Source organism: Aulostomus chinensis, chromosome 1 (genome assembly GCF_037954235.1).
Source record: "Aulostomus chinensis isolate RoL2024-O1b breed Wild chromosome 1, RoL_Achi_v1.0, whole genome shotgun sequence".
Taxonomy (NCBI): domain Eukaryota; kingdom Metazoa; phylum Chordata; class Actinopteri; order Syngnathiformes; family Aulostomidae; genus Aulostomus; species Aulostomus chinensis.
This window is the reverse complement of record NC_141320.1, coordinates 27,097,929-27,239,868: the sequence shown is the minus strand read 5'-3', so window position 1 is coordinate 27,239,868 and position 141,940 is coordinate 27,097,929. Positions and strand designations below refer to the sequence as shown.

Sequence of the window (141,940 nt, the reverse complement as noted above, 5' to 3'; positions counted from 1 at the left end):
TGGATTCAAGGATTCAAGGATCTTGATTGTCAAACCACTCACATTTCCATGGTGGTGGTACGAAAATTGAACTCTGGTCCCGGGGTAGCAAGAGATAGCATAATAAAGAGTGGAGGACAGAAATAAGGATTTACAGACGGAAAAGATATTTAAAGAAGGATTTATACTATATATATCTATATCTATATATCTATATCTATCTATCTATCTATATATATATATATATATATTAAAAATTCAACACAGTTCAAGTGTTTCTAATGAAACTGAATGTTCTCTTCTACTTTCCTCAGTTGGGTTTCTTTCATGTCCTCCTGAGATCAAAGACAGAATTCTAGGTACAAATAAATACACTATCAAAGCCCCCTGATGACATCATCATCAATTCTGACTTTGATCTGGGGGCTCTTGCTTTCTTGCTTCAAATAAAATCCGTTGTTCCAGGGAAAAATCTGCATACAAACACAAACACAAACACACACACACACACACACACACACACACACACACACTCCCAGTCACTAACCCATATTTTCATCACTTAAACACCACTGGAGTATTGAAAGAGATTCCACATGTTGGTCAACCAGAGAAGCTCCAACTGGTGAAGGTCATCCAACCCTGAATGAAGGTCAACCTCCACCATCTGCTGCTCATTAGCAGGGACTTAGCTCCAATGGTAGAGTGCTAGCTTAGCATGTGAGAGGTAGAGGGATCCATGCCCTCATTCTCAGAATACTTTAACTTGTTCTGTTGATCAGAGGAGCTGCTGGGTGATGAATGCTGATGTTTGTCCACTGCTGTGATAAAGTGTCCCCTTTTACTGAGATGTGGATGAACACCTGCTCAGTTCAAAGCTGCAATGAAGTCAAGTCATCACCCTAATTTTTTGAAGTACTGCAGTTACTACAAGATAAGAAGTACATGGATGATGAAGCCTCTTCAAAACATTCAAGCAAGTCCAGTTGCTTTTATCCTTTCAACACAAATCTGATCCAGGATCAGTGAGCTCATTGATCTGAGGACTTCACTTTGAAAAGCTCTGTTTCAGACAGGCTGTCGTCTTCCTCCTCAGATGCTGAAACTGTCAGACCTAAAAAATGTCTGGACAATCATGGATGAGATTCACCTCCAGTAGGCATTGAACAAAACACCTCTGTGTTGTTAAATGCAGTTGACATGAAAGGAGTTCAGTGGTCAGGCTTGTTTATGAAGTAGGTGTGGTTTGATGTGAGGAAACAGGGGATGTGGTCCTGACAATCCGATCCATCTGCAGCAGTGGAGGAGAGGAAGCTGCTCATCTGATCAGAAGAGGATGAGAGTTGCAACTCTGGTCTGGACGACGTGTCGACCCTCAGCTCTGTCTCTGTATCCCCTCACCACATCAGGAGCCGTTGACACAAGGAACAAGTTCATTCATTCATTGATACGGGAAAATAAAGACCATTATTTGGGAAGAGAAAGGAAAAAGAACAGGAAATTAACTAAAAATGATTTTAACAGTAATAAATGAATTATTATGAGGGGCTGTTATTGTGTCAGGTGTGTGTGTGTGTGTGTGTGTGTGTGTGTGTGTGTGTGTGTGTGTGTGTGTTCTGTTCAGTTCTTTGTATCTCATTCTTATTATCAATAAGAACACAATATCTATCATGGTAGGCTGATGAATGACATCTGAAGGTGAAAATAGGAAAAAGAAATAGAATAAATAAAGGAGTAGAGAAATAAGATTTGTATTTCAGAACCTCTGGTTTATATCATACAGAAATATTAAAAAAATATAACTCCACAATAATGTTTTATAGCAAAGAATCAACAAACAAACAGGAGACGAAGAGCAGAAACAGGTAATTAATGTCTATAACACTAATAATAAAACCATGAACTACAGTTGTGATATTCATATAAAGGTGATGTCATCATGTTAACATTGTTAATGTCAGACTAATAATAGCAAGAGTTGTGATGAGAACCAGAAAAGAGTGACGCCAATGAGAGAGACAATTAATAATAATAATGATAATAAGAATGATTATAATAGTAATAATAATGATAATAAGAATAATGATTATAATAGTAATAATAATGATAATAAGAATAATGATTATAATAATAGAAATAATAATAAGAAGAATAATGATTACAATAGTAATAATAATGATAATAATGATAATAGCAATAATGATAATAACAATAACACTAATGATAATAATAATAATGATAATAATAATAATAATGATAATAATAATGATAATAGCAATAATGATAATGATAACAATAAGGATAATTGTTGGAGCTGCCATCATAAAAAGGCTGGAGCACCGACTAAAATGTTAAACTGACGGAGGAAAAGTCGACCCAGCCGTCGGTTCAGTTTGACCGGCATGCAGACACCCTAATGAGCAGGGCCAGCGGTCATTTATTGATTTGCTACACCTGGTAAGTGACAACCACGCCCCGTCTCCAGGCAACCAGATCAGCTGAGAGCACAAACAATCACAGCATTCAACCCCCCACTTGCTCTCAGACTAAACCACAACAATACAGTGGGCCACATACCTTCACATATTTCATTTTCCTTTCATGTTTCTGCTCCTCACACCAAAAATAGAACACCAAATGGTTTCACTTGGAGGGTTCGTGAGAATGTCAGCCACCATGTCAGCTGTTGGGCAATATTCCTCCATTATTCTTCCATCATTAAGGGCAGATGGAACAAAATGAAACTTGATGCCAACATGCTCACACCTTTGACGACATTCTTCATTCTTCATCGTCCATTCCTTTTCATGGCTGCACAAGATACATGTTTCTAGTGTTGCAGCTGCCAAAGCCATGAGCTCTGCTGCACCTGTGGATAAAGCAACTGGGGGCTGTTTTTAGATTTCCAAGAAATAACAGGACCCGTTTCAGACCAACTAAAACAAGAACCAGTTGTGCCTGGCCTGTCGTTCTGATCTGCCGCCCAGTCAGCATCACCAAATGCAACAAGGTTAAGGTTCACACCATTTCTCCTGGAACACAAATCCTGGTTCACAGTCCCTTTAAATACCTCAACTCACGCTGAGCTGCTAGCCAGTGTTGTTCTTTTGGTTCAGATGAGTATTGTGACAGCTGAGTGACAATAAAGCTAAGATCTGGTCCAGTAGATGTCATTCCATAGATCAAGCTGCCAACCATTTCTGGATCCCTTTTTGGATCAACAGGTTCACCTTCATTGTCAAATGTCAATTTGCTTTCACATGGGGTTGATCTAGACTTGCAATGAGTCAGGTCAAACTCTCCAAAAGGTTTGGAATGCACCTCTTTTGGCTCATCTTTCGTTCCCTGTCTTCCTGTGCAAAATCAATGCCAAGGAAGTGTTTCAGTTTACCAAGATCTTTCATTTTGAATTCCACTCAACATTTCCTTCACATTTCTGAGTGTTTGACCATCACTCGCTGCAGTAAGAAGATCATCAACCCAGATTATCAGAATTATTTTCTCACTTTCAGTTTGTTTCCTGTAAACACAGTGGTCGGCTGGGTTTTGGATCAAACCTTTTTGGCCGAGGAAATCATGTCACATTTGATTCCAATTCCGCCCCGACTGTTTCAAACCATGAAGTGATTTGTTCAGCTTACGGGCTAGTTTTTCACCTGTCTCTGACTGAACCTCAAACCCTTCTGGCTGTTCCATGTACAGCTCACAATCAACAGGGGCATGCAAACAGGCAGTTTTTACATCCATCTGGTGCAGTTCTAAACCATGTTGAGCTGCCAGTTGCATTAAGCTACGTACAGATGTCACATCAGCAGTTGGCGAAAAGGTCTCCTGATAATCAGCACCCTCAACATGACTATAACCTTTCGCCACATACCTGGCTTTGTACGTCGTCTCAACAGGGTTGTCTGTGAGTGTGTGAACCCATCTACCCCCCACTGCACGTTTACCTTCAGGCAGTGGAGTTAAGGTGAACGTCTCATTCTCCCTGAGTGACTGCATCTCTTCCTGCATAGCCTTCGTCCACTGTTCTGACTCGGGGGAACTCATCGCCTCTCTCAGCGTTCGGGTAAATCAGAAATGGCTCTGGAACAATAATCCACACTGGTCAGTACATGGTCATCCTCACATTTGACCTCACACTCATAGTCCCTTAATACTGAGGACGTCTCCTCTCCCTCTCTGGATCACGTCGGCTGCTACCGTTTCCCGTTTCAGCTCAGTTGGTGTTCGACTCACACACCTCTACTAGTTTTTCCTGGGGAATTGGTTTCGTCATGTCCTTTTGTGGGAAGTGGGTTTCAACACTCTCCCTACGCAAAATGTACTCACTGGTGTCCTGATCTGTCTGAGTGTGACATTCATTGACACTCTTTGTGATAAACTTCACTAACCTGTTTTTGGAAACTTTGCCTGACTCTGGATAGAAGACTAGATATGCAGGACTATTTTTGTCATAACCAACAAAGATACATTTTTCCCCTGGAGAGTCTAACTTTTTCTTCTTTTGTTTGTGTGCAAAGCACAGTGACCCAAAAGTTTGCATTCTTGAAAGATCTGGCTTCTTTCCTGTCAGCATGTAATATGGAGTCTGCCCTACGCGTCTGTTAAAACACCTGTTGCGAATGACTGCTGCAGTCTGAACTGCGTACGTCCACAGCTCTTTTGGGAGGCTACTCTCAATTATCAGGCATCCAGCCATTTCTAGTGAAGTTCTCCAGTTCCTCTCAGCAGTCCCACTCTGATGGGGTGAACAGGGAGCTGAGGTTTCGTGTCGAATGCCATGTTTGCCGAGCAGTGACTGAAATTCACGAGATGTAAACTCTGTGCCATTATCGGATCTTGTGCATTTGATTTTACCATAAAGGTGCAACATCAGCAATGAACTTCTCAGTGCCCTGAACAGTGTCACTCTTAGCTTTCAAAAAATAGGTCAACACTGCTCCTGAACAGTCATCAGTGAATGCCAAGACATACCTGAGCCCGTCTTTAGCTGCCGGCTCTGTAGGTCCGGCCAAATCTGTGTGTACCAGTTCAAGTGGAACTCTTGCTTTTTCATCTGGCTCTCTATTCCTGCTCTGAGCAAATTTACCTTTAGTGCACACTTCACATGTCATGTTCGATTTTTCAGTTTTACCTTTAATTTTCATGCCCTCTGTGACACTTTCCAACTGTAACACATCCCCATAACTACAATGACCGAGAGCCTGGTGCCATGTCTGAAGATCGTAACACCCATCACATTCATCAACATCATCTGTAACAGTGCTGAAATAGAAAAGTCTCTCATGCACCTGAATGTCAAATGTCACACCATCTTTAGGGACAAGCTTGTTCTGACCCTCTTTGAAGATGTCTGTCGCTCCTTGGGCGATCGCTGCCTTGACTGAAAAGATGTCCTGGGGGAAAGATGGGACATACAGCGCCCCATTCAGCATCGTGTCCATCACCTGACCTTTACTGTCGCTCAGACGAACCACTGCAGTACCTTTCTTCAACACAACGCCGCTGGTCCTCTCTCCGTCAGCGAGCTCCAGTACGTGCTTATGTGGCTGGAAACTTGCGTCAAAGTCCTTGAACTTTGCGATGTCCCTGATGATGTGCGAAGTGGCCCTGTGTCCACCATAAGGCCTCTCTCCTTCACTCTGCTGACCAGGTCTCCATCCGCTTGACGGGCCTTGAAAGCGAACGTGTGGTCCTCCTCTTCATCCACAGCCTGCTTCACCAAACCACCATCTCTTCCTCTCACTTTCATCACGCTGTCATCATCTGGGCAAGCGTTGAACTTCTCCGTGCTCTCATAACTCCGCAGCTTAGCTTTAAATGCGGTGAAACTCAACTTCTGGTCACTTTGTGTACTATGGATGGAAAATGGCTAAAATGAGTCTGGCAGGCCCTTCAGAATCATTGCAGTTAACAAGCCATCACTCAAAGATTCTCCCGCATTCCTCAGTGCTGTAATTGCAGTCTCTGCACAGATTACATAATCAGTGACGCTCTCATTGACAGCTTTCTGAAGTGACATCAGTTCTGAGTATAAACTGATCACTCAGGGTTTCCCCTTACCGGCGTAATTCTCCCTCAGAATCTGTAGGGCCTTTCTGCCATCATCCACCGGGTCTCTCATCACAAGAGAGAGGCTTTTATCATCCAACAGCTGAATCAGTTCTGCATATACCTCTTCATTTTTCAAGCATCCTCTGCCGTGGCTGCACCGTTCTCCTCCTCCGTTAGTGAGAGTTGCTATGAACCTCAAAATGAAGCTAAAGTGATGTAATGAGAGTTGTTACTAATTTCAAAATGATGCTAAAGTGATATAATGAGAATTGCAACTAACCTAAGACATGATGCTCCAGTGATGTGGTGAGAGTTGCTACGATGCTCATAATGATGCTAAAGTGCTACTCTCACCACATCACTGTAGCATTATTTCTTAGGTTAGTAATACTCCAGTGATGTGGTGAGAGTTGGTAAAAACCTAAAAATGATGTTAAAGTCATGTAGTGAGAGTTGCTACTCACCTCAAAATGATGCTGACAGTGATGTAATGAGAGTTGCTAAGAAACTAATAAACGATGCTACAGTGATGTAATGAGAGTTGCTACTAACCTCAAAATGATGCTAAAGTGATGTAATGAGAGTTGCTACTCATTTCAAAATGATGCTAAAGTGATGTTATGACAGTTGCTACTCACCTTAAAAATGATGATACAGTGATGTAGTGAGAGTTGCTACTAATTTCATAATGATGCTAAAGTTATGTTAGGACAGTTGCTAGGAACCTAAGAAATGATGCTACAGTGATGTAGTGAGTTGCTACTATCCTCAAAATGATGGTACAGTGATGTAATGAGAGTTGCTACTCATTTCAAAATGATGCTAAAGTGATGTTATGACAGTTGCTACTCACCTTAGAAATGATGATACAGTGATGTAGTGAGAGTTGCTACTAATTTCATAATGATGCTAAAGTTATGTTAGGACAGTTGCTAGGAACCTAAGAAATGATGCTACAGTGATGTAGTGAGTTGCTACTATCCTCAAAATCATGCTACAGTCATGTAGTGAGAGTTGCTACTAACCCCAAAATGATGCTGACAGTAATGCAGTGAGAGTTGCTATGAACCTAAGAAATGGTGCTACAGTGATGAGGTGAGAGTTCCTACTAATCTCAAAATGATGCTAAAGTGATGTAATGAGAGTTGCTACGAACCTAAGAAATGATGCTACAGTGATGTGATGAGAGTTGCTACGATGCTCAAAATCATGCTAAAGTGATGTAATGACAGTTGCTACTAATCTCAAAATGATGCGAAAGTGATGTCATGAGAGTTGCTACTAATTTCAAAATGATGCTAAAGTGATGTAATGAGAGTTGCTACTAATCTCAAAATGATGCGAAAGTGATGTCATGAGAGTTGCTACTAATCTAAAAATGATGCTAAAGTGATGTAGTGAGAGATTCTACTCATCTCAAAATGGTGCTAAAGTGACTTCATGAGAGTTGCTCCTAACCTAAGAAATGATGATACAGTGATGTAGTGAGAGTTGCTACCCATCTCAAAATGATGCTAAAGTGATGTCATGAGAGTTTCTACTAATTTCATAATGATGCTAAAGTTATGTAAGGACAGTTGCTACGAACCTAAGAAATGATGCTACAGTGATGTAGTGAGAGTTGCTACTATCCTCAAAATGATGGTACAGTGATGTAATGAGAGTTTCTTCTAACCTAAGAAATGATGCTACATTGATGTGGTGAGAGTTGCTACGAACCTCAAAATGATGCTGACAATAATGTAGTGAGAGTTGCTCCTAACCTGAGAAATGATGCTACAGTGATGCAATGAGAGTTGCTACAAACCTCAAATTGATGTAACAGTCATGTAGCGAGAGTTGCTACTAACCTGAGAAATGATGCTACAGTGATGTAATGAGAGTTGCTACGAACCTCAAATTGATGTAACAGTCATGTAGCGAGAGTTGCTACTAACCTCAAAATGATGCTGACAGTAATGTACTGAGAGTTTTTGCTTACCTCATAATAATGCTGCAGTGATGTAGTGAGAGTTTCTACTCATCTCAAAATGATGCGAAGGTGATATCATGAGAGTTGCTACTAATTTCAAAATGATGCTAAAGTGATGTAATGAAAGTTTCTTCTAACCTAAGAAATGATGCTACAGTGATGTTGTGAGAGTTGCGACTAACCTCAAAATGATGCCACAGTAAAGTACTGAGAGTTGTTTCTAACCTAAGAAATGATGCTACAGTGATGTGGTGAGAGTTGCTACTAATCTCCAAATTATGCTAAAGTGATGGAATGAGAGTTGCTACGAACCTAAGAAATGATGCTACAGTGATGTGATGAGAGTTGCTACGATGCTCAAAATCATGCTAAAGTGATGTAATGAGAGTTGCTACTCATTTCAAAATGATGCTAAAGTGATGTAATGAGAGTTGCTACTAATTTCAAAATGATGCTAAAGTGATGTAGTGAGAGTTTCTCCTCATCTGAAAATGATGCTAAAGTGACTTCATGAGAGTTGCTCCTAACCTAAGAAATGATGATACAGTGATGTAGTGAGAGTTGCTACCCATCTCAAAATGATGCTAAAGTGATGTAATGACAGTTGCTACGAACCGAAGAAATGATGCTACAGTGATGCAGTGAGTTGCTACTATCCTCAAAATGATGGTACAGTGATGTGATGAGAGTTTCTTCTAACCTAAGAAATGATGCTACATTGATGTAGTGAGAGTTGCTCCTAACCTGACAAATGATGCTGCAGTGATGTAATGAGAGTTGCTACGAACCTCAAATTGATGTAACAGTCATGTAGCGAGAGTTGCTACTAACCTCAAAATGATGCTGACAGTAATGTACTGAGAGTTTTTGCTTACCTCATAATAAGGCTGCAGTGATGTAGTGAGAGTTTCTACTCATCTCAAAAGGATGCTAAAGTGATATAATGAGAGTTGCTACTAATTTCAAAATTATGCTAAGTGATGTAATGAAAGTTTCTTCTAACCTAAGAAATGATGCTACAGTGATGTAGTGGGAGTTGCTTAAAACCTCAAACTGATGCTCCAGTACTGTAGTGAGAGTTTCTACTCATCTCAAAATGATGCTGAATGTCAAGCAGTAAGAGTTGGTAAAAACCTCAAAATGATGCTACAGTGATGTAGTGAGAGTTTCTACGAACCTAAAAATGATGCTACAATAATGTAATGAGAGTTTCTACTATTCTCAAAGTGATGCGAAAGTGATGGAATGAGAGTTGCTACTAATCTCAAAATGATGCTAAAGTGATGTAATGAGAGTTGCTACGAACCTAAGAAATGGTGCTACAGTGATGTGGTGAGAGTTGCTACAATGCTCAAAATCATGCTAAAGTGATGTAATGAGAGTGGCTACTAATTTAAAAATGATGCTAAAGTGAATTAGTGAGAGTTGCTCCTAACCTAAGAAATGATGATACAGTGATGTAGTGAGATTTGCTCCCCATCTCAAAATGATCCTAAAGTGATGTCATGAGAGTTGCTACTAATTTCATAATGACGCTAAAGTTATGTAAGGACAGTTGCTACGAACCTAAGAAATGATGCTACAGTGATGTGGTTAGAGTTGCTACTAACCTCAAAATGATGCTGACAGTAATGTAGAGAGTTGCAACAAACCTCAAAATAATGCTGGAGTGATGTAGTGAGAGTTGCTACAAATCTCCAAATGATGCGAAAGTGATGTCATGAGAGTTGCTACGAACCTCAAAATGATGCGAAAGTGATGTCATGAGAGTTACTATTAACCTAAGAAATGATGCTGCAGTGATGTGGTGAGAGTTGCTACTTATCTCAAAATGATGCTGAATGTCATGCAGTAAGAGTTGGTAAAAACCTCAAACTGATGCTACAGTAATGTAGTGAGAGTTGCTACGAACCGAAAAATGATGCTACAATAATGTAGTGAGAGTTGCTTAAAACCTCAAACTGATGCTCCAGTACTGTAGTGAGAGTTTCTACTCATCTCAAAATGATGCTGAATGTCAAGCAGTAAGAGTTGGTAAAAACCTCAAAATGATGCTACAGTGATGTAGTGAGAGTTTCTACGAACCTAAAAATGATGCTACAATAATGTAATGAGAGTTTCTACTATTCTCAAAGTGATGCGAAAGTGATGGAATGAGAGTTGCTACTAAGCAGATAAATGATGCGACAGTGATATGGTGAGAGATGCTACTGATCTCAAAATGATGCGACAGTGATGTGGTGAGAGTTGCTACTAATCTCAAAATGATGCTACAGTGATGTAGTGAGAGTTGCTTCTATCCTCAAAATGATGCGACAGTGATGTAATGAGAGTTGCTACTAACCTGAAAATGATGCTACAGTGATGTAGTGAGAGTTGCTTCTATCCTCAAAATGATGCGACAGTGATGTAGTGAGAGTTGCTTCTATCCTCAAAATGATGTGACAGTGATGTAATGAGAGTTGCTACTAACCTGAGCAATGATGCTACAGTGTTGTAATGAGAGTTGCTACTTACCTCAAAATGATGCTACAGTAATGTAGTGAGAGTTTCTACTAATCTCAAAATGATGCTACAGTGATGTAATGAGAGTTGCTACTAACAAAAGAAATGATGCTACAGTGATGTAATGAGATTTGCTACTAACAAAAGAAATGATGCCACAGTGATGTGGTTAGAGTTGCTAAAAACCTCAAAATGATGCTGAAAGTAATGTAGGTGAGAGTTGCTACTAACAAAAGAAATGATGCTACAGTGATGTGGTTAGAGTTGCTACTAACCTCAAAATGATGCTGACAGTAATGTAGAGAGTTGCAACGAACCTCAAAATGATGCTGGAGTGATGTAGTGAGAGTTGCTATAAATCTCCAAATGATGCGAAAGTGATGTCATGAGAGTTGCTACGAACCTCAAAATGATGCTGCAGTGATGTGGTGAGAGTTGCTACTTATCTCAAAATGATGCTGAATGTCATGCAGTAAGAGTTGGTAAAAACCTCAAACTGATGCTACAGTAATGTAGTGAGAGTTGCTACGAACCGAGAAATGATGCTACAATAATGTAGTGAGAGTTGCTTAAAACCTCAAACTGATGCTCCAGTACTGTAGTGAGAGTTTCTACTCATCTCAAAATGATGCTGAATGTCAAGCAGTAAGAGTTGGTAAAAACCTCAAAATGATGCTACAATAATGTAATGAGAGTTTCTACTAATCTCAAAGTGATGCGAAAGTGATGGAATGAGAGTTGCTACTAAGCAGATAAATGATGCGACAGTGATATGGTGAGAGATGCTACTGATCTCAAAATGATGCGACAGTGATGTGGTGAGAGTTAGTACTAATCTCAAAATGATGCTACAGTGATGTAGTGAGAGTTGCTTCTATCCTCAAAATGATGCGACAGTGATGTAATGAGAGTTGCTACTAACATCAAAATGATGCTACAGTGATGTAGTGAGAGTTGCTATGAACCTTAAAATGATGCTACAGTTATGGAGTAAGAGTTGCTACTATCCTCAAAATGATGGTCCAGTGATGTAGTAAGATTTGCTACTAATCTCAAAATGATGCTACAGTGATGTAGTGAGAGTTGCTTCTATCCTCAAAATGATGCGACAGTGATGTAATGAGAGTTGCTACTAACCTGAAAATGATGCTACAGTGATGTAGTGAGAGTTGCTTCTATCCTCAAAATGATGTGACAGTGATGTAATGAGAGTTGCTACTAACCTCAAAATGATGCTACAGTGATGTAGTAAGAGTTGCTGCTGACCTAAGAAATGATGCTCAAGTGATGTAATGAGAGTGGCTACTAATTTAAAAATGATGCTAAAGTGATGTAGTGAGAGTTGCTCCTAACCTAAGAAATGATGATACAGTGATGTAATGAGAGTTGCTACTAATTTCATAATGATGCTAAAGTTATGTAAGGACAGTTGCTACGAACCTAAGAAATGATGCTACAGTGATGTAGTGAGTTGCTACTATCCTAAAAATGATGGTACAGTGATGTAATGAGAGTTTCTTCTAACCTAAGAAATGATGCTACATTGATGTGGTGAGAGTTGCGACTAACCTGAGAAATGATGCTTCAGTGATGTAATGAGAGTTTCGACGAACCTCAAATTGATGTTACAGTCATGTGGAGAGAGTTGCTACTAACCTCAAAATGATGCTGACAGTAATGTACTGAGAGTTTTTGCTTCCCTCATAATAAGGCTGCAGAGATGTAGTGAGAGTTTCTACTCATCTCAAAATGATGCTAAAGTGATATAATGAGAGTTGCTACTAATTTCAAAATGATGCTAAAGTGATGTAATGAAAGTTTCTTCTAACCTAAGAAATGATGCTACAGTGATGTGGTGAGAGCTGCTACTATGCTAAAATGATGCTGACAATAATGTAGTGAGAGTTGCTTAAAACCTCAAAATGATGCCACAGTAATGTACCGAGAGTTGCGACTAACCTCAAAATGATGCTAAAGTGATGTAATGAGAGTTGCTACGAACCTGAGAAATGATGCTGACAGTGATGACGTGAGAGTTGCTACTATCCTTAAAATGATGCTACAGTGATGTGGTTAGAGTTGCTAAAAACCTCAAAATGATGCTGACAGTAATGTAAGTGAGAGTTGCTACTAACAAAAGAAATGATGCTACAGTGATGTGGTTAGACTTGCTACTAACGTCAAAATGATGCTGACAGTGATATAGGGAGTTGCAACGAACCTCAAAATGATGCTGGAGTGATGTAGTAAGAGTTGCTACTAACCTAAGAAATGATGCTACAGTGATGTGGTGAGAGTTGCTACTTATCTCAAAATGATGCTGAATGTCATGCAGTAAGAGTTGGTAAAAACCTCAAACTGATGCTACAGTAATGTAGTGAGAGTCGCTACGAACCTAAAAATGATGCTACAATAATGTAGTGAGAGTTGCTTAAAACCTCAAACTGATGCTCCAGTAATGTAGTGAGAGTTTCTACTCATCTCAAAATGATGCTGAATGTCAAGCAGTAAGAGTTGGTAAAAAACCTCAAAATGATGCTACAGTGATGTAGTGAGAATTGCTACTCATCTCAAAATGATGCGAAAGTGATGGAATGAGAGTTGCTACTAAGCAGATAAATGATGCGACAGTGATATGGTGAGAGTTGCTACTGATCTCAAAATGATGCGACAGTGTTGTGGTGAGAGTTGCGACTAATCTAAAATGATGCTACAGTGATGTAGTGAGAGTTTCTTCTATCCTCAAAATGATGTGACAGTGATGTCATGAGAGTTGCGACTAACCTCAAAATGATGCTACAGTGATGTAGTGAGAGTTGCTACTAACAAAAGAAATGATGCTACAGTGATGTGGTTAGACTTGCTACTAACGTCAAAATGATGCTGACAGTGATATAGGGAGTTGCAACGAACCTCAAAATGATGCTGGAGTGATGTAGTGAGAGTTGCTACAAATCTCCAAATGATGCGAAAGTGATGTCATGAGAGTTACTACTAACCTAAGAAATGATGCTACAGTGATGTGGTGAGAGTTGCTACTTATCTCAAAATGATGCTGAATGTCATGCAGTAAGAGTTGGTAAAAACCTCAAACTGATGCTACAGTAATGTAGTGAGAGTCGCTACGAACCTAAAAATGATGCTACAATAATGTAGTGAGAGTTGCTTAAAACCTCAAACTGATGCTCCAGTAATGTAGTGAGAGTTTCTACTCATCTCAAAATGATGCTGAATGTCAAGCAGTAAGAGTTGGTAAAAAACCTCAAAATGATGCTACAGTGATGTAGTGAGAATTGCTACTCATCTCAAAATGATGCGAAAGTGATGGAATGAGAGTTGCTACTAAGCAGATAAATGATGCGACAGTGATATGGTGAGAGTTGCTACTGATCTCAAAATGATGCGACAGTGATGTGGTGAGAGTTGCGACTAATCTAAAATGATGCTACAGTGATGTAGTGAGAGTTTCTTCTATCCTCAAAATGATGTGACAGTGATGTCATGAGAGTTGCGACTAACCTCAAAATGATGCTACAGTGATGTAGTGAGAGTTGCTACGAACCTGAGAAATGATGCTGACAGTGATGTAGTGAGAGTTGCTACGAACCTAAGAAATGGTGCTACAGTGATGTGGTGAGAGTTGCTACGAACCTAAAAAAGATTCTGACAGTGATGTAGTGAGAGTTGCTACGAACCTCAAAATGATGCTACAGTGATGTGATGAGAGTTGCTATGAACCTTAAAATGATGCTAAAGTGATGTGATGAGAGTTGCTTCAATGCTCAAAATCATGCTAAAGTGATGTAATGAGAGTGGCTACTAATTTCAAAATGATGCTAAAGTGATGTAGTGAGAGTTGCTCCTAACCTAAGAAATGATGATAAAGTGATGTAGTGAGAGTTCGCTACCCATCTCAAAATGATGCTAAAGTGATGTAATGAGAGTTGCTACTAATTTCATAATGATGCAAAAGTTATGTAAGGACAGTTGCTACGAACCTAAGAAATGATGCTACAGTGATGTAGTGAGTTGCTACTATCCTAAAAATGATGGTACAGTGATGTAATGAGAGTTTCTTCTAACCTAAGAAATGATGCTACATTGATGTGGTGAGAGTTGCGACTAACCTGAGAAATGATGCTTCAGTGATGTAATGAGAGTTTCTACGAACCTCAAATTGATGTTACAGTCATGTAGCGAGAGTTGCTACTAACCTCAAAACGATGCTGACAGTAATGTACTGAGAGTTTTTGCTTCGCTCATAATAAGGCTGCAGAGATGTAGTGAGAGTTGCTACTCATCTCAAAATGATGCTAAAGTGATATAATGAGAGTTGCTAATAATTTCAAAATGATGCTAAAATGATATAATGAAAGTTTCTTCTAACCTAAGAAATGATGCTACAGTGATGTGGTGAGAGCTGCTACTATGCTAAAATGATGCTGACAATAATGTAGTGAGAGTTGCTTAAAACCTCAAAATGATGCCACAGTAATGTACTGAGAGTTGCGACTAACCCCAAAATGATGCTAAAGTGATGTAATGAGAGTTGCTACGAACCTGAGAAATGATGCTGACAGTGATGTAGTGGGAGTTGCTACTATCCTCAAAATGATGCGACAGTGATGTAATGAGAGTTGCTACTAACCTCAAAATGATGCTACAGTGATGTAGTGAGAGTTGCTATGAACCTTAAAATGATGCTACTGTTATGGAGTAAGAGTTGCTACTAACCTGAAAATGATGGTCCAGTGATGTAGTAAGAGTTGCTGCTGACCTAAGAAATGATGCTCCAGTGATGTGGTGAGAGTTGCTACTGATCTCAAAATGATGCTAAAGTGATGTAATGAGAGTTGCTACGAACCTAAGAAATGGTGCTACAGTGACTTGGTGAGAGTTGCTACGAACCTAAAAAAGATTCTGACAGTGATGTAATGAGAGTTGCTACTAATTTCATAATGATGCTAAAGTTATGTAAGGACAATTGCTACGAACCTAAGAAATGATGCTACAGTGATGTAGTGAGTGGCTACTATCCTAAAAATGATGGTACAGTGATGTAATGAGAGTTTCTTCTAACCTAAGAAATGATGCTCCAGTGATGTGGTGAGAGTTGCTACTAATCTCCAAATGATGCTAAAGTTATGTAAGGACAGTTGCTACGAACCTAAGAAATGATGCTACAGTGATGTTGTGAGTTGCTACTATCTTAAAAATGATGCTACAGTGATGTAATGAGAGTTGCTACGAACCTAAGAAATGGTGCTACAGTGATGTGGAGAGACTTGCTACTAATCTCCAAATGATGCTAAAGTTATGTAAGGACAGTTGCTACGAACCTAAGAAATGATGCTACAGTGATGTAGTGAGTTGCTACTATCCTAAAAATGATGGTACAATGATGTAATGAGAGTTTCTTCTAACCTAAGAAATTATGCTACATTGATGTGGTGAGAGTTGCTCCTAACCTGAGAAATGATGCTTCAGTGATGTAATGAGAGTTTCTACAAACCTCAAATTGATGGTACAGTCATGTAGCGAGAGTTGCTACTAACCTCAAAATGATGCTGACAGTAATGTACTGAGAGTTTTTGCTTCCCTCATAATAAGGCTGCAGAGATGTAGTTAGAGTTTCTACTCATCTCAAAATGATGCTAAAGTGATGTAATGAAAGTTTCTTCTAACCTAAGAAATGATGCTACAGTAATGTGGTGAGAGATGCTACTATGCTAAAATGATGCTGACAATAATGTAGTGAGAGTTGCTTAAAACCTCAAAATGATGCCACAGTAATGTCCTGAGAGTTGCGACTAACCTCAAAATGATGCGACAGTGATGTAATGAGAGCTGCTACTAACCTCAAAATGATGCTACAGTGATGTAGTGAGAGTTGCTCTGAACCTTAAAATGATGCTACAGTTATGGAGTAAGAGTTGCTACTAACCTCAAAATGATGGTCCAGTGATGTAGTAAGAGTTGCTGCTGACCTAAGAAATGATCCTCCAGTGATGTGGTGAGAGTTGCTACTAATCTCAAAATGATGCTAAAGTGATGTAATGAGAGTTGCTAGGAACCTAAGAAATGGTGCTACAGTGATGTGGTGAGAGTTGCTACGAACCTAAAAAAGATTCTGACAGTGATGTAGTGAGAGTTGCTACGAACCTCAAAATGATGCTACAGTGATGTTATGAGAGTTGCTACAATGCTCAAAATCATGCTAAAGTGATGTAATGAGAGTGGCTACTAATTTCAAAATGATGCTAAAGTGATGTAGTGAGAGTTGCTCCTAACCTAAGAAATGATGATACAGTGATGTAGTGAGAGTTGCTACCCAACTCAAAATGATGCTAAAGTGATGGAATGAGAGTTGCTACTAATTTCATAATGATGCTAAAATTATGTAAGGACAGTTGCTACGAACCTAAGAAATGATGCTACAGTGATGTAGTGAGTTGCTACTATCCTAAAAATGATGGTACAGTGATGTAATGAGAGTTTCTTCTAACCTAAGAAATGATGCTACATTGATGTGCTGAGAGTTGCTCCTAACCTGAGAAATGATGCTTCAGTGATGTAATGAGAGTTTCTACGAACCTCAAATTGATGTTACAGTCATGTAGCCAGAGTTGCTACTAACCTCAAAATGATGCTTACAGTAATGTACTGAGAGTTTTTGCTTCCCTCATAATAAGGCTGCAGAGATGTAGTGAGAGTTTCTACTCATCTCAAAATGATGCTAAAGTGATATAATGAAAGTTTCTTCTAACCTAAGAAATGATGCTACAGTGATGTGGTGAGAGCTGCTACTATGCTAAAATGATGCTGACAATAATGTAGTGAGAGTTGCTTAAAACCTCAAAATGATGCCACAGTAATGTACTGAGAGTTGCGACTAACCTCAAAATGATGCTAAAGTGATGTAATGAGAGTTGCTACGAACCTGAGAAATGATGCTACAGTGATGTAGTGAAAGTTGCTACTATCCTCAAAATGATGCGACAGTGATGTAATGAGAGTTGCTACTAACCTCAAAATGATGCTACAGTGATGTAGTGAGAGTTGCTATGAACCTTAAAATGATGCTCCAGTTATGGAGTAAGAGTTGCTACTAACCTCAAAATGATGGTCCAGTGATGTAGTAAGAGTTGCTGCTAATCTCAAAATGATGCTAAAGTGATGTAATGAGAGTTGCTACGAACCTAAGAAATGGTGCTACAGTGATGTGGTGAGAGTTGCTACGAACCTAAAAAAGATTCTGACAGTGATGTAGTGAGAGTTGCTACGAACCTTAAAATGATGCTACAGTGATGTGATGAGAGTTGCTACAATGCTCAAAATCATGCTAAAGTGATGTAATGAGAGTTGCTACTAATTTCAAAATGATGCTAAAGTGATGTAGTGAGAGTTGCTCCTATCCTAAGAAATGATGATTCAGTGATGTCGTGAGAGTTGCTACCCATCTCAAAATCATGCTAAAGTGATGTAATGAGAGTTGCTAGTAATTTCATAATGATGCTAAAGTTATGTAAGGACAGTTGCTACGAACCTAAGAAATGATGCTACAGTGCTGTAATGAGATTTGCTACTAACAAAAGAAATGATGCTACAGTGATGTTGTTAGAGTTGCTAAAAACCTCAAAATGATGCTGACAGTAATGTAGGTGAGAGTTGCTACTAACAAAAGAAATGATGCTACAGTGATGTGGTTAGACTTGCTACTAACGTCAAAATGATGCTGACAGTAATGTAGGGAGTTGCAACGAACCTCAAAATGATGCTGGAGTGATGTATTGAGAGTTGCTACAAATCTCCAAATGATGCGAAAGTGATGTCATGAGAGTTACTACTAACCTAAGAAATGATGCTACAGTGATGTGGTGAGAGTTGCTACGAACCTAAAAATGATGCTACAATAATGTAGTGAGAGTTGCTTAAAACCTCAAACTGATGCTCCAGTAATGTAGTGAGAGTTTCTACTCATCTCAAAATGATGCTGAATGTCAAGCAGTAAGAGTTGGTAAAAAACCTCAAAATGATGCTCCAGTGATGTAGTGAGAATTGCTACTAATCTCAAAATGATGCTAAAGTGATGGAATGAGAGTTGCTACTAAGCAGATAAATGATGCGACAGTGATATGGTGAGAGTTGCTACTGATCTCAAAATGATGCTACAGTGATGTAGTGAGAGTTGCTTCTATCCTCAAATTGATGTGACAGTGATGTAGTGACAGTTGCGACTAACCTCAAAATGATGCTACAGTGATGTAGTGAGAGTTGCTACGAACCTGAGAAATGATGCTGACAGTGATGTTGTGAGAGTTTCTACGAACCTGAGAAATGATGCTGACAGTGATGTTGTGAGAGTTGCTACTATCCTCAAAATGATGCTACAGTGATGTAGTGAGAGTTGCTATGAACCTTAAAATGATGCTACAGTTATGGAGTAAGAGTTGCTACTATCCTCAAAATGATGCTAAAGTGGTGTAATGAGAGTTGCTACGAACCTAAGAAATGGTGCTAAAGTGATGTGGTGAGAGTTGCTTCTATTCTCAAAATGATGCGACAGTGATGTAATGAGAGTTGCTAGTAATTTCATGATGATGCTAAAGTTATGTAAGGACAGTTGCTACGAACCTAAGAAATGATGCTACAGTGATGTAGTGAGAGTTGCTACTAATCTCAAAATGATGCTAAAGTGATGTAATGAGAGTTGCTAGTAATTTCATAATGATGCTAAAGTTATGTAAGGACAGTTGCTACGAACCTAAGAAATGATGCTACAGTGATGTAGTGAGAGTTGCTACGAACCTTAAAATTATGCTAAAGTGATGTAATGAGAGTTGCTAGTAATTTCATAATGATGCTAAAGTTATGTAAGGACAGTTGCTACGAACCTAAGAAATGATGCTACAGTGCTGTAATGAGATTTGCTACTAACCTCAAAATGATGCTACAGTGATGTAGTGAGAGTTGCTACGAACCTGAGAAATGATGCTGACAGTGATGTAGTGAGAGTTGCTACTAACCTCAAAATGATGCGACAGTGATGTAGTGAGAGTTGCTCCTAACCTGAGAAATGATGCTGCAGTGATGTAATGAGAGTTTCTACTCATCTCAAAATGATGCTAAAGTGATATAATGAGAGTTGCTACTAATTTCAAAATGATGCTAAAATGATGTTATGACAGTTGCTACTCACCTAAGAAATGATGCTACAGTGATGTAGTGAGAGCTGCTACTATGCTAAAATGATGCTGACAATAATGTAGTGAGAGTTGCGACTAACCTCAAAATGATGCGAAAGTGATGTAATGAGAGTTGCTACTAAGCTAATAAATGATGCGACATTGATGTGGTGAGAGTTGCTACTAACCTGAGAAATGATGCTGACAGTCTTGTGAGCTTCATCAAGACCCAGGCCACTATTCGTGGTCATGCATCATTGTGGCTGACCAGTGGTCCAACTTCATCAGTCAGTCAGTCAGAGACATTAGCATTTGTCGGCCTGGCCTGCTGCCAAAGACTAACTCTGCTTTAGTTGATTTACCTGTGCAGCCATGTCACGCTCCTCTCGGCCACCTCCACGGTCAGACGCCAAGTTAAACCAGCCAATGGCGTAAGAATCACTCGCAGAATCTGAAGCGCTCGTAGCTGCAGGGTTTTTCCACACAGCTTCTGTTGAGAGACAAAGTCCATCACTTGATTAACTCTCACCAACAGAAATGTGCAGTTTTCCACTCAGGACAGCTGCTGCATGCTGCTGTTTGTAAAAAGAAGGTCCAGTGGATCCGTTCAGTTCTACATGATTCAGCAGAGAGATGTCACCATTGAATAATGACCATATTTCCTAAAATTATAGCTCAACCACAGAGGGACCAGGCTACTAGAATGACCTCTGTTTACTAGAAGTGCTTCTCCTATGGTGGTGAACTCCTCAGCTGTCAGTGGAGTCAAATCTGTCTTAGAGAGGCCAGAGGTTCCCACACTGGTTCCCTCTCATCATGCAGACCTGACAGCTGTGTGTGCTTTTCCAGCGTGTTGGCACCTCACTGATGAGTTTCAGGGTTGGCCCTCCCATCTGTTGCTGCACCTGAGCCAGCTTCTCCTTGGCTGTAGTGCTGATCTGAAGGATGTGACAGTGTTCCTGGCTTTGTGTCTGATGATGGAAGTGGGGATCTGATCACAGGATTTTCTGACTCCTAGATTCAGACGATGTGCAGTGCAGACTGAGTGGTGAATTTGGAGCTGTCTAGTGGATGCTGTCATGTTTGGTGCTGCGTCGCTCACAAGACACTTGACTTTGTTGGTGATGGCCCAGTCCTCCATCAGGCCTCTTTGGACTGGGGCCAAACTGTCAGCAGGGTGACTTTGTGGAAAGTCTTGCACTCCCAACACATTCATTCTCACGAATGCAGTGACAGGTCAGAGCCAAGGGAGCCTCCATGTCCACAGATGTCCACATGGCAGCTGGACTTCCTTTTTCACTCCTTCCCGTTCCTCCTGGTACTTTTTGGCCACCGTTTGTTTGATGGTCTGAAAATGACACCCAGAGTAAATCAATACATTGAAATTAGAGATGAAATAAACTGGAGATATCAACTACTGCTTTAGATCATTTCCACACAAACCTTTCTGGTTGGCAAACATATGAGGCTCAAGGACCTGAACCAGTTCCCTGAACCCTTCCCTCTCAACAGTGCTGAGGGGCTGGCAGTCCTTCAGGATGAAATTCAGCAGAGCCTCATCCAGCATCTGCTTCCTGGAAGCTGGATGGTTAAAGATGAAGGAGAGAAGAAATGAAGAGGAATTAATGATCAATGAAGCAACTGTGAGTCAGTTGGAGAGTGGCTGTATACCTGAGTTCATCCTGGTGGATCTGGGACTTCATTCTCATGCCTGGCCCCATCATGCCTCAGCACTGAAGAGGTGCTTTTGTTGAGATGAGACGCTTCTGTCCAACAAATGCCACATTCAACCTGCAGAAAAGAACATGAGTACTCAGCTAAAAGTTCCTTTCTTCATGGTGACTGGTGTTTCTTAGTCTTAGACCACCAGGTTTCCAATGAGGTGTATCGGATACGTTGTTGTGTGCCGCTGAAATCCGTCCAATTCCGGCGTTGTTTCCTCATGAAATATGTTTGCCTTAAAGCTCATTAAAGTGTTGAACCACAATATCGTTCACCATAACTTAGTCAACTTCAAGATAACCTACTTCTACATTCCAGTCCCGGCTGCTCCTGTTCTGCTGCAGTCCAGAAAACAACAACCCGATACAATTGGCGCTCCTTCCCACAGCTCCGGCCCGGATCCGCATGGTTCCGCTGACTGACTGTGAGACGCGCTCCCTCCAGAGTGGCACAGCCCGATGGGGGTCCTTATCTGGCACGGGGGCGTAAAACAGGTGCGACTGGAAAGCCTGGTTTATTCTGCGTCGAGGGAACGCGTTGCTCTGCAATTCACCGCCAAGCCGCTAGGGGGTGTGGCTTTGTCTTTGTATTGTTTACGGGCTCTTGTCGGATTCCTTGGTTTTCTTCCGGTCACAGACAACAATTGTTGGCCATCAGTCTTTGTAGTGCCGCCAATAATCCTTTCTTTGTCTTGGTCAATTTTTTCTTGGAGCCTTCACCACAGAAACTTTGAAAATGGCGGTGTTGTTGTGCTGCGACTGAACCGGAAAGACGTTTTGAGCGGACAAATCACAGTCCTCGACGTTGACGTCACCACGCGTCGACGCGACGCAGAAGCATAAATCAGGCTTTCGTGGTGGAGAATCTCACGCCAAGCCGGAGAACCAGGTCCTGAATCCGTCACGTGGCCACTTCCGGTCGGCGAGGCTTTGGACGTCACTAAATACGTCATCAATACGCGCTTTTCAAACCGAAATCCTGGATCACTGGACTCATCACTACCGCTGCTACCAGGTTAGCGAGTCTGGAGTGGCACAGAGAACAGAGTTTGGACTCTGCTCGTTTTGAAGAAGACGAAGAAGAAAAGAAGCGGAAGGCCTCGGTCTTTGTCTCCTGAAGGCTGAGTGGCGCCGGTAGAACCTCAACATGTGCGCCGCGCAGCTGCTGCGGGTGTCGGTCCAGGAGCGGATTCTCGCCGCCGCTGAAGACTTCCTGCTGCAGCTGGGAGAAGGAGACTCAGCGGCTGGAGTCCCGGTGCTGAGAGCGCTGCTCACCGAGCGGCTGGCGGCGGCCGCGGAGCAGATCGTGGCTCTGCTGGAGGAAACCGTGGCGGAGTACGAGCGGGAGAACCGCCGGCAGAGGTTGCTGCTCGATGCCGTGGTGAAGCCCCGAGTCAGGCTGGACAGAGCAGGTGAGTCCCCCCACACTGACCAGGAGAACCGGTGTTGTGTCGCTCCCAGCAGCATCAACCGATAGCGATGTCTGTCTGTTTATGTCACTGTGACGCTCATTAAATGTCGGTCACATTTCATGTTATTTTGATTATTAGGGCCTGAGCCAGTCCCTGGCGAAGACCCTATTATGTTTCGAAGTCACACTCGCCACTTCAAAAGTTAATTTGACCCCCTAAACATGCATGAAAACTCACCAAATTTGGTAAGCACATCGGGTGCGGCGAAAAATTCGATAATTAAAAAAAAAAGAGGCGCTCTACTCAATAGCGCCACCTACATACACAAAAAAACACGCCACAGACTGTAGGAATGTCCTACAGACATGGGACAAACACCATTGAACTCGTCTCATCAAGACGGATAAATCATACACTCACACCCCTGACCTAACTGTAACAGGATGTCCACAATTTGGACACGAATGTCTAATTTTGGACAATTTTGCGCCCCGAACAAAATCTATCTCCTCCTATACCGTAAATGCCAGGGCTTCCAAACTTTCACACATTACTCTCCCAACTGTGCTGATTAAAAGTTGTTCAAGGTTAATATACTACGCGCTCGGTTTGGATTTTATGAGCCGTCAAAGTGGGGGAGACACTTTTCGCCTTACAATGGAAGTCTATGGGGAGAGCGTGTCCTCTCAGGGTACATACTCTCAAACAAATGCTTCTCACATCTACACCATACATTCCACAGCTTTTAAAAACACACCACTGTATTCCTGACAAAAATCCCTACAAAAATATGGTATTTTGTGTGACTTTTGACCAACGTATGCCGACTTATTCAGCTTTTACACACTACATTTCTCTGAATCCTCCACTCTCTCCACTCCAGCACAGATCAGACACAGTGCAGCGGGGGAGGGGTTCTCAAAGGGCCAGCTGGCAGCTCTGCTCTCAGCTCTGCTCTCAGCTCTGACAGAGATGGCAGAGAGCGAGCAGAGAAGGGAGGGGCTCTTAAATGGCCGGCTCTCAGCTCTGCAGTCACACTGTGCAGCGCACTGAGGCTCGTATCTCCTAAACTACAAGGCCTAGGGATTTGCCGATTACACCGTTGGATTCGGGCCGGTGTCAAGGACGCGGCCGTAGGCCGCGCGGGGGCTCAGGCCCTAACAACGCTGCTTGCAGCTTTAATTTTTTAATGTTATTTCTGTCCCATGTAAAATGGGAGAGTTTGTCATTCCGCCAGCAGGGGGCAGTGTCGCGGGCTGCTTCTCCCGGTGAACGCCGGTTTGCTTCCCAGTCTTCACGGAGAAGCTGAACAGAGCAGACGTGTCTCACCGATTGTCTTAATTATCCTGTTTTACAGGAAACATCATCTGCATACAGAGTCTCAATCTGAGACCACCACCTGTAACAAACCACCACCTGTAACACCACTGTAATCTGTAACACCACCGCCTCAAAAAATCACATCTTTGTGTTTGGTCCTTTTTGGCTCCTCATAACCACTGCAGGCAGGTTTCTCCTCCTCTTAATCAAACTAAGTATCGTTCCAGGCTCACTAATGAGCCCCTCCACTCCATTCAGGCCCAGGTTTAAAATCCTGTCAGCTCAATTCTCTCAGTGAGCAAAGAAGTGGAGGAGCAGAACACAAGAGGGGAAGGAAGTCAAGGGTTCACCTGTGGAGGGATTTCCTCTCTGTGAGATTGAGACAGATGTGAGACAGGACAAGAGAAACTCAAGCTTTGGCTCCTTTGTTATTTTTCTGAAATGGAGCACTTGATTTGAACATGCACAGTTTTATTAATATGCTCTTATTTTGAAATGCAGCCCTACTTTTATTAGTCAATGAGACACCATCATACACATCTGCAGTCATTCAAGTATGTTCAGTTTGAAGTTACGTGATAACAGATCTTAGTTGATTTCTGTTTCTGTCTGTTGCTCCGCTGTTTCAGAGTCAAATGAAGAGATTTCTGATGTTGCTGTTTGTGTCCTGCAGATGTGGAGCAGCTGCTGGTGATTAAAGAAGAGGTTCCCCCTGAGCTGCAGGACCCAGAGCCCCCCCACATTAAAGAGGAGTGGGAGGAGCTCTGGACCAGTGAGGAGGGAGGGCAGCTTCAAGGACAGGAGGAGGCTGATATCACCACGTTCCCCTTCACTCTGGTCCCTGTGAAGAGTGAAGGGAACGAAGAGAAACCCCAGTTCCCACAGCTTCATCAGAGTCTAACTGAGGAGAACTTGAAAGAAGAGTCTCTGAGCAGCAGCCCAGTTCATCCTCTGAAAACAGAAGCTGATGGAGAAGAGTGTGGAGGACCAGAACCAGAACCAGCCAGCAAGGTAGATCCAGATCCACTTGAACAACCCCAGACTGAAGACCAGATGTCAGACTCTTCTGAAGCTGAGACTGAAGTCAGGAAGGATGAGCGTCCCTTTAGGTGCTCAACATGCAGTAAAGGTTATAGTTACAAAAATAGTTTGGATAAACACATGAGAACACACACTGGGGAGAAACCGTTCTCATGCTCAGTTTGTGGCAAAAGATTTTCAGAAAAGGCATATCTGAAAAGTCACATGAGAACACATACTGGGGAGAAACCATTTTCCTGTTCTATTTGTGGCAAAACATTCTCACTTAAAGGACATCTGAAAACACACATGTACATTCACACTGGGGAGAAACCAGTCCCCTGCCCTATCTGTGGCAAAAGGTTCTCAGAAAAAGGACAACTAACAAGACACATGAGAACGCACACAGGGGAGAAACCATACCCCTGCTCAGTTTGTGGCAAAAGATTTTCCAGAAAGGGAGATCTGAAAATACACACAAGAACGCACACAGGGGAGAGACCTTTCCCCTGCTCAGTTTGTGGCACAAGATTTACCAAAAAGGGGGATCTGAAAAGACACAAAAGAACACACACTGAGGAGAAACCATTCCCCTGCTCGGTATGTGGCAAAAGATTTTTAGATAAGAGATACCTGAAAACACACATGAAAACACACCCTTGAAATAAACCATTTGTCACGATGTCGCTCTGAAGCCGTAACCAGAGTGAGAGTTGCACGTTGAAGTCCAACTGAAGAATTCATTTAACAAAAAATGCAAAAATAAACTGAAATTGAACTAAGAGAAAAATGAGATGTGATCATTAGTGGAGTCTGTGTGTGTGTGTGTGTGTGTGTGTGTGTGTGTGTGTGTGCGCGCGCGTGTGCACGAGTTTTTAGAGGTGAAAGGAAGAGATGTTGGCTGCTGAAAATCCAAGTGACGATGGATGAGGAGGAAGCAGTGGCCAGTAATGGGGTGTCAGTAAAGAGAGCTCTGGACTCAGGAGCTTCCAACTCAGAGGAATGAACAGCTCCCTGCCCTCCAGATGAGTTATCAAGAAAAGAGCTCATGAAAATATATGACACTCGGGATTTGTGGAGCTGAAGATGACCTGTTGGTTTCTATGTTTCTCTGCAAACGTCAGGCAGAATGTGGAAGAGCGTCACAGCTGAGACTGTTAAAACCTTAGAGAATGTTTGCTCATGTTGTAAAAGTGCTATTCATGCAGAATAGGATGCTTATTCATGGACGTTAAAATATATTTGGGTCAAACCACAGGAGCTGAAGTGTGTACCCTCATGCTCCAGATCTCAAAGTTGTAAACTTACTTTGTGGTTGGCAGATTGATGTTTGCATGTGTTAATTTTAATAATCTGAACTATTTGACCTCAACCTGGGCGCCTATTTTGAGATTTTGAGAATCCTTGGATGTGACATGACTCTACCTCCAATCTGTATGTCCCCTCCCCACGGTGATCAATAGCTGACTGTTCCTCAGAAACACCAGAGAACTTCTGATGCTCTATGAGTGCTGTAACTTCTCTCTCATGCATGAATAAAGTATGTAAGGTTTGAGAAAGAGACCACGCCTCCTTTCTGTTCACTGCTCCGCCGGACGACCCCCCCACGCAGGGCCACTTGACCACAATTAATGGCGACGAGGATGGGATCCTCAACACCTGAGGTTACAGACTCGATGCAACGACTCCACTGATCATATAGACTGGTAGGAGAACACCTTTTACCAGTTACAGCAGCAGACTCCCAGTAGCAAACCTACTCAGTCCTCCACCTCTGCTTGAGCAGCTGCTGCTGCCAATGATGATCTCCAAAGTCCTGTTCCGTCACTTAGTGAACTGTCCAAGCTTCCTAAAAGAGAGCAGAACTTGTCTGCCTCACTCTCTCCCACTGCTCAATGGAGCCCTGCATTTAGAAGAAGAACTAGAACCTGGAAACCTAGGATACCAGGACAAAAATGTGTGTTAAATGATGAAGGAGAAGAAGCGATTAATGAAGAAGATTGTATCCTAGAAGAGGTAGAGGGTTTGAAGGCCAAGACCAACAGGAAGAGGAAACTGGCACCCCAGACCTCAGACTCAACAGGGCCCCAGACCAGGACCGCCTCTGAACCTGTGGCATCCCCCTCAACAATAGGACAGCACTTCAGTGTCTTCCAGTGTGCAACAATGAAAATGAAAAACAGAAAGTTGTAACTGAATGCTCTCAAATAACTCTTAACTGCTGAACCTAAAGTTGAACTATCAGTAGATGGAAAATCTGCTGAACTATTAGGGGACACAGGTGCAACAGTTTCCACCATTAATAAGTCAGATGCTAACCGTGTAGGATTAGTTCCTACTTCTGAAAATATAAAAACAGTAGCAATTGCTGGAGCAACTATGCAAAGTCCATTGGAGCACCAGCCAAAGTTCAATTTGGACTCATTTCATGAGAGCATCCATTTGTAATCACTGATAACTCACCATGTAATCTATTGGGTCAGGATTTATTCACCAAGTGGCGTGCAACTATTCATTGTTCTCCTGAAGGCGTTCATAGCACAGTCCCTGACCATGATTCTGAATGCTTCTTCAACATGCTACAGGCTGTAAATACAGGATGCTATTATTCTCTCATGTACTCCTTTTCAATCAGATGCTGACGGTGTCCTGGATTCAGACGGATGATTTCTTAGCAGGAAAAGAAGACCTGCCAGATCATTCCAGGTTCACAGGTTTACAAGACCTCCATGTAACTCTACATGTTGATATGACAGGAACGGATGTTGCCTGCTTCAAACTGTTAGACCCAAATACGGGATCACAATTCTCTGTGTTCTCAGATACTTTGGCAAGAACCCCAAAAGGTGTTTTCTATTTACCAAACGTTGGAGGTTTGGCTTTGTCACTGTTTCAGGTTGATAAAACCTCGCCCCATATTTCCGTGGCTGCTGTAGAAGGAATAGAAGCACAACGACTCGGCCCTATAGCACATTACATGACTCACAATTCCCCAGAGGAAGGGTTTTTTATGATGACATCATGTGTGTACATGTGTGTATGTATATATATGTTTTGACTCTACACATGGACATTGTCCTGTTGCATGTGGCTGTATTGTTATTGGAAGACAAGTCATGGCCAGATAGTTCATCAGTCGGGGGGGGGGGGGGGCGAGAAGATGAGGTTGCAGTATGTTAATTGGAAAATCGTGTGTGTCTGTGTGTGTGGTTGTGTGGTTGTGTGTTATGGTTCACAAAATAAAGGAAAGACGATTAAGTCCCATTAATGTTTATTATGATTGTAATTAATTTACCAAGAAAAGGGTTTCAGTCGGCTCACAAAAATATCTGCAGCCTGAGAAATAGAATAACAGAAGTGTCCCAACTCTTGTCCTTGGATATCCGTCTAGTGGCAAGATCACAAACTCACCTTGATGATACATTCAATGAGGATGCACTGGGAATCCAGGGGTACAATATTTTTACAAGAGACAGGAACAGCTATGGAGGAGGTGGAGCAGTTTATGTACAAAATCACATTCCAGCAAAAGTAAGATTGGATTTGATGGCTGCAATACTGAAGTGATCTGGGTGCAAATCAGTCTACCTCATGTTCAACCATTGCTTGTAGGGTGTGTCCAGACCACCAAGTGCAAGGTTTCACGTTAGATAGAGGACGCCATCTTGATCGAGACATTTATTTGCCTGGAGACACAAACATAGATTGGAACTTGTCCACTTCAAGAGAAGCTGCGATGCAAGAACATGTAATTGAACACAGATGGTGGAAAGATCAACAAGAGTGTTCTAGGAAAGATGGGGCGAAAGTGAAACATGCACAGACCACATACTCCCAAACTGGAGCTGTTTCTGTTCCAAAGCATTATCTAGACCAGTGGGGTGTTCTGATCAGAACCGAGTGGTAACTGCAAGGAAAGGACATGCTCCTCTAAGAAAATATACAGTCAGGAATATGAAATCACCCTGGGTGGACACAGAACTAAGAGAAGCAGTGAGATGGAGAAATGAAGCAAAACAGGCAGCGATAATATCTGGTTTTGAATCGGATTGGCAAATCTATACAGAAATTAAGAAATTATGTTACTTCTCTTTCTTCTTTTTATTACTATTCACCACAACTGGGTTCCATTTGCAATCGTTCGAAATAATAAAAACACAAGAACACACCTGAGGTTCCTTTTTAGCTGGAATGTTCCTTTCAGAGCTTTAAGAGTGAGGAGAAAGATTTTAAACTCAGTTCTGGATTGGTGATGTGGTCTCTCCTCCTAGTTCCTGTCCATGCACGTGCAGCTGCATTCTTGAGCAGCTGCAGTCTTGAAGGGGAGGTTCACTTTTTTGGACCTTTGGCCTTCCCAGCTCACCAGGGTGCTCCCAGCAACTGGAGACAGTTTTGGACCCATTGGGTCTGGTCCTGCTGACGCTATCTGCAATGCTAGTGCTAGCGCGAGTGGATAGGCCTGCCATTTAAATACCATCTGACTCACTCCACAGCACATTCCAGGCGACTGAAATAAAACTCCAGAATATCAATTTAAAGTGTTTGTTGATAGAATCATTCTGGGGAGGAAACTTTTAGTACATCGCGGTTCTTTTTGAGGGACAAACCTCAGATTTCAGGTGTAATTTTACCTCTCCTCAAGTCGGTAGATGTGGGCTCACGTTACAGCTTCAGAGGACTGATATGCTACTGACTGAATGTATTCCTCAGCCATTGATGAGTCGGCCGATATTTATCTATAATATATATTTATATATACAGTAACTTCTACCAGTGCTGTCTCTGTGCTGGGCTCTAAAACCAGACTGAAACCCTCAAATCAACTCTTGTTATGGAGGAAGTCACTCAGCTGATTACTCCAGAATTTTAGAGAGGAGGGGAGGTCAGCTATCAGTCCATAGTTGGCTAGAACCTCAGGGTATCCACAGCTTCCCTGACCAGGACTTGAACCCTAGGCTGTGGCAGTGAGAGCACCAGTCCTAGCCACTGGACTATCAGGGACCACACTGACCAGAGTTTGTCCTTGCAGGAGTCAGTGACTTAATAGAGTCTAACAAAGGGTTGAACCTGAATGAGACAGTTACCCTTCAACGTGGGGCCATGGCAGAGTGAACCAAGAACACTACAATGGGGGTGAGAGTGGAGCCATGATGGATTCACAGTTCATCACCTCCACCATCATGTGGACCACCTGATCACCTCTCCCTCAACCACTAAATAACTCATTCCCTGACCAGGAATCGAACCCGGGCCGCACCGGTGAGAGCACTGAATCCTAGCCTCTAGACCAGGGACCACACTGACCTCTCCAACAACAGAGACTATAGACAATGACTCAAGAACACAGGACTCTGTGGTCTCAGTTTGAGATGCAGAGGGTCCACCAAGACCACCAGACACCTCAGCCCCCTAAAGACAGTCCACCCCCAGGATCCTGCCCCCCTCTGCTCCAACTCAGCCCTCCATTCATAACTGACTTTGTCTCAGTCTCTTCACAATGCCAGTCACTGAAACACTGACAATGTGATGGGGCTTCCTGTCTTTACTGCATTTTCTTCAAGGCTCACAACTGCTACTTCCTACAGTCGTCTCAACTGTGTACTTGTACTACCAGTTGTTATGAGCTGTCAATCAATGTTAATAATTGATCTTAACATCTGTACATTATTTAAGGAACACAAATACTTTTACTTCATTCTGAGAATGAGCAGACGTTCAATATAATTCTCATTTCCTGGTCAAAGACTCCTGCTGGTCAGAGAGGATCTGGGCTGGATTGGAAAGCTTCAGAGAGGGAAACCTTCACTCTGGACTGGACTGAGAACAGAGCAGCCTCAGCTTCCTGGAGCCTGACTTCCCTCTGTGTTGCTGCATCAGTTAAACAGTGACTCTGACAGAGGGGATGTAACTCAGTGGTAGAGCGCATGCTTTGCATGTATGAGGCCCCGGGTTCAATCCCCGGCATCTCCAGCTGGTCCTTTGGAGCCTTCATCTTATCAGCTAAATTGATCCATAAATGTGACAACAGTTGATAACAAACTCCCAGAAGAGAAACCAGTCTGTTGCATATCAAAGTATTTGTAGCTGCGTCAGTGTGACTGTGAGCCTTCATAGCCAGCATGAAGGAGCTGGTTTCATCTTTGCTGGGGAAATCCCACACACAGCTGCTCTCAGTTCCAAATGTGTGTGTCCTCAGTCCTCCGTCCTCCTGCTGCCCTCAGAATACAGACACAATTCAACCTGGCAAGTTTGGAGCATAGAAGTGCTCCTGAAGAGATGTGTGTCAGCCCACAGCTGGCTGTTCTTACCTGGAACCTCAAGATGAAACTGCTTCCACAGATTGGAAATGAATCTGATGTTGACTTTTGGACAAATCACCTGTTCATCAGTTCATCATCACTTCCATCCATTTCTACTGCTGATCTTGTTATAGAAAGGAGTCTATCTGCTGTGTGACTGAGGCAGTTACTGTGAGCTGCTGCATGTCTCAGTGTGTGTGTGTGTGTGGGGGGGGCTGTGTGTGACTGGTCGGCTGCCAAGGATTATTGATGAGATCAATCATGATCAGCTCAGAGATCACGGCACAGAAGAAGGAGACTTTTTGATTTTTGGGGGTTCAGTTTCTAAGTCAGACACATCATCACAATTTGAAGTTTTCCTCCAGTAAAAAACAAAACAACACAAAACCAAACAAAAACATGATTTGACTTTTGATGTCTCCATTTTTTGGAAATTGTGAGTCCAACAAGCAGGAGGCCGTTTGAGCTTGGAAACTGTGAAGCATCACCAGTAACTGCTGGTTAATTTACAGGTGTTTCCTCCAAAAAGTTTAAAATGAACTCAATGCTGAATCCCTCGTCGTCATCACTGAGCTGCAGAACTGGTCCATGCAGGAGGCTGAGCAGGTCTTCCTCTCTGGTCCAGTGTCTCAGCACAGGTCAGAGTAGAGAATTAAAACATGAACACAAATCTTTATCAGCTGTTTACTGACATCAGTGGCTACCTTCAAGTAAGAGTGTTAGTGAATGGACCCTTTTTAAAGTTTATGTTATAATGTTTGAAAAATGATGCTCACAAAATCACAATAAAAGTGTTTGTGGTAAAATGATTCCAGTGGATTTTATTGCCATTTTAAGAGTTCAAGCGTATTTTGATGACATTGTTTGATGTCATGACTCTCAGTTACTTTAGCAGGACCATCGGGACATGAAATCTTCCTCATCATCCCATATCGACCCTCAACCCTCACACAGAACCAGGAGCCCTCAACTGAAGGAACCTTTAAAACTGAGAAGTTGGACAGGAAGCAGTATTTTGGTGGAATGAACCTTTAAAACTATAAATTAGAAAGTATTTTGGTGGAATGAACCTTTAAAACTATAAATTAGAAAGTATTTTGGAGGAATTGGAATAATCCTTTTATACAGTTGTCAGAAATTAAAGGACAGGAAGTAGTATTTTGGTGGAATAAACCTTTAATACTGTAGTTCGAAAGGAGTAATTTGCTATCATCTAATTCGATAGGTGGCGCTGTCACCAAAAAACAAAAGTCCAACAAATGCATTTTATCATCCAATTCAGTAGGTGGTGCTGTGGGGTCCTGGAACTGCAGCTCTCTGGTGCTGCAGGATCTCCTCTTGAAAAGCCTCACACTTCAGAGTCGTTCCAGAATCTAGGAGCAGAAACCAAAGTCTCCTACGACGAGGATGGGATTGGAACCCACGCCTGCAGAGCTCAATGGATCAGCAGTCCATCACCTTAACCACTCGGCCACCTCGTCTCCTGACCACCATGATGTGCTGCTTTCTCTGAGCCTTTGAAACAGTGAACTCTTTGGAGCCCAGTTGTCAGAAATGGACCCAGCAGGAGCCACTGAACACAACTCTGACATCATCAGGCTTCTTCCCAGCAGCTTGGTGCTCCAGAAGGAAGAATCCAGACCATCGCTACATCATCAGAGTGAACACCAGCTGATGTTGACCAGTTTAACAAGCCTTTGACTGCTAAATGACATCCAAGCTCAGATTCTCTTGTCCTGGTAGAACAAGTCAGTGTTGAAGAAGATGAGAGCACCAGTCTCTTTCATCCAATGCTGGAACAGCGTTAGACTGAAGGTCTGAAGGTCCCTGGTCTGGTCCAGGTTTCAACAGGGGACCAGCATCAGCCAGCATTTAAATGTGGACAGCAGTGGAGGTGAAGCCCACATCAAGGAAACCAGCCTCCCATCACTGTCCTGTGCTGAGTTTCTTTAAAAAATGTGAGACAAACTCAAGATTTTCTGTTTCCTGTGTTGGACTTTGCCTCAGAGAATCAGAGCCAATCAGAAGCTTGTTGGTCTTGGATGCTGGTCATCAGGAGCAATGAGGGGCTCAGTGTCTTGCTCAAGGACACTTCAACATGGTCACCAGCTGAAGTGAGAACTGAACCAGCAACTCTGCTAGACGGCCACTCTGCCTCCAGGCCGTGCCCCCCTAACCTGAATCATCATGATGTCATTATTTGTTGCTTGAATTCACCAAATGTGTGACGTGGTGAGTTTGTCAGGAGTTTAAAGACCAAAGTTGTGAACACACAGAGAAGTAAACCTGTCAAAGCTGCTTCACTTGATGAGTGAAACTGAGGAACTGATAGAAGAGCAACAAAGAAAATGGAGTCAGAAGGTCGTCTTCTTCACTGCTCAGTCACAACACACACACACACACACACACACACACACACACACACACAAATAGTTTGTCTTTGAGAGAGGACAAAAATATTTGACTGTGCAGACATGAACTTTCATTGTCTAATTTCAGTCTCCTACAAAAGTGTGTGAATGTGGTCGTTGTGGCCGAGTGGTGAAGGCGATGGACTAGAAATCCATTGGGGTCTCTCTGCTCAGGCTGGAGTCCTGCCAACAACGTTGAACTGTTGACAATTTAAATTTGACTCATTTTTCCTCCACACTGTCCTTCATCACAGCATTTAACATCAGGACTGCTCCCAGATCAGCTCCATGACCTCATCCCTGCACCAGAGTACCGCCCAAGTTCATCAAAAACGACCAAGCATAAATATATAATATGTATATAATGTGAACACACCTGTACAGGTGCGTTAATGTGCTTAATGATAGAGAATGAGTGAAGGGTGCGTTCAGAGTGGAGTGCAGTACCACAGTCAGGCCAGCAGGTGGGGCTTTCGTTGGTGCTGTCTACCTAATTGCGGTGTCTGTGCTCTGCCAGCAGAGGTCGTGCTTCCCCACCAATCTTCTAGGGTGTCTGAGTGGTGCCGCCATGTTTAGGTCGTAGCAGGAGGACGTAGGTTTCCGCTTGGCAATTTGGATGTAGCGAAAGTCATGTTATGAATGGAGGGCTGAGTTGGAGCAGAGGGGGCAGGATCCTGGGGGTGGACTGTCTTTAGGGGGCTGAGGTGTCTGGTGGTCTTGGTGGACCCTCTGCATCTCAAGCTGAGACCACAGAGTCCTGTGTTCTTGAGTCATTGTCTATAGTCTCTGTTGTTGGGGAGCTCAGTGTGGTCCCTGGTCTAGTGGCTAGGATTCGGTGCTCTCACCGCCGCGGCCCGGGTTCGATTCCCGGTCAGGGAATGAGTTATTTAGAGGTTGAGGGAGAGGTGATCAGGTGGTCCACATGATGGTGGAGGTGATGAACTGTGAATCCATCATGGCTCCACTCTCACCCCCATTGTAGTGTTCTTGGTTCACTCTGCCATGGCCCCATGTTGAAGGGTGACTGTCTCATTCAGGTTCAACCCTTTGTTAGACTCTATTAAGTCACTGACTCCCAAACTCTGTAATCCTCCTTAGTAGCTTTGGTTATTGATGATCTGCAATGGTTCGTGGGGGTGGAGCCTATCCCAGCAGCCCTCAGGTGAGGGGCGGGGTTTATCCTGGACAGGTCACCAGTCCATGGCAGGGCCAACACATAGAGACAGATTGATTATAAAAATGTTCATCCCCAGTTTGAAGTTAGAGACAGGATTTAAGTGTGGAAGGTTTTTGTGTCTTCAATTTAATTCTGAGTGTTGTAAACTGTTTCTAACGAATTCTACTGTTCAACAGTCAAAATGTTTTCTAACCAAGCTGAATGCTCTCATATACTTTTTAAAGTTGAGTTTCTCTCACGTCCTCCTGAGATCAAAGACAGAATTCTAGGTACAAATAAATACACTATCAAAGCCCCCTGATGACATCATCATCAATTCTGACTTTGATCTGGAGGCTCTTGCTTTCTTGCTTCAAATAAAAAACGTTGTTCCAGGGAAAAGTCTGCACACACACACACACACACACACACACACACACACACACACACACACACACACACACACACACACACACACAGCCTGTCTTCAGTATAAAATGGTCTGTCACGTTCTCTCACGTTGGAAGATTTCTCTGACTCCATTGTGAATACAGAGACTCTTCATCTGCCACCTGAGTCTTGATCCACTGATTCCTCTGATCCACCTCTTTCTGCTCCAACAAGGCTGACATGGATCAGGTGGGTCCATGTCATCCAATCAGGAGGTTTCTCCTCTCAGTTAATTTTCTTCATCCCAGTTTAGATTGATTCTTCTCAGCCTGATGAAGGAGCATCTGATCAGGTGTTTGACTGCTTGTTGGTTGTAATTCCATAGATTTTAATCTCAGATGTTATAGAATTAATAAGAACATCTTAAAGACCTTTGTCCAACACTTGAAACTCTCCTGTCTGTCCAGGCCCAACTGGCCTTTGGTAGTGAGGTGGTGGATGCATGTGTATGAAATGAGGCTGGTGTTGCTGTGAGGAGCCACTAGAGGGAGACACCTGTCGTTCCTCCCAGCTGACAACGAGGCTTCACAGCTGCATTTGAAGCTGTCCTTTATTGGTCCCAACTGTCTTGAGCTCAGGGGCCAAACTCACCAACAACACTTCCTCCTGGTCATGTGGTCTGTTTGTCAGGAGATTCCCAATCCAAAGTTGTTGACACACAAGAGAAGAAAACACGTCAAAGTTTGTTCATTTTTATGAATCAAACTGAAAATGAACAGAAGAGTGACAGTGAAAATGGATTCAAAAATAATGAATAATCATGAATAATGAATAAATACTCAGAATTTACTGGCATTTGACTGCATTTTGTGGTTAATCAGTAGATGAAAGAGGAACATATATATTCTATACATGTGATGTACGTACGTGGCTGTGGACAAAAGCGTCTGCTCAATGAAATTGTAGGATTGTAGAATTCTATAAATGTAGAATATAATTGTAGAAATGCTCTCTCTCACCACCCCCAACGTCTGTGCCAGGGTCTCTGGCCAGTGGTCAATGGCTCCTATCACCTGCCCAGGATGGATCCAGCTTGCTTGTCTTTGTAATTCTGCACTTATTAGAGACCTGGAAACAAAGGAATGCTGAAAAAGAGAAAATAGGACCTCACACAAATGGGCTTGTGACAGAAATTAAGATCATTTTGTGGATATCCATCCTCTTCAAATGTGTGTGTGAATGTGGTCGTTGTGGCTGAGTGGTGAAGGCGATGGACTAGAAATCCATTGGGGTGTCCCTGCTCAGGTTGGAGTCCTGCCAGCAACGTTAAGCTGTTGATGTTCCATGTCAGGGTGAACGTCCTACCTGTGCCTGATTCAGTGTGGTGGCTCACACCTGAATTTATCCTAACAAGCTAACTTCTTAACGCCAATCTACACAGTTTGAATCATCAAAACCTCAAACTGCAGTAAGAATTTTCAATTCTCTCATCCACAACAATCCTCATCAATAAAATCTGGAAGAAGGAACCGCAGAAAGTCTGCAGGAGAATGTAGACGAGTGCTGCCACCGACCCGTCGTGGGGAGGACCGGTAACGTGGCGACCCCACTTCCCAAAAGAAGCCGACCGTCCAGCGCACCCTCATCACCCAATAAGGACCTCGGGGACATCCTGGACTCAGTTGACAGGAAACTAACAAGTTTCGATGCTTGACTCTCTCGTGGAAATCCTCCACAAAGAGCCTCCATGAGTCTCTGGGACTCAGCCAGCAAAAGGTGGCTTCACTGGCCGCTAGAAATCAAGCCCTTCAAGCCTCCAGCCTCCCATCACTGTTTCCTCCCTCTCAAATATGTATCCTGAAATATGGATTTGAGTCTTTAGATGCTGTAACGTCCAAAGATCATATTCTTATTGACCCTCCCCCTTCTTTGTTCCACCATGGAAAGAGGAGAACTCTATTCTAGTTTAGTGGATGAACATAGAGGGACTACACCTGGATCTCTGTGTTTAACAAACAATTGAGTTAAACATCAGGAGTCATGAGTTTGCTCAAAACTACTGACTTGGACTGAGTTCAATGAGTTTATAGCCAACAATTCTCCATCAGCCAGCACATCCTGCAACAGTGGTGATAAAAACCTTCCTTTTAACAGACAGGAACCTCGAGCAGATCCAGGATCAGTGGGGACGAGGTTACAAACAAAGGTACCTCAAAACCTCAAAAGTCATTTAGTAAGAGTTCCTAATGAAGTCAAGATGATGCTAACAGCAATGTAGTGATAGTTGCTAAGAAACTCAGTGATGCTTACAGTAATGTAGTAAGAGTTTCGAATAACCTCAAAGTGATGCTGACAGTCATTTAGTAAGAGTTACTAATGAACTCAGTTCAATGCTACAGTGATGTCGTGAGAATTGCTCATAAACTCAAAATGATGCTAACAGTAATGTAGTGATAGTTGCTAATAAACTCAAAGTAATGCTGACAGTAATGTAGTAAGAGTTGCTACGAACCTTTAAATAAGGCAACAGTAATGTAGTTAGAGTTGCTACGAACCTCAAAATAATGTGACAGTGATGTCAGAAGAATTGCTAATGATCTCAAAATGATGCGACAGTGATGTAGTAAGAATTGCTAATGAACTCAAAATGATGCTAAAAGTAATGGAGTGAAAGTTTCCAATAACGTCAAAGTGATGCTGACAGTCATGTAGTAAGAGTTGCTACGAACCTCAAAACAATGCGACAGTAATGTAGTAAAAGTTGCTACGAACCTCAAAATATTGCGACAGTGATGTCGGAAGAATTGCGAATGAACTCAAAATGATGCTAACAGTAATGTAGTGATAGTTGCTAATCAAGTCAGTGATGCTTACAGTAATGTAGTAAGAGTTTCGAACAACCTCAAAGTGATGCTGACAGTCATGTAGTAAGAGTTGCTACGAACCTTAAAATAATGCGACACTGATGTCAGAAGAATTGCTAAAGATCGTAAAATGATGCGACGGTGATTTAGTAAGAATTGCTCATGAACTCAAGATGATGCTAACAGTAATGTAGTGATAGTTTTTAAGAAACTCAGTGATGCTTACAGTAATGTAGTAAGAGTTTCGAACAACCTCAAAGTGATGCTGACAGTCATTTAGTAAGAGTTGCTAATGAACTCAATTTAATGCTACAGTGATGTCGGAAGAACTGCTAATGATCTCAAAATGATGTGACAGTGATGTAGTAAGAATTGCTAATGAACTTAAAATGATGCTAACAGTAATGTAGTGATAGTTGCGAAGAAACTCAGTGATGCTTGCAATAATGTAGTGAGAGTTGCTACGAACCTCAAAATAATGTGACAGTGATGTCAGAAGAATTGCTAATGATCTCAAAATGATGCGACAGTGATGTAGTAAGAATTGCTAATGAACTCAAAATGATGCTAACAGTAATGGAGTGAAACTTTCGAATAACCTCAAAGTGAAGCTGACAGTCATGTAGTAAGTGTTGTTACAAACCTCAAAATAATGCGAAAGTAATGTAGTAAAGTTGCTACGAACCTCAAAATATTGCGACAGTGATGTCGGAAGAATTGCTAATGAACTCAAGATGATGCTAACAGCAATGTAGTGATAGTTGCTAAGAAACTCAGTGATGCTTACAGTAATGTAGTAAGAGTTTCGAATAACCTCAAAGTGATGCTGACAGTCATTTAGTAAGAGTTGCTAATGAACTCAAGATGATGCTAACAGCAATGTAGTGATAGTTGCTAAGAAACTCAGTGATGCTTACAGTCATGTAGGAAGAGTTTCGAAAAACCTCAAAGTGATGCTGAAAGTCATTTAGTAAGAGTTGCGAATGAACTCAAGATGATGCTACAGTGATGTTGTGAGAATTGCTCATAAACTCAAAATGATGCGACAGTAATGTCGTGACATTAAAACCTCAAAGTGATTATGACAGTCATGTAGTAAGGGTTGCTACGAACCTAAAAATAATGCTGAAGTAAAGTAGTAAGAGTTGCTACGAACCTCAAAATAATGTGAAAGTGATGTCAGAAGAATTGCAAATGATCTCAAAATATTGCGACAGTGATGTCGGAAGAATTGCTAATGAACTCAAAATGATGCTAACAGTAATGTAGTGATAGTTGCTAATTAACTCAGTGATGCTTACAGTAATGTAGTAAGTGTTTCGAAAAACCTAAAAGTGATGCTGTCAGTCATGTAGTAACAGTTGCTTCTAACCTCAAAATGATGCTAACAGTAATGTAGTAAGAGTTGCTAATGAACTCAAAATGATGCTCACAGTAATGGAGTGAAAGTATCGAATAACCTCAAAGTGATGCTGACAGTCATGTAGTAAGAGTTGCAACAAACCTCAAAATAATGTGACAGTAATGTAAAAGTTGCTATGAACCTCAAAATATTGCGACAGTGATTTCGGAGGAATTGCTAATGAACTCAAAATGATGCTAACAGTAATGTAGTGATAGTTGCTAATCAACTCAGTGATGCTTACAGTAATGGAGTAAGTGTTTCGAATAACCTCAAAGTGATGCTGACAGTCATTTAGTCAGAGTTGCTAATGAACTCAATTTAATGCTACAGTGATGTCGTGAGAATTGCTCATAAACTCAAAATGATGCTAACAGTAATGTAGTGATAGCTGCTAATAAACTCAAAGTGATGCTGACAGTAATGTAGTCAGAGTTGCTACGAACCTTAAAATAATGCAACAATAATGTAGTAAGAGTTGCTACGAACCTCAAAATAATGCGACAGTGATGTCGGAAAAATTGCTAATGATCTCAAAATGATGCGACAGTGATTTAGTAAGAATTGCTCATGAACTCAAAATGATGCTAACAGTAATGGAGTGAACGTTTTGAATAACCTCAAAGTGATGCTGACAGTCATGTACTAAGAGTTGCTACGAACCTCAAAATAATGCGACAGTAATGTAGTAAAAGTTGCTACGAACCTCAAAATATTGCGACAGTAATGTCGGAAGAATTGCTAATGAACTCAAAATGATGCAAACAGTAATGTAGTGATAGTTGCTAATCAACTCAGTCATGCTAACAGTAATGTAGTAAGTGATTTGAATAACCTCAAAGTGATGCTTACAGTCATGTAGTAAGATTTGCTACGAACCTCAAAATAATGCGAAAGTAATGTCGTAAAAGTTGCTACGAACCTCAAAATATTGCGACAGTGATGTCGGAAGAATTGCTAATGAACTCAAGATGATGCTAACAGTAATGTAGTGGTAGTTGCTAATCAAGTCAGTGATGCTTACAGTAATGTAGTAAGTGTTTCGAACAACCTCAAAGTGATGCTGACAGTAATGTAGTAAGAGTTGCTACGAACCTTAAAATAATGCAACAATAATGTAGTAAGAGTTGCTACGAACCTCAAAATATTCCGAAAGTGATGTCGGAAGAATTGCTAATGAACTCAAAATGATGCTAACAGTAATGTAGTGATAGTTGCTAATCAAGTCAGTGATGCTGAAAGTAATGTAGTAAGAGTTGCTACGAACCTCAAAATAATGCGACAGTGATGTCAGAAAAATTGCTAAAGATCTTAAAAAGATGCGACAGTGATGTAGTAAGAATTGCTCATGAACTCAAAATGATGCTAACAGTAATGTAGTGATAGTTGCTAATCAAGTCAGTGATGCTTACAGTAATGTAGTAAGTGTTTCGAATAACCTCAAAGTGATGGTGACAGTCATGTAGTAAGAGTTGCTACGAACCTCAAAATAATGCGACAGTAATGTGATAAAAGTTGCTACGAACCTCAAAATATTGCGACAGTGATGTCGGAAGAATTGCTAATGAACTTAAAATGATGCTAACAGTAATGGAGTGAAAGTTTCGAATAACCTCAAAGTGATGCTGACAGTCTTGTAGTCAGAGTTGCTACGAACCTCAAAATAATGCGACAGTGATGTCGGAAGAATTGCTAAAGATCTCAAAATGATGCGACAGTGATGTAGTGGTAGTTGCTAATCAAGTCAGTGATGCTTACAGTAATGTATTAAGTGTTTCGAACAACCTCAAAGTGATGCTGACAGTCATGTAGTATGAGTTAATACGAACCTCAAAATAATGCTACAATGATGTCGGAAGAATTGCTAATTAACTCAAAATGATGCTAAAAGTAATGGAGTGAAAGTTTCCAATAACCTCAAAGTGATGCTGACAGTCATGTAGTAAGAGTTGCTACGAACCTCAATATAATGCGACAGTAATGTAGTAAAAGTTTCTACGAACCTCAAAATATTGCGACAGTGATATCAGAACAATTGCTAATGATGTGAAAATGATGCGACAGTGATGTAGTAGAAGTTGCTACGAACCTCAAAATATTGTGACAGTGATGTCGGAAGAATTGCTAATGAACTCAAGATGATGCGAACAGTAATGTAGTGATAGTTGCTAAGAAACTCAGTGATGCTTAAAGTAATGTAGAAAGAGTTTCGAACAACCTCAAAGTGATGCTGACAGTAATGTAGTAAGAGTTGCTACGAACCTCAAAATAATGCGACAGTAATGTGATAAAAGTTGCTACGAACCTCAAAATATTGCGACAGTGATGTCGGAAGAATTGCTAATGAACTTAAAATGATGCTAACAGTAATGTAGTGATAGTTGCTAATCAAGTCAGTGATGCTGACAGTAATGTAGTAAGAGTTGCTACGAACCTCAAAATAATGCGACAGTGATGTCAGAAAAATTGCTAAAGATCTTAAAAAGATGCGACAGTGATGTAGTAAGAATTGCTCATGAACTCAAAATGATGCTAACAGTAATGTAGTGATAGTTGCTAATCAAGTCTGTGATGCTTACAGTAATGTAGTAAGTGTTTCGAATAACCTCTAAGTGATGCTGACAGTCATGTAGTAAGAGTTGCTACGAACCTCAAAATAATGCGACAGTAATGTGATAAAAGTTGCTACGAACCTCAAAATATTGCGACAGTGATGTCGGAAGAATTGCTAATGAACTTAAAATGATGCTAAAAGTAATGGATCGAAAGTTTCGAATAACCTCAAAGTGATGCTGACAGTCTTGTAGTAAGAGTTGCTACGAACCTCAAAATAATGCGACAGTGATGTCGGAAGAATTGCTAAAGATCTCAAAATGATGCGACAGTGAGTTCAGAAGAATTGGTAATGATCTCAAAATGATGCTAACAGTAATGGAGTGAACGTTTCGAATAACCTCAAAGTGATGCTGACAGTCTTGTACTAAGAGTTGATACGAACCTCAAAATAATGCGAAAGTGATGTCGGAAGAATTGCTAAAGATCTCAAAATGATGTGACAGTGATGTAGTGGTAGTTGCTAATCAAGTCAGTGATGCTTACAGTAATGTAGTAAGTGTTTTGAACAACCTCAAAGTGATGCTGACAGTCATGCAGTAAAAGTTGCTACGAACCTCAAAATATTGCGACAGTGATGTCGGAAGAACTGCTAATGATCTCAAAATGATGTGACAGTGATGTAGTAAGAATTGCTCATGAACTTAAAATGATGCTAACAGTAATGTAGTGATAGTTGCTAAGAAACTCAGTGATGCTTGCAGTAATGTAGTAAGAGTTGCTACGAACCTCAAAATAATGCGACAGTGATGTCGGAAGAATTGCTAATGATTTCAAAATGATGCGACAGTGATGTAGTCAGAATTGCTAATGAACTCAAAATGATGCTAACAGTAATGGAGTGAAACTTTCGAATAACCTCAAAGTGATACTTACAGTTATGGAGTAAGTGTTGCTACGAACCTCAAAATAATGCGACAGTAATGTAGTAAAAGTTGCTACGAACCTCAAAATATTGCGACAGTGATGTCGGAAGAATTGCGAATGAACTCAAAATGATGCTAACAGTAATGTAGTGATAGTTGCCAATCAACTCAGTGATGCTTACAGTAATGTAGTAAGTGTTTCGAACAACCTCAAAGTGATGCTGACAGTCATTTAGTAAGAGTTGCTCATGAACTCAATTCAATGCTACAGTGATGTCGTGAGAATTGCTCAACAACTTAAAATGATGCGACAGTAATGTAGTGACAGTTGCTAATAAACTCAAAGTGATGATGACAGTAATGTAGTAAAAGTTGCTAGGAACCTTAAAATAATGCAACAATAATGTAGTTAGAGTTGCTACGAACCTCAAAATATTGTGACAGTGATGTCAGAAGAATTGCTAATGATCTCAAAATGATGCGACAGTGATGTAGTAAGAATTGCTAATGAACTCAAGATGATGCTAACAGTAATGTAGTGATAGTTGCTAAGAAACTCAAAGTGATGTTGACAGTAATGTAGTAAGAGTTGCTACGAACCTTAAAATATTCCGACAGTGATGTCGGAAGAATTGCGAATGAACTCAAGATGATGCTAACAGCAATGGAGTGAAACTTTCGAATAACCTCAAAGTGATGCTGACAGTCATGTACTAAGAGTTGCTACGAACCTCAAAATAATGCGACAGTGATGTAGTAAAAGTTGCTACGAACCTCAAAATATTGCGACAGTAATGTCGAAAGAATTGCTAATGAACTCAAAATGATGCTAACAGTAATGTAGTGATAGTTGCTAATCAACTCAGTGATGCTTACAGTAATGTAGTAAGTGTTTCGAATAACCTCAAAGTGATGCTTACAGTCATGTAGTAAGAGTTGCTACGAACCTCAAAATAATGCGAAAGTAATGTAGTAAAAGTTGCTACGAACCTCAAAATATTGCGACAGTGATGTCGGAAGAATTTCTAATGAACTCAAGATGATGCTAACAGTAATGTAGTGGTAGTTGCTAATCAAGTCAGTGATGCTTACAGTAATGTAGTAAGTGTTTCGAACAATCTCAAAGTGATGCTGACAGTCATGTAGTAAGAGTTGCTACTAACCTTAAAATAATGCAACAATAATGTAGTAAGAGTTGCTACGAACCTCAAAATATTTCGACAGTGATGTCGGAAGAATTGCTAATGAACTCAAAATGATGCTAACAGTAATGTAGTTATAGTTGCTAATCAAGTCAGTGATGCTGACAGTAATGTAGAAAGAGTTGCTACGAACCTCAAAATAATGCGACAGTGATGTCAGAAAAATTGCTAAAGATCTTAAAAAGATGCGACAGTGATGTAGTAAGAATTGCTCATGAACTCAAAATGATGCTAACAGTAATGTAGTGATAGTTGCTAATCAAGTCAGTGATGCTTACAGTAATGTAGTAAGTTTCGAATAACCTCAAAGTGATGCTGACAGTCATGTAGTAAGAGTTGCTACGAACCTCAAAATAATGCGACAGTAATGTGATAAAAGTTGCTACGAACCTCAAAATATTGCGACAGTGATGTCGGAAGAATTGCTAATGAACTTAAAATGATGCTAACAGTAATGGAGTGAAAGTTTCGAATAACCTCAAAGTGATGCTGACAGTCTTGTAGTCAGAGTTGCTACGAACCTCAAAATAATGCGACAGTGATGTCGGAAGAATTGCTAAAGATCTCAAAATGATGCGACAGTGATGTAGTGGTAGTTGCTAATCAAGTCAGTGATGCTTACAGTAATGTATTAAGTGTTTCGAACAACCTCAAAGTGATGCTGACAGTCATGCAGTATGATTTGCTACGAACCTCAAAATAATGCTACAGTGATGTCGGATAAATTGCTAATTAACTCAAAATGATGCTAAAAGTAATGTAGTGATAGTTGCTAAAAAAACTCAAAGTGATGCTGACAGTAATGTAGTAAAAGTTGCTACGAACCTCAAAATAATGCGACAGTGATGTCAGAAGAATTGCTAAAGATCTCAAAATAATGCGACAGCGATGTAGTAAGAATTGCTAATGAACTCAAAATGATGCTAACAGTAATGGAGTGAAAGTTTCCAATAACCTCAAAGTGATGCTGACAGTCATGTAGTAAGAGTTGCTACGAACCTCAAAATAATGCGACAGTAATGTAGTAAAAGTTTCTACGAATCTCAAAATATTGCGACGGTGATGTCGGAACAATTGCTAATGATGTGAAAATGATGCGACAGTGATGTAGTAGAAGTTGCTACGAACCTCAAAATATTGTGACAGTGATGTTGGAAGAATTGCTAATGAACTCAAGATGATGCTAACAGTAATGTAGTGATAGTTGCTAAGAAACTCAGTGATGCTTAAAGTAATGTAGAAAGAGTTTCGAACAACCTCAAAATGATGCAACAATAATGTAGTAAGAGTTGCTACGAACCTCAAAATATTGCGACAGTGATGTCGGAAGAAATGCTAATGAACTCAAAATGATGCTAACAGTAATGTAGTGAAAGTTGCTCATCAACTCAGTGATGCTTACAGCAATGTAGTAAGTGTTTCGAACAACCTCAAAGTGATGCTGACAGTCATTTAGTTAGAGTTGCTAATGAACTCAGTTCAGTGATACAGTGATTTCGTGAGAATTGCTCAAAAACTCAAAATGATGCTAACAGTAATGTAGTGATTGTTGCTAATAAACTCAAAGTGATGCTGACAGTAATGTAGTAAGAGTTGCTAGGAACCTTAAAATAATGCAACACTAATGTAGTAAAAGTTGCTACGAACCTCTAAATATTGTGACAGTGATGTCGGAAGAATTGCTAATGAAGTCAAAATGATGATAACAGTAATGTAGTGATAGTTGCTAATCAAGTCAGTGATGCTTACAGTAATGTAGTTAGTGTTTCGAACAACCTCAAAGTGATGGTGACAGTCATGTAGGAAGAGTCTCTACGAACCTCAAAATAATGCGACAGTGATGTCAGAAGAATTGCTAAAGATCTTAAAATGATGCGACAGTGATGGAGTGAACGTTTCGAAAAACCTCAAAGTGATGCTGACAGTCTTGTACTAAGAGTTGCAACGAACCTCAAAATAATGCGACAGTGATGTCGGAAGAATTGCTAATGAACTCAAGATGATGCTAACAGCAATGTCGTGATAGTTGCTAAGAAACTCAGTGATGCTTACAGTAATGTAGTAAGAGTTTCGAACAACCTCAAAGTGATGCTGACAGTCATTTAGTAAGAGTTGCTAATGAACTCAATTTAATGCTACAGTGATGTCGTGAGAATTGCTCATGAACTCAAAATGATGCCAACAGTAATGTAGTGATAGTTGCTAATAAACTCAAAGTGATGCTGAAAGTAATGTAGTAGAAGTTGCTACGAACCTCAAAATATTGCGACAGTGATGTCGGAAGAATTGCTAATGAACTCAAAATGATGCTAACAGTAATGTAGTGATTGTTGCTAATCAACTCAGTGATGCTTAAAGTAATGTAGGAAGAGTTTCGAACAACCTCAAAGTGATGCTGACTGTCATTTAGTAAGAGTTGCTAATGAACTAAATTCAATGCTACAGTGATGTCGTGAGAATTGCTCATAAACTCAAAATGATGCGACAGTGATGTAGTAAGAATTGCTAATGAACTCAAAATGATGCTAACAGTAATGGAGTGAAACTTTCGAATAACCTCAAAGTGATGCTGACAGTCATGTAGTAAGAGTTGCTACGAACCTCAAAATAATGTGACAGTAATGTAGTAAAAGTTGCTACGAACCTCAAAAAAATGCGACAGTTATGTAGGAAAAGTTGCTACGAACCTCAAAATATTGCGAAAGTGATATCGGAAGAATTGCTAATGAACTCAAAATGATGCTAACAGTAATGTAGTGATAGTTGCTAATCAACTCAGTGATGCTTACAGTATTGTAGTAAGTGTTTCGAATAACCTCAAAGTGATGCTTACAGTCATGTAGTAAGTGTTGCTACAAACCTCAAAATAATGCGAAAGTAATGTAGTAAAAGTTGCTACGAACCTCAAAATATTGCGACAGTGATGTCGGAAGAATTGCTAATAAACTCAAGATGATGCTAACAGTAATGTAGTGATAGTTGCAAAGAAACTCAGTGATGCTTACAGTAATGTAGTAAGAGTTGCTAATGAACTCAATTCAATGCTACAGTGATGTCGTGAGAATTGCTCATAAACTCAAAATGATGCTAACAGTAATGTAGTGAAAGTTGGTAATAAACTCAAAGTGATGCTGACAGTAATGTAGTAAGAGTTGCTAATGAACTCAGTTCAATGCGACAGTGATTTCGTGAGAATTGCTCAACAACTCAAAATGATGCTAACAGTGATGTAGTGATAGTTGCTAATAAACTCAAAGTGATGCTGACAGTAATGTAGTAAGAGTTGCTAGGAACCTTAAAATAATGCAACAATAATGTAGTAAGAGTTGCTACGGACCTCAAAATAATGTGACAGTGATGTCGGAAGAATTGCTAATGATGTCAAAATGATGCGACAGTGATGTAGTAAAAGTTGCTACGAACCTCAAAATATTGTGACAGTGATGTCGGAAGAATTGCTAATGAACTCAAGATGATGCTAACAGTAATGTAGTGATAGTTGCTAAGAAACTCAGTGATGCTTAAAGTAATGTAGTAAGAGTTTCGAACAACCTCAAAGTGATGCTGACAGTAATTTAGTAAGAGTTGCTAATGAACTCAATTTAATGCTACAGTGATGTCGTGAGAATTGCTAATGAACTCAAAATGATGCTAACAGCAATGTAGTGATAGTTGCTAATAAACTCAAAGTGATGCTGACAGTAATGTAGTAAAAGTTGCTACGAACCTCAAAATAATGCGACAGTAATGAAGTAAAAGTTTCTACGAACCTCAAAATAATGCGACAGTAATGTAGTAAAAGTTACTACGGACCTCAAAATATTGCGACAGTGATGTCGGAAGAATTGCTCATGAACTCAAGATGATGCTAACAGTAATGTAGTGATAGTTGCTAAGAAACTCAGTGATGCTGACAGTAATGTAGTAAGAGTTTCGAACAACCTCAAAGTGATGCTGACAGTCATTTAGTTAGAGTTGCTAATGAACTCAGTTCAGTGATACAGTGATTTCGTGAGAATTGCTCAAAAACTCAAAATGATGCTAACAGTAATGTAGTGATTGTTGCTAATAAACTCAAAGTGATGCTGACAGTAATGTAGTAAGAGTTGCTAGGAACCTTAAAATAATGCAACACTAATGTAGTAAAAGTTGCTACGAACCTCTAAATATTGTGACAGTGATGTCGGAAGAATTGCTAATGAAGTCAAAATGATGATAACAGTAATGTCGTGATAGTTGCTAATCAACTCAGTGATGTTTACAGTAATGTAGTTAGTGTTTCGAACAACCTCAAAGTGATGGTGACAGTCATGTAGTAAGAGTTGCTACGAACCTCAAAACAATGCGACAGTGATGTCAGAAGAATTGCTAAAGATCTTAAAATGATGCGACAGTGATGGAGTGAACGTTTCGAAAAACCTCAAAGTGATGCTGACAGTCTTGTACTAAGAGTTGCAACGAACCTCAAAATAATGCGACAGTGATGTCGAAAGAATTGCTAATGAACTCAAGATGATGCTAACAGCAATGTCGTGATAGTTGCTAAGAAACTCAGTGATGCTTACAGTAATGTAGTAAGAGTTTCGAACAACCTCAAAGTGATGCTGACAGTCATTTAGTAAGAGTTGCTAATGAACTCAATTTAATGCTACAGTGATGTCGTGAGAATTGCTCATGAACTCAAAATGATGCAAACAGTAATGTAGTGATAGTTGCTAATAAACTCAAAGTGATGCTGACAGTCATGTAGTAAGAGTTGCTACGAACCTTAAAATAATGCAACAATAATGTAGTAAGAGTTGCTAATGAACTCAATTCAATGCTACAGTGATGTCGTGAGAATTGCTCATGAACTCAAAATGATGCGAACAGTAATGTAGTGATAGTTGCTAATAAACTCAAAGTGATGCTGACAGTAATGTAGTAAGAGTTGCTACGAACCTTAAAATAATGCAACAATAATGTAGTAAGAGTTGCTACGAACCTCAAAATATTGCGACAGTGATGTCGGAAGAATTGCTCATGAACTCAGAATGATACTAACAGTAATGGAGTGAAACTTCCGAATAACCTCAAAGTGATGCTGACAGTCATGTAGTAAGAGTTGCGAATGAACTCAATATAATGCGACAGTAATGTAGTAAAAGTTGCTACGAACCTCAAAATATTGTGACAGGTATGTCGGAAGAATTGCTAATGAACTTAAAATGATGCTAACAGTAATGTAGTGATAGTTTCTCATCAACTCAGTGATGCTTACAGTAATGTAGTAAGTGTTTCGAATAACCTCAAAGTGATGCTGACAGTCATGTAGTAAGTGTTTCTACAAACCTCAAAAAAATGGGACAGTAATGTAGTAAAAGTTGCTACGAACCTCTAAATATTGCGACAGTGATGTCTGAAGAATTGCTAAAAAACTCAAGATGATGCAAACAGTAATGTAGTGATAGTTGCTAAGAAACTCAGTGATGCTTACAGTAATGTAGTAAGTGTTTCAAACAACCTCAAAGTGATGCTGACAGTCATTCAGTAAGAGTTGCTAATGAACTCAATTTAATGCTACAGTGATGTCGTGAGAATTGCTCATGAACTCAAGATGATGCTAACAGTAATGTAGTGATAGTTGCTAATAAACTCAAAGTGATGCTGACAGTAATGTAGTAAGAGTTGCTACGAACCTTAAAATAATGCAACAATAATGTAGTAAGAGTTGCTACGAACCTCAAAATATTGCGACAGTGATGTCGGAAGAACTGCTAATGATCTCAAAATGATGTGAAAGTGATGTAGTAAGAATTGCTAATGAACTCAAAATGATGCTAACAGTAATGGAGTGAAAGTTTCGAATAACCTCAAAGTGATGCTGACAGTCATGTAGTAAGTGTTGCTACGAACCTCAACATAATGCGACAGTAATGTAGTAAAATTTGCTACGAACCTCAAAATATTGCGACAGTGATATCGGAAGAATTGCGAATGAACTTAAAATGATGCTAACAGTGATGTAGTGATAGTTGCTAATCAACTCAGTGATGCTTACAGTAATGTAGTAAGAGTTTCGAACAACCTCAAAGTGATGGTGACAGTCATGTAGTAACAGTTGCTACGAACATCAAAATAATGCGACAGTGATGTCGGAAGAATTGCTAAAGATCTCAAAGTGATGCGACAGTGATTTAGAAAGAAGTGCTCATGAACTCAAAATGATGCTAACAGTAATGGAGTGAACGTTTCGAATAACCTCAAAGTGATGCTGACAGTCTTGGACAAAGAGTTGCTACGAACCTCAAAATAATGCGACAGTGATGTCGGAAGAATTGCTAATGATCTCAAAATGATGCGACAGTGATGTAGTAAGAATTGCTAATGAACTAAAAATGATGCTAACAGTAATGGAGTGAAACTTTCGAATAACGTCAAAATGATGCTGACAGTCATGGAGTAAGTGTTGCTACAAACCTCAAAATAATGCGACAGTGATGTCTGAAGAATTGCTAATAAACTCAAGATGATGCAAACAGTAATGTAGTGATAGTTGCTAAGAAACTCAGTGATGCTTACAGTAATGTAGTAAGAGTTTCGAATAACCTCAAAGTGATGCTGACAGTCATTTAGTAAGAGTTGCTCATGAACTCAATTCAGTGCTACAGTGATGTCGTGAGAATTGCTCATTAACTCAAAATGATGCTAACAGTAATGTAGTGATAGTTGCTAATAAACTCAAAGTGAAGCTGACAATAATGTAGTAAGAGTTGCTACGGTCCTTAAAATAATGCAACAATAATGCAGTAAGAGTTGCTACGAACCTCAAAATAATGTGATAGTAATGTCGTAAAAGTTGCTACGAACCTAAAAATATTGCGACAGTGATGTCGGAAGAACTGCTAATGATCTAAAAATGATGTGAAAGTGATGTAGTAAGAATTGCTAATAAACTCAAAATGATACTAACAGTAATGGAGTGAAAGTTTCGAATAACCTCAAAGTGATGCTGACAGTCATGTAGTAAGAGTTGCTACGAACCTCAAGATAATGCGACAGTAATGTAGTAAAAGTTGCTACGAACCTCAAAATATTGCGAATGTGATGTCGGAAGAATTGCTAATGAACTTAAAATGATGCTAACAGTAATGTAGTGATAGTTGCTAATCAACTCAGTGATGCTTACAGTAATGTAATAAGAGTTTCGAACAACCTCAAAGTGATTGTGACAGTCTTGTACTAAGAGTTGCTACGAACCTCAAAATAAGGTGACAGTGATGTCGGAAGAATTGCTAATGATCTCAAAATGATGCGACAGTGATGTCGTAAGAATTGCTAATGAACTCAAAATGATGCTAACTTTAATGGAGTGAAACTTTCGAATAACCTCAAAGTGATGCTGACAGTCATGTAGTAAGTGTTGCTACAAACCTCAAAAAAATGCGAAAGTAATGTTGTAAAAGTTGCTACGAACCTCAAAATATTGCGACAGTGATGTCGGAAGAATCGCTAATGAACTCAAGATGATGCTAACAGTAATGTAGTGAAAGTTGCTAAGAAACTCAGTGATGCTTACAGTAATGTAGTAAGAGTTTCGAACAACATCAAAGTGATGCTGACAGTCATTTAGTAAGAGTTGCTAATGAACTCAATTCAATGCTAAAGTGATGTCGTAAGAATTGCTCATGAACTCAAAATGATGCGAACAGTAATGTAGTGATAGTTGCTAATAAACTCAAAGTGATGCTGACAGTAATGTAGTAAGAGTTGCTACGAACCTTAAAATAATGCAACAATAATGTAGTAAGAGTTGCTAATGAACTCAATTCAATGCTACAGTGATGTCGTGAGAATTGCTCATGAACTCAAAATGATGCGAACAGTAATGTAGTGATAGTTGCTAATAAACTCAAAGTGATGCTGACAGTCATGTAGTAAGAGTTGCTACGAACCTCAAAATAATGTGACGGTGATGTCAGAAGAATTGCTAATGATCTCAAAATGATGCGACAGTGATTTAGTAACAATTGCTAATGAAATCAAAATGATGCTAAAAGTAATGGAGTGAACGTTCCGAATAACCTCAAAGTGATGCTGACAGTCATGTACTAAGAGTTGCTACGAACCTCAAAATAATGCGACAGTAATGCAGTAAAAGTTGCTATGAACCTCAAAATATTGCGACAGTGATGTCGGAAGAATTGCTAATGAACTAAAGATGATGCTAAAAGTAATGTAGTGATAGTTGCTAATCAAGTCAGTAATGCTTTCAGTAATGTAGTAAGTGTTTCGAAGAACCTCAAAGTGATGCTGACAGTCATGTAGTAAGAGTTGCTAAGAACCTCAAAATATTGCACGGGAATGTAGTAAAAGTTGCTACGAACCTCAAAATATTGCGACAGTGATGTCGGAAGAATTGCTCATGAACTTAAAATGATGCTAACAGTAATGTAGTGATAGTTGCTAATCAAGTCAGTGATGCTTACAGTAACGTAGTAAGTGTTTCGAATAACCTCAAAGTGATGCTGACAGTCATGTAGTAAGAGTTGCTACGAACCTCAAAATAATGCGACAGTGATGTCGGAAGAATTGCTAATGATCTCAAAATGATGCGACAGTGACGTAGTAAGAATTGCTAATGAACTCAAAATGATGCTAACAGTAATGGAGTGAACGTTTCGAATAACCTCAAAGTGATGCTGACAGTCATGTAGTAAGTGTTTCTACAAACCTCAAAAAAATGGGACAGTAATGTAGTAAAAGTTGCTACGAACCTCAAAATATTGCGACAGTGATGTCTGAAGAATTGCTAATAAACTCAAGATGATGCTAACAGTAATGTAGTGATAGTTGCTAAGAAACTCAGTGATGCTTACAGTAATGTAGTAAGAGTTGCTACGAACCTTAAAATAATGCAACAATAATGTAGTAAGAGTTGCTACGAACCTCAAAATAATGCGACAGTGATGTCGGAAGAATTGCTAAAGATCTCAAAGTGATGCGACAGTGATTTAGAAAGAAGTGCTCATGAACTCAAAATGATGCTAACTGTAATGGAGTGAACGTTTCGAATAACCTCAAAGTGATGCTGACAGTCTTGTACAAAGAGTTGCTACGAACCTCAAAATAATGCGACAGTGATGTCGGAAGAATTGCTAATGATCTCAAAATGATGCGACAGTGATGTAGTAAGAATTGCTAATGAACTCAAAATGATGCTAACAGTAATGGAGTGAAATTTTCGAATAACGTCAAAATGATGCTGACAGTCATGGAGTAAGTGTTGCTACAAACCTCAAAATAATGCGACAGTAATGTAGTAAAAGTTGCTACGAACCTCAAAATATTGCGACAGTGATGTCTGAAGAATTGCTAATAAACTCAAGATGATGTAAACAGTAATGTAGTGATAGTTCCTTAGAAACTCAGTGATGCTTACAGTAATGTAGTAAGAGTTTCGAACAACCTCAAAGTGATGGTGACAGTCATGTAGTAAGAGTTGCTACTAACCTCAAAATAATGCGGCAGTGATGTAAGAAGAATTGCTAATGAACTCAAAATGATGCGACAGTGATTAAGTAAGAATTGCTCATGAACTCAAAATGATGCTAACAGTAATGGAGTGAACATTTCGAATAACCTCAAAGTGATGCTGACAGTCATGTCGTAAGAGTTGCTACGAACCTAAAAAAAAAAGCGACAGTGATGTCGGAAGAATTGCTAATGATCTCAAAATGATGCGACAGTGATGCAGTTAGAATTGCGAATGAACTCAAAATGATGCGAACAGTAATGGAGTGAAAGTTTCGAAGAACCTGAAAGTGATGCTGACAGTCATGTTGTAAGTGTTGCTACGAACCTCAAAATGATGCAAACAGTAAAGTAGTAAGAGTTGCTTCGAACCTCAAAATAATGCGACAGTGATGTCAGAAGAATTGGTAATGAACTCAAGAAGATGCTAAAAATAACGTAGTGATAGTTGCTAATGAACTCAGTGATGCTTAAAGTAATGTAGTAAGAGTTTTGAACAACCTCAAAGTGATTCTGACAGTCATGTAGTAAGGGTTGCTACGGACCTTAAAAAATGCAACAGTAAAGTAGTAGGAGTTGCTTCGAACCTCAAAATAATGCGACAGTGATGTCGTAAGAATTGCTAATGAACACAAGATGATGCTAACTATAATGTGGTGATAGTTGCTAATGAACTCAGTGATGCTGACAGTAATGTAATAAGAGTTGCTACGAACCTCAAAATAATGCGACAGTGATTGGAGAAGAATTGCTAATGATCTCAAAATGATGCGACAGTGATGTAGTAAGTGTTTCGAACAACCTCAAAGTGATGCTGACGGTCATGTAGTAAGAGTAGCTACGAACCTCAAAATAATGCGACAGTGATGTAGTAAAAGTTGCTGCGAACCTCAAAATATTGCGACAGTGATGTCGGATGAATTTCTAATGAACTCAAAATGATGGTAACAGTAATGTAGTGATAGTTGCGAATCAACTCAGTGATGCTTACAGTATTGTAGTAAGAGTTTCGAACAACCTCAAAGTGATTATGACGGTCATGTAGTAAGAGTTGCTACGGACCTTAAAAAATGCAACAGTAAAGTAGTAAGAGTTGCTTCGAATCTCAAAATTAGACGACAGTGATGTCAAAAGAATTGTTTATGATCTCAAACTGATGGGACAGTGATGTCGTAAGAATTGCTTATGAACTCAAAATGATGCTAACAGTAATGTAGTGATAGTTGCTAATAACCTCGAAATGATGCTAACAGTAATGTAGTGAAAGTTGCGAATAACCTAAAAATGATGCTGAGAGTCATGTAGTAAGAGTTGCTAATAACCTTTAAATAATGCAACAGTAATGTAGTAAAAGTTGCTACGAACCTCAAAATAATGCGACAGTGATGTCAGAAGAATTGCTAATGATCTCAAAATGATGCGACAGTGATGGAGTGAAAGTTTCGAATAACCTCAGAATGATGCTGATGGTCATGTAGTAAGAGTTGCTACGAACCTCAAAATAATGCTACAGTAATGTCATAAAAGTTTCTGCGAACCTCAAAATATTGCGACAGTGATGTCGGAAGAATTGCTAATGAACTCAAAATGATGCTAACAGTAATGGAGTAAACGTTTCGAATAACCTCAAAGTGATGCTGACAGTCATGTAGTAAGAGTTGCTACGAACTTCAAAAAAATGCGACAGTGTGTCGGAAAAATTGCGAATGAACTAAAAATGATGCTAAAAGTAATGGAGTGAAAGTTGCTATTCAACTCAGTGATGCTTACAATAATGTAGTAAGAGTTGCTACGAACCTCAAAAAAAAAATGCGACAGTGATGTCGGAAGAATTGCTAATGATCTCAAAATGATGCTAACAGTAATGGAGTGAAAGTTTCGAATAACCTGAAAGTGATGCTGACAGTCATGTTGTAAGTGTTGCTACGAACCTCAAAATAAGGCGACAGTAATGAAGTAAAAGTTGCTACGAACCTCAAAATATTGCGACAGTGATGTAGGAAGAATTGCTAATGAACTCAAAATGATGCTAACAGTAATGTAGTGATAGTTGCTAATCAACTCAGTGATGCTTACAGTAATGTAGAAAGTGTTTCGAACAACATCAAAGTGATGATGATAGTCATGTAGTAAGAGTTGCTTCGAACCTCAAAATAATGCGACAGTGATGTCAGAAGAATTGGTAATGATCTCAAACTGATGGGACAGTGATGTCGTAAGAATTGCTAATGAACTCAAGATGATGCTAACAATAATGTAGTGATAGTTGCTAATGAACTCAGTGATGCTTTCAGTAATGTAGTAAGAGTTTCGAACAACCTCAAAGTGATGCTGACAGTCATGTAGTTACAGTTGCTACTAACCTCAGTTTAATGCTACAGTGATGTCTATGAATTGCGAATAAACTTAAAATGATGCTAACAGTAATGTAGTGATAGTTGCTAATAAACTCAAAGTGATGCTGACAGTAATGAAGTAAGAGTTGCTACGAACCTTTAAATAATGCAACAGTAATGTAGTAAGAGTTGCTACGAACCTCAAAATAATGCGACAGTGATGTCGGAAGAATTGCTAATGATCTCGAAATAATGCGACAGTGATGTAGTAAGAATTGCTAATGAACTCAAAATGATGCTAACAGTAATGGAGTGAACGTTTCGAATAACCTCAAAGTGATGCTGACAGTCATGTAGTAAGAGTTGCTACGAACCTCAAAAAAATGCGACAGTGTGTCGGAAGAATTGCTAATGAACTCAAAATGATGCTAACAGTAATATAGTGATAGTTGCTAATCAACTCAGTGATGCTTACAGTAATGTAGTAAGTGTTTCGAACAACCTCAAAGTGATGCTGACAGTCATGTAGTAAGAGTTGCTACGCACCTAAAAATAATGTGACAGTGATGTCAGAAGAATTGCTAAAGATCTCAAAATAATGTGACAGTGATGTCAGAAGAATTGCTCATGATCTCAAAATGATGCAACAGTAATGTAGTAAGAGTTGCTAAGAACCTCAAAATAATGCGACAGTAATGTCGTAAAAGTTGCTACGAACCTCAAAATATTGCGAAAGTCATGTCAGAGGAATTGGTAATGAACTCAAAATGATGCTCACAGTAATGTAGTGATAATTGCTAATCAACTCAGTGATGCTTACAGTAATGTAGTAAGTTTTTCGAACAACCTCAAAGTGATGCTGACAGTCATGTAGTAAGTGTTTTGAACAACCTAAAAGTGATGCTGACAGTCATGTAGTAAGAGTTGCTACGAACCTCAAAATAATGCAACAGTGATGTCAGAAGAATTGCTAATGATCTCAAAATGATGCTACAGTGATTTAGTAAGAATTGCTAATGAACTCAAAATGATGCAAAAAGTAATGTAGTGATAGTTCCTCATAAACTCAGTGATGCTTACAGTAATGTAGTAAGAGTTTCGAATAACCTCAAAGTGATGCTGACAGTCATTAGGAAGAGTTGCTAATGAACTCAATTCAATGCTACAGTGATGTCCAAAGACTTGATCATGATATCAAAATGATGCGACAGTGATGTAGTGAAAGTTGCCAATAAACTCAAAGTGATGCTGAAAGTCATGTAGTAAGAGTTGCTACTAACCTCAAAATAATGCAACAGTAATGTAATAAGAGTTGCTACGAACCTCCGAATAATGCGACAGTGATGTCGAAAGAATTGCTAATGATCCCAAAATGATGTGACAGTGATGTAGTAAGAATTGCTAATGAACTCAAAATGATGCTAACAGTAATGGAGTGAAAGTTTCGAATAACCTCAGACTGATGCTGACAGTCATGTAGGAAGAGTTGCTACGAACCTCAAAATAATGCGACAGTTATTTCGTAAGAATTGCTAATAAACTCTAAATGATGCTGACGGTAATGGAGGAAGAGTTGAAACTAACCTCAAAATGATGCTACAGTAATGTCGTAAGAATTGCTATTAAATTCAAAATGATGCTAACAGTAATGTAGAGATAGTTCCTAATAAACTCAGTGATGCTTACAGTAATGTAGTAAGAGTTGCTTCGAACCTCAAAATAATGCTACAGTGATGTGGTAAGAATTGCTAATGAACTCAAAATGATGCTAACAGTAATGTGGTGAAAGTTGCCAATGAACTCAAAGTGATGCTGACAGTAATGTAGTAAGAGTTGCTACGAACCTTAAAATAATGCAACAGTAATGTAGTAAGAGTTGCTACGAACCTCAAAATAATGCGACAGTGATTTTTGGAAGAATTGCTAATGAACTCAAAATGATGCTAACAGTAATGGAGTGAAAGTTTCAAGTGACCTCAAAGTGATGCTTACAGTCATGTAGTAAGAGTTGCTACTAACCTCTAAATAATGCAACAGTAATGTAGTAAGAGTTGCGACGAACCTCCAAATAATGCGACAGTGATGTCGGAAGAATTGCTAATGATCTCAAAATGATGCGACAGTGATGTAGTGAAAGTTTCGAATAATCTCAAAGTGATGCTGACAGTCATGTACTAAGAGCTGCTACGAACCTCAAAATGATGCGACAGTGATGTCAGAAGAATTGCTAATGAACTCAAAATGATGCTAACAGTAATGTCGTGAAAGTTGCGAGTAACCTAAAAATGATGCTGAGAGTCATGTAGTAAGAGTTGCTAATAACCTCAAAATAATGTGACAGTGATGTCGGAAGAATTGCTAATGAACTCAAAATGATGCTCACAGTAATGTCGTGATAGTTGCTAATAACCTCGAAATGATGCTAACAGTAATGTAGTGAAAGTTGCGAGTAACCTAAAAATGATGCTGAGAGTCATGTAGTAAGAGTTGCTAATAACCTCGAAACGATGCTTACAGTGATGTAGTAAGAGTTGAAACTAGAACAAGAAACTGTCCTCTGATGGTTGGACAGGTTGGTTTGGTCCGTCCTCTCACTCATCATTAAAAGCCCTTATTCCTCATCATTCATCCAATCTGACACTCATGTCTGCAGTGGGGAATCCCCAGCAGCCCGCGGCCCACATGTGGCAGTCTCGGCCAATCACGTGGGGCCTGCAGCGGCACCGACCACCAAATGACTCGCAGGTTTCACTCTCAGCTCCAACCTCATGGCAGGCACAAGGCAGGGCGCCGTTGTTGAAGAGAGCCCAAGAGACACAGCTGAGCTGAGACAGAATGGAGACGAAGGACAGGAGGGATGATAGAGAAAAAGGAAACGTTAGCGAGACATTTTAGGAAAATTAGTTTAGTGGGGAAAAGGTTCTTAGCCAAACTTGCTAAATGGAAGGACAACAAAAAACAAAGATCTTCAAAAGAAAATTAGCACAAAATGAAACCCTGCAAGAGAAAGTAAATCAAGAACTAAATATTCTTGAGGCTCAGGTCTTTAGTTCCAATGCTTGTAAATGACATCTGAATGCATTCACAACCCAAATCTGAGCAGACAGAAGCGTCCCAGTCAGGCCCAGTTTAGTTCCTCTAGAACATTCAGGGATACAGAACATGGACCAACTCAGGCTGAGAGACACCGACTTGACATGAAAGCTGTTGAGGCCACAGTTGCTGATGAAGTGGTCAGATTTCTCCAGTGGTTCTTGGTTCAGGGAGCTGGAGCTGGAGCTGCTCTCAGGCACCACCAGGACGTGATCCTGGAGAGACAGAAGGAAGAAGTCCAGGCCTGACAGAGGAGAAGGAGGCACAGAGTAGAAACAGCAGATACGTGTGGGGAAAGGGAGAGGGTATCAGTCCAGCAGAGGAGCAGGAAACCTACCACCACAGGGCTCTGCCTGCAGGAACCTGCAGGTGAGGAGGACCTGGTGGTCCGGCACATCCAGAATGATCTGGTTTTCAGACACCGGCACGTTTCGGCAGCCGTAAGCGTGGGGACAGAAGGAGGCGTTGGCGTGGCCTGAAAGACACAAACAACCATCTCCATTTGAATGTTTCTCAAACAGCCGGAGCAGGAAAGCTAAGATGAATCAAAGATCCTCCACCCTGCCAGATCCGACCCTGGTAATGTAGACCTGCACAGGGTGGGTGGGGTGGAGCAGCTGGTGGTGGTGGAGGATGAAGACGTATCTGCCCAAAGCCTGGACACGGTGGAGTCCACCGCAGCGTTCTGAGTAGAAGGATGAGAGCGATGTTCAATGGTACATGTTTTCTTTCCTGAACCGCCGATGTTTCCAATCACGAATCTCAGTCATGAGATTTGAACATCATGGAGGAGTTCAAAAGTGTCAAACTGGGCCGGTCTCCATTTTATGAGTCCAGAGACCGAGGATAAAACTACAAGTCCCTGGTTCAGATTTGACTTGTCTGAATCCAAACACAGCAGCGTTCTTCCACCAGGCCAGATGAGTTGATCATGATAACAAGATATCTTCATGCTACTACAACACACAAACTCATCACAAGAAAAGACTTCATGGTGGAACAACAAATCTCCTCTCAATGGGAAAAACATTGAGTTGAACAATCAACTTTTCCATGATGACATGGAGAGCTTGGCAGCAGCAGCAGGCTTCCATTGGGGGCTGATATGCCAGCTCCACTTAGCCTTCTTTGGAATGGTTTCATCTGGAGTGATGCTGTTATTGAGACCTTTTATCTGGAACAACACCACCTGCATTGGAACTGAGGACTTCAACAGATGCAGATGTTGACCCAGAATAAATCTAAATATTCCAGATGTGTTAAATCAATCCAGCAGCGGTGGTGGGAGCGTCGTAAACTCACTCACTCAGCAGCCGTCAGCCTCCGTACCTGCACGGAGTCCAGCCTGATGTGGTCTCTGTTGTCTGCTCCCAGAGGTGGTCTGTCACCTCTGAACCAGGGGGCTCATCTCTCTGGTGGGAGGGCAGTGGAGGAGCTGCAGCGGAGGAGGCCAGGATGGGCTCCTGGAGGAGGAGCTCTGGCCCTCCTTCAGCACCAGCCAGTGGGAGGGAGTTTGGAAACGTGAGGGGACACAGGAGGAGCTACAGGGGGAGGGAAGGTGGATCAGAACCCTTCTAACAAGAGCGCTGAGGGGACACAGGAGGAGCTACAGGGGGAGGGAAGGTGGATCAGAACCATTCTCACAAGAGCGCTGAGGGGACACAGGAGGAGCTACAGGGGGAGGGAAGGTGGATCAGAACCGTTCTCACAAGAGCGCTGAGGGGACACAGGAGGAGCTACAGGGGGATGGAAGCTGGATCAGAACTGTTCAAACAAGAGCGCCGAGGGGACACTGAAGGAGCTACAGGGGGAAGGAAGGTGGATCAGAACCCTTCCAACAAGAGCGCTGAGGGGACACAGGAGGAGCTACAGGGGAAGGGAAGGTGGATCAGAACTGTTCTAACAAGAGCGCTGAGGGGACACAGGAGGAGCTACAGGGGAAGGGAAGGTGGATCAGAACCGTTCTAACAAGAGCGCTGAGGGGACACTGGAGGAGCTACAGGGGGAAGGAAGGTGGATCAGAACCCTTCCAACAAGAGCGCTGAGGGGACACAGGAGGAGCTACAGGGGGAGGGAAGGTGGATCCGAACCGTTCTAACAAGAGCGCTGAGGGGACACAGGAGGAGCTACAGGGGGAGGGAAGGTGGATCAGAACCGTTCTAACAAGAGCCCTGAGGGGACACAGGAGGAGCTACAGGGGGAGGGAAGGTGTATCAGAACCGTTCTAACAAGAGCGCTGAGGGGACACAGGAGGAGCTACAGGGGGAGGGAAGGTGGATCAGAACTGTTCTAACAAGAGCCTGAGGGGACACAGGAGGAGCTACAGGGGGAGGGAAGGTGGATCAGAACCGTTCTAATGAGAGCGCTGAGGGGACACAGGAGGAGCTACAGGGGGAGGGAAGGTGGATCAGAACCGTTCTAACAAGAGCGCTGAGGGGACACAGGAGGAGCTACAGGGGGAGGGAAGGTGGATCAGAACCGTTCCAACAAGAGCACTGAGGGGACACAGGAGGAGCTACAGGGGGAGGGAAGGTGGATCAGAACCGTTCTCACAAGAGCGCTGAGAGGACACAGGAGGAGCTACAGGGGGAGGGAAGGTGGATCAGAACCATTCTCACAAGAGCGCTGAGGGGACACAGGAGGAGCTACAGGGGGAGGGAAGGTGGATCAGAACCGTTCTCACAAGAGCGCCGAGGGGACACAGGAGGAGCTACAGGGGGAGGGAAGGTGGATCAGAACCGTTCTAATGAGAGCGCTGAGGGGACACAGGAGGAGCTACAGGGGGAGGGAAGGTGGATCAGAACCGTTCTAACAAGAGCGCTGAGGGGACACAGGAGGAGCTACAGGGGGAGGGAAGGTGGATCAGAACTGTTCTAACAAGAGCGCTGAGGGGACACTGGAGGAGCTACAGGGGGAAGGAAGGTGGATCAGAACCCTTCCAACAAGAGCGCTGAGGGGACACAGGAGGAGCTACAGGGGGAGGGAAGGTGGATCCGAACCGTTCTAACAAGAGCGCTGAGGGGACACAGGAGGAGCTACAGGGGGAGGGAAGGTGGATCAGAACCGTTCTAACAAGAGCCCTGAGGGGACACAGGAGGAGCTACAGGGGGAGGGAAGGTGTATCAGAACCGTTCTAACAAGAGCGCTGAGGGGACACAGGAGGAGCTACAGGGGGAGGGAAGGTGGATCAGAACTGTTCTAACAAGAGCCTGAGGGGACACAGGAGGAGCTACAGGGGGAGAGAAGGTGGATCAGAACCGTTCTAACAAGAGCGCTGAGGGGACACAGGAGGAGCTACAGGGGGAGGGAAGGTGGATCAGAACTGTTCTAACAAGAGCCTGAGGGGACACAGGAGGAGCTACAGGGGGAGGGAAGGTGGATCAGAACCGTTCTAATGAGAGCGCTGAGGGGACACAGGAGGAGCTACAGGGGGAGGGAAGGTGGATCAGAACCGTTTTAACAAGAGCGCTGAGGGGACACAGGAGGAGCTACAGGGGGAGGGAAGGTGGATCAGAACCGTTCCAACAAGAGCACTGAGGGGACACAGGAGGAGCTACAGGGGGAGAGAAGGTGGATCAGAACCGTTCTCACAAGAGCGCTGAGAGGACACAGGAGGAGCTACAGGGGGAGGGAAGGTGGATCAGAACCATTCTCACAAGAGCGCTGAGGGGACACAGGAGGAGCTACAGGGGGAGGGAAGGTGGATCAGAACCGTTCTCACAAGAGCGCTGAGGGGACACAGGAGGAGCTACAGGGGGAGGGAAGGTGGATCAGAACCGTTCTAATGAGAGCGCTGAGGGGACACAGGAGGAGCTACAGGGGGAGGGAAGGTGGATCAGAACCGTTCTAACAAGAGCGCTGAGGGGACACAGGAGGAGCTACAGGGGGAGGGAAGGTGGATCAGAACCGTTCCAACAAGAGCACTGAGGGGACACAGGAGGAGCTACAGGGGGAGGGAAGGTGGATCAGAACCGTTCTCACAAGAGCGCTGAGAGGACACAGGAGGAGCTACAGGGGGAGGGAAGGTGGATCAGAACCATTCTCACAAGAGCGCTGAGGGGACACAGGAGGAGCTACAGGGGGAGGGAAGGTGGATCAGAACCGTTCTCACAAGAGCGCTGAGGGGACACAGGAGGAGCTACAGGGGGATGGAAGCTGGATCAGAACTGTTCAATTAAGAGCGCCGAGGGGACACTGGAGGAGCTACAGGGGGAAGGAAGGTGGATCAGAACCCTTCCAACAAGAGCGCTGAGGGGACACAGGAGGAGCTACAGGGGAAGGGAAGGTGGATCAGAACCGTTCTAACAAGAGCGCCGAGGGGACACTGGAGGAGCTACAGGGGGAAGGAAGGTGGATCAGAACCCTTCCAACAAGAGCGCTGAGGGGACACAGGAGGAGCTACAGGGGGAGGGAAGGTGGATCAGAACTGTTCTAACAAGAGCCTGAGGGGACACAGGAGGAGCTACAGGGGGAGGGAAGGTGGATAAGAACTGTTCTAACAAGAGCCTGAGGGGACACAGGAGGAGCTACAGGGGGAGGGAAGGTGGATCAGAACCGTTCTAATGAGAGCGCTGAGGGGACACAGGAGGAGCTACAGGGGGAGGGAAGGTGGATCAGAACCGTTCTAACAAGAGCGCTGAGGGGACACAGGAGGAGCTACAGGGGGAGGGAAGGTGGATCAGAACCGTTCCAACAAGAGCGCTGAGGGGACACAGGAGGAGCTACAGGGGAGGGAAGGTGGATCAGAACCGTTCTAACAAGAGCGCTGAGAGGACACAGGAGGAGCTACAGGGGGAGGGAAGGTGGATCAGAACCATTCTCACAAGAGCGCTGAGGGGACACAGGAGGAGCTACAGGGGGAGGGAAGGTGGATCAGAACCGTTCTCACAAGAGCGCTGAGGGGACACAGGAGGAGCTACAGGGGGATGGAAGCTGGATCAGAACTGTTCAATTAAGAGCGCCGAGGGGACACTGGAGGAGCTACAGGGGGAAGGAAGGTGGATCAGAACCCTTCCAACAAGAGCGCTGAGGGGACACAGGAGGAGCTACAGGGGAAGGGAAGGTGGATCAGAACCGTTCTAACAAGAGCGCCGAGGGGACACTGGAGGAGCTACAGGGGGAAGGAAGGTGGATCAGAACCCTTCCAACAAGAGCGCTGAGGGAACACAGGAGGAGCTACAGGGGGAGGGAAGGTGGATCAGAACTGTTCTAACAAGAGCCTGAGGGGACACAGGAGGAGCTACAGGGGGAGGGAAGGTGGATCAGAACCGTTCTAACAAGAGCGCTGAGGGGACACAGGAGGAGCTACAGGGGGAGGGAAGGTGGATCAGAACTGTTCTAACAAGAGCCTGAGGGGACACAGGAGGAGCTACAGGGGGAGGGAAGGTGGATCAGAACCATTCTAATGAGAGCGCTGAGGGGACACAGGAGGAGCTACAGGGGGAGGGAAGGTGGATCAGAACCGTTCTAACAAGAGCGCTGAGGGGAAAGAGGAGGAGCTACAGGGGGAGGGAAGGTGGATCAGAACCGTTCCAACAAGAGCGCTGAGGGGACACAGGAGGAGCTACAGGGGGAGGGAAGGTGGATCAGAACCGTTCTAACAAGAGCGCTGAGAGGACACAGGAGGAGCTACAGGGGGAGGGAAGGTGGATCAGAACCGTTCTAACAAGAGCCCTGAGGGGACACAGGAGGAGCTACAGGGGGAGGGAAGGTGGATCGGAACCGTTCTAACAAGAGCGCTGAGGGGACAGAGGAGGAGCTACAGGGGGAGGGAAGGTGGATCAGAACCGTTCTAACAAGAGCGCTGAGGGGTCACTGGAGGAGCTACAGGGGAAGGGAAGGTGGATCAGAACCGTTCTAACAAGAGCGCTGAGGGGACACAGGAGGAGCTACAGGGGGAGGGAAGGTGTATCAGAACCGTTCTAACAAGAGCGCTGAGGGGACACAGGAGGAGCTACAGGGGGAGGGAAGGTGGATCAGAACTGTTCTAACAAGAGCCTGAGGGGACACAGGAGGAGCTACAGGGGGAGGTAAGGTGGATCAGAACCGTTCTAATGAGAGCGCTGAGGGGACACAGGAGGAGCTACAGGGGGAGGGAAGGTGGATCAGAACCGTTCTAACAAGAGCGCTGAGGGGACACAGGAGGAGCTACAGGGGGAGGGAAGGTGGATCAGAACCGTTCCAACAAGAGCACTGAGGGGACACAGGAGGAGCTACAGGGGGAGGGAAGGTGGATCAGAACCGTTCTCACAAGAGCGCTGAGAGGACACAGGAGGAGCTACAGGGGGAGGGAAGGTGGATCAGAACCATTCTCACAAGAGCGCTGAGGGGACACAGGAGGAGCTACAGGGGGAGGGAAGGTGGATCAGAACCGTTCTCACAAGAGCGCTGAGGGGACACAGGAGGAGCTACAGGGGGAGGGAAGGTGGATCAGAACCGTTCTAATGAGAGCGCTGAGGGGACACAGGAGGAGCTACAGGGGGAGGGAAGGTGGATCAGAACTGTTCTAACAAGAGCCTGAGGGGACACAGGAGGAGCTACAGGGGGAGGGAAGGTGGATCAGAACCGTTCTCACAAGAGCGCTGAGGGGACACAGGAGGAGCTACAGGGGGAGGGAAGGTGGATCAGAACCGTTCTAATGAGAGCGCTGAGGGGACACAGGAGGAGCTACAGGGGGAGGGAAGGTGGATCAGAACCGTTCTAACAAGAGCGCTGAGGGGACACAGGAGGAGCTACAGGGGGAGGGAAGGTGGATCAGAACCGTTCCAACAAGAGCACTGAGGGGACACAGGAGGAGCTACAGGGGGAGGGAAGGTGGATCAGAACCGTTCCAACAAGAGCACTGAGGGGACACAGGAGGAGCTACAGGGGGAGGGAAGGTGGATCAGAACCGTTCTCACAAGAGCGCTGAGAGGACACAGGAGGAGCTACAGGGGGAGGGAAGGTGGATCAGAACCATTCTCACAAGAGCGCTGAGGGGACACAGGAGGAGCTACAGGGGGAGGGAAGGTGGATCAGAACCGTTCTCACAAGAGCGCTGAGGGGACACAGGAGGAGCTACAGGGGGATGGAAGCTGGATCAGAACTGTTCAATTAAGAGCGCCGAGGGGACACTGGAGGAGCTACAGGGGGAAGGAAGGTGGATCAGAACCCTTCCAACAAGAGCGCTGAGGGGACACAGGAGGAGCTACAGGGGAAGGGAAGGTGGATCAGAACCGTTCTAACAAGAGCGCCGAGGGGACACTGGAGGAGCTACAGGGGGAAGGAAGGTGGATCAGAACCCTTCCAACAAGAGCGCTGAGGGGACACAGGAGGAGCTACAGGGGGAGGGAAGGTGGATCAGAACTGTTCTAACAAGAGCCTGAGGGGACACAGGAGGAGCTACAGGGGGAGGGAAGGTGGATCAGAACTGTTCTAACAAGAGCCTGAGGGGACACAGGAGGAGCTACAGGGGGAGGGAAGGTGGATCAGAACCGTTCTAATGAGAGCGCTGAGGGGACACAGGAGGAGCTACAGGGGGAGGGAAGGTGGATCAGAACCGTTCTAACAAGAGCGCTGAGGGGACACAGGAGGAGCTACAGGGGGAGGGAAGGTGGATCAGAACCGTTCCAACAAGAGCGCTGAGGGGACACAGGAGGAGCTACAGGGGGAGGGAAGGTGGATCAGAACCGTTCTAACAAGAGCGCTGAGAGGACACAGGAGGAGCTACAGGGGGAGGGAAGGTGGATCAGAACCATTCTCACAAGAGCGCTGAGGGGACACAGGAGGAGCTACAGGGGGAGGGAAGGTGGATCAGAACCGTTCTCACAAGAGCGCTGAGGGGACACAGGAGGAGCTACAGGGGGATGGAAGCTGGATCAGAACTGTTCAATTAAGAGCGCCGAGGGGACACTGGAGGAGCTACAGGGGGAAGGAAGGTGGATCAGAACCCTTCCAACAAGAGCGCTGAGGGGACACAGGAGGAGCTACAGGGGAAGGGAAGGTGGATCAGAACCGTTCTAACAAGAGCGCCGAGGGGACACTGGAGGAGCTACAGGGGGAAGGAAGGTGGATCAGAACCCTTCCAACAAGAGCGCTGAGGGGACACAGGAGGAGCTACAGGGGGAGGGAAGGTGGATCAGAACTGTTCTAACAAGAGCCTGAGGGGACACAGGAGGAGCTACAGGGGGAGGGAAGGTGGATCAGAACCGTTCTAACAAGAGCGCTGAGGGGACACAGGAGGAGCTACAGGGGGAGGGAAGGTGGATCAGAACTGTTCTAACAAGAGCCTGAGGGGACACAGGAGGAGCTACAGGGGGAGGGAAGGTGGATCAGAACCGTTCTAATGAGAGCGCTGAGGGGACACAGGAGGAGCTACAGGGGGAGGGAAGGTGGATCAGAACCGTTCTAACAAGAGCGCTGAGGGGACAGAGGAGGAGCTACAGGGGGAGGGAAGGTGGATCAGAACCGTTCCAACAAGAGCGCTGAGGGGACACAGGAGGAGCTACAGGGGGAGGGAAGGTGGATCAGAACTGTTCTAACAAGAGCCTGAGGGGACACAGGAGGAGCTACAGGGGGAGGGAAGGTGGATCAGAACTGTTCTAACAAGAGCCTGAGGGGACACAGGAGGAGCTACAGGGGGAGGGAAGGTGGATCAGAACCGTTCTAACAAGAGCGCTGAGGGGTCACTGGAGGAGCTACAGGGGAAGGGAAGGTGGATCAGAACCGTTCTAACAAGAGGGCTGAGGGGACAGAGGAGGAGCTACAGGGGGAGGGAAGGTGGATCAGAACCGTTCTAACAAGAGCGCTGAGGGGACACAGGAGGAGCTACAGGGGGAGGGAAGGTGGATCCGAACCGTTCTAACAAGAGCGCTGAGAGGACACAGGAGGAGCTACAGGGGGAGGTAAGGTGGATCAGAACCGTTCTAACAAGAGCGCTGAGGGGACACAGGAGGAGCTACAGGGGGAGGGAAGGTGGATCAGAACCGTTCTAACAAGAGCGCTGAGGGGACACAGGGGGAGGGAAAGTGGATCAGAACCGTTCTAAAAAGAGCGCTGTCCCACTGATGTTCCTCACCAGAATCCTCCTGTCAGGGGGGAACCGTCCATGGGTGCTGATGCAGCGGACTGAAGGTTCAACGTAGTCCATGCTGAACTGGTCTTTCGGCACCAGGTGGACTTTGTGCTAAAAACAGCAGAAAAAAAAGACAAAAAGGGGAGAATTTTAACAAAAGTATGCAAATGAGCTGAAGATCAAAATAAAAAAAGTAAATCAAGGTTTTTTTCAAATGATTGCCAGCTATTTAGCTAAGAGAAGGACAAATGTCAATCAAGATGTCAGAACTGGCTTCTGGTCAAGGGAACCATGGAGATGCTAACTTCCTGTTGGACTATCAGGGTGTCTCATCCCTGACATGCTAACTTCCTGTTGGACGATAAGCGTGTCTCATCCCTGACATGCTAACCTCCTGTAGGACTATCAGGGTGTCTCATCCCTGACATGCTAACTTCCTGTTGGACTATAAGCGTGTCTCATCCCTGACATGCTAACTTCCTGTTGGACGATAAGCGTGTCTCATCCCTGACATGCTAACTTCCTGTTGGACAATCAGCGTGTCTCATCCCTGACATGCTAACTTCCTGTTGGACGATAAGCGTGTCAAATCCATGACATGCTAACTTCCTGTTGGACTATAAAGCCTGATGTAAGCCTGATTTATGCTTCTGTGTCGAGTAGTATTCGTACCTACGCCGTCGACGCAGACCCTACGCCGTAGCCTGAAACGCGCCTCCAAAAAATCCTGCTTACGCATCGCGTCGACGCGTGGTGACGTCAACGTCGAGGACTGTGATTGGTCCCGCTCAGAACGTTATTTCCGGTTCAGTCGCGGCACAGCAACACCACCATTTTCAAAGTTTCTGTGGTGAAAGCTCCAAGAAAAAATGGACCAAGCTGAAGAAAGGATGATCGAGGAGGTGCTCAAGTACGACCACCTCTACAACTCCTCTTCGCGGCACTACAAAGACTGACAAATGGCCAACAATTGTTGTCTGTGACCGGAAGAAAAGCAAGGAATCCGACAAGAGCCCGTAAACAATAAAGACAAAGCCACACCCCCTAGCGGCTTGGCGGTGAATTGCAGAGCAACGCGTTCCCTCGACTCAGAATAAACCAGGCTTTCCAGTCGCACGTGTTTTACCCCCGTGCCAGATAAGGACCCCCATCGGGCTGTGCCACCCTGGAGGGAGCGCCTCTCACAGTCAGTCAGCGGAACCATGCGGATCCGGGCCGGAGCTGTGGGAAGGAGCGCCAATTGTATCGGGTTGTTGTTTTCTGGACTGCAGCAGAACAGGAGCAGCCGGGACTGGAATGTAGAAGTAGGTTATCTTGAAGTTGACTAAGTTATGGTGAACGATATTGTGGTTCAACACTTTAATGAGCTTTAAGGCAAACATATTTCATGAGGAAACAACGCCGGAATTGGACGGATTTCAGCGGCACACAACAACGTATCCGATACACCTCATTGGAAACCTGGTGGTCTAAGACTAAGAAACACCAGTCACCATGAAGAAAGGAACTTTTAGCTGAGTACTCATGTTCTTTTCTGCAGGTTGAATGTGGCATTTGTTGGACAGAAGCGTCTCATCTCAACAAAAGCACCTCTTCAGTGCTGAGGCATGATGGGGCCAGGCATGAGAATGAAGTCCCAGATCCACCAGGATGAACTCAGGTATACAGCCACTCTCCAACTGACTCACAGTTGCTTCATTGATCATTAATTCCTATTCATTTCTTCTCTCCTTCATCTTGAACCATCCAGCTTCCAGGAGGCAGATGCTGGATGAGGCTCTGCTGAATTTCATCCTGAAGGACTGCCAGCCCCTCAGCACTGTTGAGAGGGAAGGGTTCAGGGAACTGGTTCAGGTCCTTGAGCCCCATATGTTTGCCAACCAGAAAGGTTTGTGTGGAAATGATCTAAAGCAGTCGTTGATATCTCCAGTTTATTTCATCTCTAATTTCAATGTATTGATTTACTCTGGGTGTCATTTTCAGACCATCAAACAAACGGTGGCCAAAAAGTACCAGGAGGAACGGGAAGGAGTGAAAAAGGAAGTCCAGCTGCCATGTGGACATCTGTGGACATGGAGGCTCCCTTGGCTCTGACCTGTCACTGCATTAGTGAGAATGAATGTGTTGGGAGTGCAAGACTTTCCACAAAGTCACCCTGCTGACAGTTTGGCCCCAGTCCAAAGAGGCCTGATGGAGGACTGGGCCATCACCAACAAAGTGAAGTGTCTTGTGAGCGACGCAGCACCAAACATGACAGCATCCACTAGACAGCTCCAAATTCACCACTCAGTCTGCACTGCACATCGTCTGAATCTAGGAGTCAGAAAATCCTGTGATCAGATCCCCACTTCCATCATCAGACACAAAGCCAGGAACACTGTCACATCCTTCAGATCAGCACTACAGCCAAGGAGAAGCTGGCTCAGGTGCAGCAACAGATGGGAGGGCCAACCCTGAAACTCATCAGTGAGGTGCCAACACGCTGGAACAGCACACACAGCTGTCAGGGCTGCATGATGAGAGGGAACCACTGTGGGAACCTCTGGCCTCTCTAAGACAGATTTGACTCCACTGACAGCTGAGGAGTTCACCACCATAGGAGAAGCACTTCTAGTTAACAGAGGTCATTCTAGTAGCCTGGTCCCTCTGTGGTTGAGCTATAATTTTAGGAAATATGGTCATTATTCAATGGTGACATCTCTCTGCTGAATAATGTAGAACTAAACGGATCCACTGGACCTTCTTTTTACAAACAGCAGCATGCAGCAGCTGTCCTGAGTGGAAAACTGCACATTTCTGTTGGTGAGAGTTAATCAAGCGATGGACTTTGTCTCTCAACAGAAGCTGAGTGGAAAAACCCTGCAGCTACGAGCGCTTCAGATTCTGAGAGTGATTCTTACGCCATTGGCTGGTTTAACCTGGCGTCTGACCGTGGAGGTGGCCGAGAGGAGCGTGACATGGCTGCACAGGTAAATCAACTATAGCAGAGTTACTCTTTGGCAGCAGGCCAGGCCGACAAATGCTAATGTCTCTGACTGACTGACTGATGAAGTTGGACCATTGGTCAGCCACAATGATGCATGACCACAAATAGTGGCCTGGGTCTTGATGAAGCTCACAAGACTGTTAGCATCATTTTGATGTCATGAGAAACTCTCCCTACATCACTGTAGCATCACTGAGTTTATTAGCAACTCTCACCACAACACTGGAGCCTCATTTTTAGGTTTTTAGCAAGTCTCACCACATCACTGTGGTTTCATTTCTTAGGTTAGTAGCAACTAACTACGTCATTGAAGCATCATTTCTTAGTTTTGTAGCAACTCTCATTGCATCACTTTAGCATCATTTCTTAGGTTCATAGCAACTCTCATTACATCACTGTAGCATCATTTTGAGGTTAGTAGCAACTCTCACCACATCACTGTAGCATCATTTCTTAGGTAAATAGCAACCCTCATTACAACACTGTCGCATCATTTTGAGATCATTAGCAATTCTTCTGACATCACTGTCGCATTATTTGGAGGTTCATAGCTCTTACTACAATACTGTCAGCATCACTTTGAGGTTGTTCGAAACACTTACTACATTACTGTAGGCATCACGAAGTTTATTAGCAACTATCACCACATCACTGTCGCATCATTTTGAGATCATTACCAATTCTTCTGAAATCACTGTGGCATTATTTTGATATTCGTAGCAACAATTACTACATTACTGTCGCATTATTTTGAGGTCCGTAGCAACACTTACTACATGACTGTCAGCCTCACTTTGAGGTTGTTCGAAAATTTCACTCCATTACTGTTAGCATCATTTTGAGTTCATTCGCAATTCTTCCGACATCACTGTCGCATTATTTTGGGGCTTAGTTGCAACTTTTACTACATTACTGTTGCATTATTTTAAGGTTCGTAGCAACTCTTATTACATGACTGTCAGCATCACTTTGAGGTTATTCGAACCTTTCACTCCATTACTGTTAGCATCATTTTGACTTCATTACCAATTCTTGCTGCATCACTGTCACATTATTTTGAGATCATTAGCAATTCTTACTACATCACTGTCGCATCATTTTGAGATAATTAGCAATTCTTACGACATCACTGTAGCATTAAATTGAGTTCATTTGCAACTCTTACTACATGACTGTCAGCATCACTTTGAAGTTTTATGAAACTCTTACTACATGACTGTAAGCATCACTGAGTTGATTAGCAACTATCACTACATTACTGTTGGCATCATTTTGAGTTCATTAGCAATTCTTACGACATCACTGTAGCATTAAATTGAGTTCATTAGCCATTCTTACTTAATCACTGTCGCATCATTTTGAGATCTTTAGCAATTCTTCTGACATCACTGTCGCATTATTTTGAGGTTCGTAGCAACTCTTGCGACATGACTCTCAGCATCACTTTGAGGTTGTTCGAAACACTTACTACATTACTGTAAGCATCACTGAGTTGATTAGCAACTATCACTACATTAGTGTTAGCATCATTTTGAGTTCATTAGCAATTCTTACGACATCACTGTACCGTAAAATTGGGTTCATTTGCAACTCTTACTACATGACTGTCAGCATCACTTTGAGGTTGTTCGAAACACTTACTACATTACTGTAAGCATCACTGAGTTGATTAGCTACTATCACTACATTACTGTTAGCATCATTTTGAGTTCATTCGCAATTCTTCCGACAACACTGTCGCAATATTTTGAGGTTCGTAGCAACTTTTACTACATTACTGTCGCATCATTTTGAGATCATTAGCAATTCTTCCGACATCACTGTCGCATTATTTCGAGGTTCGTAGAAACTCTTACTACATTACTGTAAGCATGACTGAGTTGATTAACAACTATCACTACATTACTGTTAGCATCGTTTTGAGTTCAATAGCAATTCTTACGACATCACTGTCAGCATCATTTTTTATTTACTCGCAACTCAAACCACATGACTGTCAGCATCGCTTTGAGGTTTTTCGAAACTTTCACTCCATTACTTTTAGCACCCTTTTGAGTTCATTAGCAATTCTTACTACGTCACTGTCGCATCATTTTGAGATCATTAGCAATTCTTCTGACATCACTGTCGCAATATTTTGAGGTTCGTATTAACTCTTACTACATGACTGTTGCATTATTTAAAGGTTCGTAGCAACTCTTACCACATGACTTTCAGCATCACTTTGAGGTTATTCGAAACTTTCACTCCATTAATGTTAGCATCATTTTGAGTTTATTAGCAATTCTGACTAAATCACTGTCGCATCATTTTGAGATCTTTAGCAATTCTTCTGACATCACTGTCGCATTATTTTGAGGTTTGTAGCAACTCTTACTACATGACTGTCAGCATCACTTTGAGGTTGTTCGAAACACTTACTACATTACTGTAAGCATCACTGAGTTGATTAGCAACTATCACTGCATTACTGTTAGCATCATCTTGAGTTCATTAGCAATTCTTACGACATCACGGTCGCATCATTTTGAGATCATTAGCAATTCTTCCGACATCACTGTCGCAATATTTTGAGGTTTGTATTAACTCTTGCTACATGACTGTTGCATTATTTAAAGGTTCGTAGCAACTCTTACTACATTACTGTCAGCATCACTTTGAGTTTATTAGCAACTTTCACTCCATTAATGTTAGCATCATTTTGAGTTCATTAGCAATTCTTCCGACATCACTGTCGCATTATTTTTTAGGTTCACAGCAACTCTTACGACATGACTGTCAGCATCACTTTGAGGTTATTTGAAACTTTCACTCCATTACTGTTAGCATCATTTTGAGTTCATTAGCAATTCTTACTAAATCACTGTCGCATCATTTTGAGATCTTTAGCAATTCTTCTGACATCACTGTCGCATGATTTTGAGGTTCGTAGCAACTCTTACTACATTGCTGTCAGCATCACTTTGAGGTTGTTCGAAACGTTCACTCCATTACTGTTAGCATCATTTTGAGTTCAGTTGCAGTTCTTACTAAATCATTGTTGCATCATTTTGAGATCTTTAGCAGTTCTTCTGACATCACTGTAGCATTATTTTGAGGTTCGTAGCAACTTTTACTACATTACTGTGGCATTATTTTGAGGTTCGTAGCAACTCTTAGTACATGACTGTAAGCATCACTGAGTTGATTAGAAACTATCACTACATTACTGTCAGCATCACTTTGAGGTTATTCAAAACTTTCACTCCATTACTGTTAGCATCATTTTGAGTTCATTAGCAATTCTTACTAAATCACTGTAGCATCATTTTGAGATCTTTAGCAATTCTTCTGACATCACTGTCGCATGATTTTGAGGTTCGTAGCAACTCTTACTACATTACTGTCAGCATCACTTTTAGGTTATTCAAAACTTTCACTCCATTACTGTTAGCATCATTTTGAGTTCCTTAGCAATTCTTACTACATCACTGTTGCATCATTTTGAGATCATTAGCAATTCATCTGACATCACTGTCACATTATTTTGAGGATCGTAGCAACTCTTACTACATTATTGTTGCATTATTTAAAGGTTCGTAGCAACTCTTACTACATTACTGTCAGTATCACTTTGAGTTTATTAGCAACTATCACTACATTACTGTTAGCATCATTTTGAGTTCATTAGCAATTCTTATGACATCACTGTAGCATTAAATTTAGTTCATTAGCAACTCTTACTACATGACTGTCAGTATCACTTTGAGGCTGTTCGAAACACTTACTACATTACTTTACGCATCACTGAGTTGATTAGCAACTATCACTACATTACTGTTAGCATCATCTTGAGTTCATTAGCAATTCTTCCGACATTACTGTCGCAATATTTTGAGGTTCGTAGCAACTCTTACTACATTACTGTCAGCATCACTTTGAGTTTATTAGCAACTATCACTACATTACTGTTCGCATCATTTTGAGTTATTTTGCAATTCTTACGACATCACTGTCGCATTATTTTGAGGTTCTTAGCAACTCTTACTACATGACTTTCAGCATCACTTTGAGGTTATTCGAAACGTTCACTCCATTACTGGAAGCATCATTTTGAGTTCATTCGCAATTCTTACTTAATCACTGTTGCATCATTGTGAGATCTTTAGCAATTCTTCTGACATCACTGTCGCATTATTTTGAGGTTCGTAGCAACTCTTACTACATGACTGTCAGCATCACTTTGAGTTTATTAGCAACTATCACTACATTACTGTTCGCATCATTTTGAGTTAATTAGCAATTCTTACGACATCGCTGTTGCATTAAATTGAGGTTAGTAGCAACTCTTACGACATGACTGTCAGCATCACTTTGAGGTTGTTCGAAACACTTCCTACATTACTGTAAGCATCAGTGAGTTGAATAGCAACTATCACTCCATTACTGTTAGCATCATTTTGAGTTCATTAGCATTTCTTCCGACAACACTGTCGCAATATTTTGAGGTTCGTAGCAACTTTTACTACATTACTGTCGCATTATTTTTAGGTTCGTAGCAACTCTTACTACATGACTGTAAGCATCACTTTGAGGTTATTCGAAACTTTCACTCCATTACTGTTAGCATCATTTTGAGTTCATTAGCAATTCTTACTACATCACTGTCGCATCATTTTGAGATCATTAGCAATTCTTCTGACATCACTGTCGCATTATTTTGATGTTCGTAGCAACTCTTACTACATTACTGTCAGCATCATTTTGAGGTTGTTCGAAACTCTTACTACATTACTGTAATCATCACTGAGTTTATTAGCAACTATCACTACATTACTGTAAGCATCACTGAGTTGATTAGCAACTATCACTACATTACTGTAAGCATCACTGAGTTGATTAGCAACTATCACTACATTACTGTTAGCATCATTTTGAGTTCATTAGCAATTCTTCCGACATCACTGTCGCAATATTTTGAGGTTCGTAGCAACTTTTACTACACTACTGTCGCATTATTTTTAGGTTCGTTGCTACTTTTACTACATGACTGTCAGCATCACTCTGAGGTTGTTCGAAACACTTACTACATTACTGTAAGCATCACTGAGTTAATTAGCAATTCTTACTACATCACTGTCGCATCATTTTGAGATCATTAGCAATTCTTCTGACATCACTGTCGCATTATTTTGAGGTTCGAAGCAACTCTTACTACATGATTGTCAGCATCACTTTGAGGTTATTTGAAACTCTTACTACATTACTGTAAGCCTCACTGAATTTATTAGCAACTATCACTACATTACATTTAGCATCAGTTTGAGATCATTACCAATTCTTCTGACATCACTGTCGCATTATTTTAAGGTTCGTAGCAACTCTTACTACATGACTGTCAGCATCACTTTGAAGTATTTCGAAACACTTACTACATTACTGTCAGCATCACTTTGAGTTCATTAGCAACTATCACTACATTACTGTTAGCATCATTTTGAGTTTATTAGCAATTCTTATGACATCACTATAGCATTAAATTGAGGTTAGTAGCAACACTTACTACATTACTGTAAGCGTCACTGAGTTTATTAGCAACTATCACTACATTGCTGTTAGCATCGTTTTGAGTTCATTACCAACTCTTACTACATCACTGTAGCATTATTTTGTGTTCATTAGCAATTCTTCTGACATCACTGTCGCATTATTTTAAGGTTCGTAGTGTGGCAAGGCGAGCGGTGGGGAACAGTTGCCAACAACGCCACCTGGGGGCTTTCACCCCAGGATATAAACAAAATTTCAAAATGACCGGGCTTCCACTTGAACAAAGGCACACAGTTCAAGAGACACAACAGGAAAGGATCGTGATTTCCAATTATAAAATACTTTTATTCGAAAAATAGTTTAAAATGAGCAACAGACTAAATGAATACCAATGGATATAATAAGGAGTGCAAGAGGAATTACCAAAAGGAAAAGGGGACAGGGCTGGGGCTTACCACGACAGCGATGACGAAAAGGGGAGGGATCCAAAAAAACTACACTGCACCCGTGACACAGCAAACCAAAAAAACATGAATAAGGAACCACCACCAGGGGGACCGCTGCTGCTCTGGGCCCTCAACACCTGTCAAAGAAAAGAAAAGAACACCATTAAAAACATGAAATCAAGGCAACCCTCACACACGAACTAAATATCGCTACCACAAATAACCCAACAGAAACTATTTTAAATCCAAATGATCAAAATGGGGAGCAGAAGGCTATAATAATAATAATAATAATAATAATTATAATAATAATAACAATAATAATAATAAGGGTTTTAAACAATAAATCAAATGTAACCCACAAAAACTAACAATAATAATTCAAAGAAAGGAATAACAAATAGAAAAGGAATAAACTCAAGTAATTAAGGAAATGTCTGCCCCTCTAATTAAAACCAGTCTCCAAGGGGGATGGCTCAGCGCCGATGAGGGTCGGGATGCCCTCTCTTGGCCCACGTTGAGGCTCTTATAAAGGCCGTAGTGCACGGCTTTAACCGCCGTTACTGGGATCAGCGCCGTTATGAGCCGAATCAGCAAGAATCCAGACTGAAGAAGAGGAGAAGAGGAAGAACCAAAACAGCAGCGAGGCTCACAGCAGCAATTGACGGCTGCGCACTGCAAAATAAACAAGTTAACCTAATTAAAATGTGGATGAAGGGCATTACAGAATAACAAAAGCTAAGAATAAACATTTCCTACCGGAGAGCAGAATCGTGGCGTCAGACGAGGCAGGAGGAGGAAGCCCGCAGCCCAGACTACACAAACGATGGCCGGGAGAGGATAATCAGAACACCACAGACCATCGGCAGCTTGATATGAAAGGCAGACAACTACGCGTCTTACCCACAGAAAGGGCACCACGCACACACCGGCCTGATGGAGACAGCCCAGCTCCCGGTAACACCACACCGCTGGACGGAGCAAAACCGGAGTAAACACGGGGCCCAGGACACTGAATAATGGAGCAGAGCAAGCATGCATACCTTTGTTTGTAACAAATCTGCTGACCAGCGAGACGCCACCACGCACGGCTGTCTTCTCTGTAAAGGAGGGAGAGGAAGTGGAAAGGATGGAGAAGGGTCGGACCAGGTCTACTTCTAGGTGACCACTCACCATCGTCTTCCACACTGCCCCTCACGGTGGGGAGTGTAGCGCTATCCTGCCACAGTACATTTGTTTCATTCTTTTGCTCTTGCACTTTCATTAAAATGGACTTGACTTGAAAACGTTTTGTTTCAAAATATAGATGAATTCCCAGATTTATAGGTAGCATGAGTATGAAGTTGCACTTGCACCCGGTGGGAAAATGTCCTCTGCATTTGACTCTAACTATGTAGGAGCAGTGGTAGCAGTGTCAGCCTGGGGGCTTGGTCAAGATCAATGACAGGAGTAGCAGACAGGTAATATCCATAGCATGCTTGTTGTTTGAGAGGAGTAAGGGTACACTGTTGGTCTCTCACCTGATGGGCTGTCATCAGCACAAATGATCTGTTCCTAAACATCAAAATCTACCATCCCCCTGATTGTTTTTTACAACTGGAGTACTGGTTAACACTTTAGAAAGCCTTCATTCAGAGCTGTGAAGAACCTTGAACCTGATATCCCAGACATCAAAGTGGGCCACTAACTGGCCAGATGAAGCTATGCTAGGCTGCTGTATCCTGAAGAGCTAAAGTAGCAGCTTCTGAGAGGGATGCTAACCTGGATGTGTTCATCTCCTACTTTAATATCAGCGGCCCAACTTGGAGCTCTGACAGCCTCCAGCTTGTTGTTCCTGTTTCTGCTTCAGTCAACAGGGAACTCCAACCTGCAGTAGAATCTTCAACAACAATGGAATAGAAAAGTGAGGAAGAAAAACTAGAATAAACTTACAAAGCTGAGAAATGTTCATGAAGAAGAAAGGCACACGTTATGATTGAGGCCAGAAACTAAAACTCCACACCAAATGTACTTTGACTTGTAGGATAATGAACTTGAATGTGTTGAAACAGCAGATCAATGAATCCACTACCACACAACAAGATGATGACCCCCTACCACAAGATGGCGTCACAGATCCTGATGCTCTGAGCAGGAAACACAGAGCAAAACATTACAACAAAGCTCCTGTTGTTCCCTCCAGGAAAAAAAGTGGCTCTGATGAGAAGAAGGATCCCAGCGTCCTCTGAGGATCCATGGCCGCACCATTGGGTAGAAGGACGATGGGGTCGGCACCAGGAGGAACCGTGGTGTCTCCGATGCAGGGAAGATGGAGCAGTGAAGAGGCCACATTGTGGCGTCCTAAAGAGGACATTTGGTGGAGCCTGAGACAGCAAACATCACGCCCCCTTCATCAGAAGAACCACAGCACCAGAAGAAAGAATCCTGGCAGTGACGACAGGGAGGATCAGGGTGACCTCCTCACCTCCACCTTTGAACCTTCAAATGAACTTTAAAAAGCTTTAGAGTGGAGAAGGATTTTAAAACATTTTATTGTTTTTTCCTTTCATTCTCATTTGTGTGATTGTCTGATTTATTAGAAATAAACACTGTCTGCTGGGTTTACATTGACTGTGATTCTCTTTTTGCATGCAAGTTGAAAGTTCTACCAATAAAAACCACAAGTATTTGAAGACCAAAGGAAGAACCCCCAAAGTCAGGACCCTGAGATCAAAGTGAGCGCTCTGATCTCAGAGGTCTGGGATATTTCTCATCCCATGGCCCTTCAAATAAGAGCCCTGTGTCTCTGTCTCAAAGTTTTCAAACCGTATTTGTTGTTTAAATTAAAACCAGATGACCACTGTGGTCCTTCTTACACGGTAAGTAAAGCACAGATGCCCTGGTGGACCTGTTTGCACCCTGGACTTTGAATCCAGTGACCTGAGTCCAAGTCTCAGTCCCAGCAGGTTTCCTGCAGCCTTCAGCAGAGCTGCCATGTTTCTCTGTAGAGAAGTAAGTGATGCTCTCAGCAGGTTGAGGGCACCACCAACAAGTGAGGTATGAACCTCTGACTTCCTTCTTGTCAAACAGGAAACTCCTAATACCTCATTTGAGTAAAGTACCTCATATTCCTGACATCCAAGTAGTAGTGAAGTGGAGGAAGAAGGGAGGAGATCTCCAACAGGATCCTTCTTTCCTCTGTCCTCCTTGATCTCATGGATCACCACAGTCAAGGGGAGACCCAAGCTCCCGGATGGATCTGGCACTCAGGAACTGCTGAGTTTTCCAGTGGACTTTGTTCCATCCATGGTTCAGGAACAGGACTCCTCCTGGTTAACCTGGTATCTTTCCACCCAACTGTGGGTTCTTGGAGAATTTTTCATGTCATGTCAAGAAATCAGGCTGGTGGGTTTTTCAATGAGAGAAATTCTGGTAACTTAATTAAGTGGCATGTTTGTTGAAGCAGTAATTAACTGATAAATTAAGGAAGGCCTGGCCAGTCTTTGCTCCCAGGTCATACGATGGAGTTAGAAAGTCCTGAATCAATCTGGAGTTCCTTGATTTCCTTGTGGTTCATGATCCTTTTGCCAGTGTAGTCTGGAACAAGAGCAAGATGAACCTCCAAATAGCAACAGGTTGATTGCAGGTGATGTCAAGTGGTATTTAGAGGAACTTCGTCCTTGTGTTTGGTTCCATGGTGGAAGGGTGAGCACTCTGGACTCTGGATCCAGTGATCCCAGTTCAAGTCTTGGTGGGACCTTCCTGTCTGGAATGTGTCCCATGTAACAAACTGATCAAGAGATGCAATGTGGTTCTAATGTTCTGGTTCATTTCTTACTGCCATGAACTCAGACTGTGTGTTTAATGTTAACAATAAATGCAACAACTAAGGAGCCAGTAGCTCCTGTGGAAAAAATTCTGCTTTGTCAGTGAATTAATTCAGTCTGCATCTAAGTTTCTGTCAGGATGGTTGAGGCACTGCGTTCAGGTCGCAGTCTCTCCTGGAGGCGTGGGTTCGAATCCCACTTCTGACAAAGGACATTTTCTCCACATTCCTATGCATCCACAATGGTACATTCCAAACCCGGCTGAAGCTGCTCTCCACTGAGGGGAGTGAGTGGTTGAACTGGCAGCAGAGGAGGCAAAGGAGCTTCCCTGTGACGGTCCAACATCGCCTGGTTTCCTCCAACATGGAGCAGCCACCAAACTCTAACTTCAATGTTGGATCAAAGTCTGCTGATGAAATGTGTTTTCTTTCAAGTCACATTTTGTCCATTAACTTCATAATCAGAGACTCCATCTCATCACATGACTAAAGTCTGGGTTCTGTATTGGTGGTAAAATATCCTTCCATGCCCCTCACTAGTTTGCACACAGAAAAGCATATTTTACTGGTTTCAGATCTCTTAGCTTGTTCTCTCTCTTAAAGCAGCTGAGGCAGCTTTCATTGTGTGATTCATTTTAAAATATAAATATGGAACAGAACCATTGGAATCAGATGTCAGGACATTTGAAGGAATGTCAATCTCCTGTTGAAATGTTGCAGTGTGCAGCTGAGGCTCTCTGGCAGTGGCACCAGGAGCCACAATGGCAGAACCTGGACCCTCCTGGAGGAGAACCACAGGTGAGGGCCTTCTTGGCTCCAGATTGATGGAAGTCAAGTGTCTGAGGCTGTTAGCAGCCATGAAGTTGATCTGGTTGGCACTGGTATTTGTTCTTGCTGCAGCTCAGGAGTGATTCAGGAGAAGAGTTTCAGAACAGCCAAAGTTGGGGACTGGAATTTAAAAATGTCACCTGGAACCAGACAACCTTGGGAGGCAAAAGCTCCAATCATAGCCACTCAGGGTGGATGACAGCTTCTTCTGCTGCTGCATCTGACAGTCAGAGCATCAAGTCAAGAAAACATCACCATCTTGTAGTTCCAAACCTCCACCTGTCAGATTCAGCTACTTCTTATTGTGGGACTTTAAATTTGAACACAATGGAATTTGGACAAGGAGTTTTCCTTCAAGCCCAAACATCATCGTCCAGCCTGCAACCAGAGGTCCATCAGTTATCATGGAGCCACAGGTGGAGTCTGGATTCTTTTCTAGAATGAGACGGCAATGACAGTCCTGCCAAGTGACATCACTGACATGACTGGATGACTTCAGTCACGTGACTGGATGACTTCAGTCACATGACTAGATGACAGTGTAGATGCCAATGTAGAGGTTGGGGAAATAGTCTCTGAGAATCCAGCTTGAACCCACAGCCTCCTTGTTTTCCAAAAACCCAAACAGCGACCATCAGTCTCCCTCCAATCCTGTACTTGGGTAAACAACAAAAACAGAGTAAAAGTCTCTGGCAACATATTTGTTTCCTGTAGGGTTTCTTCATGTATGTGTGGTGTACCTGCTTTCCCAGAGGACTGCCATCTTTGTTCTGTGGGCTGACATGTTTTAGTGTCAGCACAGGTCATAGCGCTGAGACTGAACTCTCATTCTCCTCCAAGTATTATTTCCACCTCACACTCCTGCAGATATTCAAGTGAACAGGGAACACAAATTTATGCTCAACTTCTCCTGTGTACTCATCCACAGTCACTAAACAACAACCAAACCAAACAAAAGGGGTTTGCTAGCGTGGCGATCAGCTGTAGTTCACCATCTTATCCAGGTCACATGACTCAGGAGTAGTGTGGCCGTCTGGCAACCAAAGGGTGGCTGGTTTGATCCTCACTTTCTCCAGTGACCATGTCAAAGTGTCCTTGAGTAAGATACTGAACCCCTAAATACTTCTGATGAGTAGGTTGGCTCCTTGCATGGCAGCCTTCAGCATCAGTGTGTGAGTGTGTGTGAATGAGAGGACATTGTTCAGCTCCTTGAGTGCTGCTGAGGTAGAAAGGCTCTGTACAAACTGAGTCCTTTTACCATTTCTTTCCTGCTTCTAGCGGCGCTGTTGTCACTTCCTGTGACCGTGGAGGGAAAGGGTCCCTCTTCAGAATAAGTTTGATATCATGATGTTACTTCCTCTTCAACATGCCTTTAGCAGACCAACTCAGAGAGCAGCACAGTGAGGTAGTGTGGCCGAGCGGTCTAAGGTGCTGGATTAAGGTTCCAGTCCTCTGAGGAGGCGTGGGTTCAAATCCCACCACTGCCATCATGTCCCAGGTCACTGGAGAGGTGTGGCAGGTCTCTCACTGCCTCTCCTTTCTCTTCCACTGAGGTCTTCAAACCTGTGACCAAAAGAAGAGCCCTCTTCTGAGTCCACAGACCTGACCATCGCTGCTCTGACTGCCAGGTTACCTCCTGGTGATCAGAGTGAAGTCAATGGGGAGGTAGTCAGTTGTTCCTCTGTTTTTTGACAGAGGCTTCATTGTGAATTAAATAATTTTAATTCTTTACTTGACATTTCACGCTGTTTCGACTGAAAAAGACGAGTTCCTGGAGAAGATCTTCTAGGGGTCCAGGTTAAAGCGGTGCCCCAGCTGGCACCAGGTGCTGACCCAGGTCCTGCATGGGAGATACTGTCAGTTCTGTTCTGCCCTGCTCACAACCACAGGCTGGTGTTGAGGCCTGCAGCAACCAGGGCCCCAGTCACCAAGAGTATAAAGGCTGGTCATTGTGGCAGTGGGAGGAGTCAAAATGAAGACCGACCAATGAGAGCAGAACGTTCCTGGAGAAGTCAGAAGAACTTGACCATGTTTCCTACAGTACCCAGGAGGCCTGGTAGTTGTTGAAGGAAGCTCCAAAAGCAAAGAGCAGACAGCAGGATATCAAAAGAAAAGATCCAGACACTAAAACTACAAGTAGAAACAAGAAGAAATACTAAAAGCTTTGGAAAGATACTACAAGGTTGGATATACATTATTATATACACTACTATTCTCACTGACTCCTAAAGAGGGACAGGAAACATTAGAATGTGGATCAGATCAGCTGATTTCAGTGTTGAGTCCATCCCTCCATCCACTTTCTATTCTTATCCTTTAAGGGTCACGGGGGGGGGGGGGGTGAACAATGTCACCTGAATGATCCCAGGTGACATTGTTCAAGAGGCAGGGTTCACCCTGGACAGGTCACCAGTCCATCAGGAGAAATGAGGTGGTCGGTATCATGCAACCTAAACTAAAACATTCGTCAGATCAAATTCAGATTAAAGCAAGAGGCTCCAGATCAAAGTCAGAATTCCTGATGATGTCATCAGGGCTTTGACAGTAGCTAGAATTCTGTCTTTGATCTCAGGAGAACATGAAAGAAACACAACTGAGGAAAGTAGAGGAGAACATTCAGCTTCATTAGAAACACTTGAACTGTTGAACAGTAGAATTTGTTTGAAACAGTTTACAACACTGAGTGACAGGATTGAAGAGGGAAGATTTTTCTACTTTGAATTTAATTCTAACTTTAAACTGGGGATGAACATTTTTAGTCGTTCATATTCTAACACAGAGAGGAAGTCATGTCATTCCCTTTTTAAAAAAAGAAAAACATGTGAAGCTCCTCCCCCCAGCTCCAGATGGACAGACAGACATGAGAGAGGCACGGAAGCAAAGAAGTGTTGTGCTCCTCTCCAGTGCTCTGGTGTTGTTGTGTTCTTCTCAGCTCCATCATGTAGACCTGCTGGCACTGGGCGCTGGTGGAAGTTTGCAGCTCTCACTGGAAAGTCCTGAGGCTCCTCCCACTCTGAAGCAGGCAGTTGCTCCCAGCCAGCCCACACTTTCACTCTCTGGTGTAGGAGTGAAGAACAAAATCAGAATCAAGAACCATCACTCTTTCATTGGGGCTCCTTTCTCCTTGTTCTGATCCAGAAATTCAACAGCTTCTATCATTGATTGACAGGAAATGTCAGTGATAGACTAGGATTTTCTGCTGTGCTGTCAAATTAACTTTGATCAAAGCTTCACTCTTCAGGTGTGAAAGTTTTTCAGTCCAAAGACATGAGAATGAGGACGAGGCTGATTGACCCTCTAAACTGACTCTAGGTGGCACTGTGAGGGTGAACGGTGTCTGTCTCTATGTGGTGGCCCTGTGATGGACTGGTGACCCTCCAGGGTGAACCCCCCTTCATGCTGAAAGCTGCTGAGACAGGACCCCCCCCCCCACAACCCTGAACAGGATAAGTGGAAGAAAATGGTTGGATGGATGAATGGATGGATGGATGGATGGATGATGGATGGATGGATGAATGAATGGATGGATGGATGGATGAATGAATGGATGGATGGTGGATGGATGGATGGATGGATGGATGGTGGACGGATGGATGGATGCATGGATGGATGAATGAATGGATGGATGAATGGATGGATGAATGAATGAATGGATGGATGGATGATGGATGGATGGATGGATGAATGAATGGATGGATGGATGGATGAATGAATGGATGGATGGATGGTGGATGGATGAATGGATGGATGAATGAATGAATGGATGGATGGATGATGGATGGATGGATGGATGAATGAATGGATGGATGGATGGATGAATGAATGGATGGATGGATGGTGGATGGATGGATGGATGGTGGACGGATGGATGGATGGATGGATGGATGAATGGATGGATGAATGGATGAATGAATGAATGGATGGATGCATGGATGGATGAATGGATGGATGAATGGATGGATGGATGGATGGATGGATGGATGAATGAATGGATGAATGGATGGATGAATGAATGAATGGATGAATGAATGAATGGATGGATGGATGAATGGATGGATGAATGGATGGATGGATGGATGGATGGATGGATGGTGGGCTACAGTTCAGTCACTGTCTCTTGCTCCCACAGTGATTCGATCGTCCTACCAACACAGCAGGACTCACCAGGAGACAATGGATTGTCAGTCATTTTTCACTGGCAGCACTGGAGCAGGAGCCCTCAAGGTCTCCACTGGCATTGGTGGACTCCAGGATGTGTTTGGACCTACAGAAATGCACAACCTGTTCATGGCAACACTTTCATGTATTTAGCCCTGCTCCCAGATCTCTGCTACAATTTTCATGTCATAATATCATACAACAGTTCAATGTTGACCCTTCCACCACCGTTCCACTGAAGCAGAGGTCACTGGCAGTGTTGCACATGTTGGGAGGAGCCTGTGGCTCAGTGTTTGACTCCCAAGCCTCTGGAATAAAACACAAGGAACAACTGACCACCTCACCATGACTTCACCCTGATAACCAGGAGGTAACCTGGTAGTCAGAGCAGCGGTGCTCAGGTCTGTGGACTGAACAATGTCCCCTCATTCACACATACATCACTCTTTCATTGGGGCTCCTTTCTCCTTGTTCTGATCCAGAAACTCAACAGCTTCTATCATTGATTTGACAGGAAATGTTGATGACACACTGGGATTTTTGCTCTCCTGCTGTCACTGTCAAGTGCAGCTGAACATGAGAGGAAGCAGGATCATTCATGTGTTCATGTTTCCAGCAGACAAGGAGGAAACCTGGGAGGACTTCAGGGACTTTGATCAGTGGTTCTCACTTCATCTTCTCAGTATAAAGTTCAAAGCGAGCTGGCCAGGAGTTGAACCTAGAATCTTCTGATCCGTAGTCAGACGCGTTATCCATTGCGCCACCAGGCCTGTGAAGAAGCTGCTATGTTCATGTGTGCTTGCTTTTACAGAAAATCCCAACAAGGTGGTGGCATTTTCAGGGGACACAATGGTGCAGTGGTCAGCACTGTGGCCTCCCAGCAAGAAGGTTCAGCTCTCCTCCTATTTGGTTGCTAGGAACCTGAATCAGTCCTCAGTGGAGCGGTGCTGCTGAGGCTGAGTGAGGCTGAGTGAGGGACTGAGCAGGAGCCAGCAGGTCCAAGCAGGTTCAGGCAAACTCCCCTCAGTCCACCAACATCAAAGCAGAGGAACTGAGTTCATCTAACAAAATGATTCATATCATCTCCACTTGGAATGTTCTGGAACTACAAGTACACTTAAAATGGCTGACTTATGACAACAGAAGGAACTTTGAAGTAGATTTGATTTATTTAAGTCAGTGACAGTCATTTTTTCAAGAATTTAGTTCAGGTAACTTCATTGTTTTACTAAGATGAGCTTTAATGTTATACCATTGAAACAAGACCTTCATGTATTTATGATGACATCACCAATAGGAGCCTTCAGTCTGTCAGGGGGTAGAGTTCAGTCACCACCAATGACATCAGAGTCAGAGTTAGAGATCAAAGACAGACATTAAAGTCTCTCTTATTAAAAAAAATTAAAGTGTTATATCTTTGAAAATATACTGCAATACATGAAATATTATATTTACATGAATGGTAACCTCGTTCTTATATTCTTTAATATACTGCAATAGTAATGGACCCTCTATGACACTGTAGTGATGAATCTATCAAGGAGTAAAAATGATTATAATCAGAGAATTTTGAAGTCAAGTTTGAGATCAGTTTGATCCTCTCTCTCCCTCCCCCCTCTCTCTCCCTGTCTCCCCCTCTCTCTCCCTGTCTCCCTCCCTCTATCTCTCTCTCCCTCTCTCTCTCTCTCTCTCTCAGGAGCTTTTAAATTAATATTTTAATAAAACAGAACAGGAGACTGAAGAGTGATCACTCAAACCCACAGGCTGAATGGGACATCTCTTAAAAACATTGAACCACTGAGTAAAACCATAGAAGCGCTCCTGTCTAGTCGGTGCTAACAAGTTAGCTGTTGAGTGAGTCCAGCTGTGCTGTCTAGGAATCCTGGTCAAAAGCCTCCACTCATCAAACAGCTGGTGTGTTGGTGGATCTGTGGATCCTGCTGGAAGAAGCAGGATGGAGCTCTGAATGGTTCCTGTCTCAAAGAGCTTCTCTGTGCAGCTCCCATCAGCTCCTAAAAACAGGAAACCAGCAGATTCACTGTTGAACAGTGGCATTAAAATGTCTCAAAAGCTGTCCTGTCCACCATTTGTTGGTGCAAAGACATTTAAAAACACCAGTTGAACATTTTCCAAAGTTGCTCTCACCTTCTTTCAAACACCTGGAATGATTTCCTCCAAACCAAAAGAAACTGGTGAAAAAAACAACAACAAAAACTCCTGGAGAATCAAACTCCACCCTCTGCTCCAACTGGACTTGGGACTTCAAATGACCCCCATTAAAAGCCTGCCTGCATCCCCATTCACTGACTGTTGTGCTGTGGGTCTCCTGGACAAACATGGCAGGATCCTCTTGATCTCCAGGAGAATAAAAGAGGGAACCCTAGAAAACAAGTCAGCGTGAAAGAGGAGCAGATTTTAAAACTCCTCATCATTTCCACCTCCAGGAGTGAAGCCTCCCGGGACCCAAGAGGCTCCAGCTGGCAGAGCTCTCACTCATTTCTCCACCACCTCGCTAACCTGAGCTGGAGCATCTGAGAACCAAACAGTGACCCCCTTCACTCCAGAGCCGACTCCACAAACTCTGAGCCCCCACTTTACCCACAGCCAGCAGGCCTCCTCAACACTGCATGACACACGACGACTAAATTTAACACTTCTCATCAAGAGATCAGTCACAGGTGTCTACTGTGGAGGGTCAGTCTGTCCGTCCACATTCAGATCATTAACACAGCGACTCCTAAGCACCAGTAGAGCCTGTTCATCGTCCCTGGGTGGGCTCGAACCACCAGCCTCTCGGTTAACAGCCGAGCGCGCTGACCGATTGCGCCACAGAGACTCTGAGTCACTGCTTTTCCTGAAGAGTTTTCAGGCTAAATTCAGTGTGTGAGGTCCACACTGCACATTTGAGGGACCATGAAGGACAGAGGAGAGTCTGACTGTCATGGTGAAAGCCTTCAGCACTAGAACTGAAACAGCCCCACCATCTTAACCCCCCCAGACCAAACAGGCTTCATCAGAAACAGACCCCCCTCCTAGAACATCCAGAGATCATCAGTCTGATTAATAGAACATGACAAACAAACAAGAACATGTTATTGTTTGATCAGAAGCTGAAACAATGTTTCTATGTTTGTCTGTTCTGGTCTGAATGAAAGAGGAGGTTTTCTTGGTCATGTGACGTGGATGAGAGTTCAACTAGATCTTCCTGCTTCAACAGGATTTTAGTTTGTTGGGATTTTGTCAAAGACACCAACCAAACCTCTGAGTGGTGCAGATGTCTGCTGCCTCCTCAGAGCAGACTGGAGCTCAGCCTCACTCACCTGTGGGAGCCCCAGCAGAGCCACCGTGTGATGGAGTTTCAGTTCAGGCTCCAAGGTCCTGGATTGAATTGGTGTTTTGTGTTTTTAGGCCTCCTGGCACCATCAATGGTGCCAATGGTGGAAGTCCTCTTCCACACAGAGGACTGATTTTTTAAAGTTTCATCCTCAACAAGATTCCATAAACCCTGTCGTCCAGAGGCTCTTCGTTAGAACGGACGGCACGACGTGGAAATGGCTGACTTATTGTGGTCAACGTCATGCTTTGTTTTGTTTTGTTTGCCCTGCTTTTAGCAAGCCCAGTGATCCAAGTGTCTTCATTAGAGGCCTGACAGACTGGAGGCATGTGCACCAAAGAGTAGAGGAGCATGAGAGAGGCATGGCACAGAGGCAGTGTGCTGAGGCCTATTTTTGAAACTGCTCCAGAGCAAGACTGGCCACCTCCTTGAGGGAAGACAGCTGACAGGACACCGTGAGCAGGTTAAGAAGCAGGGCTGGACTGGGACCAAAAAATGGCCCTGGCATTTCTCATCCCTGGCAGCCCTCCATGGTTATTTACACGATATGTGTAAGCACACGCCATACCAGAGGATGTATGCGCACATTTTGAAGTTTCAAAAATTAAAATAAAGTGCAGTATTCTACATGGAAGACAGTAACCATGTTAAAAGAGTGATACTCTTTCACTACTCAGAGACCTTCTTCTTCCACTACACGTTCCAACACCTGACGTCTCTTCTTCCCAGTCCAGCCCTGGAAGAACGCGTCGAGTTTTGGAAATTCGGCTGCTTTTCTTTTCCGGAGTCTCTCTTTTTCGGCTCCTCCTTTCTCCTTCCTCTTACTGGGCAACATTCTTCATGGCTTCTGACTGCAAGGCGGCCGCTGAGTGGTGGCACTACAACTGGATGGGTCTGTTTCTCATTTTAACACAAAAACAAACTAACTGCTGTTTCTGCGTTTTTACCAGAAATATATATTTTGAAATGCCTGCTCACACCGGCCCATCCGGCTACATCCACCAAACTTTACACACATAATATAATATAATAATATAATATAATACCCCTGAACACAAGCCCCAAAGCAGTAGTTGTTTTGTTTTTCTTCATAAAGGAGGTGCACAGTCATGACTACGATATCTCTGGCAACAAACATGGAAGGGGCTTTGGGGTCTTGTGTTTCAGCTCTGTAACTTCTGGATGGCTGAAAATGTCAGAATCAGTCCTCTCACTGACATCAACCATTGGTGTGACTTTTGGTGGCTTCAGCTCAAATGAAACCAGGGAAGAGGGGCCAGACTTTGAGCAGCCCCTTAGGGTTAGTGGATGCCCCGGGACTGTGCTTGGGCCCCTTAGCACCTAGATGGCTGAAATTCCCAGCACATGCTACTCTGGGGCATCACACTATGTGTGTAAAGTTTGGTGGATGTAGCCCAAGTAGAAACACCAGAACCCAGATTTGATCCTCAATTCTGCTCCAAAAGGCTCTCGGAGTGCAGAAGTCCCAGACCCTGATTTTGCCCAGTTTCACAAGGGGATAGTTTTTTCTCTTTGAACCAAGGAAGTTGAAATTTGAGTGTGTTGTTCTGTCCTCCATAAGGATCACATCTGTGCTGGTTTGACCCCCCTAAGTCCTTTCTGCTGTCCGTAAAGGGCGTGGCAAAGTCCAGTAAAGTCTTTAAATGAAGCATCGTAACTGGTCAAAGTTGCTCCAAATGAGATGAGCTTTCTGGGAGGAGTTCACACCTCTGCCAGAAACCAATATTTAAAACTTTGAAGCCCCACCTCCTTCCTGAAGCTACTTCCTGTTTGGGAGGGGGTTCTAGAATTATTCCTCCAGATTATGATTTCATAAAGTTTCAGGTCTGTATCCACTGGAGAGGCCAATGAGAGCAAAAGAGCAACAGGGTCAAAGGTCAACAGGCCTCGTGTCTCAGCCAGGCCTCAAAGGGTTAAGTGAGCCTTTTGGAGCTCCTTTGAAAAAAGGCCTGACACCAATCTTGTTCAGGACCAACATGAAGAAGGATCTTTGGAACATTTTCACATCTTTAAGACGGCCTTGACTCCTTTTTATAGCAGGAGTCACTGAACAGCACAAAGCTGCTATTGCAGCCATCAGGCCTCATTTCTGATCAGTTATTATTGTTGAAACAAAGCTGAATATCAATTATTGATTTTTATTGTCATCATTTTGAACACCTGATGAGAGAAACACAATAAAAACATTTGAAAAGGAAGGATCAGAGTGTTGTTGTACTGCAATACTACAGTACAGCATCAGAGACACTCAGTTATTGATTGCCTGAATGATTGATTTCCCCAGAAGAGGAACAGCTTTGTTGGAGCAGTAAAAATACACACATCAGAACGACAAAGTTACATTGGAAAAGAAACTACATGACATTACCAGCACAACATCTGAAGAACAGTTAGGATCAATTTAACTGGCCAGATAGTTAGGATTTCTTTAATGATATCCTTGATGAACCCAGACATCAGAGTGGTTTGTTCCCCTCAATCATAAATCTGTAAATACAGCGTGAAGTGATGGAACTAAAAGGCCACCTCTGAGTGCAGGAGTGAGCCTCTGTGACGGATGTGACGTCAGCAGACCGCCATTCGTTTGAGTCATTGTTTATATTCTTAATGCTGATTGGTCGATCTATAATGGTGACAAATGGTCTTCGTAGGTAGAATAAACATCCAGAAATTAAATGAATTTGTAGATTGTCTTATTAATCAAAAGATGAAGTATTAAAAATATTTGTTTTTTTTCCTCGGAGTGAGCGACAACTACCGGATTTTCTCACAGAAGAACGGGGGGCGACTTCCACGGAAGCAGATGTTTGTAATTCCTGGGGCACTAAAATCCATTTCATATTATTCTTTCTTGAACAGCGAATATTATGGAAATAAAATTTATATTTCTCGCCAGAAATGTCCTTAAAATGCTTTTTAAAAATCAAACCTATCTTGAAATGACACTCGTCCGTAATGGCGTCCTTAGCAACCAACATAGCAACAGTAGAAATGTGACACTGTAACGACTCTCTTCCGAGAGGTGAAAGATTCACCGTAATAACGAACAAACCAAAGATTCTACACAAGAACTGAGCAAAGATTATGAAAACAAAATGCATATTTCTCTCTAGAAATGTCATCAGAATGCTTTATTAAATCAAAACTATCTTGGAAGAAGGCACTTTCCTCCGAAAATGACAGGAGCGGCGGCCATGTTTTTGTTTTGAGAGGCCCGCATGAAAGAGTCACATGAGGGAAGGGGGTATGGGGTCATGGGGGGGGGGGGGGGGGCGATCCCAGGTGACATTGTTCAAGAGGCAGGGTTCACCCTGGACAGGTCACCAGTCCATCAGGAGAAATGAGGTGGTCGGTATCATGCAACCTAAACTAAAACATTAGTCAGGTCAAATTCAGATTAAAGCAAGAGTCTCCAGATCAAAGTCAGAATTCCTGATGATGTCATCAGGGCTTTGACAATAGCTAGAATTCTGTCTTTGATCTCAGGAGGACATGAAAGAAACACAATTGAGGAAAGTAGAAGAGAGCATGGCAGCATGATGGTGCAGTGGGGAGCACTGTGGCCTCACAGCAAGAAGGTTCTGGTTTGAGTCCAGGCTCGGGTGGGGAATCTTTCTGTGTAGAGCCTGTATGTTCTCCCCATGAATGCGTGGGTTCTCTCTGGTACTCCAGCTTCTTCCCACTGTCCAAAGACATGTAATTGGGGACGAGGCTGATTGGACACTCTAAATTGACCGTAGGTATGAATGTGAGTGTGAATGGTTGTTCGTCTCTGTATGCTGACCCTGTGATGGACTGGTGACCTGTCCAGGGTGAACCCCGCCTCTGGCCTGTAGATGCTGGGATAGGCTCCAGCCCCCCCCTCGACCATCAGTGTAGGTCTTTTGTTAATTGCATGCCACATGAAATTATTGTTGGTCAGTTTTCTAGCGACTGTCTCACAGTGGCAAGACAAGAACACTTCTACTTTTAATGTTGACAGTTTGTTCAACACTGAACTTCATCCAGTACCATGTTGTCAAACACTGGAACCTCCACAGCACCTGAACAGGGACTTGAACCCTGGACCCTCAGATTAAAAGTCTGATGCTCTACCCTCTGAGCTCCTCAGGCTCTTTCGACAGCATTGAGACAGGAACAGAAACACCTGTGAAGGTCAAACTGATGCTTTCTTGACTTGTTCAGTCCTCCATGTTGAAGTCCACCATGCTTTTGATTGGCTCTGATTCTCTGTTGCAAAATCCAAAAAAAGGCTCCAAAAATGTCCTGAATGTCACAAGAATGCACAGGACAAGATGTTAGTTTCCTTCATGTCTGCAGTTCCTCCACTGGAAAGTAAAGTCAATGCTGCTCCTCTGCTGAAACCTGGGATCGGACCAGGGACCTTTAGATCTTCAGTCTAAGGCTCTCCCAACTGAGCTGGTTCAGTTCTGAGTGAGGGCCCTGCTTCTCTCATTTATAATCTCTTCCACTCTCACTGGACCTTAGAGAGGATTGGAGCTTCTGAAGTCCTGACACATTGAACAGTTCTCCAGGACCATTTTTGATGGATGTCTGAATCACACCAGCCTTTTTTGTTTGTCTTCTTGCACCACCGTGCCGCCCCTACTAGTCGTCTACATATCAATGTTCTCAGTATTGCACGAACATTCACATCAGTATTGTGCTAATATTTTATTTCCTGGCTCTTCAATCCTCCTATTATGAAGTTGATTGCTTCAGCGACCAGGAGATGTTATCATTGGCAGCTAGTTTACTATTATTGCTGCTGCTGTTGTTGGTTGTGTGTCTGTCTTCCATCCCCCTGTCCCTCTGTCTTTCTCTCTGCTTGTCTTTCACCCTCATCTTGTTCCCATCTTTTTGTCATTCTCTCCCTCCTTTCTCTCTGTCTTTTGTCTTTCCTTCTCTATATTTGTCTTCTGCTGTCTGTCCTGTCCTGCTCTCTTTCAACAACCAACCAGTCAAAGCAGACGTCCGGTTAAAAAAATATGATAAAAGAACTCTTGGTTTGATTTGGCTTGAGGCATGAAGAAGATAGGATTGTTTTCCTTTCATTTTAGAAGCTTTTCCAGATTCATGAAAAGATCATCAATCAGTGCAGTATTTCAGACAGACTTCTGGTCCGTGAGGATGAGGAATCCAGCACAGATCCACAGAACTCCAACTGCCATCTTTGATGGTTCCTTTACAGTCTGTAGGGTGGAGAGATCCTCCTGAGTCTGGCTTGGAATGTTTGTCTGTGGATGTGTTGGCCCTGTGATGGACTGGTGACCTGTCCAGGGTGAACACGGCCTGTCGCCCAAAAGCTGCTGGGATAGGCTCCACCCCCTCATGACCCTGAACAGGATAAGCAGAAGACAATGGACAGAAGTCCTGACACATTGAACAGTTCTCCAGGACCATCTTTGATGAAGGTCTGGATCACACCAGCCTTTTTTGTTTGTCTTCTTCCAGTTGCCTCAACATTGTGTGAGCCAATAATTCCACATCTGTACCAGACACACCTCTGGTTGGTGGGTTGATGGATCTTTCTGTTCTAACAGTGTCTTTTATCTTGCTTTTATCTTTTCTATCTTTTCTTTGTATCTGCATTCTGTGGTGCACGGTGGCTCTGGAAGAGCGCTCTAACTATTGTCACTGTACCCCCCCCCCCTACAACGAAAATAAAAGATTCTGATTCCGATTCTGACACACACACACACACACACACACACGTGTATCAACATGATGTTCCGAATGTTTCACTGTCTGTGGTTGTCCAGCTCTCCTTGTCTCTTCACTGTCATTGTCAGAACTCTGAGCAGTCTTCCTCTCCAGGTGATGTCTCTGAGTGATGATGATTGCTGTCTGTTCAACCAGCTTCATTTGTTGATATCTGAGAAGGACTGAAGACAGCAAAGTGTGCTGATTGGCCAACAACCCCTCACAGGTCAAAGGTCACTGCTCTGAGGCAGACCAGTTTACTGTAACAGTGGTGGCACCATCCACTGCTGGCGCTCTCTTCAGTGCTTCTTGTTTCTGCCCTTTGTGTGTGAGCTCCTAGAGCAGCTGGTCCGCCCCCCCCCCCTTTTCTTTTCTATTCCTCTAATTTATTTTTTGATTTTCTATTTTTGTAATTCATCATCGATCTCGGCTCACGGTCGCTACACTCTTGACCTCCTGTGAGCCTTGAAGAGAGAGAAGCCACCTTTGTGTTGGAGAAGAGCAGCTTAGTCCAGGCAGCCAGCAGCCTGAGACCAGAGGGTAGCCAATCAACGCGCTTCCCTTCTTCATCGAGCGAATCTCAGCGGGAGCCACGGTCGACGAGGTGGAGGCTTTGGAGGCCGTCCTCCCACCAGTTCGTTGGAGAGGCGTCGTACATCGATGGGAGAATCCAGCTGAGAACGTAAGCCGGTTACGTTGGTTTTCACCGATTCAGGCCTGGACTCCTGTCTCGCTGCCAAACTCCGCCTGACTCCGTAGAGCTGGTCAGCCTCCACTCAGTCCTCTTCATTTGGTTGGAGGTCACCATCGTTCATCCTACACACCTTTCCACCTGCCTCTTAGCCGTCTACTTGAAGCTCAGATAAATCCAGGCTAATTCATACCTGCTACTCAATATGGGCCTTAATTACTCTGCTGGAATTGTCACTCTGTCTTAAGTGTTTGCTTAATTGTATTAAATCCTCTTTAATTTCCAAGAAGTCTTCCAACTCATTCATTCATGCAAGCCACTGATCCACAAGACCTCATTGATGAGCTTCAACCTGAGACTGATTGTTTCTCATTGGACGAGACACCCATTCAATGAGACTCATTGTCAGTCCATTGAAATCTACTGGTGTTCCTGGTGAGTTGATTTAACAACATGAGCTGACAGAATCTACGTTCAGGTAGGAACCACCACATCCAGGGGTCTGGACCTTTGAGCAGGCAGAGCCATCAAAGTAGCAGACTAAGCTAGCAGACATTAGCATTGAGAAGAAACTGATACCTGAGCCTACTTTTGGGTCTGGTCAAGTGATGACACAATAATATGACATCATTGTCAGACTGACGCCTGCTCAACACTGACCAAACGCCGCCCTATTGCATTGTGGGAAATTTCTGCTTGGCTCGCGTCCATCAAAACACACAAAGAAATTTCTCCAGAATCAGGATTGACAGTGGATACAATTGATTCCACACTGGTTTCAAGTGCAGGTGTGGAATTTCAGACACAGTCTGTGTTTATGTTGTTCATTCAGTGATTTTTCTTACAATTCCCAATCAAAGCCCCACATTGCTAATGAACTCAAATTGATGCTAACAGTAATGTAGTGATAGTTGCTAATAAACTAAGTGATGCTGACAGACATGCGGTTAGAGTTTCGATTAACCTCAAAGTGATGCTGACAGTAATGTAGTAAGAGTTGCTTCGAACCTCAAAGTAATGGGACAGTGATTTCAGAAGAATTGCTAATGATCTCAAAATGATGCGACAGTGATGTCGTAAGAATTGCTAATAAACTCAAAACGATGCAAACAGTAATGTAGTGATAGTTGCTCATAAACTCAGTGATGCTTACAGTCATGTAGTAAGAGTTGCTAAAAACCACAAAATAATGCGACTGTCATGTCGGAAGAATTGCTCATGATCTCAAAATGATGCGACGGTAATCTAGTAAGAGCTGCTAATAAATTCAAAATGATGCTAACAGTAATGTAGTGAAAGTTTCGAATAACCTCAAAGTAATGCTGACAGTCATGTGGGAAGAGTTTCGAGTAACCTAAAAATGATGCGGACAGTAATGTATTAAGAGTTGCTAATAACCTCAAAATAATGCGACAGTGATTTCAGAAGAATTTCTAATGAACTCAAAATGATGCTAACAGTAACGTAGTGATAGTTGCTAATGAACTCAGTGATACTTACAATAATGTAGGAAGAGTTTCAAACTCCCTCAAAATGATGCTGACAGTCATGTAGTAAGAGTTGCTACTAAACTCAAAATAATGCGACAGTGATGTCGGAAGAGTTGCTAATGAACTCAAAATGATGCTACAGTGATGAAGTAAGAGATGCTAAAAAACTAAAAATGATGCTGACGGTAATGTAGGAAGAGTTGAAACTAACGTTAAAATGATGCTACACTGTTGTCATAAGAATTGCTAATAAACTCAAAATGATGCTAACAGTAATGTAGTAAGTGTTTCGAACTACCTCAAAGTGATGCTGACAATAATGTAGTAAGAGTTGCTACAAACCTCAAAATAATGCGACAGTGATGTTGGAAGAATTGCTAATGGTCTCAAAATGATGCGACAGTGATGTAGCAAGAATTGCTAATGAACTCAAAATGATGCTAACTGTAATGGAATGAAAGTTTCGAATGGCCTCAAAGTGATGCTGACAGTCATATAGTAAGAGTTGCTATGAAACTAAAAATAATGCGACAGTGATGTAACAAGAATTGCTAATGATCTCAAAATGATGCGACAGTGATGTCGTCAGAATTGAGAGTCGGGGTTTTCCAAGTTGATCTCCTCCCACGCATGAATTCTCTGGTTCATTCCACTTACTGCGAAGACGAGCCGTGGATGTATTGTCCTGAGCCCAGGGCTTGTCAGATACCATGACCCTCAACTAAATGTGGCAGAAACCCTGCCCTCTTCATTTAGGGCCCGGTACAGCCAATCCCGGCCGCGGCTGTGGGCAGGAACTGCAACATTTTGGGTGGCGACACAAAATGCAGTGCCATAAACACTACATCTGGCACACTGGTTGTCCCCACTGCTATCCAAAGCAAAGGCAATCGGTGCCTTCACCCTGCTATGCTAGTGGGGCGACTCAAAGTAAAACAAAGCGGTGTTCAAAGCCACAAGCCAGCGACTCATCCTGGAGTCGGGGTTTTCCAAGTTGATCTCCTCCCACGCATGAATTCTCTGGTATCATTCCACTTACTGCGAAGACGAGCCGTGGATGTATTGTCCTGAGCCCAGGGCTTGTCAGATACCATGACCCTCAACTAAATGTGGCAGAAACCCTGCCCTCTTCATTTAGGGCTGGAAGGTGTGAGAGACACTGGGAGCTCATCGAGGCTACGTCCTCCGCGGTCTCCTCAGGCTGGCCAGCACAAGAGGAGACCGCCAACTGGCCGGGACAGGCGGTCACCGTTGTTGTTGTTGCCGCCGTGGTCGGCCTTTCTTTCTTTCTTTCCTTTTTTCACACGATCACAGGGGAGAGCGCGGACGCAGTCCCCCACTGTCAGAAATTATGCAGTTGAGATTCCCACATTTGGGGAATTCACCAGGGTCAGCACAGCCCCAGTGCAATGGCTGAGCCTCACCCGGGGAGAACCACCTTGCTGATCATGGTATCTCCCCTGCCAGGTAAGTATGACTCGCTGAGCTTAGGAACAGACATGAGCTCCAGGGACACAGCCTTCTGACTGACAGGCAGGGAGGCCGACACAGCGCCTGATCTTTCCTACCTTGTGCCAATCTGCCGCGTGCGCAGCCCCCTTTGTTTCTCACAACGATGCCGGATGTCGGATATCCCAAGCCCGGGAAGCTCAGGCACATTGAAGGTTCAGGTCTTTCAGAGTGCATTCCAAAGCCTTTTGGGAAAGGCTCCGAGAGCAGTGCCGTCAGCGGACCTCCATCCTTATCTGGAGTGCAAACGGAGCCACAACTTGACGCCCAGCGGCAGCGCGGGCGGAAATCCAGCCCCGGCCTCATGTGCAGCACTCGAGAGTTGGCCTGAAGAGCACGGGATTTGCTCCTGACAAAAGGGGAGGGGCCCGCACTGTTCCTGGAAGGCCATTGCGGCCGCAGGCTGAGGAAAAGCTGCAGTGCAGGAGGAGAACCCTGGTCCGGCTTTGGGTGGAGCAGGTGAGCGAGTGCCTGGCGGAGGCTTGTTTTATTTCCGACGAGAAATGCGGGGCATTGCACCACTCCTGGAAACACTGCAATACCAGGTTGATGCGTGGAAAGGACGGAGCAAGCTCCCGTTCCATCTCCCTGTTCCAAAAAGCAATTTAATATATGGTTCCCGGATAGGGAACGTACCAGATATTAAACTGATAAGAACAGATACTACACTTGATCTTAGCCAAAAGGCCGAGAAGCGATGCCTGTCAGCCACCCGACGTGAGAGCCAGCACCCCCGGTACAGCCAATCCCGGCCGCGGCTGTGGGCAGGAACTGCAAAATTTTGGGTGGCGACACAAAATGCAGTGCCATAAACACTACATCTGGCACACTGGTTGTCCCCACTGCTATCCAAAGCAAAGGCAATCGGTGCCTTCACCCTGCTATGCTAGTGGGGCGACTCAAAGTAAAACAAAGCGGTGTTCAAAGCCACAAGCCAGCGACTCATCCTGGAGTCGGGGTTTTCCAAGTTGATCTCCTCCCACGCATGAATTCTCTGGTATCATTCCACTTACTGCGAAGACGAGCCGTGGATGTATTGTCCTGAGCCCAGGGCTTGTCAGATACCATGACCCTCAACTAAATGTGGCAGAAACCCTGCCCTCTTCATTTAGGGCTGGAAGGTGTGAGAGACACTGGGAGCTCATCGAGGCTACGTCCTCCGCGGTCTCCTCAGGCTGGCCAGCACAAGAGGAGACCGCCAACTGGCCGGGACAGGCGGTCACCGTTGTTGTTGTTGCCGCCGTGGTCGGCCTTTCTTTCTTTCTTTCCTTTTTTCACACGATCACAGGGGAGAGCGCGGACGCAGTCCCCCACTGTCAGAAATTATGCAGTTGAGATTCCCACATTTGGGGAATTCACCAGGGTCAGCACAGCCCCAGTGCAATGGCTGAGCCTCACCCGGGGAGAACCACCTTGCTGATCATGGTATCTCCCCTGCCAGGTAAGTATGACTCGCTGAGCTTAGGAACAGACATGAGCTCCAGGGACACAGCCTTCTGACTGACAGGCAGGGAGGCCGACACAGCGCCTGATCTTTCCTACCTTGTGCCAATCTGCCGCGTGCGCAGCCCCCTTTGTTTCTCACAACGATGCCGGATGTCGGATATCCCAAGCCCGGGAAGCTCAGGCACATTGAAGGTTCAGGTCTTTCAGAGTGCATTCCAAAGCCTTTTGGGAAAGGCTCCGAGAGCAGTGCCGTCAGCGGACCTCCATCCTTATCTGGAGTGCAAACGGAGCCACAACTTGACGCCCAGCGGCAGCGCGGGCGGAAATCCAGCCCCGGCCTCATGTGCAGCACTCGAGAGTTGGCCTGAAGAGCACGGGATTTGCTCCTGACAAAAGGGGAGGGGCCCGCACTGTTCCTGGAAGGCCATTGCGGCCGCAGGCTGAGGAAAAGCTGCAGTGCAGGAGGAGAACCCTGGTCCGGCTTTGGGTGGAGCAGGTGAGCAAGTGCCTGGCGGAGGCTTGTTTTATTTCCGACGAGAAATGCGGGGCATTGCACCACTCCTGGAAACACTGCAATACCAGGTTGATGCATGGAAAGGAGGGAGCAAGCTCCCGTTCCATCTCCCTGTTCCAAAAAGCAATTTAATATATGGTTCCCGTATAGGGAACGTACCAGATATTAAACTGATAAGAACAGATACTACACTTGATCTTAGCCAAAAGGCCGAGAAGCGATGCCTGTCAGCCACCCGACGTGAGAGCCAGCACCCCCGGTACAGCCAATCCCGGCCGCGGCTGTGGGCAGGAACTGCAACATTTTGGGTGGCGACACAAAATGCAGTGCCATAAACACTACATCTGGCACACTGGTTGTCCCCACTGCTATCCAAAGCAAAGGCAATCGGTGCCTTCACCCTGCTATGCTAGTGGGGCGACTCAAAGTAAAACAAAGCGGTGTTCAAAGCCACAAGCCAGCGACTCATCCTGGAGTCGGGGTTTTCCAAGTTGATCTCCTCCCACGCATGAATTCTCTGGTATCATTCCACTTACTGCGAAGACGAGCCGTGGATGTATTGTCCTGAGCCCAGGGCTTGTCAGATACCATGACCCTCAACTAAATGTGGCAGAAACCCTGCCCTCTTCATTTAGGGCTGGAAGGTGTGAGAGACACTGGGAGCTCATCGAGGCTACGTCCTCCGCGGTCTCCTCAGGCTGGCCAGCACAAGAGGAGACCGCCAACTGGCCGGGACAGGCGGTCACCGTTGTTGTTGTTGCCGCCGTGGTCGGCCTTTCTTTCTTTCTTTCCTTTTTTCACACGATCACAGGGGAGAGCGCGGACGCAGTCCCCCACTGTCAGAAATTATGCAGTTGAGATTCCCACATTTGGGGAATTCACCAGGGTCAGCACAGCCCCAGTGCAATGGCTGAGCCTCACCCGGGGAGAACCACCTTGCTGATCATGGTATCTCCCCTGCCAGGTAAGTATGACTCGCTGAGCTTAGGAACAGACATGAGCTCCAGGGACACAGCCTTCTGACTGACAGGCAGGGAGGCCGACACAGCGCCTGATCTTTCCTACCTTGTGCCAATCTGCCGCGTGCGCAGCCCCCTTTGTTTCTCACAACGATGCCGGATGTCGGATATCCCAAGCCCGGGAAGCTCAGGCACATTGAAGGTTCAGGTCTTTCAGAGTGCATTCCAAAGCCTTTTGGGAAAGGCTCCGAGAGCAGTGCCGTCAGCGGACCTCCATCCTTATCTGGAGTGCAAACGGAGCCACAACTTGACGCCCAGCGGCAGCGCGGGCGGAAATCCAGCCCCGGCCTCATGTGCAGCACTCGAGAGTTGGCCTGAAGAGCACGGGATTTGCTCCTGACAAAAGGGGAGGGGCCCGCACTGTTCCTGGAAGGCCATTGCGGCCGCAGGCTGAGGAAAAGCTGCAGTGGAGGAGGAGAACCCTGGTCCGGCTTTGGGTGGAGCAGGTGAGCGAGTGCCTGGCGGAGGCTTGTTTTATTTCCGACGAGAAATGCGGGGCATTGCACCACTCCTGGAAACACTGCAATACCAGGTTGATGCGTGGAAAGGACGGAGCAAGCTCCCGTTCCATCTCCCTGTTCTAAAAAGCAATTTAATATATGGTTCCCGGATAGGGAACGTACCAGATATTAAACTGATAAGAACAGATACTACACTTGATCTTAGCCAAAAGGCCGAGAAGCGATGCCTGTCAGCCACCCGACGTGAGAGCCAGCACCCCCGGTACAGCCAATCCCGGCCGCGGCTGTGGGCAGGAACTGCAACATTTTGGGTGGCGACACAAAATGCAGTGCCATAAACACTACATCTGGCACACTGGTTGTCCCCACTGCTATCCAAAGCAAAGGCAATCGGTGCCTTCACCCTGCTATGCTAGTGGGGCGACTCAAAGTAAAACAAAGCGGTGTTCAAAGCCACAAGCCAGCGACTCATCCTGGAGTCGGGGTTTTCCAAGTTGATCTCCTCCCACGCATGAATTCTCTGGTATCATTCCACTTACTGCGAAGACGAGCCGTGGATGTATTGTCCTGAGCCCAGGGCTTGTCAGATACCATGACCCTCAACTAAATGTGGCAGAAACCCTGCCCTCTTCATTTAGGGCTGGAAGGTGTGAGAGACACTGGGAGCTCATCGAGGCTACGTCCTCCGCGGTCTCCTCAGGCTGGCCAGCACGAGAGGAGACCGCCAACTGGCCGGGACAGGCGGTCACCGTTGTTGTTGTTGCCGCCGTGGTCGGCCTTTCTTTCTTTCTTTCCTTTTTTCACACGATCACAGGGGAGAGCGCGGACGCAGTCCCCCACTGTCAGAAATTATGCAGTTGAGATTCCCACATTTGGGGAATTCACCAGGGTCAGCACAGCCCCAGTGCAATGGCTGAGCCTCACCCGGGGAGAACCACCTTGCTGATCATGGTATCTCCCCTGCCAGGTAAGTATGACTCGCTGAGCTTAGGAACAGACATGAGCTCCAGGGACACAGCCTTCTGACTGACAGGCAGGGAGGCCGACACAGCGCCTGATCTTTCCTACCTTGTGCCAATCTGCCGCGTGCGCAGCCCCCTTTGTTTCTCACAACGATGCCGGATGTCGGATATCCCAAGCCCGGGAAGCTCAGGCACATTGAAGGTTCAGGTCTTTCAGAGTGCATTCCAAAGCCTTTTGGGAAAGGCTCCGAGAGCAGTGCCGTCAGCGGACCTCCATCCTTATCTGGAGTGCAAACGGAGCCACAACTTGACGCCCAGCGGCAGCGCGGGCGGAAATCCAGCCCCGGCCTCATGTGCAGCACTCGAGAGTTGGCCTGAAGAGCACGGGATTTGCTCCTGACAAAAGGGGAGGGGCCCGCACTGTTCCTGGAAGGCCATTGCGGCCGCAGGCTGAGGAAAAGCTGCAGTGCAGGAGGAGAACCCTGGTCCGGCTTTGGGTGGAGCAGGTGAGCGAGTGCCTGGCGGAGGCTTGTTTTATTTCCGACGAGAAATGCGGGGCATTGCACCACTCCTGGAAACACTGCAATACCAGGTTGATGCGTGGAAAGGACGGAGCAAGCTCCCGTTCCATCTCCCTGTTCCAAAAAGCAATTTAATATATGGTTCCCGGATAGGGAACGTACCAGATATTAAACTGATAAGAACAGATACTACACTTGATCTTAGCCAAAAGGCCGAGAAGCGATGCCTGTCAGCCACCCGACGTGAGAGCCAGCACCCCCGGTACAGCCAATCCCGGCCGCGGCTGTGGGCAGGAACTGCAACATTTTGGGTGGCGACACAAAATGCAGTGCCATAAACACTACATCTGGCACACTGGTTGTCCCCACTGCTATCCAAAGCAAAGGCAATCGGTGCCTTCACCCTGCTATGCTAGTGGGGCGACTCAAAGTAAAACAAAGCGGTGTTCAAAGCCACAAGCCAGCGACTCATCCTGGAGTCGGGGTTTTCCAAGTTGATCTCCTCCCACGCATGAATTCTCTGGTATCATTCCACTTACTGCGAAGACGAGCCGTGGATGTATTGTCCTGAGCCCAGGGCTTGTCAGATACCATGACCCTCAACTAAATGTGGCAGAAACCCTGCCCTCTTCATTTAGGGCTGGAAGGTGTGAGAGACACTGGGAGCTCATCGAGGCTACGTCCTCCGCGGTCTCCTCAGGCTGGCCAGCACGAGAGGAGACCGCCAACTGGCCGGGACAGGCGGTCACCGTTGTTGTTGTTGCCGCCGTGGTCGGCCTTTCTTTCTTTCTTTCCTTTTTTCACACGATCACAGGGGAGAGCGCGGACGCAGTCCCCCACTGTCAGAAATTATGCAGTTGAGATTCCCACATTTGGGGAATTCACCAGGGTCAGCACAGCCCCAGTGCAATGGCTGAGCCTCACCCGGGGAGAACCACCTTGCTGATCATGGTATCTCTCCTGCCAGGTAAGTATGACTCGCTGAGCTTAGGAACAGACATGAGCTCCAGGGACACAGCCTTCTGACTGACAGGCAGGGAGGCCGACACAGCGCCTGATCTTTCCTACCTTGTGCCAATCTGCCGCGTGCGCAGCCCCCTTTGTTTCTCACAACGATGCCGGATGTCGGATATCCCAAGCCCGGGAAGCTCAGGCACATTGAAGGTTCAGGTCTTTCAGAGTGCATTCCAAAGCCTTTTGGGAAAGGCTCCGAGAGCAGTGCCGTCAGCGGACCTCCATCCTTATCTGGAGTGCAAACGGAGCCACAACTTGACGCCCAGCGGCAGCGCGGGCGGAAATCCAGCCCCGGCCTCATGTGCAGCACTCGAGAGTTGGCCTGAAGAGCACGGGATTTGCTCCTGACAAAAGGGGAGGGGCCCGCACTGTTCCTGGAAGGCCATTGCGGCCGCAGGCTGAGGAAAAGCTGCAGTGCAGGAGGAGAACCCTGGTCCGGCTTTGGGTGGAGCAGGTGAGCGAGTGCCTGGCGGAGGCTTGTTTTATTTCCGACGAGAAATGCGGGGCATTGCACCACTCCTGGTAACACTGCAATACCAGGTTGATGCGTGGAAAGGACGGAGCAAGCTCCCGTTCCATCTCCCTGTTCCAAAAAGCAATTTAATATATGGTTCCCGGATAGGGAACGTACCAGATATTAAACTGATAAGAACAGATACTACACTTGATCTTAGCCAAAAGGCCGAGAAGCGATGCCTGTCAGCCACCCGACGTGAGAGCCAGCACCCCCGGTACAGCCAATCCCGGCCGCGGCTGTGGGCAGGAACTGCAACACTTTGGGTGGCGACACAAAATGCAGTGCCATAAACACTACATCTGGCACACTGGTTGTCCCCACTGCTATCCAAAGCAAAGGCAATCGGTGCCTTCACCCTGCTATGCTAGTGGGGCGACTCAAAGTAAAACAAAGCGGTGTTCAAAGCCACAAGCCAGCGACTCATCCTGGAGTCGGGGTTTTCCAAGTTGATCTCCTCCCACGCATGAATTCTCTGGTATCATTCCACTTACTGCGAAGACGAGCCGTGGATGTATTGTCCTGAGCCCAGGGCTTGTCAGATACCATGACCCTCAACTAAATGTGGCAGAAACCCTGCCCTCTTCATTTAGGGCTGGAAGGTGTGAGAGACACTGGGAGCTCATCGAGGCTACGTCCTCCGCGGTCTCCTCAGGCTGGCCAGCACGAGAGGAGACCGCCAACTGGCCGGGACAGGCGGTCACCGTTGTTGTTGTTGCCGCCGTGGTCGGCCTTTCTTTCTTTCTTTCCTTTTTTCACACGATCACAGGGGAGAGCGCGGACGCAGTCCCCCACTGTCAGAAATTATGCAGTTGAGATTCCCACATTTGGGGAATTCACCAGGGTCAGCACAGCCCCAGTGCAATGGCTGAGCCTCACCCGGGGAGAACCACCTTGCTGATCATGGTATCTCCCCTGCCAGGTAAGTATGACTCGCTGAGCTTAGGAACAGACATGAGCTCCAGGGACACAGCCTTCTGACTGACAGGCAGGGAGGCCGACACAGCGCCTGATCTTTCCTACCTTGTGCCAATCTGCCGCGTGCGCAGCCCCCTTTGTTTCTCACAACGATGCCGGATGTCGGATATCCCAAGCCCGGGAAGCTCAGGCACATTGAAGGTTCAGGTCTTTCAGAGTGCATTCCAAAGCCTTTTGGGAAAGGCTCCGAGAGCAGTGCCGTCAGCGGACCTCCATCCTTATCTGGAGTGCAAACGGAGCCACAACTTGACGCCCAGCGGCAGCGCGGGCGGAAATCCAGCCCCGGCCTCATGTGCAGCACTCGAGAGTTGGCCTGAAGAGCACGGGATTTGCTCCTGACAAAAGGGGAGGGGCCCGCACTGTTCCTGGAAGGCCATTGCGGCCGCAGGCTGAGGAAAAGCTGCAGTGCAGGAGGAGAACCCTGGTCCGGCTTTGGGTGGAGCAGGTGAGCGAGTGCCTGGCGGAGGCTTGTTTTATTTCCGACGAGAAATGCGGGGCATTGCACCACTCCTGGAAACACTGCAATACCAGGTTGATGCGTGGAAAGGACGGAGCAAGCTCCCGTTCCATCTCCCTGTTCCAAAAAGCAATTTAATATATGGTTCCCGGATAGGGAACGTACCAGATATTAAACTGATAAGAACAGATACTACACTTGATCTTAGCCAAAAGGCCGAGAAGCGATGCCTGTCAGCCACCCGACGTGAGAGCCAGCACCCCCGGTACAGCCAATCCCGGCCGCGGCTGTGGGCAGGAACTGCAACATTTTGGGTGGCGACACAAAATGCAGTGCCATAAACACTACATCTGGCACACTGGTTGTCCCCACTGCTATCCAAAGCAAAGGCAATCGGTGCCTTCACCCTGCTATGCTAGTGGGGCGACTCAAAGTAAAACAAAGCGGTGTTCAAAGCCACAAGCCAGCGACTCATCCTGGAGTCGGGGTTTTCCAAGTTGATCTCCTCCCACGCATGAATTCTCTGGTATCATTCCACTTACTGCGAAGACGAGCCGTGGATGTATTGTCCTGAGCCCAGGGCTTGTCAGATACCATGACCCTCAACTAAATGTGGCAGAAACCCTGCCCTCTTCATTTAGGGCTGGAAGGTGTGAGAGACACTGGGAGCTCATCGAGGCTACGTCCTCCGCGGTCTCCTCAGGCTGGCCAGCACGAGAGGAGACCGCCAACTGGCCGGGACAGGCGGTCACCGTTGTTGTTGTTGCCGCCGTGGTCGGCCTTTCTTTCTTTCTTTCCTTTTTTCACACGATCACAGGGGAGAGCGCGGACGCAGTCCCCCACTGTCAGAAATTATGCAGTTGAGATTCCCACATTTGGGGAATTCACCAGGGTCAGCACAGCCCCAGTGCAATGGCTGAGCCTCACCCGGGGAGAACCACCTTGCTGATCATGGTATCTCCCCTGCCAGGTAAGTATGACTCGCTGAGCTTAGGAACAGACATGAGCTCCAGGGACACAGCCTTCTGACTGACAGGCAGGGAGGCCGACACAGCGCCTGATCTTTCCTACCTTGTGCCAATCTGCCGCGTGCGCAGCCCCCTTTGTTTCTCACAACGATGCCGGATGTCGGATATCCCAAGCCCGGGAAGCTCAGGCACATTGAAGGTTCAGGTCTTTCAGAGTGCATTCCAAAGCCTTTTGGGAAAGGCTCCGAGAGCAGTGCCGTCAGCGGACCTCCATCCTTATCTGGAGTGCAAACGGAGCCACAACTTGACGCCCAGCGGCAGCGCGGGCGGAAATCCAGCCCCGGCCTCATGTGCAGCACTCGAGAGTTGGCCTGAAGAGCACGGGATTTGCTCCTGACAAAAGGGGAGGGGCCCGCACTGTTCCTGGAAGGCCATTGCGGCCGCAGGCTGAGGAAAAGCTGCAGTGCAGGAGGAGAACCCTGGTCCGGCTTTGGGTGGAGCAGGTGAGCGAGTGCCTGGCGGAGGCTTGTTTTATTTCCGACGAGAAATGCGGGGCATTGCACCACTCCTGGAAACACTGCAATACCAGGTTGATGCGTGGAAAGGACGGAGCAAGCTCCCGTTCCATCTCCCTGTTCCAAAAAGCAATTTAATATATGGTTCCCGGATAGGGAACGTACCAGATATTAAACTGATAAGAACAGATACTACACTTGATCTTAGCCAAAAGGCCGAGAAGCGATGCCTGTCAGCCACCCGACGTGAGAGCCAGCACCCCCGGTACAGCCAATCCCGGCCGCGGCTGTGGGCAGGAACTGCAACATTTTGGGTGGCGACACAAAATGCAGTGCCATAAACACTACATCTGGCACACTGGTTGTCCCCACTGCTATCCAAAGCAAAGGCAATCGGTGCCTTCACCCTGCTATGCTAGTGGGGCGACTCAAAGTAAAACAAAGCGGTGTTCAAAGCCACAAGCCAGCGACTCATCCTGGAGTCGGGGTTTTCCAAGTTGATCTCCTCCCACGCATGAATTCTCTGGTATCATTCCACTTACTGCGAAGACGAGCCGTGGATGTATTGTCCTGAGCCCAGGGCTTGTCAGATACCATGACCCTCAACTAAATGTGGCAGAAACCCTGCCCTCTTCATTTAGGGCTGGAAGGTGTGAGAGACACTGGGAGCTCATCGAGGCTACGTCCTCCGCGGTCTCCTCAGGCTGGCCAGCACGAGAGGAGACCGCCAACTGGCCGGGACAGGCGGTCACCGTTGTTGTTGTTGCCGCCGTGGTCGGCCTTTCTTTCTTTCTTTCCTTTTTTCACACGATCACAGGGGAGAGCGCGGACGCAGTCCCCCACTGTCAGAAATTATGCAGTTGAGATTCCCACATTTGGGGAATTCACCAGGGTCAGCACAGCCCCAGTGCAATGGCTGAGCCTCACCCGGGGAGAACCACCTTGCTGATCATGGTATCTCCCCTGCCAGGTAAGTATGACTCGCTGAGCTTAGGAACAGACATGAGCTCCAGGGACACAGCCTTCTGACTGACAGGCAGGGAGGCCGACACAGCGCCTGATCTTTCCTACCTTGTGCCAATCTGCCGCGTGCGCAGCCCCCTTTGTTTCTCACAACGATGCCGGATGTCGGATATCCCAAGCCCGGGAAGCTCAGGCACATTGAAGGTTCAGGTCTTTCAGAGTGCATTCCAAAGCCTTTTGGGAAAGGCTCCGAGAGCAGTGCCGTCAGCGGACCTCCATCCTTATCTGGAGTGCAAACGGAGCCACAACTTGACGCCCAGCGGCAGCGCGGGCGGAAATCCAGCCCCGGCCTCATGTGCAGCACTCGAGAGTTGGCCTGAAGAGCACGGGATTTGCTCCTGACAAAAGGGGAGGGGCCCGCACTGTTCCTGGAAGGCCATTGCGGCCGCAGGCTGAGGAAAAGCTGCAGTGCAGGAGGAGAACCCTGGTCCGGCTTTGGGTGGAGCAGGTGAGCGAGTGCCTGGCGGAGGCTTGTTTTATTTCCGACGAGAAATGCGGGGCATTGCACCACTCCTGGAAACACTGCAATACCAGGTTGATGCGTGGAAAGGACGGAGCAAGCTCCCGTTCCATCTCCCTGTTCCAAAAAGCAATTTAATATATGGTTCCCGGATAGGGAACGTACCAGATATTAAACTGATAAGAACAGATACTACACTTGATCTTAGCCAAAAGGCCGAGAAGCGATGCCTGTCAGCCACCCGACGTGAGAGCCAGCACCCCCGGTACAGCCAATCCCGGCCGCGGCTGTGGGCAGGAACTGCAACATTTTGGGTGGCGACACAAAATGCAGTGCCATAAACACTACATCTGGCACACTGGTTGTCCCCACTGCTATCCAAAGCAAAGGCAATCGGTGCCTTCACCCTGCTATGCTAGTGGGGCGACTCAAAGTAAAACAAAGCGGTGTTCAAAGCCACAAGCCAGCGACTCATCCTGGAGTCGGGGTTTTCCAAGTTGATCTCCTCCCACGCATGAATTCTCTGGTATCATTCCACTTACTGCGAAGACGAGCCGTGGATGTATTGTCCTGAGCCCAGGGCTTGTCAGATACCATGACCCTCAACTAAATGTGGCAGAAACCCTGCCCTCTTCATTTAGGGCTGGAAGGTGTGAGAGACACTGGGAGCTCATCGAGGCTACGTCCTCCGCGGTCTCCTCAGGCTGGCCAGCACGAGAGGAGACCGCCAACTGGCCGGGACAGGCGGTCACCGTTGTTGTTGTTGCCGCCGTGGTCGGCCTTTCTTTCTTTCTTTCCTTTTTTCACACGATCACAGGGGAGAGCGCGGACGCAGTCCCCCACTGTCAGAAATTATGCAGTTGAGATTCCCACATTTGGGGAATTCACCAGGGTCAGCACAGCCCCAGTGCAATGGCTGAGCCTCACCCGGGGAGAACCACCTTGCTGATCATGGTATCTCCCCTGCCAGGTAAGTATGACTCGCTGAGCTTAGGAACAGACATGAGCTCCAGGGACACAGCCTTCTGACTGACAGGCAGGGAGGCCGACACAGCGCCTGATCTTTCCTACCTTGTGCCAATCTGCCGCGTGCGCAGCCCCCTTTGTTTCTCACAACGATGCCGGATGTCGGATATCCCAAGCCCGGGAAGCTCAGGCACATTGAAGGTTCAGGTCTTTCAGAGTGCATTCCAAAGCCTTTTGGGAAAGGCTCCGAGAGCAGTGCCGTCAGCGGACCTCCATCCTTATCTGGAGTGCAAACGGAGCCACAACTTGACGCCCAGCGGCAGCGCGGGCGGAAATCCAGCCCCGGCCTCATGTGCAGCACTCGAGAGTTGGCCTGAAGAGCACGGGATTTGCTCCTGACAAAAGGGGAGGGGCCCGCACTGTTCCTGGAAGGCCATTGCGGCCGCAGGCTGAGGAAAAGCTGCAGTGCAGGAGGAGAACCCTGGTTCGGCTTTGGGTGGAGCAGGTGAGCGAGTGCCTGGCGGAGGCTTGTTTTATTTCCGACGAGAAATGTGGGGCATTGCACCACTCCTGGAAACACTGCAATACCAGGTTGATGCGTGGAAAGGACGGAGCAAGCTCCCGTTCCATCTCCCTGTTCCAAAAAGCAATTTAATATATGGTTCCCGGATAGGGAACGTACCAGATATTAAACTGATAAGAACAGATACTACACTTGATCTTAGCCAAAAGGCCGAGAAGCGATGCCTGTCAGCCACCCGACGTGAGAGCCAGCACCCCCGGTACAGCCAATCCCGGCCGCGGCTGTGGGCAGGAACTGCAACATTTTGGGTGGCGACACAAAATGCAGTGCCATAAACACTACATCTGGCACACTGGTTGTCCCCACTGCTATCCAAAGCAAAGGCAATCGGTGCCTTCACCCTGCTATGCTAGTGGGGCGACTCAAAGTAAAACAAAGCGGTGTTCAAAGCCACAAGCCAGCGACTCATCCTGGAGTCGGGGTTTTCCAAGTTGATCTCCTCCCACGCATGAATTCTCTGGTATCATTCCACTTACTGCGAAGACGAGCCGTGGATGTATTGTCCTGAGCCCAGGGCTTGTCAGATACCATGACCCTCAACTAAATGTGGCAGAAACCCTGCCCTCTTCATTTAGGGCTGGAAGGTGTGAGAGACACTGGGAGCTCATCGAGGCTACGTCCTCCGCGGTCTCCTCAGGCTGGCCAGCACGAGAGGAGACCGCCAACTGGCCGGGACAGGCGGTCACCGTTGTTGTTGTTGCCGCCGTGGTCGGCCTTTCTTTCTTTCTTTCCTTTTTTCACACGATCACAGGGGAGAGCGCGGACGCAGTCCCCCACTGTCAGAAATTATGCAGTTGAGATTCCCACATTTGGGGAATTCACCAGGGTCAGCACAGCCCCAGTGCAATGGCTGAGCCTCACCCGGGGAGAACCACCTTGCTGATCATGGTATCTCCCCTGCCAGGTAAGTATGACTCGCTGAGCTTAGGAACAGACATGAGCTCCAGGGACACAGCCTTCTGACTGACAGGCAGGGAGGCCGACACAGCGCCTGATCTTTCCTACCTTGTGCCAATCTGCCGCGTGCGCAGCCCCCTTTGTTTCTCACAACGATGCCGGATGTCGGATATCCCAAGCCCGGGAAGCTCAGGCACATTGAAGGTTCAGGTCTTTCAGAGTGCATTCCAAAGCCTTTTGGGAAAGGCTCCGAGAGCAGTGCCGTCAGCGGACCTCCATCCTTATCTGGAGTGCAAACGGAGCCACAACTTGACGCCCAGCGGCAGCGCGGGCGGAAATCCAGCCCCGGCCTCATGTGCAGCACTCGAGAGTTGGCCTGAAGAGCACGGGATTTGCTCCTGACAAAAGGGGAGGGGCCCGCACTGTTCCTGGAAGGCCATTGCGGCCGCAGGCTGAGGAAAAGCTGCAGTGCAGGAGGAGAACCCTGGTCCGGCTTTGGGTGGAGCAGGTGAGCGAGTGCCTGGCGGAGGCTTGTTTTATTTCCGACGAGAAATGCGGGGCATTGCACCACTCCTGGAAACACTGCAATACCAGGTTGATGCGTGGAAAGGACGGAGCAAGCTCCCGTTCCATCTCCCTGTTCCAAAAAGCAATTTAATATATGGTTCCCGGATAGGGAACGTACCAGATATTAAACTGATAAGAACAGATACTACACTTGATCTTAGCCAAAAGGCCGAGAAGCGATGCCTGTCAGCCACCCGACGTGAGAGCCAGCACCCCCGGTACAGCCAATCCCGGCCGCGGCTGTGGGCAGGAACTGCAACATTTTGGGTGGCGACACAAAATGCAGTGCCATAAACACTACATCTGGCACACTGGTTGTCCCCACTGCTATCCAAAGCAAAGGCAATCGGTGCCTTCACCCTGCTATGCTAGTGGGGCGACTCAAAGTAAAACAAAGCGGTGTTCAAAGCCACAAGCCAGCGACTCATCCTGGAGTCGGGGTTTTCCAAGTTGATCTCCTCCCACGCATGAATTCTCTGGTATCATTCCACTTACTGCGAAGACGAGCCGTGGATGTATTGTCCTGAGCCCAGGGCTTGTCAGATACCATGACCCTCAACTAAATGTGGCAGAAACCCTGCCCTCTTCATTTAGGGCTGGAAGGTGTGAGAGACACTGGGAGCTCATCGAGGCTACGTCCTCCGCGGTCTCCTCAGGCTGGCCAGCACGAGAGGAGACCGCCAACTGGCCGGGACAGGCGGTCACCGTTGTTGTTGTTGCCGCCGTGGTCGGCCTTTCTTTCTTTCTTTCCTTTTTTCACACGATCACAGGGGAGAGCGCGGACGCAGTCCCCCACTGTCAGAAATTATGCAGTTGAGATTCCCACATTTGGGGAATTCACCAGGGTCAGCACAGCCCCAGTGCAATGGCTGAGCCTCACCCGGGGAGAACCACCTTGCTGATCATGGTATCTCCCCTGCCAGGTAAGTATGACTCGCTGAGCTTAGGAACAGACATGAGCTCCAGGGACACAGCCTTCTGACTGACAGGCAGGGAGGCCGACACAGCGCCTGATCTTTCCTACCTTGTGCCAATCTGCCGCGTGCGCAGCCCCCTTTGTTTCTCACAACGATGCCGGATGTCGGATATCCCAAGCCCGGGAAGCTCAGGCACATTGAAGGTTCAGGTCTTTCAGAGTGCATTCCAAAGCCTTTTGGGAAAGGCTCCGAGAGCAGTGCCGTCAGCGGACCTCCATCCTTATCTGGAGTGCAAACGGAGCCACAACTTGACGCCCAGCGGCAGCGCGGGCGGAAATCCAGCCCCGGCCTCATGTGCAGCACTCGAGAGTTGGCCTGAAGAGCACGGGATTTGCTCCTGACAAAAGGGGAGGGGCCCGCACTGTTCCTGGAAGGCCATTGCGGCCGCAGGCTGAGGAAAAGCTGCAGTGCAGGAGGAGAACCCTGGTCCGGCTTTGGGTGGAGCAGGTGAGCGAGTGCCTGGCGGAGGCTTGTTTTATTTCCGACGAGAAATGCGGGGCATTGCACCACTCCTGGAAACACTGCAATACCAGGTTGATGCGTGGAAAGGACGGAGCAAGCTCCCGTTCCATCTCCCTGTTCCAAAAAGCAATTTAATATATGGTTCCCGGATAGGGAACGTACCAGATATTAAACTGATAAGAACAGATACTACACTTGATCTTAGCCAAAAGGCCGAGAAGCGATGCCTGTCAGCCACCCGACGTGAGAGCCAGCACCCCCGGTACAGCCAATCCCGGCCGCGGCTGTGGGCAGGAACTGCAACATTTTGGGTGGCGACACAAAATGCAGTGCCATAAACACTACATCTGGCACACTGGTTGTCCCCACTGCTATCCAAAGCAAAGGCAATCGGTGCCTTCACCCTGCTATGCTAGTGGGGCGACTCAAAGTAAAACAAAGCGGTGTTCAAAGCCACAAGCCAGCGACTCATCCTGGAGTCGGGGTTTTCCAAGTTGATCTCCTCCCACGCATGAATTCTCTGGTATCATTCCACTTACTGCGAAGACGAGCCGTGGATGTATTGTCCTGAGCCCAGGGCTTGTCAGATACCATGACCCTCAACTAAATGTGGCAGAAACCCTGCCCTCTTCATTTAGGGCTGGAAGGTGTGAGAGACACTGGGAGCTCATCGAGGCTACGTCCTCCGCGGTCTCCTCAGGCTGGCCAGCACGAGAGGAGACCGCCAACTGGCCGGGACAGGCGGTCACCGTTGTTGTTGTTGCCGCCGTGGTCGGCCTTTCTTTCTTTCTTTCCTTTTTTCACACGATCACAGGGGAGAGCGCGGACGCAGTCCCCCACTGTCAGAAATTATGCAGTTGAGATTCCCACATTTGGGGAATTCACCAGGGTCAGCACAGCCCCAGTGCAATGGCTGAGCCTCACCCGGGGAGAACCACCTTGCTGATCATGGTATCTCCCCTGCCAGGTAAGTATGACTCGCTGAGCTTAGGAACAGACATGAGCTCCAGGGACACAGCCTTCTGACTGACAGGCAGGGAGGCCGACACAGCGCCTGATCTTTCCTACCTTGTGCCAATCTGCCGCGTGCGCAGCCCCCTTTGTTTCTCACAACGATGCCGGATGTCGGATATCCCAAGCCCGGGAAGCTCAGGCACATTGAAGGTTCAGGTCTTTCAGAGTGCATTCCAAAGCCTTTTGGGAAAGGCTCCGAGAGCAGTGCCGTCAGCGGACCTCCATCCTTATCTGGAGTGCAAACGGAGCCACAACTTGACGCCCAGCGGCAGCGCGGGCGGAAATCCAGCCCCGGCCTCATGTGCAGCACTCGAGAGTTGGCCTGAAGAGCACGGGATTTGCTCCTGACAAAAGGGGAGGGGCCCGCACTGTTCCTGGAAGGCCATTGCGGCCGCAGGCTGAGGAAAAGCTGCAGTGCAGGAGGAGAACCCTGGTCCGGCTTTGGGTGGAGCAGGTGAGCGAGTGCCTGGCGGAGGCTTGTTTTATTTCCGACGAGAAATGCGGGGCATTGCACCACTCCTGGAAACACTGCAATACCAGGTTGATGCGTGGAAAGGACGGAGCAAGCTCCCGTTCCATCTCCCTGTTCCAAAAAGCAATTTAATATATGGTTCCCGGATAGGGAACGTACCAGATATTAAACTGATAAGAACAGATACTACACTTGATCTTAGCCAAAAGGCCGAGAAGCGATGCCTGTCAGCCACCCGACGTGAGAGCCAGCACCCCCGGTACAGCCAATCCCGGCCGCGGCTGTGGGCAGGAACTGCAACATTTTGGGTGGCGACACAAAATGCAGTGCCATAAACACTACATCTGGCACACTGGTTGTCCCCACTGCTATCCAAAGCAAAGGCAATCGGTGCCTTCACCCTGCTATGCTAGTGGGGCGACTCAAAGTAAAACAAAGCGGTGTTCAAAGCCACAAGCCAGCGACTCATCCTGGAGTCGGGGTTTTCCAAGTTGATCTCCTCCCACGCATGAATTCTCTGGTATCATTCCACTTACTGCGAAGACGAGCCGTGGATGTATTGTCCTGAGCCCAGGGCTTGTCAGATACCATGACCCTCAACTAAATGTGGCAGAAACCCTGCCCTCTTCATTTAGGGCTGGAAGGTGTGAGAGACACTGGGAGCTCATCGAGGCTACGTCCTCCGCGGTCTCCTCAGGCTGGCCAGCACAAGAGGAGACCGCCAACTGGCCGGGACAGGCGGTCACCGTTGTTGTTGTTGCCGCCGTGGTCGGCCTTTCTTTCTTTCTTTCCTTTTTTCACACGATCACAGGGGAGAGCGCGGACGCAGTCCCCCACTGTCAGAAGTTATGCAGTTGAGATTCCCACATTTGGGGAATTCACCAGGGTCAGCACAGCCCCAGTGCAATGGCTGAGCCTCACCCGGGGAGAACCACCTTGCTGATCATGGTATCTCCCCTGCCAGGTAAGTATGACTCGCTGAGCTTAGGAACAGACATGAGCTCCAGGGACACAGCCTTCTGACTGACAGGCAGGGAGGCCGACACAGCGCCTGATCTTTCCTACCTTGTGCCAATCTGCCGCGTGCGCAGCCCCCTTTGTTTCTCACAACGATGCCGGATGTCGGATATCCCAAGCCCGGGAAGCTCGACCGATGCCGTTTTCAAGGCTCACCTTGTCGCTCGGTGAACCAGCGTGGCCTCGAGCCGCATTAGAATTGCTAATGAACTCAAAATGATGCTAAAAGTAATGTTGTGAAAGTTTCGAATAACCTCAAAGTAATGCTGACAGTCATGTAGTAAGAGTTTCTATGAACTTCAAAATAATGCGACAATGATGTCGGAAGAATTGCTAATAATCTCAAAATAATGCGACAGTGATGTCGGAAGAAATGCTAATGATTTCAAAATGATGCTGACGGTAATTTTGGAAAAGTTGAAACTAACCTCAAATTGATAATACAGTGATGTCGTAAGAATTGCTAATAAACTCAAAATGATGCTAACAGTAATGTAGTGATAGTTGCTAATAAACTCAGTGATGCTTACAGTAATGTAGTAAGAGTTGCTACGAACCTCAAAGTGATGCTGACAGTCATGTAGTAAGAGTTGCTACTAACCTCAAAATAATGCAACAGTAATGTAGTAAGAATTGCTAATGAACTCAAAATGATGCTGACAGTAATCTAGTGAGAGCTGCTAATAACCTCAAAATGATTCTGACAGTAATGTAGTGATAGCTGCTAATAACGTCAAAATAATGCAACAGTAAAGTAGAAAGAGTTGCTACGAACCTCAAAATAATGCGATAGTGATGTCGGAAGAATTGCTAATGATCTCAAAATGATGCGACAGTGATGTAGTAAGAATTGCTAATGAACTCAAAATGATGCTAACAGTAATGGAGTGAAAGTTTTGAATAACCTAAAAGTGATGCTGACAGTAATGTAGTAAAAGTTGCTACGAACCTCAAAATATTGCGACAGTGATGTCGGAAGAATTGCTAATGAACTCAAAATGATGTTAACAGTAATGTAGTGATAGTTGCTAATTAACTCAGTGATGCTTAAAGTAATTAGTCAGTGTTTTGAACAACCTCAAAGTGATGCTGAAAGTCAGTTAGAAAGAGTTGCTTAAAATAATGCAACAGTAATGTAGTAAGAGTTGCTAACAACCTCAAAATAATGCGACAGTGATGTCAGAAGAATTGGTAATAACCTCAAAATGATGCTGAAAGTGATGTCGGAAGAATTGCTAATGAACTTAAAATGATGCTAACTGTAATGTAGTGATAGTTGCTAATCAACTCAGTGATGCTTCCAGCAATGTAGTAAGTGTTTCGAATAACCTCAAAGTGATGCTGACAGTCATGTAGTAAGAGTTGCTACGAAACTCAAAATAATGCTACTGTGATGTCGTAAGAATTGCTAATAAACTCAAAATGATACTAACAGTAATGTAGTGAAAGTTTCGAATAACCTCAAAGTGATGCTGACAGTCATGTGGTTAGAGCTGCGAGTAACCTAAAAATGATGATGACAGTGATGTCGTAAGAATTGCTATTGAACTCAAAACGATGCTAACAGTCACGTGGTGATGGATGCTAATAAACTCAGTGATGCTGACAGTAATGTAGTAATAGTTGCTAATAACCTCAAAATGATGCGACAGTGATGTCGTAAGAATTGCTAATGAACTCAAAAAGATGCGACAGTGATGTTGTAAGAATTGCTAATGAACTCAAAATGATGCTGACGGTAATCTAGTAAGAGTTGCTAAAAAACTCAAAATAATGCAAAAGTGATGTCGTAAGAATTGCTAATAAACTCAAAATAATACTGACATTAATTGTAGTAATAGTTGCTACGAACCTCAAAATGATGCTACCGTGATGTTCTAAGGATTGCTAACAAACTGAAAGTGATGCTGACAGTAATGTAGTGAAAGTTTCGAATAACCTCAAAGTGATGCTGACAGTCTTGTAGTAATATTTGCTACGAACCTCAAAACGATGCTACAGTGATGTAATTAAAGTTACTAATGATCTCAAATGATGCTGAGAGTGATGTCGTAAGATTTGCGAATAACCTCAAAAAATGCTACAGTGATGTAGGAAGAGTTGCTAACGACCTCAAAAACAATGCTACAGGGATGTAGGAAGAGTTGCTAATAACCTCAAAATAATGCGACAGAGATGTCGTAAGAATTGCTAATGAAATCAAAATAATGCTAACAGTAATGCAGTGAAAGATTCGAATAACCTCAATGATAATAATGAACTCAAAATGATGCTGACAGTGATGGAATGAGGGTATCTACTAATTTCAAAAAGATGCGAAAGTGATGTCATGAGAGTTGCTTCTAACCTAATAAATGATGCGAAAGTGATGTGGTGAGAGTTGCTACTATCCTCAAAATGATGCTCCAGTGATGTACTGAGAGTTGCTGAAAACCTTAAAATGATGCTGACAGTCATGTAGTGAGAGTTGCTACTATCCTCCAAATGATGCTACAGTGATGTAGTGAGAGTTTCGATGAACCTCAAAATGATGCTCCAGTGATGTACTGAGAGTTGCTTAAAATCTCAAAATAATGCGACAGTGATGTGGTGAGAGTTGCTTCTGTCACGACCCGGCTCAGAAATCGTGACATCGAAGGAGGGAGACGCAGACTAAACGTGAAACACAACTAATAATTTATTATTAGTAACGCAAAATCAACACAAGGCAAACCATAACGTACAGTGGAGTGTGGTTATCAGTAGTGTCAGTGGTGAGTGCGAGTGTGTGCATGAGTGTACAGGGGGTGTATGTGTGCGGTGTGTAAAATGATACTGACAGTAATGTAGTGTGAGTTTCTGTTAACTCAAAATAATGCTACAGTGATGTAGTGAGAGTTGCTACCAACCTCAAAATGATGCTGATAGTGATGTAGTGAGAGTTGCTAAAAATCTCAAAATGATGCTATCAGTAATGTTGTGACAGTTGCTAAAAACCTCAAACTGATGCTACAGTGATGTAGTGAGAGTTGCTACTAATCTCAAAATGATGCTGACACTCATGAAGTGGGAGTTTCAAAAATCCTCAAAATGATGCTACAGTGATGTAGTGAGAGTTGCTACGATGCTCAAATGATGCTACAGTGATGTAATAAGAATTGCCACTAACCAAACAAATGATGCTACAGTGATGTAGTGAGAGTTGCGAAAAACCTCAAAATGATGCCACAATAATGTAGTGAGAGTTGCGACTAACCTCAAAATGATGCTGATAGTGATGTCATGAGAGTTGCTACGAACCTCAAAATGATGCTGAAGTGATGTAATGAGACTTGCTACTAACCTAAGAAAGGATGCTACAGTGATGTGGTGAGAGTTCTACGAACCTCAAAATGATGCTGACAGTAATGTAGTGAGAATTGCTACGAACCTTTAAATGATTCGACAGTGGTGTAGTAAGAGTTACTACTATCCTCAAAATGATGCTTCAGTGATGTAGTAAGAGTTGCTACTACCCTAAGAAATGATGCTCCAGTGATGTGGTGAGAGTTGCTAAAAACCTCAAAATGATGCTGACAGTAATGTAGTGAGAGTTTCTGCTAAACTCAAAATAAGGCTACAGTGATGTAGTGAGAGTTTCAACTATTCTCAAAATGATTCTTCAGTGATGTAGTGAGAGTTGCTACTAACCTCAAAATGATGTTACACTGATGTGGTGAGAGTTCTACGAACCTCAAAATGATGCTCAAGTGATGTAATGACAGTTGCTACTAATTTAAAAATGATGCTAAAATGATGTAATGAGAGTTGCTCCGAACCTAAGAAATGATGCGACAGTGATGTAGTGAGAGTTACTAGGAAGCTCAAATTGATGCTGACAGTAATGTAGTGAGAGTTGATTAAAACCTAAAAATTGATGCTAAAGTCATGGAGTGAGAGTTGCTACGAACCTCAAAATGATGCAGTGATGAAGTAAGAGTTGACACTATCCTCAAATTGATGCTTACAGTAATGTAGTGAGAGTTTCTTCTTAACTGAAAATAAAGCTACAGTAATGTAGTGAGAGTTTCTTCTTAACTGAAAATAAAGCTACAGTGATGTAGTGAGAGTTTCTTCTTAACTGAAAATAAAGCTACAGTGATGTAGTGAGAGTTTCTTCTCACATAAGAAATGATAATCAAGTGATGTAATGAGAGATGCTACGAACCTAAGAAATGATGCTACAGTGTTGTAGTGAGAGTTGCAACTAATGTCAAAATGATGCTAAAGTGATGTAATGAGAGTTGCTAATAACCTCAAAATGATGCTACAGTGATGTAGTAAGAGTTGCTCATGACATCAAAATGATGCTACAGTGATGTGGTGAGAGTTGATAGTAATTTCAAAATCATGCCAAAGTGATGTAATGAGAGTGGCTACTTACTTAAGAAATGATGCTACAGTGATGTGGTGAGAGTTGCTACGAACCTAAAAAATGATGCTACAGTCATGTAGTGAGAGTTGCTAAAAACCTCAAAATGATGCTGACAGTGATGTAATGAGAGTTGCTACTAACCTAAGAAATGATGCCACAGTGATGGGGTGAGAGTTGCGACTAATCTCAAAATGATGCTAAAGTGATGCAGTAAGAGTTGCTTAAAACCTTAAAATGATGCTGACAGTCATGTAGTGAGAGTTGCTTAAAATCTCAAAATGATGCGACAGTGATGTGGTGAGAGTTGCTACTATCCTTCAAATGATGCTACAATGATGTAGTTAGAGTTGCTTAAAATCTCAAAATGATGTGACAGTGATGTGGTAATAGTTTCAAAAAACTCAAAATGATGCTCCAGTGATGTAGTCAGAGTTGCTACGAACCTCAAAATGATGCTGACAGTCATGAAGTGAGATTTTCTACTATCCTCAAAATGATGCTACAGTGATGTGGTGAGAATTGCTAAAAATCTCATAATGATGCGAAAGTGATGTGATGAGAGTTGCTCAAAACCTCAAATGATGCTGTCAGTAATGTAGTGAGAGTTGCTACGAACCTCAAAATGATGCTCCAGTGATGTAGTGAGAGTTGCTACGAACCTCAAAATGATGCTACAGTAATGTAGTAGGAGTTACAAAAAATCTAAAGATGATGCTGAAGTGATGGGGGGAGAGTTGCTAAAATCCTCAAAATGATGCTACAGGATGTAGTGAGAGTTGCTACGAAGCTCAAAATGATGCAACAGTAATGTGGTGAGAGTTGCTTAAAACCTCAAAATGATGCTACAGGAATGTGGTGAGAGTTGCTTAAAACCTCAAAATGATGCTACAGTGATGTAGTGAGAGTTGCTACGGACCTGAAAATGATGCTCCAGTGATGCAGTAAGAGTTGCTTAAAACCTCAAAATGATTCTACAGTGATGTGGTGAGAGTTTCTTAAAATCTCAAAATGATGCGACAGTGATGTGGTAAGAGTTGCGAAAGACCTCAAAATGATGCTGACAGTAATGTGGTGAGAGTTGCTAAAAATCTCAAAATGATGCTAAAGTGATATAGTGAGAGTTGCTACGAACCTCAAAATGATGCTCCAGTGATGTGGTGAGAGTTGCTACTATCCTCCAAATGATGCTACAGTGATGTAGTGAGAGTTGCTTAAAATCTCAAATGTTGCAACAGTGATGTAGAGAGAGTTGCTACGATCCTCAAAATGATGCTACAGTAATGTATTAGGTTGCTAAAACCTCAAAATGATGCTACAGTGATGTAGTGAGAGTTGCTACGAACGTCAAAATGATGCTCCAGTGATGTGGTAAGAGTTGCTAAAAATCTCAAAATGATGCTACAGTGATGTAGTGAGAGTTGCCACGAACCTCAAAATGATGCACCAGTAATGTAGTGAGAGTTGCTCCGAACCTAAAAATGATGCGACAGTGATGTGGTAAGAGTTGCTAAAAATCTCAAAATGAAGCTAAAGTGATGTGGCGAGAGTTGAAAAAAAAAATCAAAATGATGCTGTCAGTAATGTAGTGAGAGTTGCTACGACCCTCAAAATGATGCTACAGTGATGTAGTGAGAGTTGCTAAAAACCTCAAAATGATGCTACAGTGATGTAGTGAGAGTTGCTTCAAATCTCAAAATGATGCTACAGTGATGTGGTGAGAGTTTCTTAAAATCTTAAAATGATGCGACAGTGATATGGTGAGAGTTGCTACTATCCTCCAAATGATGCTACAGTGATGTTGTGAGAGTTGCTTAAAATCTCAAAATGATGCGACAGTGATGTGGTGAGAGTTGCTACTATCCTTCAAATGATGCTACAATGATGTAGTGAGAGTTGCTTAAAATCTCAAAATGATGTGACAGTGATGTGGTAATAGTTTCAAAAAACTCAAAATGATGCTCCAGTGATGTAGTCAGAGTTGCTACGAACCTCAAAATGATGCTGACAGTCATGAAGTGAGATTTGCTACTATCCTCAAAATGATGCTACAGTGATGTGGTGAGAATTGCTAAAAATCTCATAATGATGCGAAAGTGATGTGATGAGAGTTTCTCAAAACCTCAAATGATGCTGTCAGTAATGTAGTGAGAGTTGCTACGAACCTCAAAATGATGCTCCAGTGATGTAGTGAGAGTTGCTACGAACCTCAAAATGATGCTACAGTAATGTAGTAGGAGTTACTAAAAATCTAAAAATGATGCTGAAGTGATGGGGGGAGAGTTGCTAAAATCCTCAAAATGATGCTACAGGATGTAGTGAGAGTTGCTACGAACCTCAAAATGATGCTACAGTAATGTAGTAGGAGTTACAAAAAATCTAAAGATGATGCTGAAGTGATGGGGGGAGAGTTGCTAAAATCCTCAAAATGATGCTACAGGATGTAGTGAGAGTTGCTACGAAGCTCAAAATGATGCAACAGTAATGTGGTGAGAGTTGCTTAAAACCTCAAAATGATGCTACAGGAATGTGGTGAGAGTTGCTTAAAACCTCAAAATGATGCTACAGTAATGTAGTGAGAGTTGCTACGGACCTGAAAATGATGCTCCAGTGATGCAGTAAGAGTTGCTTAAAACCTCAAAATGATTCTACAGTGATGTGGTGAGAGTTTCTTAAAATCTCAAAATGATGCGACAGTGATGTGGTAAGAGTTGCGAAAGACCTCAAAATGATGCTGACAGTAATGTGGTGAGAGTTGCTAAAAATCTCAAAATGATGCTAAAGTGATATAGTGAGAGTTGCTACGAACCTCAAAATGATGCTCCAGTGATGTGGTGAGAGTTGCTACTATCCTCCAAATGATGCTACAGTGATGTAGTGAGAGTTGCTTAAAATCTCAAATGTTGCAACAGTGATGTAGAGAGAGTTGCTACGATCCTCAAAATGATGCTACAGTAATGTATTAGGTTGCTAAAACCTCAAAATGATGCTACAGTGATGTAGTGAGAGTTGCTACGAACGTCAAAATGATGCTCCAGTGATGTGGTAAGAGTTGCTAAAAATCTCAAAATGATGCTACAGTGATGTAGTGAGAGTTGCCACGAACCTCAAAATGATGCACCAGTAATGTAGTGAGAGTTGCTCCGAACCTAAAAATGATGCGACAGTGATTTGGTAAGAGTTGCTAAAAATCTCAAAATGAAGCTAAAGTGATGTGGCGAGAGTTGAAAAAAAAAATCAAAATGATGCTGTCAGTAATGTAGTGAGAGTTGCTACGACCCTCAAAATGATGCTACAGTGATGTAGTGAGAGTTGCTAAAAACCTCAAAATGATGCTACAGTGATGTAGTGAGAGTTGCTTCAAATCTCAAAATGATGCTACAGTGATGTGGTGAGAGTTTCTTAAAATCTTAAAATGATGCGACAGTGATATGGTGAGAGTTGCTACTATCCTCCAAATGATGCTACAGTGATGTTGTGAGAGTTGCTTAAAATCTCAAAATGATGCGACAGTGATGTGGTGAGAGTTGCTACTATCCTTCAAATGATGCTACAATGATGTAGTGAGAGTTGCTTAAAATCTCAAAATGATGTGACAGTGATGTGGTAATAGTTTCAAAAAACTCAAAATGATGCTCCAGTGATGTAGTCAGAGTTGCTACGAACCTCAAAATGATGCTGACAGTCATGAAGTGAGATTTGCTACTATCCTCAAAATGATGCTACAGTGATGTGGTGAGAATTGCTAAAAATCTCATAATGATGCGAAAGTGATGTGATGAGAGTTTCTCAAAACCTCAAATGATGCTGTCAGTAATGTAGTGAGAGTTGCTACGAACCTCAAAATGATGCTCCAGTGATGTAGTGAGAGTTGCTACGAACCTCAAAATGATGCTACAGTAATGTAGTAGGAGTTACTAAAAATCTAAAAATGATGCTGAAGTGATGGGGGGAGAGTTGCTAAAATCCTCAAAATGATGCTACAGGATGTAGTGAGAGTTGCCACGAACCTCAAAATGATGCTACAGTAATGTAGTGAGAGTTGCTACGAAGCTCAAAATGATGCAACAGTAATGTGGTGAGAGTTGCTTAAAACCTCAAAATGATGCTACAGTGATGTGGTGAGAGTTTCTTTAAATCTCAAAATGATGCGACAGTGATGTGGTAAGAGTTGCGAAAGACCTCAAAATGATGCTGACAGTAATGTGGTGAGAGTTGCTAAAAATCTCAAAATGATGCTAAAGTGATATAGTGAGAGTTGCTACGAACCTCAAAATGATGCTCCAGTGATGTGGTGAGAGTTGCTACTATCCTCCAAATGATGCGACAGTGATGTAGTGAGAGTTGCTTAAAATCTCAAATGATGCAACAGTGATGTAGTGAGAGTTGCTACGAACGTCAAAATGATGCTCTAGTGATGTGGTAAGAGTTGCTAAAAATCTCAAAATGATGCTAAAGTGATGTGGTGAGAGTTGCTAAAATCCTCAAAATGATGCTACAGTGATGTAGTGAGAGTTGCCACGAACCTCAAAATGATGCACCAGTAATGTAGTGAGAGTTGCTCCAAAACTAAAAATGATGCGACAGTAATGTGGTAAGAGTTGCTAAAAAACTCAAAATGATGCTAAAGTGATGTGGTGAGAGTTGAAAAAAAAAATCAAAATGATGCTGTCAGTAATGTAGTGAGAGTTGCTACGACCCTCAAAATGATGCTACAGTGATGTAGTGAGAGTTGCTAAAAACCTCAAAATGATGCTACAGTGATACAGTGAGAGTTGCTACTCATCGAAGAAATGATGCTAAAGTGATGTAGTGAGAGTTGCTTCAAATCTCAAAATGATGCTACAGTGATGTGGTGAGAGTTTCTTAAAATCTTAAAATGATGCGACAGTGATATGGTGAGAGTTGCTACTATCCTCCAAATGATGCTACAGTGATGTTGTGAGAGTTGCTACGAACCTCAAAATGATGCTCCAGTGATGTGGTGAGTGTTGCTTCTATCCTCCAAATGATGCTACAGTGATGTAGTGAGAGTTGCTTAAAATCTCAAAATGATGCTGATAGTAATGTAGTGAGAGTTGTTAAGAACCTCAAAATGATGCTACAGTGATGTGGTGAGAGTTGCTACGAACCTCAAAATGATTCTACAGTGATGTAGAGAGAGTTGCTATGATCCTCAAAATGATGCTACAGTAATGTATTAGGTTGCTAAAAACCTCAAAATGATGCTACAGTGATGTAGTGAGAGTTGCTACGATCCTCAAAATGATGCTACAGTGATGCAGTAAGAGTTTCAAAAAACTCAAAATGATGCTCCAGTGATGTAGTAAGAGTTGCTACGAACCTCAAAATGATGCTGACAGTCATGAAGTGAGATTTGCTACTATCCTCAAAATGATGCTACAGTGATGTAGGAAGAGTTGCTAAAAACCTCAAAATGATGCTGCAGTGATGTAGTGAGAGTTGCTACTAATCTAAGAAATGATGCTACAGTGATGTGTTGAGAGTTGCTTCAAATCTCAAAATGATCCTCCAGTGATGCAGTAAGAGTTGCTTAAAACCTTAAAATGATGCCACAGTGATGTGGTGAGAGTTGCTACTAACCTAAAAAATGATGCTACAGTCATGTAGTGAGAGTTGCTAAAAACCTCAAAATGATGCTGACAGTGATGTAATGAGAGTTGCTACTAACCTAAGAAATGATGCCACAGTGATGGGGTGAGAGTTGCTACTAATCTCAAAATGATGCTAAAGTGATGTAATGAGAGTTGCTACTAACCTAAGAAATGATGCTACAGTGATGTGGTGAGAGTTGCTACAAACCTAAGAACTGATGCCACAGTGATGTAGTGATAGTTGCTAAAAACCTAAAAATGAGGCTCCAGTAATGTCGTGAGAGTTGCTACTATCCTCAAAATGATGCTAAAGTTATATGGTGAGAGTTGCTACTAATCTCAAAATGATGCTACAGTGATGTGGTGAGAGTTGCTACAAACCTAAGAAATGATGCCACTGTGATGTAGTGATACTTGCTACTAATCTCAAAATGATGCTAAAGTGATGTTGTGAGAGTTGCTATGTACCTAAGAAATGATGCTACTGTGATGTGGTGAGAATTGTTACCGACCTCAAAATGATGCTAGAGTGATGTCGTGAGAGTTGCTCCTAACCTAAAAATGATGCTTACAGTGATGTCGTGAGAGTTGCTACTATCCTCAAAATGATGATACAGTGATGTAGTGAGAGTTGCTACTCATCTCAAAATGATGCTAAAGTGATGTTGTGAAAGTTGCTATGTACCTAAGAAATGATGCTACAGTGATGTGGTGAGAGTTGTTACCGACCTCAAAATGATGCAAGAGTGATGTCGTGAGAGTTGCTCCTAACCTAAAAATGATGCTTACAGTGATGTCGTGAGAGTTGCTACTATCCTCAAAATGATGCTGAAAGTGATGAAGTGAGAGTTGGTACAAACCTCAAAATGATGGTGACAGTCATGTAGTGAGAGTTGCTAGGAACCTCAAAATGATGCTACAGTAATGTGGTGAGAGTTGCTTAAAACCTCAAAATGATGCGACAGTGATGTAGTGAGAGTTGTTACGGACCTGAAAATGATGCTCCAGTGATGCAGTAAGAGTTGCTTAAAACCTCAAAATGATGCTACAGTGATGTGGTGAGAGTTTCTTAAAATCTCAAAATGATGCGACAGTGATGTGGTGAGAGTTTCTTAAAATCTCAAAATGATGCTGACAGTAATGTGGTGAGAGTTGCTAAAAATCTCAAAATGATGCTAAAGTGATATAGTGAGAGTTGCTACGAACCTCAAAATGATGCTACAGTAATGTATTAGGTTGCTAAAACCTCAAAATGATGCTACAGTGATGTAGTGAGAGTTGCTACGAACGTCAAAATGATGCTCCAGTGATGTAGTAAGAGTTGCTTAAAACCTTAAAATGATGCTGACAGTCATGTAGTGAGAGTTGCTACTATCCTCAAAATGATGCTAAAGTGATGTGATGAGAGTTGCTAAAAATCTCAAAATGATGCTGTAAGTAATGAAGTGAGACTTGCTACGAACCTCAATAATGCTACAGTAATGTTGTAAGTGTTGCTAAAAATCTCAAAATGATGCTAAAGTGATGTGGTGAGAGTTGCTAAAATCCTCAAAATGATGCTACAGTGATGTAGTGAGAGTTGCCACGAACCTCAAAATGATGCACCAGTAATGTAGTGAGAGTTGCTCCAAACCTCAAAATGATGCGACAGTCATGTGGAAAGAGTTGCTAAAAATCTCAAAATGATGCTAAAGTGATGTGGTGAGAGTTGAAAAAAAAAAATCAAAATGATGCTGTCAGTAATGTAGTGAGAGTTGCTACGACCCTCAAAATGATGCTACAGTGATGTAGTGAGAGTTGCTAAAAACCTCAAAATGATGCTACAGTGATACAGTGAGAGTTGCTACTCATCGAAGAAATGATGCTAAAGTGATGTAGTGAGAGTTGCTTCATATCTCAAAATGATGCTACAGTGATGTGGTGAGAGTTTCTTAAAATCTTAAAATGATGCGACACTGATATGGTGAGAGTTTCTACTATCCTCCAAATGATGCTACAGTGATGTAGTGAGAGTTGCTTAAAATCTCAAATGATGCTACAGTGATGTAGTGAGAGTTGCTACGGACCTCAAAATGATGCTCCAGTGATGCAGTAAGAGTTGCTTAAAACCTCAAAATGATGCTGACAGTCATGTAGTGAGAGTTGTTAAGAACCTCAAAATGATGCTACAGTGATGTGGTGAGAGTTGATAGTAATTTCAAAATCATGCCAAAGTGATGTAATGAGAGTTGCTACTTACTTAAGAAATGATGCTACAGTGATGTGGTGAGAGTTGCTACGAACCTCAAAATGATGCTAAAGTAATGTGGTGAGAGTTGCTACGAACCTCAAAATGATTCTACAGTGATGTAGTGAGAGTTGCTACGATCCTCAAAATGATGCTACAGTAATGTATTAGGTTGCTAAAAACCTCAAAATGATGCTACAGTGATGTAGTGAGAGTTGCTACGATCCTCAAAATGATGCTACAGTAATGTATTCGGTTTTCTAAAAACCTCAAAATGATGCTCCAGTGATGCAGTAAGAGTTGCTTAAAACCTTTAAAAATGATGCTGACAGTCATGTAGTGAGAGTTTTTACCGACCTCAAAATGATGCTAGAGTGATGTCGTGAGAGTTGCTACTAACCTAAAAATGATGCTTACAGTGATGTCGTTAGAGTTGCTACTATCCTCCAAAATGATGCTTCAGTAATGTAGTGAGAGTTGCTACTATCCTCAAAATGATGCTGAAAGTGATGAAGTGAGAGTTGCTACAAACCTCAAAAGGATGCTGACAGTGATGTAGTGAGAGTTGCTAAAAACCTGAAAATGATGCTACAGTGATGTGGTGCAAGTTGCTACTAATCTCAAAATGACGCGAAAGTAATGTAATGAGAGTTGCTACTTATTTCAAAATGAGGCTCCACTGATGTAATGAGAGTTGCTACTAACCTAAGAAATGATGCTACAGTAATGTAGTGAGAGTTACTACTAAATTAAAAATGATGGTGACAGTCATGTAGTGAGACTTGCTACTAACCTTAAAATGATGCTGACAGTGATGTCGTGAGAGTTTCTACTAACCTAAAAATGAGGCTCCAGTGATGTCGTGAGAGTTGCTACTATCCTCAAAATGATGCTAAAGTAATATAGTGAGAGTTGCTACAAACCTAAAAATGATGCTACAGTGATGTAATGAGAGTTGCTACTAACCTAAGAAATGATGCTACAGTGATGTCGTGAGAGTTGCTACTAACCTTAAAATGATGCTGACAGTGATGTCGTGAGAGTTTCTTCGAACCTCAAAATGATGCTACAGTGATGTAATGAGAGTTGCTAAAAACCTAAGAAATGATGCCACTGTGATGTAGTGATAGTTGCTACTAATCTCAAAATGATGCTAAAGTGATGTTGTGACAGTTGCTATGTACCTAAGAAATGATGCTACAGTGATGTGGTGAGAGTTGTTACCGACCTCAAAATGATGCTAGAGTGATGTGGTGAGAGTTGCTACGAATCTCAAAATTATGCTAAAGTGATGTTGTGAAAGTTGCTATGTACCTAAGAAATGATGCTACAGTGATGTGGTGAGAGTTGTTACCGACCTCAAAATGATGCTAGAGTGATGTCGTGAGAGTTGCTACTAACCTAAAAATGATGCTTACAGTGATTTCGTGAGAGTTGCTACTATCCTCAAAATGATGCTGAAAGTGATGAAGTGAGAGTTGCTACAAACCTCAAAATGATGGTGACAGTCATGTAGTGAGAGTTGCTACGAACCTCAAAATGATGCTACAGTAATGTGGTGAGAGTTGCTTAAAACCTCAAAATGATGCTCCAGTGATGCAGTAAGAGTTGCTTAAAACCTCAAAATGATGCTACAGTGATGTGGTGAGAGTTGCTAAAAATCTCAAAATGATGCTAAAGTGATATAGTGAGAGTTGCTACTAACCTAAGAAATGATGCTACAGTGATGTGGTGAGAGTTGCTACGAACCTCAAAATGATGCTACAGTAATGTGGTGAGAGTTGCTACGAACCTCAAAATGATGCTCCAGTGATGTAGTAAGAGTTGCTACGAACCTCAAAATGATGCTGACAGTCATGAAGTGAGATTTGCTACTATCCTCAAAATGATGCTACAGTGATGTAGGAAGAGTTGCTAAAAACCTCAAAATGATGCTGCAGTGATGTAGTGAGAGTTGCTACTAATCTAAGAAATGATGGTAAAGTGATGTGGTGAGAGTTGCTTCAAATCTCAAAATGATGCTAAAGTGATGCAGTAAGAGTTTCTTAAAACCTTAATATGATGCCACAGTGATGTGGTGAGAGTTGCTATTAACCTAAAAAATGATGCTACAGTCATGTAGTGAGAGTTGCTAAAAACCTCAAAATGATGCTGACAGTGATGTAATGAGAGTTGTTACTAACCTAAGAAATGATGCCACAGTGATGGGGTGAGAGTTGCTACTAATCTCAAAATGATGCTAAAGTGATGTAATGAGAGTTGCTACTAACCTAAGAAATGATGCTACAGTGATGTGGTGAGAGTTGCTACTAACCTCAAAATGATGGTGACAGTCATGTAGTGAGACTTGCTGCTAACCTTAAAATGATGCTGACAGTGATGTCGTGAGAGTTTCTTTGAACCTCAAAATGATGCTACAGTGATGTAATGAGAGTTGCGACAAACCTAAGAAATGATGCCACAGTGATGTAGTGATAGTTGCTAAAAACCTCAAAATGAGGCTCCAGTAATGTCGTGAGAGTTGCTACTATCCTCAAAATGATGCTAAAGTTATATGGTGAGAGTTGCTACTAATCTCAAAATGATGCTGAAAGTGATGTCGTGAGAGTTTCTACGAACCTCAAAATGATGCTACAGTGATGTAATGAGAGTTGCTACAAACCTAAGAAATGATGCTACAGTGATGTGGTGAGAGTTGCTACTAATCTCAAAATGATGCAAAAGTGATGTTGTGAAAGTCGCTATGTACCTAAGAAATGATGCTCCAGTGATGTGGTGAGAGTTGTTACCGACCTCAAAATGATGCTAGAGTGATGTCGTGAGAGTTGCTACTATCCTCCAAATGATGCGACAGTAATGTGGTAAGAGTTGCTAAAAAACTCAAAATGATGCTAAAGTGATGTGGTGAGAGTTGAAAAAAAAAATCAAAATGATGCTGTCAGTAATGTAGTGAGAGTTGCTACGACCCTCAAAATGATGCTACAGTGATGTAGTGAGAGTTGCTAAAAACCTCAAAATGATGCTACAGTGATACAGTGAGAGTTGCTACTCATCTAAGAAATGATGCTAAAGTGATGTCGTGAGAGTTGCTTCAAATCTCAAAATGATGCTACAGTGATGTAGTGAGAGTTGCTTAAAATCTCAAATGATGCTACAGTGATGTAGTGAGAGTTGCTACGGACCTCAAAATGATGCTCCAGTGATGCAGTAAGAGTTGCTTAAAACCTCAAAATGATGCTGACAGTAATGTAGTGAGAGTTGTTAAGAACCTCAAAATGATGCTACAGTGATGTGGTGAGAGTTGATCGTAATTTCAAAATCATGCCAAAGTGATGTAATGAGAGTTGCTACTTACTTAAGAAATGATGCTACAGTGATGTGGTGAGAGTTGCTACGAACCTCAAAATGATGCTAAAGTAATGTGGTGAGAGTTGCTACGAACCTCAAAATGATTCTACAGTGATGTTGTGAGAGTTGCTACGATCCTCAAAATGATGCTACAGTAATGTATTAGGTTGCTAAAAACCTCAAAATGATGCTCCAGTGATGCAGTAAGAGTTGCTTAAAACCTTTAAAAATGATGCTCACAGTCATGTCGTGAGAGTTGCTACTATCCTCCAAATGATGCTACAGTGATGTCGTGAGAGTTGCTAAAAATCTCAAAATGATGTGACAGTGATGTAGGAAGAGTTGCTAAAAACCTCAAAATGATGCTGCAGTGATGTAGGAAGAGTTGCTAAAAACCTCAAAATGATGCTGCAGTGATGTAGTGACAGTTGCTTCTAATCTCAGAAATGATGCTAAAGTGATGTGGTGAGAGTTGCTAAAAATCTCAAAATGATGCTACAGTGATGCAGTGAGAGTTGCTTAAAACCTTAAAATGATGCCACAGTGATGTGGTGAGAGTTGCTAAAAACCTCAAAATGATGCTGAAAGTGATGTCGTGAGAGTTTCTACGAACCTCAAAATGATGCTACAGTGATGTAATGAGAGTTGCTACAAACCTCAAAATGATTCTACAGTGATGTAGTGAGAGTTGCTACTAATCTCAAAATGATGCGAAAGTGATGTAATGAGAGTTGCTACTAACCTAAGAAATGATTCTACAGTGATGTGGTGAGAGTTGCTACTAACCTCAAAATGATGGTGACAGTCATGTAGTGAGACTTGCTGCTAACCTTAAAATGATGCTGACAGTGATGTCGTGAGAGTTTCTTTGAACCTCAAAATGATGCTACAGTGATGTAATGAGAGTTGCGACAAACCTAAGAAATGATGCCACAGTGATGTAGTGATAGTTGCTAAAAACCTCAAAATGAGGCTCCAGTAATGTCGTGAGAGTTGCTACTATCCTCAAAATGATGCTAAAGTTATATGGTGAGAGTTGCTACTAATCTCAAAATGATGCTGAAAGTGATGTCGTGAGAGTTTCTACGAACCTCAAAATGATGCTACAGTGATGTAATGAGAGTTGCTACAAACCTAAGAAATGATGCTACAGTGATGTGGTGAGAGTTGCTACTAATCTCAAAATGATGCTAAAGTGATGTTGTGAAAGTTGCTACTAACCTAAAAATGATGCTTACAGTGATGTCGTTAGAGTTGCTACTATCCTCCAAAATGATGCTTCAGTAATGTAGTGAGAGTTGCTACTATCCTCAAAATGATGCTGAAAGTGATGAAGTGAGAGTTGCTACAAACCTCAAAAGGATGCTGACAGTGATGTAGTGAGAGTTGCTAAAAACCTGAAAATGATGCTACAGTGATGTGGTGCAAGTTGCTACTAATCTCAAAATGATGCTACAGTAATGTAATGAGAGTTGCTACTTATTTCAAAATGAGGCTCCACTGATGTAATGAGAGTTGCTACTAACCTAAGAAATGATGCTACAGTAATGTAGTGAGAGTTACTACGAAATTAAAAATAATGGTGACAGTCATGTAGTGAGACTTGCTACTAACCTTAAAATGATGCTGACAGTGATGTCGTGAGAGTTTCTACGAACCTCAAAATGATGCTACAGTGATGTAATGAGAGTTGCTAGTAACCTAAAAATGAGGCTCCAGTGATGTCGTGAGAGTTGCTACTATCCTCAAAATGATGCTAAAGTAATATAGTGAGAGTTGCTACAAACCTAAAAATGATGCTACAGTGATGTAATGAGAGTTGCTACTAACCTAAGAAATGATGCTACAGTGATGTCGTGAGAGTTGCTACTAACCTGAAAATGATGGTGACCGTCATGTAGTGAGAGTTGCTAAAAACCTCAAAAGGATACTGACAGTAATGTAGTATCCTTGCTAAAAACCTGAAAATGATGCTGACAGTGATGTAATGAGAGTTGCTATGAACCTAAGAAATGATGCTACAGTGATGTGGTGAGAGTTGCTACTATCCTCCAAATGATGCTGACAGTCATGTGAGCTTCATCAAGACCCAGGCCTCTATTTGTGGTCATGCATCATTGTGGCTGACCAATGGTCCAACTTCATCAGTCAGTCAGTCAGAGACATTAGCATTTGTCGGCCTGGCCTGCTGCCAAAGACTAACACTGCTTTAGTTGATTTACCTGTGCAGCCATGTCACACTCCTCTCGGCCACCTCCAAGGTCAGACGTCAGGTTAAACCAGCCAATGGCGGAAGAATCACTCTCAGAATCTGAAGCGCTCGTAGCTGCAGGGTTTTTCCACACAGCTTCTGTTGAGAGACAAAGTCCATCACTTGATTAACTCTCACCAACAGAAATGTGCAGTTTTCCACTCAGGACAGCTGCTGCATGCTGCTGTTTGTAAAAAGAAGGTCCAGTGGATCCGTTCAGTTCTACATTATTCAGCAGAGAGATGTCACCATTGAATAATGACCATATTTCCTAAAATTATAGCTCAACCACAGAGGGACCAGGCTACTAGAATGACCTCTGTTTACTAGAAGTGCTTCTCCTACGGTGGTGAACTCCTCAGCTGTCAGTGGAGTCAAATCTGTCTTCGAGAGGCCAGAGGTTCCCACACTGGTTCCCTCTCATCATGCAGCCCTGACAGCTGTGTGTGCTGTTCCAGCGTGTTGGCACCTCACTGATGAGTTTCAGGGTTGGCCCTCCCATCTGTTGCTGCACCTGAGCCAGCTTCTCCTTGGCTGTAGTGCTGATCTGAAGGATGTGACAGTGTTCCTGGCTTTGTGTCTGATGATGGAAGTGGGGATCTGATCACAGGATTTTCTGACTCCTAGATTCAGACGATGTGCAGTGCAGACTGAGTGGTGAATTTGGAGCTGTCTAGTGGATGCTGTCATGTTTGGTGCTGCGTCGCTCACAAGACACTTGACTTTGTTGGTGATGGCCCAGTCCTCCATCAGGCCTCTTTGGACTGGGGCCAAACTGTCAGCAGGGTGACTTTGTGGAAAGTCTTGCACTCCCAACACATTCATTCTCACTAATGCAGTGACAGGTCAGAGCCAAGGGAGCCTCCATGTCCACAGATGTCCACATGGCAGCTGGACTTCCTTTTTCACTCCTTCCCGTTCCTCCTGGTACTTTTTGGCCACCGTTTGTTTGATGGTCTGAAAATGACACCCAGAGTAAATCAATACATTGAAATTAGAGATGAAATAAACTGGAGATATCAACGACTGCTTTAGATCATTTCCACACAAACCTTTCTGGTTGGCAAACATATGAGGCTCAAGGACCTGAACCAGTTCCCTGAACCCTTCCCTCTCAACAGTGCTGAGGGGCTGGCAGTCCTTCAGGATGAAATTCAGCAGAGCCTAATCCAGCATCTGCTTCCTGGAAGCTGGATGGTTAAAGATGAAGGAGAGAAGAAATGAAGAGGAATTAATGATCAATGAAGCAACTGTGAGTCTGTTGGAGAGTGGCTGTATACCTGAGTTCATCCTTGTGGATCTGGGACTTCATTCTCATGCCTGGCCCCATCATGCCTCAGCACTGAAGAGGTGCTTTTGTTGAGATGAGACGCTTCTGTCCAACAAATGCCACATTCAACCTGCAGAAAAGAACATGAGTACTCAGCTAAAAGTTCCTTTCTTCATGGTGACTGGTGTTTCTTAGTCTTAGACCACCAGGTTTCCAATGAGGTGTATCGGATACGTTGTTGTGTGCCGCTGAAATCCGTCCAATTCCGGCGTTGTTTCCTCATGAAATATGTTTGCCTTAAAGCTCATTAAAGTGTTGAACCACAATATCGTTCACCATAACTTAGTCAACTTCAAGATAACCTACTTCTACATTCCAGTCCCGGCTGCTCCTGTTCTGCTGCAGTCCAGAAAACAACAACCCGATACAATTGGCGCTCCTTCCCACAGCTCCGGCCCGGATCCGCATGGTTCCGCTGACTGACTGTGAGACGCGCTCCCTCCAGAGTGGCACAGCCCGATGGGGGTCCTTATCTGGCACGGGGGCGTAAAACAGGTGCGACTGGAAAGCCTGGTTTATTCTGCGTCGAGGGAACGCGTTGCTCTGCAATTCACCGCCAAGCCGCTAGGGGGTGTGGCTTTGTCTTTGTATTGTTTACGGGGCTCTTGTCGGATTCCTTGGTTTTCTTCCGGTCACAGACAACAATTGTTGGCCATTTGTCAGTCTTTGTAGTGCCGCCAATAATCCTTTCTTCGGCTTGGTCCATTTTTTCTTGACGCTTTCACCACAGAAACTTTGAAAATGGCGGTGTTGTTGTGCTGCGACTGAACCGGAAATGACGTTCTGAGCGGACCAATTACAGTCCTCGACGTTGACGTCACCACGCGTTTACGCGACACGGAGGCAGGATTTTGTTGGGGTTTGCGTCGACGCGACGCAGAAGCATAAATCAGGCTTTCGTGGTTTAGAATCTCACGCCAAGCCGGAGAACCAGGTCTTGAATCAGTCACGTGGTCACTGCCGGTCGGCGAGGCTTTGGACGTCACTAAATACGTCATCGATAACCGTTTTTCAAAACGAAATCCTGGATCACTCCACTCATCACTACCGCTGCTACCAGGTTAGCGAGTCTGGAGTGGCACAGAGAACAGAGCTTGGACTCTGCTCGTTTTGAAGAAGAAGAAGAAGAAAAGAAGCGGAAGGCCTCGGTCTTTGTCTCCTGAAGGCTGAGTGGCGCCGGTAGAACCTCAACATGTGCGCCACGCAGCTGCTGCGGGTGTCGGTCCAGGAGCGGATCCTCGCCGCCGCTGAAGACTTCCTGCTGCAGCTGGGAGAAGGAGACTCAGCGGCTGGAGTCCCGGTGCTGAGAGCGCTGCTCACCGAGCGGCTGGCGGCGGCCGCGGAGCAGATCGTGGCTCTGCTGGAGGAAACCGTGGCGGAGTACGAGCGGGAGAACCACCGGCAGAGGTTGCTGCTCGATGCCGTGCTGAAGCCCCGAGTCAGGCTGGACAGAGCAGGTGAGTCCCCCCACACTGACCAGGAGAACCGAGAGACCGCAGTCCTGCCAGCAAGTGTCTCCGGTCTGGTTGTGTCCGTAATCCGGGTCATTGTGCTCAGACCGTCTGAGCAGGAGTGGAACAACGTAGAAGTGTTTCGTAGTTGACGGCTATTCGGTGTTGGTGGAGCCTTAAAACCTCACCTGGCTCGGGACACGCTGGGCGCCATCTTGGCTGCTTCCTGACCAACAAGTAGATGGTGCTGTTTGGTTTCCAGGCTGCGTCCTTCCCGCCGTAGTTCTACTGCTTTTTGTATTTGTTTGGAAGAAAAAAACAAAACTAAGAAACACGGAGAAACATCTCATAGGTTACACGTTACAAATTTTGTCCCAGCCAGAGTTTTCCTCAATTACTGGAAAGGAAAGGGACATTTCCTGATTATTTTTAATAAACTAATCTTCGACCTTGGCTGACCGCATGTTGCTGTGTTTGGGTGGACTGACATGTTTAGCATCAGTACAGGTTCCCTCTGGTTCTAGGGACTGAACTCTCATTCTCCTACAGGGTCTCATTCTAGAAATGAACATTCTGACTAGCAGATGTGATCATGAATGGACAAAACCATTCAGCAGAGGGGACCTATGACCTTTGACCTGGGTGACACAACGTTGATCCAAGCATCTGAAGCCAGCGTTTCTGTTCCCAGTTTGCTGACTGGTCCTCAGTAGCAGGACGTCTCTTTTCATTGAGTTGATTTCTGTTTCTGTCTGTTGCTCCGCTGTTTCAGAGTCAAATGAAGAGATTTCTGATGTTGCTGTTTGTGTCCTGCAGATGTGGAGCAGCTGCTGGTGATTAAAGAAGAGGTTCCCCCTGAGCTGCAGGACCCAGAGCCCCCCCACATTAAAGAGGAGTGGGAGGAGCTGTGGACCAGTGAGGAGGGAGGGCAGCTTCAAGGGCAGGAGGAGGCTGATATCACCACGTTCCCCTTCACTCTGGTTCCTGTGAAGAGTGAAGGGGACGAAGAGAAACCTCAGTTCCCACATCTTCATCAGAGTCTAACTGAGGAGAACTTGAAAGAAGAGTCTCTGAGCAGCAACCCAATTCATCCTCTGAAAACAGAAGCTGATGGAGAAGAGTGTGGAGGACCAGAACCAGAACCAGAACCAGCCAGCAAGGTAGATCCAGATCCACTTGTACAACCCCAGACTGAAGACCAGATGTCAGACTCTTCTGAAGCTGAGACTGAAGTCAGTGAGGATGATTGGGTCAGACCTGATAACACGGCCACTTCTGAGCACAAGGAACCCTTTGGCTCAAGGAGGAATATGCTTCAGAAATTGAGCCCAGGACAGGAAGCGAGTCATTGCAGCTCAAAAGAACAAAAACTAAAGACTGGAAGAGAATCAGAGATCATCAGGAACGTGACCTTTGGTCCTTCTGAATCTGAGACAGAAGTCAGTGAGGATGAGCGTCCCTTTAGGTGCTCAAAGTGCAGTAAAGGTTTTAGTTACAGAAGGAATTTGGATGTACACATGAAAACACACACTGGAGAAAAACCATACCCCTGCTCAGTTTGCGGCACAGGGTTTTCAGAAAATGGATATCTAAAAAGACACATGAAGAGAACACATACTGGAGAGAAACCATTCCCATGCTCAGTTTGTGGCACCACATTTGCAGAAAAGTCAAGTGTGAAAAGACACATTAGGAGAGCCAATACTGGAGAGAAACCATTCCCATGCGCAGTTTGCAGCACAAGATTTTCAGAAAGGGATTGTCTGAAAAGACACATTAGGAGAGCCCATACTGGAGAGAAACCATTCCCCTGCTCAGTTTGCGGCACAAGATTTTCAGAAAGGGGTTGTCTGAATAGACATATGAGAAGACATACTGGAGAGAAACCATTCGGCTGCTCAGTGTGTGGCAAAACATTCTCAGAACAGGGACATCTGAAAAGGCACCTGAACGTGCACACTGGGGAGAAACCATTTCCCTGTGCACTTTGTGGCAAAAGATTCTCACAAAAGGGAAATCTGGGAAAGCACATGAAAACGCACACTGGGGAGAAACCATTCCCCTGTGCATTTTGTTGCAAAAGATTTTCAGAAAAAGGATGTCTGAAAAGACACATGAGGAGAACACACACTTGAGAGACATTTGTCTTGCTGAATTAGTTGCAAAAACTTCCTAGATGAGGAAAACATGAAACAACACAACAGAAAAATGTCCTTTGTCCATTCTGTGTTGGTGTGACTCAAACTGAGTAGATAATGCAATTTATCATGGTCGTTCAGACCCAACTTGGAGGTTCTGGTTTTAGAAAGCGTTTTTCAGATAATGCAGCAGGAAATGAACTCAGTTAACCTGACATAATGGAGCCATCATTGGATATGACGGTGAGAGGGCTGATCTTATTTTCTCTGAGGTCACCATGGAAAGATCCACCTGGTACCACTTACTGATCTTTATATTGACGTATTGATCACTGATCAAACACTGAATTATCTTTGAGTGTCTTCAGACTATCTTACATGAGTGTATGTTATTGTTACGATGGTTTCTCTTCCTGGTTCCTGTCAATACATGTGCAGCTGTCAAGTCTTTAATCACTTGTTGGTGCAGCCTGATAATAAAGAATTACAAAAGTCCAGCCTAGATGGAACTCATACATGGAGTTTTAGACAACTGCTGGCCTTCATCCAGCTTTATTGATAAATATAATTGAGTATCATCTGTGTAACAATGGAAATTTATGGACTGTTTCCCAATAATATGACCTAAAGGAAGCATACATAAAGTGAAGAGTATTGGCCCCAGCACTGAACCTTGAGGAACACCGTGTTTAACTTTGGTTTGTATAGAAGATTTATCATTAACGTCTACAAACTGAAATCAACCTGATGAATACGATTGAAACCACTTTAATGTTCCCTGAATGCACAGTTTAATCGTAATAATGGTACACTTCAGAATTAACGACAGCACATATACATTTGTTGTGTATGTACGCTGAACTTGAACAGTCCGTTGTCCCAATGGAGGCAAGTGAGAGTGAGGCCTGCAGCCAGACTACAAGGTCGGCTACAAGAAGGAGTTCTCCTGGAGGATAAACAATGGGGCAGCCGATAAGGAAGCTGTGGGTTTGGGCGGAGGAGCACACATTCCAATCTGTCTTCTCTTTCAGTCCAATCCAAATTGTAAAGTTAAATTTCTGGTCTTCAACATCACTCTCCTCTTTGCAGAGCGGCCAACTGCTCCGAGATGGTTTCCATCCTGGGTTTCAGTTCAAGAGTCTGTTGTTGCCCCGCTCTGCCAACCTCAGTCATTGCGTTGTCAATGACTGAGGTTGTGTGAGCTGCACATCACATCAAGTGTTGATGCCCACCAAGGGGTGTCTTTTCAAAAAGAGGAATATTACGCCTCCATTTCACACAGACGAGACGGCAAATTTGGCACATTTTCTGTCTAAAAAGGGCTGGAGAGAGATGGAGGTGAGGGAGGAGAGGAGACAGAGAGGTGGGGAAGAGAAGAGAGAGAGACCAGACATTATGTTTGCTGCTCCATTTTGATTGTTGCTCTCCAGCTTCAGCTCAATAAAAACCTCTTCATCACATCAGTCCCATGTGGAGCTGCGTTGTTCCAACAACACTGAGCTCTCAGCTCATAGCAGTTCTACAATAAAGGTTCCAACACAACATTCCATTGATCCATGAACAAAGCAGGCAGTGAGACCATGATGATGTCACATCTGTCCACTGTCCAGATGTCAGAGCTGAAAATGATAGGATGCCATGTTCCCTTCAACAACAGTCCAGCAGAAAGCCACCATGAAGACCTGAGGAGGAGCAAGGCAGCTCACCACAGTCAGGAACTCCCAGTCACCTCAACAAGATTTCTGTCCACTCACGTTCAACCAGACCAGCAGATCACCTGCATCCCCACTGCCTCACCACCAGAGGGTAGTAGAACATCAACTATAGAGGCTCCCACTGAGGAATGAACACCACCACCAGCAGACCGCTCTCCCTCCCTGACAGCATTTAAAGGAGATGAATGATGGATCATCAAACTCCACCATTCACTGTGACTCAGGGCCGCTCCCTCTGCTCTGACTCTCTTTGATTGTTTGTCTTTGTTTTATTCAATCAAGTTGTTCCTCCTCTCTCTCTTCTTGCTGCTCTACCCCCCCCCATGTGATGTCTACTACCTCCTCCTCCTTGATGACACTCATTGTGAGGTCTCTTCATCAGCCCTCCTCTGCTTTCTGAGCCACAAACAGTTTTTCTGAGTCGCTAAAACCCCGAACTCCATCTTGAACCCAGACTCTCAGAAGCCTGACCACATTTACTGAACTGGTCCCTCTTTGGTGAAACCATCACCACGTTTCTGAAGGCTCTGAATGTCCTGATGCTGATGTCATTCTGCTTCCTCTGACACAGGCAGGTTTGGTCCGTTCTGGCACTGTGACATCAAAGACTAAATTCTGAGATCAAGAAGAACATTTACAAAACATGAACAAAACTTGATGACAGAATTCTTTGTCCTCCTCCATCACCGCGATGCCATCGATGGTCCGTTACTGTTGCAGTGCAGTAACATCATGAGTTGTGTCAAACCATCTCTGTCAGCTCTGCGAGTGTCTGGAGTGACGTCTCCAAGGACACTTGCTGC

At 44.2% G+C, this 141,940-nt stretch overlaps 1 protein-coding gene, 2 long non-coding RNA genes and 29 other non-coding genes across 33 annotated transcripts; 3 read left to right on the top strand and 29 right to left on the bottom strand.

Annotated features, from left to right (window-relative positions):
• Positions 1-5,206: 5,206 nt before the first annotated feature.
• LOC147271016 (uncharacterized) lies at positions 5,207-5,517 on the bottom strand. Its single transcript, XR_015113010.1, has 3 exons — positions 5,468-5,517; positions 5,321-5,378; positions 5,207-5,247 (listed from the first exon to the last, which is right to left on the bottom strand). It is a non-coding gene; the product is annotated as an uncharacterized LOC147271016 (long non-coding RNA).
• A 19,190-nt stretch (positions 5,518-24,707) lies between these two features.
• Positions 24,708-25,834, top strand: LOC147271015 (uncharacterized). Its single transcript, XM_086205649.1, has 3 exons — positions 24,708-24,714; positions 24,825-25,005; positions 25,111-25,834. The coding sequence occupies exons 1-3, from the start codon at positions 24,708-24,710 to the stop codon at positions 25,832-25,834; spliced, it is 912 nt and encodes a 303-aa protein (XP_086061775.1).
• A 5,235-nt stretch (positions 25,835-31,069) lies between these two features.
• trnaa-ugc (transfer RNA alanine (anticodon UGC)) lies at positions 31,070-31,141 on the top strand. The gene has a single exon. It is a non-coding gene; the product is annotated as a tRNA-Ala (tRNA).
• A 4,749-nt stretch (positions 31,142-35,890) lies between these two features.
• LOC147271013 (uncharacterized) lies at positions 35,891-78,441 on the bottom strand. 2 transcript variants are annotated; one of them, XR_015115733.1, is made up of 5 exons: positions 78,370-78,441; positions 78,230-78,297; positions 78,086-78,141; positions 77,336-78,001; positions 36,539-36,572 (listed from the first exon to the last, which is right to left on the bottom strand). It is a non-coding gene; the product is annotated as an uncharacterized LOC147271013 (long non-coding RNA). The 2 variants fall into 2 exon arrangements; XR_015115734.1 differs by lacking the exons at positions 77,336-78,001; positions 78,086-78,141; positions 78,230-78,297; positions 78,370-78,441 and adding exons at positions 35,891-36,106; positions 58,739-58,957 and having other exon boundaries at positions 36,447-36,572.
• A 4,922-nt stretch (positions 78,442-83,363) lies between these two features.
• On the top strand, positions 83,364-83,446 carry trnal-aag (transfer RNA leucine (anticodon AAG)). Its single transcript has one exon. It is a non-coding gene; the product is annotated as a tRNA-Leu (tRNA).
• A 3,368-nt stretch (positions 83,447-86,814) lies between these two features.
• On the bottom strand, positions 86,815-86,887 carry trnar-acg (transfer RNA arginine (anticodon ACG)). The gene has a single exon. It is a non-coding gene; the product is annotated as a tRNA-Arg (tRNA).
• A 1,992-nt stretch (positions 86,888-88,879) lies between these two features.
• On the bottom strand, positions 88,880-88,953 carry trnan-guu (transfer RNA asparagine (anticodon GUU)). The gene has a single exon. It is a non-coding gene; the product is annotated as a tRNA-Asn (tRNA).
• A 9,714-nt stretch (positions 88,954-98,667) lies between these two features.
• LOC147271009 (U1 spliceosomal RNA) lies at positions 98,668-98,831 on the bottom strand. The gene has a single exon (XR_015116439.1). It is a non-coding gene; the product is annotated as a U1 spliceosomal RNA (small nuclear RNA).
• A 542-nt stretch (positions 98,832-99,373) lies between these two features.
• LOC147271008 (U2 spliceosomal RNA) lies at positions 99,374-99,564 on the bottom strand. The gene has a single exon (XR_015117120.1). It is a non-coding gene; the product is annotated as a U2 spliceosomal RNA (small nuclear RNA).
• Positions 99,565-100,150: 586 nt separating this feature from the next.
• On the bottom strand, positions 100,151-100,314 carry LOC147271007 (U1 spliceosomal RNA). The gene has a single exon (XR_015116426.1). It is a non-coding gene; the product is annotated as a U1 spliceosomal RNA (small nuclear RNA).
• A 542-nt stretch (positions 100,315-100,856) lies between these two features.
• LOC147271006 (U2 spliceosomal RNA) lies at positions 100,857-101,047 on the bottom strand. Its single transcript, XR_015117252.1, has one exon. It is a non-coding gene; the product is annotated as a U2 spliceosomal RNA (small nuclear RNA).
• A 586-nt stretch (positions 101,048-101,633) lies between these two features.
• Positions 101,634-101,797, bottom strand: LOC147271005 (U1 spliceosomal RNA). The gene has a single exon (XR_015116414.1). It is a non-coding gene; the product is annotated as a U1 spliceosomal RNA (small nuclear RNA).
• Positions 101,798-102,339: 542 nt separating this feature from the next.
• Positions 102,340-102,530, bottom strand: LOC147271004 (U2 spliceosomal RNA). Its single transcript, XR_015117210.1, has one exon. It is a non-coding gene; the product is annotated as a U2 spliceosomal RNA (small nuclear RNA).
• Positions 102,531-103,116: 586 nt separating this feature from the next.
• On the bottom strand, positions 103,117-103,280 carry LOC147271003 (U1 spliceosomal RNA). The gene has a single exon (XR_015116397.1). It is a non-coding gene; the product is annotated as a U1 spliceosomal RNA (small nuclear RNA).
• A 542-nt stretch (positions 103,281-103,822) lies between these two features.
• On the bottom strand, positions 103,823-104,013 carry LOC147271002 (U2 spliceosomal RNA). The gene has a single exon (XR_015117119.1). It is a non-coding gene; the product is annotated as a U2 spliceosomal RNA (small nuclear RNA).
• Positions 104,014-104,599: 586 nt separating this feature from the next.
• On the bottom strand, positions 104,600-104,763 carry LOC147271001 (U1 spliceosomal RNA). Its single transcript, XR_015116919.1, has one exon. It is a non-coding gene; the product is annotated as a U1 spliceosomal RNA (small nuclear RNA).
• Positions 104,764-105,305: 542 nt separating this feature from the next.
• On the bottom strand, positions 105,306-105,496 carry LOC147271000 (U2 spliceosomal RNA). The gene has a single exon (XR_015117050.1). It is a non-coding gene; the product is annotated as a U2 spliceosomal RNA (small nuclear RNA).
• A 586-nt stretch (positions 105,497-106,082) lies between these two features.
• Positions 106,083-106,246, bottom strand: LOC147270999 (U1 spliceosomal RNA). The gene has a single exon (XR_015117459.1). It is a non-coding gene; the product is annotated as a U1 spliceosomal RNA (small nuclear RNA).
• Positions 106,247-106,788: 542 nt separating this feature from the next.
• On the bottom strand, positions 106,789-106,979 carry LOC147270998 (U2 spliceosomal RNA). Its single transcript, XR_015117118.1, has one exon. It is a non-coding gene; the product is annotated as a U2 spliceosomal RNA (small nuclear RNA).
• A 586-nt stretch (positions 106,980-107,565) lies between these two features.
• LOC147270997 (U1 spliceosomal RNA) lies at positions 107,566-107,729 on the bottom strand. Its single transcript, XR_015117437.1, has one exon. It is a non-coding gene; the product is annotated as a U1 spliceosomal RNA (small nuclear RNA).
• Positions 107,730-108,271: 542 nt separating this feature from the next.
• On the bottom strand, positions 108,272-108,462 carry LOC147270996 (U2 spliceosomal RNA). Its single transcript, XR_015117117.1, has one exon. It is a non-coding gene; the product is annotated as a U2 spliceosomal RNA (small nuclear RNA).
• A 586-nt stretch (positions 108,463-109,048) lies between these two features.
• Positions 109,049-109,212, bottom strand: LOC147270995 (U1 spliceosomal RNA). Its single transcript, XR_015117397.1, has one exon. It is a non-coding gene; the product is annotated as a U1 spliceosomal RNA (small nuclear RNA).
• A 542-nt stretch (positions 109,213-109,754) lies between these two features.
• Positions 109,755-109,945, bottom strand: LOC147270994 (U2 spliceosomal RNA). The gene has a single exon (XR_015117115.1). It is a non-coding gene; the product is annotated as a U2 spliceosomal RNA (small nuclear RNA).
• Positions 109,946-110,531: 586 nt separating this feature from the next.
• Positions 110,532-110,695, bottom strand: LOC147270993 (U1 spliceosomal RNA). Its single transcript, XR_015117385.1, has one exon. It is a non-coding gene; the product is annotated as a U1 spliceosomal RNA (small nuclear RNA).
• A 542-nt stretch (positions 110,696-111,237) lies between these two features.
• Positions 111,238-111,428, bottom strand: LOC147270992 (U2 spliceosomal RNA). Its single transcript, XR_015117113.1, has one exon. It is a non-coding gene; the product is annotated as a U2 spliceosomal RNA (small nuclear RNA).
• Positions 111,429-112,014: 586 nt separating this feature from the next.
• Positions 112,015-112,178, bottom strand: LOC147270991 (U1 spliceosomal RNA). The gene has a single exon (XR_015117328.1). It is a non-coding gene; the product is annotated as a U1 spliceosomal RNA (small nuclear RNA).
• A 542-nt stretch (positions 112,179-112,720) lies between these two features.
• On the bottom strand, positions 112,721-112,911 carry LOC147270990 (U2 spliceosomal RNA). Its single transcript, XR_015117112.1, has one exon. It is a non-coding gene; the product is annotated as a U2 spliceosomal RNA (small nuclear RNA).
• Positions 112,912-113,497: 586 nt separating this feature from the next.
• On the bottom strand, positions 113,498-113,661 carry LOC147270989 (U1 spliceosomal RNA). The gene has a single exon (XR_015117299.1). It is a non-coding gene; the product is annotated as a U1 spliceosomal RNA (small nuclear RNA).
• A 542-nt stretch (positions 113,662-114,203) lies between these two features.
• On the bottom strand, positions 114,204-114,394 carry LOC147270988 (U2 spliceosomal RNA). The gene has a single exon (XR_015117111.1). It is a non-coding gene; the product is annotated as a U2 spliceosomal RNA (small nuclear RNA).
• Positions 114,395-114,980: 586 nt separating this feature from the next.
• LOC147270987 (U1 spliceosomal RNA) lies at positions 114,981-115,144 on the bottom strand. The gene has a single exon (XR_015117278.1). It is a non-coding gene; the product is annotated as a U1 spliceosomal RNA (small nuclear RNA).
• Positions 115,145-115,686: 542 nt separating this feature from the next.
• Positions 115,687-115,877, bottom strand: LOC147270986 (U2 spliceosomal RNA). Its single transcript, XR_015117110.1, has one exon. It is a non-coding gene; the product is annotated as a U2 spliceosomal RNA (small nuclear RNA).
• Positions 115,878-116,463: 586 nt separating this feature from the next.
• On the bottom strand, positions 116,464-116,627 carry LOC147270985 (U1 spliceosomal RNA). The gene has a single exon (XR_015116824.1). It is a non-coding gene; the product is annotated as a U1 spliceosomal RNA (small nuclear RNA).
• Between the last annotated feature and the right edge of the window lie 25,313 nt (positions 116,628-141,940).

Bases quoted from the DNA above. Each gene is read 5' to 3' on its own strand.
- LOC147271015 (XM_086205649.1), top strand. The intron at 25,006-25,110 runs AGGGAACGAAGA...TCCTCTGAAAAC, and splicing joins CTGGTCCCTGTGAAGAGTGA to AGAAGCTGATGGAGAAGAGT.